This window comes from Syzygium oleosum, unplaced genomic scaffold (assembly GCF_021117445.2).
Source record: "Syzygium oleosum isolate NSW1041296 unplaced genomic scaffold, Sole_v2.1 Sole_v2.29, whole genome shotgun sequence".
In the NCBI taxonomy this organism is placed as follows: Eukaryota; Viridiplantae; Streptophyta; class Magnoliopsida; order Myrtales; family Myrtaceae; genus Syzygium; species Syzygium oleosum.
This window is the reverse complement of record NW_026607513.1, coordinates 2,555,299-2,695,910: the sequence shown is the minus strand read 5'-3', so window position 1 is coordinate 2,695,910 and position 140,612 is coordinate 2,555,299. Positions and strand designations below refer to the sequence as shown.

The window sequence follows — 140,612 nt, the reverse complement described above, 5'->3', positions numbered from 1 at the left end:
TCGGTCAGAAAAGCAAAGTGATTAGCATCAACTATTGAATTCAAAAGTATATACAGAGACTTCAAGCCTCTGAATCTGAGTATAACAATAAGCAGCCTACATCAGGTACATATAGGTGACCGCTACAAACAGTTGGAAACTAAGCACTTTCATACGTTGATCAGCTCTTAAAGTTGAAAGAGAATTGCAAACGGCAATGAATGTCAAAAGCAAACCGTCCAGGATACGCTCAGTATCTTATATCACAAGACTACAATAGACGTGTCAGCAGGACATTCTGCACATGCCACAAAATGGCGAAGAAAGAAGAAATGTAAAATTAAAACAAACCAAAGGATATAGTATGCAACCAGAAAAGTCTACGTATACAGAAGAAACTGGGATAAACAGATGTATACTTGTATGACTCATGTGTAGTTCAAGATCCCACCGACCCACAAGTCCATATAAAATGCTCAAATGCCCAATGAACATTCTAAGACGGCGCCACATTTGACACCCACATCACAAGTTGAGATATTTCCTCATACTTTAGTTCGTGTCATAAAACATGCAATGTAAGATTTGAGATTAAATTACCTCTGCTGCATCTCTAGCAAAATACAAAAAGAGGAGACATTTTAACCACACCTGCTGAGATGACTGGCAGCCTCTCCATATCAAATACCATTAACAGAGCTATACCAACCTATCGAGTTAATAAGTTCTTTGAAATCTTTTTTTTTTGTTCGTCGTAAAACAGCTATACTAGTCTCACTAAACCATTCAAGCAAACAAAACTCGATATAAAGCACCTCATGCAAATAATGAGTATGTGAACTAGACAAAGGTAAAATATCATACATGATCCAACAACCACGAAGACAAAGAAGCCAAGGACAATACGCCCGACTGGGTAGTCATATCCTTTCTTGGTTGAGGTTTCAGGGACCGATCCCCTCTTTGTAATGTTCTTCTGGAACTTGGCAACCTTCCTTTCGGCAAAGCGCTTCGATGTCGTCTGTCCAAACCAAAAACAGCACGGATCGAAAAGGTCATGCACATCATTGTAAACTGCTGAGATTATCCAGAAAAAGAATCCATGCATATCCCTAATAAACAGATTACGGACTCACTAATCTGCCAAACAAAAATAACTTGCTGCCTTTTTCTCTTGAGACAGGAAAAAGAAAAAAAAGCGAAAAGGCACAGATCGTCGCGAAAAACAGCTTTACAACGAGAAAGATTCCATAATCTCCGCCATAAAGGAACAAACTTTAAATGCAGAAACACAACCCCAGCCCTAAATACTTCAACAGAGCTTCTTGACAACACCCAAACAAGCCGTATAAATTGCCTCCGGGTTGTCAAGGACAGACAACGAGCCTAAAAATCCCGTCTTTGACCATGGAAAAACGATCTCAACATGGCGCCAGAAGCAACGGAAGAGCATGAAATCCTCCATCATCAGACACCCGCAAAACCCAAAACTTAGAAATGAAAAAGAAGACGAGATCAGGGTGTTCCTCCTCTCCTGGAGCCACAAGAAACCGCAGGCACGAAGCATCAACAAGAGGAGAAACAAACCCTCTTCCCCGAAATCCCACAAGGAAGATGAAGAAGACCCACCATTTCCGAGGTCTGGGGGCAGATCAAGCACAGGGAGGGGGTTGCGTCGGAGCGCGAAGAGAGGGAGAGCTCTTGCCGTTAAATAATGGCTGTCTTGGCAAGTGGCGTTAATGGGGGAAAAGACTGTATTTTTGGTAGTCTTCCGAAGCCAAAGAATTTGTAAGTTCCCTCGATGTTCGTTTTGTCTCGCAATGAATTTAAAGAAGATGTTCTTGCCCATTTTGAGGAACTCTCATTGGATTCGATGGTCCGAATGCAGTGCGCACTTCAAAGAAATTATTAATTTTCTAAATCTGTGTCCATGTCGATGTCGCTTGCATAGCAAGAGCATCGCACGACGATCGAAATTGTGCGGTATCCAATTGAATTCGTTCGATGAATGGTGCAATTTTTTTGTCATGGCATTTAACAAGAATCCACCAAAGTTGGTGTGAAATCGATCGAATACGAAGATCGTTCATTTTTAGCTTCCTTAAATCACAGCTTCCAAAATATATCGTGGGGTTTTTATGTTTTTTCGAAAAAAGAAAAGAAAAGGCTATTTTTTGTTTATTCGAATGGGATCAGGGCAATCATTCCGAAACATTATATTTATGGCAAAAAATCTGTACATGTTGAATGCAATCTATTTTAAACGGATGCATTTCTCCCAATATAATTATTATTTCCGCTTTGGAGACATAATTTTTTCATAAAAATTTAGTGTGGATTCATATTTTTGTAACGTTTAATTAATTATATATTCACACAGTCAAAATAAAAATATTTGATGAAGTAACTAGGAAGAAATAGTTGCATTCAATCGTAGCACAACCAAGGGTACATTTTACCTCATCCGAAAATGATCTTCGAGCATCCATAGAATGGTCAAGACAGAGAATGTTCAACGTTCACAAACAATAGAACGGATTCTCCAAAAGTACATGAAATCGGCTAGTTTCTTTTTTTTTTTTTGTCGAGGAAATCAGCTAGTTGAGCTCTCGAGAATTTTGTAGAAATATCCGCATTTTCGAACTCATTTCATCGTACCCCAAATTAAAGTCTCGGGAAAATTTCAAATAAAGATTTGCAGTGTGATCATTTTCTCAAAAAAAAGGTCTAAAATGGAGCTTGTCTCGGATAAATTCCAAAGTGACCAATTTTATCTCAAATAAGCTAGAAATATGATCGTTTTTCTTAAAAAAAGGTCCGATAGTGATTTGTCTCGGATAAAAACCCAAAGTGACTAACTTAATCTCAAATAAGAGCCTGAAGTGTGGCTGTTTTCTAAAAAAAATGCCCAGAATTGATCTTGTCCCAAAAAAATGCACAAGCTCATCGGCCGGACAAATTTGAAAAAGCCTCAAATAAGAAGCTAGGCATCTTCCGCAATTTTTCTCCTAATAGCACTAACATATCTTCTTCGTTTTTGATCGTACGTAGCATTCTTGGCTCCCAAATAAGCACATGCATCGCATGTGCAAGCCAACTGCGAAGATTGGGCCACTTAATGAGCTTACGCCTTATCTAAGGCTAAATCGGCCACTCACGTCTTTCCACAAAACAATATCCACTTTAGGTTCTCTTTTGAAAACACAACCCTACTTCAGGCTCTCATTTGAAATCAAATTGACCACTTCATGTCCTTACTAGAGACATGATCCAATTCGGACCTCTTTTAAAATAAAATAAAAAAGACTTTACTTTATACCCTTATTTGATACTAAATTGACCACTTTAAATCCTTATTTAATACAAGATCCTTATGAAGAGAAAACAACCCTACTTTATGCCCTTACTTTAAAATTTCACTAAAATCCTCAATCATGCGGTTAAAACTAGAATAATCTTGGGCATCCCAGATCTTCTCAAGCCGATTAATGTCCTGACAAAGACATTACATTCCCAGTTTCAGTACAACTCATACAACAGGTCGATCAAGTGAAACAGTGATGGATATGATCAGAGCAAAGTTAATCAACTAATCTGCATCTTCACTTTATTTATAGCGATAATGTACACATAAAATGACAACTTTCTTCCTTCAAAGGAAACAAACATGATGACAGCCTTGTACAGAGGCAAGAGGAAAAATTTGAGGAAAAGGACAGAAAAAAAAAAAGAAGAACAAAGAAAATAACATACTACTGACTCCCGCCTTTCCTCTCTATGATAGTTGACAATCGTAAAAAGGAAAAAAAAATCTTCTGAAACCAAAAGCGCATATACACAATATACAGACCCTACTTCTTTCCTCAAAACCGGATATCCATGGAAATGCATCCCAACGAACGACTGATGATCTCATGGCTTAAGTTATCATGTGTCACGAACTGTAAGATATAAGAAGAGTATATCCGAGGGGATACGGGCCATAGACTGAAGAGAGCAGCCAGCCCTTGTCCCTATGCTATATGTTTTACCAGTTATGTAACTCTGAAGAAACACTTTTTACCACCGGATGGTACTCTGTATGCATATACTTCTTTGCTTTCTTTGAACCAGGCTGCTCAAGCCATTCATCATACAACTTTCTGACCAAGGGGTTACCAAAAGGATCAGCAACAGAAACCTGTGCAAAATTGACAAATGGGTGTGAGATAGGAACAGGTCATACTCAGATCCAAGCATGAACAGGAAAAGATGCAACTTCGATACATTTATACACACACTTGCAAATCGTCGTCTATAAAAAGAAAGACAATTTTTTCTTAAACAACGTTCCTACGGGAGAGACTAGCATTTCTAGATGCCGTTAGAGCAAATGGGAATGTGCATCACATAATAAATACAAGCCAAATATCTACTTTCTATACAAAGTATTAACAACCATTACTGGAGATCCATAAAGGACTTCACCAAAAAGGCCAATGGGGACACAAGGAGTTCTAGAAAGCAACAAGTATCGAACCAAAATTACAACATAGACCCACGGTTAATACTTTACTGAAATATACTATACAGTAGGAAAGAGCCTTACGCTTCCAGAGAGGGGGGGAAAATGAGAGGGGTACAAAAAATTTGAGAAACGTTTGATTTTCTTTTTTTCGAAGGATTGGAGGGAAACTGTAAATTTTTTCTTCTCTCTCCATCTCCCAAGCAAAGCGTTAGTAATGCGGGATGGGTTCCATACTCGGAAGATAAGTTCTAATGTAGAAAAGTGGTGTGGATGGGTTACTGGTGCTTATTTGTCATCTTTCCTTCCGCATAGACAAACGTATTGATTAAACATTTTGAGAAAAATCAATCATTAAATAAGAGAAGCTCTTTAAAATTCCACAATTCACCAAGGTGTGTCGGATGATGTATCACTTCCATAATTGCTGTAGGAATTGGGTGCTTGTAGAGAGAATCTACTTTGGAAGTAGTACCCTACAAACAAGTCCTTGTGGAAAAAAGAAAATTATGTGACAAACAGCATACCTGATCCATGTAAACAGTTTCCAATCTCTGAATCGAGTCCTTCGCAGATTGTCCTGGTTCTGGCTTAATTTGACCTCCACCATTTAAGCATCCTATCAATAAAAATATTCTTTACACACTCAGAACAAGTATCCACCTTAATATACAACAAAAAAATGAGCTTCTACACGTATCAACAGAAAGCGGCCCCAATCTCAAAATCATTGTTCCACTATTGTCCAACAAGACAATGTGTCATATGTGAATGAATGGCATAACCTACAAAAATGCCGTACCTGAAGGGCATGCCATGACCTCCACAAAGTCATAATCACACTTGTTAATTTTAACTTTCCTCACGATATTCTGCAGGTTCCGGAAACCATAACATAATGCAAATTTCAGCGCCGTTTTGCCATCCACCTGCTTGCAGCAAATGTCATGACATGAGAAAGATTCAGAAAGTGCAAAGACTACAGTATCTTTACAGGTGGAACTACACACCAGTAATTTGGAAGTCCTACTTGGGGAGGCAGTGCAATCCAGAAACAATCATTACCAGGAAATACAAAATGTGACTCAAATACTCGCAACATATTCTACTTTTATATTTTACAAGGTGATATCAAAGAAACATAGAAAAGCATAAGCTGCAGTACCAAGACAGATCATTGAAAAGCCAGAACAAGTTTAGCAAAAGCGCTGAACATTATCAGTGCTCAACCAGTGGGCATCAAACGCAACTGACAGATCTTATTCCAGCATCTACAGAAGTCTCATATTAGAGTCAGTACAAAACTTCTACATATGCGTTAATTTCCTAACGATGCTAGAGGAGATAAAGCGCACTTACTTCCAAACTGACTTCCTGAAAATCTGAATTCCTTATGATTTTAAAATCCAGGGGACCATCGATGTCTCTTCCAAATAGTTCTTTAGCCGCATATCGGAAGATGGTTTCTGCGTATCCTCCAGAGCTTCCCAGGACACCATAAAGATGTCCATCTTCATCGACATTTGTCATCCTGCACAAAAAGATCGGATGTAATAAAGCCTTGGCTAATGGAGACTGAAATGTATAGACAGTTCAGTGTGCCCTTACATTTTGTCTAGAGGCGACTCCTCTAAAGATCCGAAATCCACGGCTTTCAGCTTTATCAAATCTAAAACTTCTCCAGATGTCAAAACTGAATCAACTTCCGCAAGTCGAACTTCATCCAGTTGTGCGTCATTAGGAGAGTCCAACTGGAAAACAAAGTCATCCCGAACGGCCTCCAGCTTCTTGTCATAACAGGGCATGACACTTACATGATAGACTTCATCCACCCTGTGACAGAAGATAAGCACAATCGCAGGAGTTAGTTTGAAAATTTTACAGGACATGAGAAAAGCTTTAGCTTTGACAGGACTGTCATGTGAAATCCTCATGTTCTCTTCTCGCCATGAAAATGGGTTGAACATGCTGACCAACTAGCCGACTAAGTCCATAATTGACCAAGTAAAAGGACCAACCAGTCTACATGGCTTGACCATAATCCTATCTACTCGAATTAGGACCGGCACCATAAAAGATAAACCGGTCTACCTGACTATCAAAATAAATGATTCTTGCAACAACCTTGTAATGTATGTTTTGTACAAAACAAACCATGTTTTTTTATTTTGTTGGGATTGGGGGATTGGGTGGGGGGCGGGGTGCAACGAAAGCTTGACCAGGCTAACATGCATTCCCTGTAGGACCAAACTAAAGTTGCTTGCCTTGAAAAACTGTTCAAACTAACTTTTAAAATATTGAAAAGGGCAACGTAGGGAAAAAGAAAAAATATAGCTGACTGTCTACCTGAGGCCCATTATCTGGCATACATGATGCTTAAGAGCAGCTCCCATAGTTTGCTGAGGGCTTTTCACGGTTGAGATGTAAGGCAAAATATAGGACCCTAGTGTTTTTTCAGCATAGCAAATCCAACCTGCGCAGATAGAGAGAGACATTACATCAATGGAAAGAGTCCGACAGTCTGGTTAGAGCAGTTTTCCATTCCTTTAGAATTCCCCGAACCATCACTCCTCTCCATTCACTCTCAGTTTTTTGAGGGCACGCAGATAGACTACCGGCCTGCTCTAATGTTCCTAAACACATTATTTCACAGAATCAATCGGAACACATACCCGGGCATGCTGAAGCAAGCATGGGCAGAGAATTATCTCCCTTCGATTTTTTTTGTTTGTACCGCATCACAAACTCATTACAAGACTCGATGAGGGTTATATCTCTACTGCAACTTGTATCAAACAGAGCCTTTACTCCAATAGACTTAAAAAAAGTCACGAGTTTCCTTAAAACCTGAAAAGGAGGGGGAAGAAACTCAGAGTACGAATGGAAGAATCTCACACATCAGTATAACTAGGTACTACAGATTTATGAGCAATGACGATTCATGATGATCTTTTCGAAGGGGAAATACAGCACACCGAAATATCTTGAAGCTGGAACAGAGTGATACACAGATAAACAGACAAAGAAAAGAGTAAACCATTTCCCTGCTTCATGGTCAAAGTGGAGACCCCATTCATCTAAAACCCAGTAAAAAGCATTTCTATTGGATCATGAAATAGAAACGTACTTATGTATATCGTAGAATCACCTGAAGAGGAGATAAGCCAAAATGAGCTGCAAGAGAAGCTCTTGATTGCGGAGAGACAGAGATTACGACAGCCTTCCCCTTATCAATGTTAGAGAGAAACTCATCCAAGCTTTGCTTCTCGAGCATAACAGTCTCTGCTGATGTAATGCACCCACTGCACGGTCGCCAGCAGATAATATACAACGAGAATTTACGGAATCAATACGAGACTGACGAGAATTCTATTTGCTTTCTTTTCAGACAACAACAACCACCAAATTCTTCACAAAAGGCAGCAACTAACATCATGTCCCAGAACAAAGCTGAAAGATTAAAAAGAGAAAATTCACCTGCATGCCAAGCAGTCCTTGAGCGAAATCTTGACCGGCTCTGTCTTCACTGGTCTTCTGGCAATTGCTACCTTCACCAACAACAAGTAGGAACAAAATCAATCGCATTCATTAGTCGGGAAGAGGGGAAGGAGAATCAAGGATCTTAGCCTGCAAACCCGCAATCAGCAAACCTCAAAATTCAGCTCCACAACACAAACCAAACCAACGCATCCCGATCCAAAACACAAAACGAACAGATCAAGTATCGCCAGTGTTTCCAAACTATTCCCCCCCACAACACAGCCGCTTAGCTAAACGAGTTCCGAATCGAGTCAACGACCGGCAGCAGCACAAACCGAAGTGAAAGAGAAAACCTCGGCGGAATCCTCACCTCCGGCTTGTCGCTCTTCGCCGACGTAGCCGCCTTGAGGCCCTTGACGGAGACGATGCAAGCTTGCGACGGCGCAATGAAGTCGTTGAGGTCTCCAATCCGGAGAGTGGCCGAGAACTTCTCCGACATCCTCTTCCCCCCGGAACCGCAAGATGTCCACGCGACCCCCCGCGACTCCTCCTCCGGCGAATGATACCGCGAGGGGAGCGGCGAGGGATTAGGGTTTCTGGAGGCCGAGCGGCGGCGGCGAAGGCGGCGGCGGCGGCGGGACTACGGAGACGAGGAGGTGCGAGTGGCGGTGGCGCTAATCGGGAAGGAGACGAAGATCGACCGCGCAGGTGGCGAAATCGTGCGAGTTTGCGGTATTTGAGAATTCCATTTAGTTTTTTTATTTTATTTTATTTTATTTCGTTGTTTATTATTTTTTTTGGTGAATTTATTAGCGGCTGGTATTTATTAGGGGTGAGCAAGATAGGACCGGACCGGACCGACCAGTTTGGTCCTGTTCTCGGGAATATTGATCCGATTCCCGGTTCCTAAAAATGGAATCGATTTCCGGGCGATTCCCGGTTCTAGGGTAGGAACCGGATCGATAAATATATATTTTTAATTTTTTCATATATATATTTATTTACTTTTTAAAATTTTTGAAAAAAATAAAAAGCCTAATCCAATTTCCCCAATTCCCTCTTGCCTTTATCAATAAGTGATTAATCACGTTGGAACCGATCCATGGTCCCAAGACTAGCCGGTCCGGTCCCTGATCTTAGCAATCGAGAACCAGTCCGATTCCCGATTCTTGAATTGGACCAAACCGGATCGAGAATCGCTCACCCCTAATATTTATCGATTTTTGAGATGCCCCTATTTTAATTTTAATTAATAATTAATGGTGGGGAAAAAATAATGAATAGGAAAAATTAATTAGCAGGTTTCCTCAAATACGTGAATGTTTTGATATAGACGGGTCAAAGAGGTTCACGTGCTGGCCACGTGCCGGCCACGCGCCATCAGTCGCTCCGCGGGTTTCGCGCCCTACTCCCTTGTCCCGTAGCGGGTAGTGGGCCCGCGGCATATTGGGCCGATCTAGGCCCGTAGGTCTGATTGGGCCCCGGATGGCCCAAATCAAGGGGCTCACCCACTTTTACGAAATGGATTTGAGCTTAATAACCAAGAGGGGAGAGGGAATAGGTTGTTATAGGATTTTTTTTTAGAATTTTCTTCGTGCAAAATAACGTGTAGAGGATGAAACAGTGTTCGTAGACGAAAGATGTGATGTAAAGCGAATGTATATATATATGTATATTATTAGAAGTTACAATCAGTTGATCTCTATTACTCTCTCGGCACTCTCACCGCAGTTTTATGTATGATTTTTTTTTAAAATTGAGTTAAATATGAAAGCGTTATAGCAATATGAATCGGATCGGGTATATATCACTAGATTTGTATTACGTGGAAATTGATCAATATAGGCTATACATTTTCGTCCCGACCCACCCATTTAATAAGTTTGCTCACAGGAATTCGTGCATTAATAGATGGAAATCGCCAATACCCATCTTCACTCTTCAATAGTATCCATAACTTTTTTCTCCGATTTTCATGATTGTAATTCAGGGTGGTTACATATTCTAATACACCTGGAATAACAATATCTCCTTTGAATCCGACGAATGTTCGACAGCCTAAATGGGACGAGTTTAAGATACCATTTACAAAACTCACGTTCGAGGAAATCGCTTTACGGGTCTCTTTAAGCAAATTCTTCCGATGAATCGATGCGATCCGAAACGGATCCGTAGACTAATTCGGATCTTTTGGTCTGAATGAACCGTCGTCTCACTCCTCCTATGCATCGTATTCATCGAATCCGAGTGATAAATCTCAAAGATTAGAGCAAATAGCAAACGTTTGTCATCTCCAGATCAAACTAAGTGACCCTGCATTAGGTCTTAAATCTTCATCAACATTGCCCACCAGGTTTTCATTATCAGATGGTAACGACTGAGTACGTGAGGCATCACTAGAAAAAAGGCCAAAAGAAAGAAGAACAATTTCACTACCCTGAATTGTTCTTTACCCTTTGTTGCTGCTTCCATTGTACAGACGGAAAAGGCTGAAGGCCGAGATCACGGACAGCGCCACCATGCTGATGCTCACGAGCAGCGCGCTCACGATGCCCTCCCCGACCTGGTTGCAGAACTTCTCGTACATCCCGCATAGCTTCATCCACTGCAGCTCCGGTTGTCCCAGCTTGGCGATCACGGCCGATTGAGCTGCCGCTGCCACCGCGGCCAAGGTCACATAAGCCATGACCTGCACAGTAGCCACGGCAAAGTCTGATGATTCCTGTAGCTCTGTTAGTATGGACATGCTGATACTAATGGATTACATCGTTCAAGAATGGGAGATTTGACTAAAACTATAGCACAAATGAGCACCCACATTCACATAGGCCCGCCTTAACTCGCCCGGGCCAGGAAATCCATGGGAAGGCCTGCGCAAGGACGTTTAGGCTCGGTATACAACCCGGCCCACCCAAAGTCCGTCCATTGATCAGGTCTAGGGAGAACCGCATGCATCAGTCTTCTGTCCATGACAATGGATACAATTTGACTCGTCCAAAACCAAATTGGTGGTGGGTCTAGCCGAAAATTGAACTGGACGACCGTACACACGTTATGGTCTAGGCCACACACACATTTTCCCATCACATCTCTCTGGTTCAGCCTATCTAACCACACCTCAATGTCTCGGTTTCTGAGATTGCTTTTGGGGATCGTCAACCAGACGGCAAACATGCAAACCGAAGCCTCTTAAATGAATCATTAAACTCACTCGCATGATGCTCAAGCCTCACCAACCGATCCCATCCACATTCAATGACAGAAACAGAGTAGCAACACCAAGATTTGAAGACATATAGTACTAGAATTTCAACGCTACGAAAAGAAATTCCACTTTTAAATAAAGGTCTAGCTGGTTTTTATCCCGGGTTGGTATACCTGATCACCAGAGAAGATGGCCCAAGCTAAGGGCTTGCTGAAGAGCACACTCCCTCTGACCATGCTCACAACACACCTCAGGGCTTGGATCATCGAGTATGAAGCAGCCATCCCGTTTGCTATCACCAAGAAACTGTTCAAAAGAAAAGAAAAAAAAAACCCAGAAAATGGGCAAGAACAAGATCACGTTTTTTCTCCGAAAATGAAGATCAAGACTTTGGTTCATCAAAAGGAGCAAGAACAAGAATGAACCCAAGAAAGAAACAGATGATGATGATGATGGGTCATGGGGTCTGGTCTTACACGAGAGCCTTCATGTCAGTGAACTTGGCCTTCTTCTGGATGGTGAAGATCTCCCTGACCTGAGTGTCAGTGCCCACAAGAACAGCTGCGAGCACGCCCAAGCCACAGATCACAAACCTCAGAACCAGCTCAACAAGCCTCACCCTCCGATCGATCACCTTTAGGCTCGTCCCGTGGTACACCGGGACATTCCCAGGGCTCACCCCAACACCCAGATAGCTCATTCCTGCGTGTTTCTGGCCTCCGAAAAGTTGAAGCACAAGAACAACAAAGATAGCCAAGCTCTCTTAAAAAACCCACCTCAGTCGCTCACCGTGAAGTGTACGGACAGTGACCCACCACTGCAAAAGCGGGAGCTACTTATAGGCGGCACACAGAAGCACACAGAAGCACGCACAAGCCCCACCAACTCACGAAAACGTTTGGCAATAAATCTCCCTCTGCAAAGCTGTTCTGCTTTTTGGGAATCCACAAGTGCTTGGTGCAAGGAGAGACAGGAGACGCCTGCCACGTGACCACGTCGTGGGAAAAGGGTTTCTGCGATAGCATGACTTGCACTCCGAGAGGGGCATTAACTAAGGGAAACCCGGATATGAATCCATCATTATCGTGACACATCGCATTTGAGCGCATCTAATCGTGATTCCCATAAGAGACATAATTACATATAAAAAAAATGACAAAAATAATTTTTGAATTTCGGTATAATGTATAATGTGATTCATGAATTTTTAATTTATTTAATATCATTTCTGAACTTTTAATATATATTCAATTTTGAGGCTATATTGAATATTTTTCATATAGTTCAGGGACTATATTGAATATATACCAAAAATTCGAAGACCACGTTGAACAAATTAAAAGCTTAGGGACCATATTACATATTATGTTAAAGTTCAGGAATTATATTGAACAAACTAAAAATTCATGGATCACATTACACATCGAGCCAAAAATCAAGAATTGATCGTGTCATTATGCCTTGCATTTTAAGGAACGACATGAAAGTGGAGGAGGGCTTGAGCTGAAGCCTGAGAGGGTGAAAGTGGCGACCCTTTCTCTTTTTCTAGGAAGAGGCAAACAGTGGTAAATGGTTTGGGGTCCCGAGAACGAGAGCGTGATAAGAGGTAAGGGATGCCTTGAATTCACATTCAATGGAGCATTCCATGCTGATGCCTCCTTTCCTCTCTTTTGCTAGAAATTTTATATTTTATGTCCACATTATGGAGAAACAACTATTATTTGATGAGAATATCGTGTGTTGCAGTCAATAAGCAACTTGGTTTTTCGCGTTAAGACGTTAATGAATATTGTCTTGCGACCCGTGATATAACCGTTATGTAAGATAGTTTGCTTTTGGCTCGAAGTAAAACCAAAGCAAACGCATCATTCTGAAAATCCATATCGGGAGGAAACATTGATAAGAGTTTATTCTTGTTAAAATTATATATCGAGTTTGAGCCTGTTGAATAAACTCGATCCAAATTGAATTATAAATTAGCTCGGCATATCAAAGTTCAGAATCGGATTTTACATAATAGGGTTAATTGCATTCGTGTTGAAGTCGCGATCAAGAACAAAATTATTTCCTCTGTTGGAGTCGGCGAGGAATAAAAGGAAAAAAAAAGGGAAAGTCCCAAATTTGGACTTTGTTTCCTATCTTAGTCTCCGTTCGTTTGGCGGAAAATATTCTCCTTTTGGAAAATATTTTCCCGGAAGTCATTTTCCTGGAAAATATTTTTCCGGAACATAATTTTCCTAGTGTTCTACGACCAATATGAAAAAGTTCGGGAAAATATTTTTCGCCGGCCGGCCGTGGCGGAGGCGGCGGCGTCCGGCGGCTGCGGCCAAGAATCGACGGCAAACGTTCGGCCCGTCCGGCGTCAGCCGATGACCAACGGCCAACGGCAAGGCAGGCGACGGCGACAAGGCGGCCCGTGGCGAAGGCCGGCGATGCGGCCGTGACCGGCGCGGCTAAGGAATGGCGGCCACGCAAGCGACCGGCGGCGGCGGCGGCGGCGCGGCCACGACCTTAGTGAAGAAGAAGAAGAAGAAGAAGCTCCGGAAAATGATTTCCGCTTTTGAAGAAGCGGAAGTCATTTTTCGTAGACTAAGCTATTTTGTGAGGGGGGAAAGAAAATATTTTCCCACAAAAACGTTTTCCGCCCTCCGAACACCGAAAAACCCGGAATATATTTTCCGAGAGAATATTTTCCGCCAAACGAACGGAGCCTTAGTCTTGGACTTACCTTGAAGGTTTTGTCTTTATGCGAATTTTTTTTTGGTTGGATTTATGCGAAGTTGATGTGCAGGGTAAACTTCTTCGTGAATTGCGTGGCATTAGAGCTTCGCTAATTGCATCCCGAGAAGATCCACCACTGCTTTATAGCCAATAGAAAATCTTGTGATAAGATTTGTTAATTTCTTTGTGAGATCGAGCGTTAATTGCATTTTAGGAAGTTTCACGAGTGCTTTATAGCCAATAGAAAATCTTGTGGTTAGATTTTTTAATTATTTCGTGAGATCGAGAGATTATTTCGTAAGGAATTGTGGGGTTAAATACTGTGTGAATAATTAGGTGTATCTGGAGATTGAGAAATACTAAGAGTGTTCAAATGTCTCGAATGGGTTATAATCTTCGTCATATCGCTTAACTTATTGCGGAATTTTTTAATACTTTTCCAACGGGCGTGTGTCACCTCAACTGAACCGCGTAAATTTGATGTCCGATATATTTCCTTGTTCGGTCTATTTGTTCAACCGCTTATTTTCGCAACAACTGACCTCATCATTTTACTTATATTAGCAATAACCTGTAATCAACACGAGAAGGGTTTCGCTATACTGAAAATTGGCGAAGTCCACTACCCAACACAATCAAGAGTGCGCTGGAAAGTGGAGATCAAAGCACTTTCACCAAATTCCTTTTCATTTTGTGGGTTTTTTTGGGTGGTGGACCAGGAGGGAGTAGGTATGGTTCCCGGTCGTGCAACCACGTTAGCCAAAGATCGATCCCACGATCCAACTTGGTCTGAAATCTGAAGCCACGGTCGTGTTGTTGTGTCCGAAGAAGGCATGGAGCTTTCGCACCATACCCTCCTCCACGTGTAAGACGGGTCCATGGCAATTCATGCCAGCCGCGTTCTCCGCATCGATGCGCATTGAATTCGAAGCCCAAAAGAGGGCGAGACAGTGTATAAAGATCCTATGTAATGATGGGACAGAACAGGGTCTGTCTGTACGTCTGTGTAAATCCTAGAATCAGGAACGACGTTGGGAAGCGTGTCGTGTGTTGGGACTGAGTTGGAGATGACGATGATGAGGGGCCGAGTGATCGATTTTTTTTGGGGGTGGGAGGGGGATCGATTGAGTGCAACGGAGATAGTTTTTCACGCGAAGAGGCATGGTCAGTCATTATTGTCGAGCACTTCTCTTCTAATTTACTTCACACAATGCATATGTGAGCACTGCGCCAGCATTGCGTCCATCGCCATTTGGGATTTTCATGCATGAATTATGGGTCAAGTCTAGCTTCCATCTCTAGCTTGACTTCAAGTCGCGAACCGAAAAAGTTCTTACCTTATTACACTTATGCTATTCAGTCCTAAACCTTTTAATTTGATAATTTTTTTTTATAATTTGAGGTCTTAAAATTAAATAAAAAAATCCAATCCTAAACATCGAATGCCAAAAAAAAAGATATAAGTCAAAGTTAAAATCAAAAGTCTTAGAGTACACTTCAGTAGACCTATCAAAATTGATCATAGATCCAATTCTTACCTTAATGGACTATTTGTTATATAAGTTAGTTATAAGTAAATGAGTCGCAATGGCTTTAGAATGATAAAGTTTAAAGTAATATGGGTATTAAATGGGTTCACAACTTACTTAGATCCAACTCACCTTTATAACTCTCTTTTGCCCTCACTCAATCCCTTGTTTGCTCATTCCGCGCTCTTACCTCAGTTTTTAGGTGTGAATTTTCCTAGATTTGGTTAAATACAAAAGTGTTTTAGAAATATGCGTCGTGTCGGGTGTATGTTGAGTATAGAACGAGTCGGGTATAGGAGACTAGATTTGTATTGTATGAAAATGGGTCAAAACGACTCAAATTTGGATTGAACCATTTTCAACTCGACTCATCCATTTGACGGGTTACACTTCAATTTTCTGGGAAATTAGTGTTTACTAATCGTTAATGAGAAGCTGTCTTAGACAACACACTGAATTACAAACAAAACAAATCGTGTATAGAAACCCATCTCATACCAACGTTTTACCAAGGTTGGTCCGTCTAGCCAAAAAGATTTTCCTTGAACACGACTAAGAGAAAAAAAAAAAACCAAAAAAGTGCAGAAAACACAAGCGTATAACTACAAGTGCATCTTTACGACCCAAAAAAAAAAAAAAACTACAAGTGCTTCAAGTCGCCTCCTCCACTCTGGAATTCTTGTGACCGAAGTTCTTCTGGACGCTCATTCAAGGAAGATATGGAAATTTGCACGATCCATGACCTGTCACCAGAAATCGAAATAAAATTCAGGATCTGCATCATTGCGATATTCTCAATGATAATCCAAAAATAAGCACTGCACTTACTGGGGTCAAGATCAGTGATCATTGCAGCAGAATTGAAGTAGCAGGTGGCCCCTTTGTGCTTGAACTTTTGGTAGTAGCTATTGAAAGCGAAGGAAGCATGGTCTTTGACTGTGTTGGGCAGGAAACATGGCTGGTGGCGTTGGATTCCTCTGCAATCTGCTCCGCCCTTCCCGCACGCCCAGTCCAGCGCCACTTGAAGCTCCTCGCTTGAGGCTTGCTCATCAGCTATGCACCACTCCACGAACTCTTCCCCATCTGGACTACAGCCACTAAACCGGTGATGATTCGTGTTTCGTAACCGTACCCGTCAAAAACGAGTTGAATTGTGTCGGACTCGTGTGTCTAGTGAACAGTTAACTAGCATCGTGTCGTGTCGGTGTTTAAATTCCTTTAAGTAAAGTTGTTACCTGCTCGAGTCACGGTCTGAACAGATTTTCTGGGAGCCGAGCCGAGAAGGAGAAGAGCGAGCACAAATCCGAGCACCGGCATTTTGTGTCCGAGCGTCTCTAGCTGCCTTCACCACAGAACTGGGCAAACATTCGCGTCTCGTCTCAGCAATATGAGACACAGAAAAGGGAAAGAAGAGATATCCTCAACCTTTACAAAAAGCTAGAACTGTTCATGCAAGTATTCATTCCTTAGTCATCACGACAAGAATTCGAAGGCTGCTTTTGTACTTTGTTCCACATTTTGACCTTGTTGTTGCTTGAGATAATCTCCAAATTAATCCATCACTCAATCTATAAGGAATAAAGAGCTTTGCAATAAACTGCAGACTTATATGTATCGACTTCCATGAGAGAAGTTCGAATCAACCTACGGGACAACTGGACAGATCGCTGGATGGCTTCACAATTCCGAAAATTGAGGAACACCAAGCTATCAAAGTAAGTATAAATAGCCCAGAATCAACCATTCAAGGTAAGAGACATTGAATATGCATTAGTCATTACTTTGTCAATTTTATTTCTCTAAAGCTCAAACTGACTTGAATATTGGACGTCCCAAGACTTGACCTCCTAGGGACTTTCTTTCTTGTGGTGAGCAGAGTGTGCAGAGTCACAAGTTGGTCAAACGAGGAATTCGCGTGAGGAAGGTTGAGTTGTGGCCCCATCGAAAGTCGACTATTATCAAACAAATGTTTAGAAAAAACAAAAAGATGTCGTTCCTTTAATTATATGTTATCAAGAAGCTGAAGAAATTCAACTAGTTTTTTAGTAATTGAGTTCAATCAAATTGAGCTCGAACATGAAGAATCACTTATCGAGTCGGGACTCGATATTGAGTTAAAAAATTATGCTAATTTGTCTATGTTCATTGTCTGATTTCAATCATCATTCTCGTCATTTAAATAGTAACTTGATTAAAAACATCATAGTTAAGGAAGTAATAGGAATTACATCTTGAGTTTATCGACAATTTAGCGACTTTTGCCTTTGACCAAAAAAAAAAACAACGACTTTTGACTGCCATCTGTAGATGATTTGAACTGGACAAGACAACTGGATTTTGACCACAACAACAAATTCATTGGGTTCATTTATCGTAGAGGCCTAAGCTTTGGTCCACATATAGGCCACAAAGTCTGGCCCAAAATTCTTGTGTGCAACAAGGGTTCATCAAGTCATTAGACTCTCGTGCAAACTTATTGACTTTGTTTAGTTTGGTGTGATGTTCAAAACTACTTTGCTTATGACATTTTCAGTAATGATCATGTCCAACAAGGGTGGGGAGTGATCCTCGGTGCTAGAAGACCGAATGAGGAGCGGCTCCCGACAAGCCTCTACAATGGCAAAAGGGGCGGCAACTAACTATTGCATACCGAACAAGGAGACGACGTTTTTGGATTATATATGGGAAAGTGAAATTAACTCATAAGAGGCATATTTTGACGTAATGACAACATTTAGCATTTCAACTCTAATATCAAACATACCCACGTAAAAGCACTAACGAATGGATAACCTCCTAGGAAAATGCCTCCATGTATGCTAAAGGACAAAACATGAGATTTGATGTGAGACGGGTCAAAACGAACAATTCATTTAAGTGAGTTAATCTATGACTGTCACATTTTCCATCTAGCATAAACCGGTTGTTATAATCACTTTGGAGGTGTTTAAATTAGCACTTCATGATGACATAAAATGAAAAACAAGCCAAAAAGAGAAGGGTGTTTTGTGCTCGAGCTTTTTATCTTTCACGGGCTGATTGCTGTCAAGTTTTATTAACCATCAGAGTGAAAAAACACAGACCACAATAATTACATCTTGGACTTAGACAAATGACCTTAAAAGGACTGCAAGTACAAGTCATATAATATGCACTTAGCACCCCAGACAGCTACCTTAACGGACTAAGGAATTTTGTTGATTGAATCATTGAGTGAACTGATTTGAAACAATATATTTTGGGTTTGTCTGCTGGCCCATCTTCGGAGACCGCGAGTGTCAATCCAAAAGGGACATGTTGTATCACCTGTAAAAGTAGTGTATCTCATTCACGCCATTGCTTTATAGGCGACATGTCATGATAATCTCCCGAAAACAAGCAAGTCAATGTATACCTACTTTTAAATTCAGAGGATTCATGTCTTGTCTGTAAGAAAAATGGTCTTACTATGAAACTATGCATGCTTCATGGATATGATCATTCATTTAAAAACAAACTATGCTCAGATTCCAAACTTGCCCCCTTAACTTTGGTTGGTAGGCCTTTTTTCCCGCTCTTGTTCATCTTTCGATGAATTGCATTGGATCTTGATATTGAAGTTTACAACTAGTCACTGAGAATTTAAAGAAAATAGGATCTGGTTCATAAGTTGAAGTTGATTATGCAAGCTTGTTGATCATTGTTATAAAAAAAAAGGTGGTTAGGAGTTTCGGGTTTGTGAATGTAAAACCACTCACTTTTACATGATTTCCAAATCGCACAAATGTTGAAACGCCGTCTTTTGTCTTCCACACGTACGATATACAGTAGTATCACAAGCCTCCTCCAAACTAGTATTGCTTTTTCATGCAATATCTAGAATCTTGAAATGACTCGATAAGAGAAGATTCATGTTCATGTGATGATCTAACACACGAAGAGTTCATACTATTACTACAAAAAAAAACATATTTTCCTACTTAAAGTTTGGAATTCTTCCATGCGATGCACCACGCATTAACCCAGGCAAAACTCAACTCCGCTCATACTGAGTAGGTACAAATAATAAGCTCATCCGATAAAGCATATAACCTAAAAGAAAGTATATAACGTGCTCTTATTTTACAGATGAAGAGACGTGTCGACATCGTCAAAGTGATCATAATCCCTATACTTTGTCGACGAAACGCGCAAAGAGGTGGTCTCCACAGGCCACAGACTTGCGACGAGCGCCGGCGCTTCAACACACCGAAGATGCGAGTAATTGCTCTGTGGGCTTGGCCAGAGGGAAAGAGAGAGTTGAGGAGGGGATGAACAAGTAGGATAAATATTATTCACCATCACTTCGGGATGATGGAAGAAAAACCCTAATGGCTCACAATGTGATGGTGGTGGTGATGCTGTGGGGCTCAAAACCTTGTTATTAGGTTCTGTGAGCAACTTCAAGATCTGTCTCTCCTCTCTCATCTCCTTCACCTTTTGCAATTGCCTGAATCTCTCTTGCAGAAGAGCAATGGAGGATTGGATCACGATGGGGCTCTCTCCAACACCCATTTTTTGCTTGAAAACTGGGGTTGATGGATGGTTGCCTATATGAGTTGGGCTCTTGAGGGTTCTTGGATTGAATGGATTCACGTAACGTGTGTAGTTCTAATGCATACAACATATATATAGAGCATGTGAGCAATGGAAATAACTTTATGTTGTTTAGAACTATTCTATGAATATTTAGTACTCCAAGAAAATTCTTTAGTGATTCTTTTTTAAAAAGAGGGAAATGAGAATCGGCTGCAAGGTTGGAAGGTCCAAACAGAAAAGGTCAAGTGGTCAATCTAATGAGGGGGGCTTCTTTAGTGTGGAACTGTATGTGGATGGAGTGGCAAAAGTGGGAGGCTAAAGAGGAAGAGTGTGAAGAGAAGAGTCCAAAGGAATTGAAAGAGACTAGCACATGGAAGGGTGTGTTTGGAAGAACAAAAGGTTGGGTGATGCTCTGTCCTCTTGTCCCCCACAAAAACCACTTTCTCACATAAGCTTAGGAGATGGAGCCACCCTTCTTTCCTTTTCTCGGTGGTGTTTGGTTTTGATAAGATAGACTTTCAAAGGTCGTTCAAACGCGGTGTTTTCAATATTGTACTTAAAATCATATCGGATAGCTGGACGTAGTTAAATTGAGTTGAATCAGCCAAAATAGATTGGACGGGAAAATATTGGCCGAATGAAAACCGTTTAAGAAACTCGACAAATACTCTAGTTAAATTGGTCGGTCCGATATGAATTTCAAAAAGTCTATTAATTGTTGATCTCCCAACAAAATATTTTAAGTGCTTTTGAAACTCAATCACCAATGAATATTCTTGGTAATTTTTTTACCAAAATGATTATATATGGAAATACCCTTAAAAAGCTCTCTCTCTCTCTCTCTTCTAGGTTTTAGATTTTTCTTTCTCTTGTTGGAGAAAAGAGGAAGTAGGAGAGAAGTGGTGCTGGGGGGAGCGTGTAGGGGTTGAAAAGGACAAGGGTTTCTTAGAAGAGAGAGAGGGAGAGAATAATCTTAGGGAGTGTTGCTTTTTGTGGAGGAGAGTGCCTTTGATTGAACAATAATGCAATGACAAAAGAAAAGGTACCAACATTCTTTCTCTTCTTCTCTCGCACCAATTTCTTTTTGTCTTGGAGTCCTTGGATTGGAATGGCATGCACAAAGCGAAAGCTGCAAATGCTTAATGGATGCTTCTTTTGTGCAGCACAAGCGCCCCTCTCTCCCTCTCTCTCTCCTCTCAAACTTACTATAATCAAGAAAGGCTTTCGAAAACTTCGAGGCTCTTGCGAGAGAGAGAGAGAGAGAGAGAGAGAGAGAGAGAGAGAGAGAGAGAGAGAGAGAGAGTTGTGAGTTGTGAGGAGTAAGAGACAAGGCGTGCATTTGATTTGTATTATGTCCATATCTGCTTTCTACAGTGAAAATGGCTCCCATTCTAAAGGGATAAACTAGGATATTATAGTTAATGCGAGCCCTAATCCTACCAGGTGGAAACGGATGATAAGAAAGGTTAGAACAGATTATACTTTAACAAGGTGAATGGTCTCGGATTAATTAGTTTAAAAGATGGTTATGGGACATTGTAATGCTCTCAAACTGTTAAGTTGCCAGCATGTGGGTGTTGAGTAGTCTTCCCTGTGCCCCAATCTCATATGCAAGATGGGATTGTTGCACGAATCATCATAAGTATTACACACACATTATGAATAGGAAGATATAAATCGATATTGTTTGCTGAACTTGAGTAGAGATTGTTCTTTGTGCATATATGTACGTGCGTTTGGATGCATGGTGTTGATTTACGGAGAAGATTTCCAAGCGTGCTTTATATGACAAGACATGCTCTTTATCAGATTTATCCTAAGGCGATTTTGCATGATTTAGAGACTTGATCATATGGATTATAAGCCGAAGAAATTGTGCTGGGTCTTGTTAATCAAATTTGACAGAAAATAGAAGGAGAGGCTCGAAGGAGTTTTGAGAAAAGAGACGACACTCGACAATCAATACAGGCCTCTAGTCATGAACTCATTACTATTCTTTTCTTTTCTTTTTCCTTAAGTAAGTACGCCAAAAATTCTAAAACATGTCATGATCGTGTAATCGAGTTCTAAAACTTTCAAACAGTGCAATCAAATATTAAAACTTATCAAATTAGTGCAATTATGTCTCTCTGTAAACTTCGTCCTATTTGACTAATAAAAAATGTAGGCGTGGCCTTTTTTTATTGGGTTAATACCATGAAAAACTCTACACTGGTACACGTGTGATAATTTTACTCCGAACTAATTTTTTGACCACCAAAAGCACCAAACCGGTACACCTGTGATAAATTTACCCTGAACTATTTTTTTTACCACCAAAAGCCCCAAACTGGTACACTTGTGATAAATTTACCTTGAACTAATTTTTTAACCACCAAAAACTCCAAACTGGTACATCTATGATAAATTTACCCCAAACTAATTTTTTGACTACCAAAAACCCTAAACTAGTATACTTGTGACAAATTTACCCTTTGTTAAATTGGATTAATATCATGAAAAATCACAAATTGGTAAACTTTTGACAAACAGAGAGGTAAAACCCCAAACTGGTATACCAGTCAACTACCGCGTGCCATCAAACTTAGCAATTTGATAGTAAAATTTAACGGAAACTAATTGAGGGTAAATTTATCACAAATGTACCAGTTTGGGGTTTTTGGTAGTTAAAAAATTAGTTCAGGGTAAAATTATCACAGGTGTACCAGTTTGGGGTTTTTGGTGATCAAAAAATTAGTTCGGGATAAAATTGTCATAGGTGTACTAGTTTAGGGTTTTTTATGGTCAAAAAAATAGTTTGAGGTAAATTTGTCACAGGTGTACCGGTTTGGGATTTCTCGTGGTATTAATCCTTTTTTATTTAAAGTGTAAACCAACTCTCAAAACTTTTTTTGTCAAACCTTGATTAGTTTTCAATTAAGTGAGATTAAAATGTAAAAAATGCTAAATAGTACTAGACATCGGCATTTTGGCTCAAGGTGAAGATGCCATAGCTTCGTTGGCTCACCACCATTGCGTGACTCGGGCGAGGGTCACCGGCGAAGCAGGGGGGCGCCACTACCCCCTTCAACAACCCGATGCTGTAGTCTATTTTTTAAAATTTTTAGCTTTTATCTTTTTTTTGAAATTCTGTAGATTGAAGAGCAAAACGTGAATTGAAGTTCAATATGTTTTGAAAGATTGAAAATAAGAGTATTTCAACACCTTTGTGAGGATGTGAGGTATTTATAGAATGACATTCGAATGGCCCTTGGCCGAAGGGTATTGGGTTTTAATATATTTATTAGAATAATTTTTAAGTAAAAATTGATATTAAATGATAATTGTTTATGATCCTCGGCCCAGTTATCATTCCGGCCTATTTGCCATGTCTAGATGCCTTAATTTCTTATTATGACGCCATTTAAGTTACTAATAGCATTCCAATTCTTAAATGTGGGATTGTTGAGTTACCTATTTGCCATTTGTATGATAATGCTTGACAATAAGAATTGTTGAGCACTAAAATATTTATGCATAACTTTATATTTGGCTCAAAATTTTCGTTGTTTACAAATGCATTTAAGGAATTACGTTTTAAATAAGCTATGTTAGTGATGAGCATAATCTAAACTACTTTCTAGTTATCCTTTTTCAATCTTAAACTCAAAAAGAGAGAAAAAAAAAATCTTTGATTTTCTCTTTATACGTTTCCTAGTATTTGAACTAAATATAAATAGCATATAGAAATTGGGAGATGATAGAGTGTAAATGAAAATGCCTCCTCTAATTTATCCATTTATTTAAGTTCATAAGAGATGAAATAATCATATGATTTCTCTATATTTATTTATAAAAGTTTAAATCCAATAGAAACTAGCAAATGACAGACCATCAATTGAAAAGCTTATTGGTCAATGTGCGCCACGTGGCAAAACTATGCCACATGTCACACCACGTGACACTTCACTTTACCTCTCTATTTGCCATGTGGCAAGTATGAAAGTGATCATTCTTTCAACAGACCTTTTCAATGAACAGACCCTCCTACCAATGTTGCCGTCTTCATATAAGAGTTTATAGTTTCAGTGTAAATTTTCTTGCGATAATTTAAGGCACGGGTTATGGAGATCCAGCTATTAATAGTTTCAGTGTAAACTTCTTGTTCCCAGGAAGAAGTCCGCCAATGCCTCAACCAATTATGACAACCATACGGGTTAAGTTTAAGAGTAATTTAATCGATTTGTAATAATTATCGTTGAGATTCGAATAGCTACTCTACAATTCTTGAGCTAGAGAAATCATCGAACGACCCAACTAGCTGCCCAACCAGCGACTTCTAACTATTTTTCATCACTTTTGCCACACATAGTTCCATCTCTCTCTCTCTCTCTGTTTGCCCTCTCTTCTTGTGTCAACATCCCATTTCTCTCTGTCTCGCTCCTTTCTCGTGAAGAATTATTGGATACTTCACGTGAGTGCGCCTCGTATGTTTTCGGACAATTGAATCTTTTAGAATTCATAATAAAATTGGACATGAGTTCCTTCAGATAATGGTGGTATAACGTTCATTTGGCATATGCAAAAATGGTAGCTTTCATTGTTCTGCGACCTAAACATTCTGTCACTTTTATCAACCATTGAATGATGCTTCTTAAAAAAAATAATGCTTCTTACATCGTACTCTTTTGTGTCATCTCTCATCAAACATGGATACATTGACATAATGATTTGGCATCACTGTAGCATAGAAATTCCCATGCAATAATTGGGTGTTTGTAAAGAACTTTGGGAAATGAATTCCCAGCCCTTCGATAATCATTAGATCAGAAAAAGAGTAAATCACAATCGTCAATCGTATAAGTTTTAATATTTTTTTGTGTGCTATCACATTTTGAATAGGAGATACGACGAAAAGTAGGCGGTTTCGATCCATTACGACCTGAGGATCTATCCTGCTGTAAATTAAGAACCGCATATATCTTCCTTCTCATTTTCACATGAGCCCCAAATGTCTCTCTTCTTGTCAACAAACAACATGATTCCCACCATGCAACCACATGTGTTCATACCTTAACTTCCAAGTTAACACCATCCTCCCTCTTCTATCTGTGAAGTATTTTATGCATCGATTGCAATTGATACGGTGTGATTGACGAATTATATGACCCATATTATATGCATCCCAATCAACTTTTACTTATGAATTTTAATTCTCTAACATTGCACTGGCCAACTTTTCCACTTGTCATTACCACGTGATATGACAATTACGAGATACCTTCTCTTTCTTTCTCATTTCACGTGCCACCTATGAACGACGCTCCGCGATATTTGTACTTATTTGCCCTATTTGGTGATGCATAATTGCTAGAAATTATGTTGAGTAAGATTCCCACACACACAACATTTCCCTCTTCAGATTATTTACCAACTGAGCCACCCTTTGTTGTGCTCTCATAAATTTCAATTGGATAATCCTTTCTTCTTCCTTTTTTCTCGTGTTTGATATAATTGAAGTTGTGAGTACTCCTTTATATATATAGATAGATAAATTGATACAAATTAATCCCCGGACTATATAAAAATGTTCAATATTGTCCCCGAACTAAAATTTGAGGGACCATATTGAACAAATTAAAAGTTCAAGGATCGCATTGCACATTGGATTAAAGTTCGGGGACCACATTAAACAAATTAAAAGTTCAAAAATCACATAACATATCGGGCCAAAATTCATGGATCGTTTGTGTCATTATCCAATACAAGATCAATTTACAATCTCTAATCACATACTAAATCAACGAGTCATGTAATATTCAACGTCCTACGAAAGCGCGGGAAAGAGTACAGCCCTGAAACATGGGACCGTTAAAAGCCGTTGATGATCGTTCCTCCCTCGCGCTCGTTCCAACTTCCCCCAGGTACGGCCTCGGACTCTGCAACTCCAAACGCATCGACCCACGCCGACACTGTCCCATGAAATCGTCTTCCCAAAACCGGCGTTCAAGAGCAAGAACCATGGAGCGAAAGGCCATGTCTCTCCTCCGCAATTCCAAGAGCCTCGGCCACCTCCGACAAGCGCACGCCCTCGTCCTGAAAACCCGTCTCGATGCCGACAACTACGTCGTCGCCAAGCTCTTGCGGACGCTGCTCGCGCATTCCTCTGCGCCCGGCGATCTGTTGCCTTATGCTCGCTCCATTTTCGACTCGGTCTCGTCCCCCGATGCGTTCATTTTCAACACCATGATGCGCGCTAATTTGATTTCCCAGAGGCCCCAGGAAACCTTGTCTCTGTTTCTCCGAATGCGCCGTCAAGACGGAGTCTTTTGCGATAGTTTTAGTCTTTCTCTGGTGGTTCAGGCGTGTGGTAGGTTGATGGATGGTGATAATGGTCGAACGGTGCATGCTCAAGGGATGAAAATTGGGTTCGAATCGGATTTGTTTGTTCAAACTGCTTTGATTGAGATGTACGCGAGACTGGGTTCTGTAGAGATTTCGAAGAGGATTTTAGATGATTTGAAGGAACCGGATTTGGTTTCATACAATGCGCTGTTGGCTGAGTATGTGAGGATTGGCGAAATTCAGTTGGCACGTGACTTGTTCGATAAAATGCTTGAGAGAGACTTGGTTTCGTGGAATACCATGATTCATGGGCACGCCACGCTCGGTGATGTTGTGGAGGCAAGAAAGCTTTTCGACAATGCTAGGCAAAGAGATGTAGTTTCTTGGAGTTCCATGATTGGAGCTTATGCGAGGACTCGGCAGTCTAATGAGGCGTTGAAGCTGTTTCACGAGATGCAATTAGCAAATGTGGTGCCGGACAACGTCACAATGGTCAGTGTATTGGCTGCCTGTGGAGACATAGGTGCACTAGGAATGGGCAAAATGATTCATGAGTACATACAGAGAACTAGGATTGAAGTAGATATGAAGCTGGGCACTTCACTTGTGGACATGTATGCGAAGTGCGGCGACATAGACAGCTCATTGAGTGTATTTAATCGAATGGACAGAAGGGACGTCCTCACATGGAGTTCTGCCATTATGGGGCTTGCTAACCATGGATCTGGTCAAGCCGCTCTCGAATTCTTCTCCAAAATGATAGCTGAAGGAATTAAACCCAATGATATTGCCTTTGTCGGGGTTTTGAGTGCATGCAGCCACATGGGCCTTGTAGATGAGGGATGGACATACTTCACATGCATGAGTGATGGTTACGGCATTACTCCTAAAATTGAACATTTTGGTTGCATGGTCGATATGTTTGCTCGTGCAGGGCGACTTCAAGAGGCTAGGGAGCTCATTAGAAGGATGCCATTCGCACCAGATGCTGTTGTTTGGAGGGCCCTTCTTGGAGGTTGCAGAGTCTACAAGGACACTGACCTAGCAGAAGAAGCCAGAGTCAATCTTCTTGACTTGGAACCACATGCAGACGGGAATTATGTTCTCTTGTCAAACATTTATACCCAAAAAAAGAAGTGGGACAAAGTTATTCACGTGAGAAAAATGATGAGGAATGTAAATATTGAGAAGGCTCCTGGCAGCAGTTCCATTGAAGTGGACAATGCAGTTTATGAATTCGTTGCCGGCGATAAGTCACACCCACGGACGGAGGAGATATACCAAATGTTGAGTGAGATATTCAAAAAACTGATGCTTGCTGGGTACAAACCGCTAACTTCCTTAGTTTCACAAGATCTTGATGAGAGACAGAAAGAGATTGCATTGGCTCATCATAGTGAGAAGCTGGCTATTGCTTTCGGACTTCTCAGTACAACTCCCAGAACTCCTCTTAGAATTGTTAAGAACTTACGAATATGTGATGATTGTCATTTGGTCATAAAACTTATCTCGAAGATTTACAACAGGGAGATCATAGTTAGGGATCGTAACCGCTTCCATCATTTTCTTGAAGGTTCGTGCACTTGTCGGGAGTATTGGTGAGGAAGGAGGAGCACTAGGAAACTTTTTTTTGGCATTCAAGATACCTTGATAATGGTTTTACTTGCTGTCCTGATTATCACACATCAAGAAGCCATAAATGAGCCTGAACATAGCTCAGTCTTCTCTTGGATTTGAATTACTTACATAGCTCCTGTCGTCTTAGGCGCATGATGCTGTTTGTATAGTATACAGATTAACGTAACGGAAAAACTTGTACTTAGGTTGCTTTGTTGGCCATGAGCAATGCTCTTTGCCTCTTAAAATTGAACTTGCACGTGCTATATTTACAACGTTTTGTCTTGTTACTGAACGATCAGCAGGAAACTGAGTTCACTAAAGCTACTTCTGGAGTGATGCAGATGTAGAAACGCAGATACCGTGAGATTTGCCTTGAAAGATAGCCAACTCCTGTCAATTTCACAAGTACAACAGCCTTTTTCTTAGTGCTGAAGACTTCATTGAGCAAGAACTGAACTTTGACAAAAGAATTCACCTTCCCTGCTGCCAGTACATTCCATTACCCAATACTAACAACTTATTATTTGCAAAGATAGTACCAGTACCATATGTAATCGGAGTTCTCCACGAATCAGCTAAATTAACACACCAAGGGCAAAACAGAGATTCAAAGAGTAGCGTAAGAATATACTATCTGCTTCATTCCCGAGCAGACGTTTAGAAAGACTTTTTTTCCTTCCAGATTTAAGTTGGGGATTTTATGACAGTGTAGTGGAAGTTCTAAACATTGCTCCCTTGATCCTATAGAAGTAGAATATAAGCTAATCATTAAGCTAAACATGAACTACAACTAGTACAAAACTTTACAGATTTCACTCATCAAAACCTACAAGTTTCACCACCACGCAGAAGAAGTTGCCATAGCTCGGTTCATCCAGTGGAGATAAAGAGCTCCATCCCTCTCTTCGATTCTGTACTTCTCGTTATATTCCTTTAACAGATCTCTGATAGCCTCAGTAACTGCAGGACTCAACGGGAACTGTTGAAATCCGGCCATCCTAAACCTTGACCTCCATTTCCCCAAAAGTTCGTGCCTTTCGACCCTTTCCATGCCCTCACAAGCTATCATGTTGACTATGTCCCTGGCGACGCAATGCTGCTCCGCACTGATCCTTTGCTTGTCATCCCGTGGGCGCGCCACATCAATTGACTCGAACATTGCTGTATAATAGTCCAAAGTCTCTGTGAACCTATAAAAGAATGGTGACGTGTTGGTGTTAGACTCTTGCTCCACGAGGGTGACCACCTTTGGGGATAGACTCTTAACCAATCGTAGCAGCCGATCACGGTGGTTATGGGTACTGACGCTTTCATCTGGCATATGATGCAAAACATAGGGAAAATTCACGACTATAGCTTCTCCAGGCCGCTCTCCGAGGTCCTTTCGTTCGACCTCACTTCCACACATGGCGGCACTGTGGAACTCAAATAGCACTCCACATGACTCAGCAACCTTCGCTAGCCTCTGCCCGACAATGCTGAGCCCCCCTCCGCGCGCATGAGCTGACTGGGAGTCATCAACACCAGTGATGCGAATAAGAGGGGGCCCACCCACTCGTCCCGCAAGAGCCTGGATAAGAGTGAACCACTGGCTTCCTTGAGCGATCTGGAAGTCAATTATGTGGATTCTTGACTCGTACTTTATAGCTTCCCCGATCACGACATTTGCCGACTGGTAGGCAAACTTCCAGTATGGACAAATCTGATAGAGGATGTGCATGTAAGACATCAATTCCGAGCTAGTGGGCTCTTTGCACTTGAGCTTTCTGTAGATTATGCTCCCAGATGATTCCAATCTCGCTCTAAGCCCTTCCAATAAGTAAGCACCCAACCGTTGGATTGGATCTCCCGAGACAGATACAATCCTCTCCAACAACTCCATCAAACCAGCCGTCTTAGGCATGTCAGCTTCGGCAATCGCTTGTGCACAGACAATGAGCACTTGCTTCAAATCCAATCTAGGGTTCATCTCTATAATCTGATTTACATCCCACTGCCCAGTTGACGTGAATTGGTGGCTCCCACTATTTAGGCAACAATTGCAGCTATCACTGAAATCAGATTCAGGTCCAAGCAACGAATTTTCCAGCTCCCTCAGCTTGTCCCACATCTGGCTGCCACCACAAGCCACTGAAGAACCACTGATGGGCGATCCATAAAGATTGTCGGAAGAATGTTGCGCATCTGACACATACGAATGTGAACCTTGAGTCGAAAAGGGACTCCTGTTAGACGCGACGCTCACAGCCGAAGGGGAATTGTACGAAACAAAACCGGAAACGGCTGGAGCAGATTCGAGGGTGAAGAACTGCTCATTGTAAGCCTGAAAGGTGAAATTAGTCCCTTGGCTGCCAATGTCTGGACTGACATTGTTTTCCACGATCTGAAAATTAGGCATATAATAAGGGTCGATGTCTTGCACGGGTTGATGGTATAACCCATGGATGCCAGCCGAATTCTGGCGGTTCCCAGATGTTTGCATTTAGGAGGATTCGAGGTGATTGACTTGCGGATAATACTGGAAGCTTTCTAGCAGAATCTTTTATGTAATCCACAACATCACTCAGGCCATAAGAACAAACATGGCAATCTCAAAACCAGTGATCTGGTTTCATCGCACCGTAGAATTCCTTAATACGATACTCAGCAGCAAAGTGATTCCTCGCACCGATGTGTAAATGTCGCAATATCTGAAACCGCTGGGGGGAAAAGGTACAGTGTCAATTACAATCATTGATCGTTTCAAACACCTCATCCACATATATGAACAAAATCAGTATCCATTCTCTTCCAGTAACTCGTGTAGCTTATTAAAGGCATAAACGAGTAGGGACTAAAAATCAAAAGTAGAAGAACAATGCATTAATCCCAATTACACAAATCACGTGAAAGATTAGAAAACAGTTACTACTTTAGCCACCATGTTCATTCCTTAGTCTCTGCCATCGTTGACACAAACAGTAAAAAAGAACGAAAAAAAGAGACAGAAAAGGCATCTTATAGCGGCTGCAAAACCTACTGTGGGACGGGGGAAATTTTTTATGTATATGAAATTCTGACCAACTACAGGTTCCACTGAACAGCTAGCCCTGCACTTTGGATCAAAAAGCTAGAAATTTTGGCGTATAAACCAGATCCGAACAGAAATCAACCCGCCAATTTGATAAACAGAGAACTTAATTTTGATTCCCCAACCTAAATCACCCATCAGAAGGTCAAAGGAAGCCAAATTCATGCAAAAGTTGCAATCTTCATGAGCCATATCAGCTGAGAAAACACCTCCCCAGAATTCTACGACATACCCATCTTACGAAATCACGAAAACAACATTCCGGCTCACTCAAGAATCCGTCAACCATGAAAAGATGCAAATTTTGTCCGGGAAAATCGTACAAGAAGAGTACTTCACGGGGAAAAGACAGAAAATCCTCACGTATCTTCGATGAAAATCACAACCATCTTTCAAATTCGTACTCAATCAAGAGCTCAAAAGACATATCAAATTGCTTACCTGAGCCACAGAACTCTCAGTTCACCTCAGCTCAGCTCAGCTCCCTGACTCTTCAAGAACAAGAAACCACCAACTTGCCCCTCCCTCTCTTTCCGCTCTGTCCATCTGTCTGCTCTCTCTCTCTCTCTCTCTCTCTCTCTCTCTCCTAAAAGTATGCATGTGTGGAGCTCTATACCCAACTTATAAGGCTATTACCCACATTAAAAAAATTGCCCTCTCCGGGTCAACAAAATTACACTGCCACCCGATGGAGGGGGTGGAGCGGGAGGGACACGAAATCACTTCAGTACCCCTGGCAAGAAGAATATATTTCCATTTCCGGTGTGGGGGTGAGCCGTGTGCGTGGGAACTTCGCTTTTCATTGTCACAAAAACAAACCCTTTGGAAGTGACGTGCCGACTGTAGCAGGCAGCTTCCTCAGAACCCCATGAACCCCCCCCGTGCGACCTGATCGTCCTTCCTTTACTCGTTTTCAACTGTCGAATCTGTTTGTTCTTTGCTTGCGGGTGAAGTGGACCTTTCAGGCCAAGTGTCCCCTTTGGCTTTTGGTTGTGGTGGACTTGAAGATTTCGACCAGTTTCTGCGGAAATGTCAAAATTTAATAGCTTTTCAAAGTAAAATTAACTAGTGGGTTAGTGGTGATCAGCTCGTTTTTCTTGGGAATTGTGGACTTTTTCCTTAGGGTTACTTTCCGTCAGCATTTGAGAATTCAAATGAGAAGCTTTTTATCAGACAGACACGGTTGACTTCCGATGGTTGATCGAGGGGGGGAGGGGGCAAGGAAAGGAATTACAAATGGGACAAATTGTACATGTGTGTTTGTACTTCTCATGTGTCCTAAGGAGCTATCTTGAAGAAGAGGGACATGCTTCATTCGGGGCAACTTGGTGATTTTTTTCATGTGATATCTTGACCTTTGAATATCATGGACATCCTTAAGACTTTCCCAACTCCTGCAAGCTCCATAATTGTAGTAGGTTTCAAATGGGTCTTATCCAATGATTATGCGTGTCCGACTAATTCATCTGTTAAAAAAATCACGGAAGTTTGGTCAAGAAAAAAAATAAAGGAACGATGTTGACGTTAGATAGCTACGAACCCAAGACCCTTTTAGGTTCAGCAGTCGGGTGGCATCTCGGTCGAAATTTCCCGACGCCGATCTGAGCTCATCTCTCTCCGATCCAATCAAAGACAGATCATCCACGTCGAAACTTCGAATCAAGGATTAATCGCTCGCGACCTATCTATCATATGCTCCATCATATACTGGAGTCGGGACCAATCCACTCCAAGATACGGAATTCCTGCTTTTAAAATCGCTTTCAATTCCGATAAAACGAGATGTTCCCAAGGGCTAAAAGGTCCAAGAACCTACGCCGCAAGCAAAAGTCTAGGACAAGATTGGCAAAGATCGGGATTCCAGGAAACGTGGGCTAGGTCCGATCTCGACGTAGAAACTTTGTCCGAAGCTCCCTCCCGGATCGCAGAAGCTTTTCGTGGTCAAAGATTTAGACAGAAGTGACGGGGAGCTCCGTGTTGGGAGGGAAGAAGGAGGATTGACAAAACGAGGGGCGCGGTTTGAGGACACGGTTTTCGCCGGGACGAGTCAAATGGCACTTTCGTAATTATAGGGCAGGTCCGGGGGGCCTCTTTTCCTAACAAAGCGCGTCTTGCCCACGCGTGCCCGCACGCGCCACATCCTTCGAAGCAGCACGCGCTCGACTTTAAATTTTCGTTAGGAAGAAGCAACGATGACAGTTTCCTCCTCCCTTATAATATTGTAATTATACACCCTCTTCTTTTTTCTTTTTTTTTTTTTATTTACACGGCGAAGATGATGACGTGGACATTCATATTTATTTTCGGGTCGCCAGCTCTAGCTTGTGAGGCGCGACGCGAAAAGATAAATATTTTCCCGTGAAGTAAGTGGAGGGCAATTCGTATAATTTCTCGTGCCTACATCGTATTACATCACGCTTATCGCATTTAGAAACAAGGGAAGCAAGAAGCAAAAATAAATTTTTATTTTTATTTAGCTTTATCCATGGAACAAGCGACAGCAAGAGTTTCCTCCCCCATCTTATAATCTTTGTAATTATACACTTTTTCTATATTTACGTGGCGAAGATGATGACTTTGAAATTCATATTTACTTTCGGGTCGCCACGATATTTTCCCGTAAAGTAATTGGGGGGGGAGGCAACTCATACAGTTCCTCGTGCCGACGTCGTGTTACATCATCCTTATCGCATTTTGAAACGTGGGTAAATATGTCGGGATTATATTAAAATAGCACCTTGACCTATTTAATCCAACGACTTTTTTTGCCAAATCTTATTTAGACAGGCGGGGGGCAGACGGATCGGTCGGCCTTGATCCGCACACGAAGCTTCCGTTTTTGTGATTGAATTCGCGACAAAACTCGGCACAAATACTTGAGGATAGGATAAATTAGGAAAATGTTCATTCAATTAAACATTGGTAACACCTAAACTTTGGAATAAGGTTTTATGTGGCTACCAATAATGCGTGCTTCGAGAGGATGACGTGATGAAATTGAAGAGATGCCGCCGGCGTTTCAAATCAATCTTCGTGGAGCGGACCAATGGGGGCTTGCCACGTCACGACTTGTCGGCCCCACCGTCCAGACGTGCGGTGGTGGTGATGATGACGGTGGCGATGATGGTGGTGATGATGTGGTGATGATGGCGATGGTCGGTAAGATCAACGCTTTCTCTTGGTCAAATGGAGGGCGTTGATTTGGCAGCGTTTTGATTTCACTTTCTACGATCTAATTATATTTTAATTAACGGCATAATTCCATAAAATAAAAAGTCCCTAAGCTTAGGTCCGATCTGATTCCAATTCTATCCCGACTTCTTTTCGCTGTCAACTTTCATCTTAGTCCCAAGCCATGCGTCCACAAATCGCAACTAGTTTCTACACAAGAATCGACATCAGGGCCAATTAGATGTTCACCGTTAGAACCCGGGTCGATCATCAACGTCCCCACCTTATAAGGAGTAACAGTAGCCTCCTAATGTTGATAATTTTGAAGAAACCGATGGCGGTTTTTGGACACGTGGGTAAATTTGAGACTAATGTGAAAGTTGGGAATTTTTTTTAGACAAAAAAAAAAAGTTTGAAGCAAAATTGGGACTGGAAATTAGCCCTATATTATAGTATCTTTGTGATTGATGCGCTTTGACCCGAAATCCAATCAATATTTCAATAAAAAAATCTAGCAAGCTTTAACAAGGGCATTGCTTCTTCTGCATTCCACGGACAATAAACCGAATTCCGACAGAAATGTATCGGAATTTGAAAGTTTAGTGCATCGGGCGTTAAAATCGAAACTTAGTGACGTAGTCGAGAAATCGCTAGAGTTTAGCGGCCGCGGCGAAATTTATCCTTGATTGTCTTATTCTTTAAATGGACTCGGTAGAAATTTATTTAGTTCCCTTATTATAGGGGTACTAAAACATTTATATATAAAAAATAATGTTGGATCTAAGCAAATCCTTAAATTATTTCGTCTGAACACTATGACGTTATACTTCGAGGGTAATTTTGAGGGTGAGGGAAGAAAAACTATCCCCTGACGAGAGGAGCTGGACGTGTGGGCACCGACACGTGAAAATAAGAAACGCCTCTGTGCAGCCCGCCGTCAACATGCTGGCGAACAGGCGGCAGAGGCCCCGATAGATAGATAGCATCTTGCTACCTTTGCTCTGGTGAGACACCCTGTGTAATCACCACCGAAGATTTAAGGCAGGCCTATGGTTAAATACACAGAGATACTAAAACTATATATATATATATAATTTGATTATAGAGTTGGACACGAATATATTACCACGATAATTCCGAAATCGTACGGGGAGTGATTGGATTGCAGATCCTAGAGAAGAGATGACGTGAGAACCAGACCATGGACACGATTCGCACCCGATCATGCCAACTCAGAAAAGTTGAAAGAGAAAAATCATTACTTTAGCTTATTAAAAAAGCAAAGCAAGAAAGCCAGAGGAGAGTTGAGAGATTGACGATGGTGCTTTCTTCGCCAGCAGTAGTACATCGTCTTCCCCCACCCACCAACATTTTCCTGGGAAAATCCGAATGCTTCCATGGATCTTGCCGGGCCTCGTGTGATCCCAGCTCACCAAAACGTACGTTCGTGCGCGCCAGAAAACAATCCCGAAAAAGCGACGGAAAAATTACCCGATCAGTCCTGACATGTTGTACACGGATGTCGGTTCGGTCCTAAACTTTGCAATTTTGCCGATTTAGTCTTGAACCTTTTGATAGTACCCCAAGATGCTTAATGAGATCGGATATTACAAGATCTGGGTTTTTATATTCGATGTTTTGATTTCAGAAAGATAGGAAACGAGTAGATTCAAAGGGATTTCCCATGTCTAATTATAATATCCTATGGCACGTCTTGGCCCGGTGCCCAACACTAGTTTTTATATAATGCCGCACGAAACTAGCTGATGCAACATATATGTTAGAAGGAGGGTGCTCGTAGGGATGGGTGCGGGGCGCGCGGAATTCATGCCCGGCGGTGCCTCGTCCCATATGGGGCAAAATCTTCTTGTGAGGGGCCAAGATTAACCCTGCCCCTCACCGTCAGGAAGGGGGAACGCGATCCCTTCACCGTCTCGTGTTCAAAGCGGCCATAAATTGACCTTGCCCACACCGTAAGGAAGAGAAAATTCCAATGTAGTCATTCCATTCTATTTTCGCTAGAAAATCGCTGATGCGGCGGTCTAATCATCGCCGGCCGTCCTACGCCACATCAACGATTTCCGATAAAAATCGATCAGAATGACTGCATTGAAATGTTACATAAAGATTTAATATTAGATCGGCAAAATTCGAATAATAAATTTAAGATCGATGGGACGATTTTCGCCGAGAACACTCCCCAAATTTGATTGAACAGGAGCAAAACACGTAGGGGAGACCCTTGATGACTTGACGAGGATGCTACAATAAAAGTAGCAAGGATCGAATTTAAGGGGAAAAGAGAGAGAATCAGAAGGCTATCTTCCCCGTACGTGAAAAGAAACGATAAACAAAGCGCGGCAGCACCCTTATCTTGACGATGATGTCCCTCGACATGGCAAGAGTTGCTTTATACCCTTTAATATCAAAAGCATTTCTTCCCATCCATGCACTGCTCAATTCAGCTTTTTATGTGATGAGTAGGTTAGGACTGTTTAGTTGGCTCATCGGTCTATTAGGGAAGCTAACGGAGATACTCTTAATTTAATCGGGGATCGATCGGGTCCGATGCAATCGCAAAGTATACTTGTAATCGTAACGAAATAGAGTCGTAATAGCTATCGAATTAAGAGGGTGGAGTGCACATTGCATATAATTAAAACACGCGAGGGCATTCCCGAAATTCTCCTGCTTTCTCTTCGATGAACTAAGGATCTTATCGACGTCTTGAATCCCTTCTTGAGAAGATGCCAAGTCATCTATCAACTCTCAAAGGATCCGACAATCACGCGCATCATCACTTACAGTGTCAAGTACTATGTAAAACTGGAGCTTACCACAAGTCCGTAAAAACTTATCGAGAAAACAGCTAAGCTCTTCACCATCAACTTTGAACCTCTCCAACAGAACGCGGTGCGCGTCTAACGTGTCGGTTTTTGTTACGACCCTACAAAGCGGTGATCATAATCGATACTTTTTCATTCGTTAATTACGCTTCATACAACTGTGAGAACGATTCATGGCGAAGAACTCCTTAATCACCACAAGTGTCTCTCTCTCTCTCTCCCTCTCCCCCACCCTCAACGTGAAAGAGACATCGAGGAACGGTAGCAAATGTCCATGTAAGTCCAAAAACGAGTCGAAACTTCTGTGGTTTTTACTCGGATTGCGTCACCCATTAGACGCGTGGGGACACAACCTTAATGCCTTTGGCTACACGATGAAATCTTTTGACCCATAATTTGATTATTTTGGAGCCTTTCTTTAACTTATTAAAGCCAAGATATCACTCTCTTTCTAGTTGCTGGGGTCCCCATGCCCTAAGACATAATGATTGTCCCAAGCATCAGAACATCACTTTCACGTTCAATTTGGGGACGTGTGAAGAGTAATATATATCTCCACTTTTGTGCCAAGAATAAAGGGCCCAAAAGTCTCGCCCCCTCCCTCCCTCCAACGTCATGTTCATGTGGGTGGGATGAGCTGACAAGTTTCCTTTTTGCATTTCCCTTTCGAGCCAATTGCTTTTGAGCCGTGACCGCAATAGTGAATCATCGGGTGTTGCCGACTTCTATCATCTTTGTTTTCCACACTAGAAAGTAGAAAAGCTGCTTCCTTGAACGTGACCCTAATTGGTTCCTCCCCACCATTGATTGTGACTCAGAATTTTCTTTCGACCTCGACCTCGACCTCGACGCAGTTCGCGAGGCAATCCCATGAGTTCGAAGGCAAGATTCTGATGAGCTATGAAAACCCTTCCGTTTTCAGGACGAAGCAATTCCTAGAAGGTCAACCTTTCTCAATTTCGACCTCACGGTCTCGAGGAAAATCGGATATATTCATTGTGAGTTGACACGAACAACGATGCGACCGCAGCAATGATTCCGGGATGCTGGTGTCGTTGTGTTTTACCCCGTGCAAAAGGGTTGGATTAACCACAAGAAGATGAAGCATTGAATGATGTGTTCAAAAACATGCCGAAAATATGAATAAGTCATTGGGTCATAATGGGCCTTTTTGTGAATGTCTCTTCAAATTGGACTTTTCTCGCTTTCGTTGATAAGATTCTAACAAGCTACGAAAAACCCTTTTGTTTTTCGGGATGAAGCGGTGCCTAAAAGGCCCGACTTTTCTCGCTTTAGACGTCACGGTCTCGAGAAAAATCGGACATATTCATGTGTGGAGTCGACACGAACGACGAGACCGCAGCATTTGTTCCGGGATGCTGGTGTCCTTGTGTTTTACCCCGTGCAAAAGGGTTGGATTAACCACAAGAAGATGAAGCATTGAATGATGTGTTCAAAAACATGCCAAAAATGATGAATAAGTCATTGGGTCGCAATGGGCCCTTTTGTGAATGTCTCTTCAAATTGGACTTTTCTCGCTTTCGATGATACGATTCTAATAAGCTCCAAAAACACCCTTTTGTTTTTCGGGACGAAGCGATGCCTAAAAGGTCCGACCTTTCTCGCTTTCGACCTCACGGTCTCAAGGAAAATCGGATATATTCATGTGTGCAGTCGACACGAACGACGACGCGACAGCAGCAATGGTTCCGGGATGCTGGTGTCCTTGGGTTTTACCTAGTGCAAATGCTTCGGCTTAAACCGCAAGAAGATGGAGGGAGCATTGAAAGATGCGTTCAAGATGCCAAAAACGATGGACAAGTCATTGGGTCGCAATGGGCCTTTCTGTCGAATGTCTCTTCAAATCGGACTTAAACTCTCATCATGGGCCTTCTTCCTCTGAGGAAGGAACTACTAGGGTTTCAGTTTCATGGAAGGAGACCTTGGATTCGGACTTTCTATATAAACGCCCCCTCACACCATCGTTTGTCGATCGTATGAATGCTAGCCGATCTTGGGTTTCGCTTCTTTTGTTGCTCCATCCGTGTTTTCTCTCTCTTTCTCTGTTTTGTTTTTGGAAACTCTGCGAGGAAGTACCTCTGAACTTTTTGAGGCAGATTACTGAATGAAACGCCGCAGATTAATCATGGATGGCGTTGAGGTCCTTCTCTTCGTCCGCCATTTTTGAGTGGGGGCGTTTCATATTCCATTGATGGCGTCTCACATCCTCTCTCTCTCTCTCTCTCTCCCATGTCTAAAAGGTTGCTTTTTTAAGACTCCAATTTGATATTTTGAAGTTCTGTCGGCTGTGTCAGATCATTTTTCTCTGGCTGCGCGCGGAGGAACTTCTGTTTCGTAGTCTTTTGTGAACTCCAAGCGTATCTTTCTCTCAAATTCTTAGAAATAGATTGAAACTTGCTTGACATAAAGTGCAGACAGACGAGCTGTGTGTTTTTTTTATTTGTTATGGATTATACGTAGTGTGTAAGCATTTCGGATGGCCTGTGACGAAAGCATCTTGATAAAACACACCATCTTTCGGGACTGAATGGCTGTTTACAGCCTTGCTGTCATTCTGCAATTCTGAGGCCTCCCCTGTTTGAATAACTTTTTGATCTACTAGAAGTTGCAGAGCAGAGCATCCAAATTTGAGTTCATTTGATCCACTAGAAGAAAGATGCAGAGCATCCAAATATGAGTTCATTGTTTTCGTAGGATGTCCTAAAATCACTTCCTGACAAAAATGTAGCTTAATGAACTAATAGATGTAACAAAATTCAATGAATTAAGGGACCCAAGATTAGAGGTTTGATGTGAATACACATGATCTAATGAGTGAGATGGAATGGACTCATATGCACTGCAAGAATTGGTCGAAATAAACGGACTGAAGCAAATATGAAACAGAAAAATAACACATACAGAGCTGATGAGGTTTCTGACATGGACCGAGCGTGGTTATATACAAAAATCTTACAAGAGCCTTTTGCAAATTCAGCATCAAAAGGTTGCAATAGGTGAATATTACAAAAGGACCTTTAAAAATCAAGCATTCCCCATTTACATAACCCCATCCCAAGGGCACAATACTAAGATCCGTCTGGATAACCATAACATCATGTCACAAATACAACAAGTATTATGATTGCCAATTTGCAGCAATCAGTAGAATAAATACCCACCTACGCCTATGGTTTTACCCACACTGGACCTTCTGAGGCTGAGATTCTAGGACTATTCTTGTCGTCTCAATGACGGCTTGCCCGCTCACATAGTGCTGCCGGCAAACGGGCATGTATACATCAGCGCCACCAATTACTTCTGTCTGCGTCTCGCCAGTCTTTCTGAGGGTGAAGAAAGCACGTTTTCCACAAAGTTCACATCGGGCGGTCAACTTGGTGACAGAATCGGCTAGAGGTATAATGTTGAGCACTGAACCAAAACTCCTCCTGGCAACCAAACGAGCCCAACCACATTGTAAGGGATTTTATGACAGTATATTATCATTTAACCGAGGCATTGATCGAAAGAAAAGGAAGAGAGAGAGAGAGAGAGAGAGAGAGAGAGAGAGAGAGAGAGAGAGAGAGAGAGAGAGAGAGTGAGAGAGATGGGTTACTACCTCAAATAGTCACCATCCAGCCCAGCAACCACAAGAATCTTGCCATCACGATCAGCAGCTTCTCGGCAAAAGTCATAAAGGTCTTCAAAAAATTGAGCTTCATCTATACCAATGACATCTAGCTGCAAAAATGAATACACATATTCTAGACTTATTGGAAGAAAGGGCCTTAGAGGAGAGCCTTGATGATAACCAAGCACATCAGCTTTTATAAACAAGAGAACTTCCAAGCACTTTTTGAGAAAAAAAATATATATCACAAATCATCAATGGATAATATACTTCATGAATTGCCATTTGCCACTCATTCTGCAGTGAAGATATGTTTATTCAAATGATACTCTTCCTTTGCAATACCTGATCATAAGCATTAAGGCCGAATGTTTCTTTGAATGAAGACAAATCTTTCAATGCCAAACATGGGAATTTCGCCCCATCATGAGTCACGATAGAATCCAATCCATATCTTGTATCCTTGTTAGATTTGATAACAGCTACGCTTCTGCACAAAAAAGACGGACAAAGGTTCAGAACACAATTCAGTGAGGGACAACAAAGTTGCTTTTGCACCAATGCATGTTGAGATATTAGAATTCGTTCTGAATTCCCATAAACATTAAGAGCATAGTAAGTGTACAACTTAGGTAGACGCACCTAGTTGTTGGGTTTATGATAAAAAAATCCACTGAGAATCCAAAAAACTACGTTGATGTAGTGAATGGAAACTACTTTGTATATATATGGGTGCACTCTGAGCACTTTACATCCACACCACATCGGCACTGCATGTTAGTCAATCTGCTAAGGCCAAGTTGATGGCAGAGTATTTGGATGATAAAATAACTCCATATGCAAAACAAGACTGGACATCAAAAAGCTCTTGACATTGACTGAAAATGCAATGACCAAGTATAATCAACCATCAGCCGATAAATTTTGAACGCACCCCCTCATCCCTCGCGATCTGCAACATTTCCCTAAAAAACTCCGTTGCCGATACACCCCCACCAGCATGGGGAGCAGAAAGCATGATACAGAATTATAAGCTCCTTCTCCCTTAGTTAATTACCATCCAAGTCAGGAACAAATCCAATATCCTTCAAGATGCATGTCACTTGTTTAATCATCTCACAAATCTCTCTGGATGTCTCATGAGAGCGGTCACCCTTGTGGAAAATATGCATCTTCTCTTTCACTTCAATTCTGCTATAAGCAGGCTCTTTCGTCATGCCTGTATTCTTCATTACTTCCCAAACCTCTGCGACCTTATCCCATAAACCAAAGGTAGCATAGCCATTAGCTAAGACAACATATTTTCCAGCATTTTCTGGTTCTAACTCTAGATATCTTTTAGCTGCAATTCTTAAGAGGTCCATGTTTCCATGAGTCCTACAAGCCCCAAGAAGAGACCCCCATACTACTGGGTGCTCAACATAGGGAGAGTTCAAAACTAACGCATAAGCCTCTCCCAACCTACCAGCACGGCCTAAAATATCCACCATAATGGCATAATGTTGCCCTCTAGGTTGAATGCCATACTGTTTAGCCATCAAGTTGAAGTATCCCCGACCTTCATCTACCAAACCTCCATGGCTGCATGCAGAAAGTACTGCAAGAAACGTAACATAATTTGGCTTAAACCCTTCATCTAGCATCTTTTGAAAGGAATCCAAAACTTTCATTACTTTACCATGTTGGCCATATCCAGATATCAAAGCAGTCCAAGTCACAACATTTCTCTCCATAGATCTATCAAACACTCTGTGTCCATCAGATAGACTACTGCATTTGAAGTACATATCAATGAGTGCACTACTAACTACAACATTTTCCTTTACATGACTCTTTATCATAACAGAATGCACTCGCTTCCCATGTTCCAATGTTGCTAATGACGCACACGCTCGAAAAACTGATGCAAAGGTATATTGATCCGGAATCAAGCCATTGCTTCTCACCTCATAATAAAGATTCAAGCCAATTTCCAAACCGCCCTTTTGCACATACCCTGCTATCATGGCATTCCAAGAAATCAAGCTTTTACTGTTTAACTTGCTGAACAATGTGTTTGCAGTATTCAGATCTCCCAGCTTAGTGTACAATATCAGCAATTTAGTCTTCATATATTCATCTGGAACATATCCAACAACCAACATTTGGGCATGGACTATCCTTCCACTCTCATATGCTTTGCTGTATATACATTCTTGCACCAGAAGAGCATATGTTGCTGGATGCACCTGAACCCCGGTATTACAGAGGAGCCTGACAGATTCTGTCAGCCTTCCACAATAACAAAGACCCCTCAATGTTTTTTCCAGCTGGAGAAAGTCCTTTCGGGGATCAACCTGTAAGCTGGGAATACCTTGCAAGTGACTACAGCACTCCACAAATGGAACAACATAACAGGAAGATCTTTTGTTTTGGAAATTCTAACACCGCATTCGTAGAAAGACAGCATATTGAGCTATTTACGAATAATTCTTCCTCGACATGGATCAAAGAATTTCATTGCTACGAAATTCTCAATGTAGCACAGATATTTTGTGAAGGACCAAAGGAAGAAACTTTGGTCTTACTTACTTCACTATATCCTAATGAGTAGTACTATCATGGAGGTGATCCCATGGTAACTGCCATGAGATTTCCCACATCTTGTTTCCCTTAATACAGTCACAGATCAGCAATAATTATACATAGAGTACCTTGTGACGGCAATTGTCACAAAATCTGCCCCAAATATTGCAAATCAGATCACATTGATCGTTGAAAGCTTCCTAACTAAAAGCGAGACAATTAAACACCTCTACAATCGTATCTTTGAGAATGCTTTCTCAAGTCAGCTTGTTGGGAGATGCTTTAGCTGATAATTTGAACTGTGACCATCCATGGCACAACAATCTTTGACAATAAGACAACGTAATATTCATCATGTGAATTGGCCATCCTGTTCCTATCGCCCCCAAAATACCAAAAGGCTAACAGCGCATAGAAGTACTGAGATCCATCCAAAATCCAACTTTACGGAGAGCACAACGAGAAACAAGTTAAATAACCGCGGACAAATTTACAAGCAGCACGACGGACTCACTCAAACTCTACAAGTGTAAGTGCCCATTTCCGCTTTAACATTACCGGCCAACTATCCAGAGCCAGCCTCAAACATTACTAGCAAGAAAGCTAGCAACACTCAACACCACAGAAAAAAACCAATGACCCAACAACGAACAATCAATAATACAAGATAAAACAAAGAGAAAAGTTCAAATACCTCCCACTGCTGCTCTCCAACTCGATCCTCCGGAGAAGGCCGGTGGTCTTCCCGGCGAACATGGGACCCACGATGACGTGAATCTCGCCGGAAGAAGGCGAGCGCGGAGCACCCATTTGCGAGCTCCGATGGAGGCAGCGAATGGGGGGGTTGTCCGGGCATGGTTTGGGCCGGAGACCGCGGAAGTTCGAATTTTTAAGGGCGAAGATGGACGCTTTAGAGGATGAGAAGGAGGAGAGGGGAAGAGAGAAGGTGGGTCTGGACAGGCGAGGGGAGAATGCCGCGAAGGTTGGGGAGATGAGAGTCTTCATCCTCAGAACAGATGACATATGCACAGAGAGAGAGAGAGAGAGAGACAGATACAGAGGTTTTGGTTTGGTCGTGTTGGACAGTGGGTTAGGGTTTTAGGATGGAGGGAAAGCAAGAAAGAGGAGGAAGAAGAAATTCTTCGATTATTGCGCATATATCGCGCATTCCGCCCTAGTAAAATCCCTATGGATTTTTTTTTTCTTATTGAAAACGAGGGTTGATCGGTTCTAGGTCAGGCCGGTTCTACCTTAGAATCAATAGCCCGACCAATTCGCCCTAATAAAATCACTATGGATTTTTTTTTCTTATTGAAAACGAGGGTTGATCGATTCTAGGTCAGGCCGGTTCTACCTTAAAATCAAGAGCCTGATCGGACTGATCGGTCCCGGTCCGGATCCCAAGTCGGATTGGTCCGTTGTAAGGTTTTCGCAATTTCCTTTTCTTTATTCTTCAAAAGAAAATGAAAATTTGAAAAAAAAAATTAAACCAAATCGGTCTGGTCCGATTTGGGCAGTTCAATTTCGCACTTGGAATTGGGAACCGGATCGATTATTCCCAATTTCAAATTTTTGGAACTAAATACCTTTCGAAATCAGCCAATTCGATGCGGTCCGGTCCAATTTCCACGAACAGCCCTATTGGAAACATGATGTTTCCTCGCTTGTTCTTTCTCATCCATTTCAATCTTTACATCTTGAATGGACAAATTTACCCTCAATAATTTACCTATATAAGATGCTTAATGACATCAAATTAAAAGTGAAACTGTAAAAAAAATGAGTTGCTACTAGATCTTATTCCAAACTAGCTACTTAGCTCGTGCTTTGGATGGGCGCGTTTGTACATATATTCGGTGTCAATTCATTTGATATGATTGTCTATTCGATTCCTTTTAATAGTAAAACCAAAACTCGAGGTCATCTCTTTATATTCATTATAAAAGATAGAAGCTGTAATTCACACTATAAGAAATATAACGCTCATAAGAGCTATGTCTATCAACTTTTTTGTAAAAGAAAGTTCTATTTCAATTTTTTAAGTGGATTTTTTTAATGGAATTATCTCAAATGTTCTTGTCAGTTGTAGATCTTGTATCCTACAATTAGTAATTAAAATAAGTGAACTCCAAAAAGGCATAAAATAAAGCTAAATGTCGATATGCTTTTGTCTTCGGAAGTGTTATCTTTTTGGAAAATCATTTTTAACAATTCATTTAAGGTTTAAGATAAATGGATTTCGAAAGCAAGAAATAGTACTAAATAAGCCATGGAAACCATTTTTGAAAGAAAAAAGTCCTGTATTTTTCCAATTTCAATTTAAATTAAAAATGTATTATTCAAAGTAAACTAAAGACATTAAGCTTACATAGTTTCTAGTATTTTACTATTTATGTTTCTTAAACTCGAGGGATTGTCTCTATTAGGTGCAGATATATTCACCCAATTAAATACGCTGTACTTTCAAAGTAAAAATAATTTCTAGTACTAATATATAGTTTTTTTTTCAAATTTCCATCTTAAGTTAAGGAGATACACTATTTAATACTTTTTATTGAGTCTGTTGTATTATTTGCATTATATAAATGCATTTTCTGTGGGGGATTTATTCACTTATTGAAATAAGCTATGGTCTTCTCTAATAAGAAACAGTTTGTTTGATTTTCTTCATTCCTTGTTTAAGATATACATTTCTCAATTTTTCAATATCTAATATTACTATAATATTTAAAACTTAGGTATTCTTTTTCCAAAGTACATGAAATTTATTTTACATTTTTGTTTAAAATTGGGTCAAGACCCTTTACTAAGAAGCAAGAAGATAATCAAAAGCACAAAGAGTTAAAAGAGAATAGAAAAGTATATTGCAGAAGGTCAAGATGAAGCAAACCTTCAATATAATCCACAAATCTAAGAAGACAGTACACAGGCCACGGTGGCCTCGTCCGGGTGAGGCCAGGCGGCCGGCCATGGCCGGTGGCCGGTGTCCGGTCACCAGCCAAAGGTAGAAGAAGAAGAAGAAAGAAAAGAAAACAAGAAAAGAAGGAAAATAAGAAAAAAAAAATAAGAAAAAATATTTAAAAAATCGAAAAAATATTATTAAATATCATCCCCATCAGCACCGACATGCCACGTAAGATTAAGAAATTAATAAAATATGACAACGTCAGATTTCCGCTGACCCAAATCGGAATTGGCACTTAAGTGATCTTTTTAAAAAAGTGACTTGAGTGATCCGAAAATAACTTTTGGCACTAAAGTGAGCGCCGTACACAAGTTTTGGCACTTCTGATGTGCTTCCCCCTCAAAGTAACACTAAAAAGTGCATTCATTGCTTGCAACAATCATCTTTCCGCCATTCGGTATCAACCCTAGTTACATTACCATCACTCCGCCCTTTGCACTACTAGCCGGTCCATTAGAAGCTAATCCACATCTCCGAGTCATCTAACATTAGAATCACACCTCTGCAACTCTTAGAGGTCCAAATTGCAAAGCCACCAACCACTTGAACTCGATTCGTCCACGTCCCTTAACTGAGCAATTCATGTAAGAATCTGCAGGAACTTGTGTAGTCCTGTCTTTAAAGAGGAAATATAGTCACTCTTATAGCATCATAATTATCATACACAAAACTGTCCATGCAACATATACAAATTGCCACTAGACAGACCATTTTGCCAGCTTAACGTATGATCCCTAAGCTATATCGACGTTTTTTTGCCACAATTGTAATTTCTCTGCTAGAGTTTCATCCTAGAAACTAAAGGCAAAATCAGTTGAACTTGTCACAGCAGGGTTCCATAAAGCCTCTGCAGAAGTTCGGCAAACTGAATCCACGATATACCTTACTATCGACCCAAAAATAATATACGCTTCACAAAGATGGCCATCCTCGACCATGAAAGAAGCATGTTGCTGCATTACTTTGTCTTCCTGTTCCAGCAATAATGGTTGTAATTGTACTATTGATCACCAACCGTCCCTCAACGTGCGTTCTTTCTCCAGAACATACATTCCTTCTTTATATTTTTCACTTTCTTCATAAGCTTTCTCCTGGAGATAAATAACCATTGAAAAGGGTTTCAGGGAAAATCCAACAAAAGAGAAAGATTCATGAGAACAATAATTCCCTTCCAAATGAAGTTCCCATCCCTCACTAAATTGAAAACAAGCGGAAACTATAGCCAAAGCATGCTCTGCTCTAATTAATGTACTATGCACAGACTTAGAAAAATCCAATTTAGCTGAAGCGTCTGCTTAAAAAGTTGCAAAATTTTGACTTTTGAATGCAATTCCCATTTCTTGAAGTTCAGAGAACTAATTAATGTACTATGCACAGACTTAGAAAAAACCAATTTAGCTGAAACGTCTTCTTAAAAAGTTGCAAAATTTTGACTTTTGAATGCAATTCCCATTTCTTGAAGTTCAGAGAACATGAGGTAATCTCTTCCTCCACAAGGGTTGGTTTCATGCATAGTCGAGCAAGCTAAAGCATCCTAGACCATGACATAGAATAGTAAGTTAAAACTCACATATCTCCATCCCAGTAACTGTTGGCAAGAGCTACAATAAATATCATTCACGGTATGTAATCCGCTAGATAAATGACGTTGTTCCTCGGGTCCAATGGAGATGTTTACCCTGCAAAATTGAGCAACAGCACATTACAACATATAATCTGTTTCTTTTTACGATGCAAGCATTCAATCTAAGCAATAAAGTTAAAAAGAGCAACTGTCCAAATTAAACTACAAAAAGTTGGGAGTCAAGTTACGAAGGGAAGCAAAAACAAGTCAGCAAAAACGTACTTTTCCTAGTGACAAGAAAAAGATAGTAGTTTCCACATATCAAGTTGCCCATAGTTAAACAGCCAGTGAAAGCATTACCAGAGAACCAACTGAATTGCAACATTATTACACACTAAAACTGCACAGCATAATAATGCGACGGCAAAGCTAAAGGCCTGTCAAATTAGTTCCTGATAGCAGCACATAGACGCCAGTCTACTATACCGGGGCAGTTATCCAGAGAATGGTGGGAACACCATTTCAAGCGAAGTAAGTTATCACTTGCTTCGACACCATTCACAACACAACACAGCACTGAGTCATCTTCCTGTAAATAATCGCTTGTTTACAGACTCCACAGAGCTAATGTTTGCCAAACGAAAGCCTGCTCCTTCCGAATAACACTAAAGATACTGCCACTTGTTCACAAAACTCGACTAGTTTGCTTACTACGAAAAGCGAGTACGTTAGAAATGCATACTCTCGTGCGCGCGCACAGAGACACAAACGCACTCAAAGACCAACCGGTTATTTATGGATCACCAATTCAAAGCTACCAAAAGCAAGTACAGAGAAACGATCATCGATTACCAATGCCCCTCAAACATCAGCCAATCATACCCATCAATCAAAACAACAATCCTTCAAGATCGTCCACTGTCCAGGCCAATGCCCCAAAGCACAACAGCCGCAATTCAAAAACATGCACCCCCCCCTCCCACGATCACCAAAACCACCACCCAGAGGAAATAAAAATCCCCATCTTTGCCAATCATTAGCCGGGAAAAAAAACAGCGCAACACGAAATGGGTAAACTCCGAATCACACCAAAAAGCTCGCAACGCCGGAAACGGAATCCGGAAAGGGAACTCACACTCTTGTCATGAGGTACGCGAGGCCGTATCGGCCGCGGAATTCGTTGGAAGAGATGTCGTCGTGGGACGCCGAGTCCACCCTGCAGAACCTGCACTTGAATATCTTCTCTCCGCTCAGGTGCTGTATGTACAATCGCCCCATGCCTGTTGGTTTCGATTCAAATGGGAGACGCCGAAACCCTAATCCCCAAATCGACGAACGGAACGGACATGTGCAGAGACAACAAATCTTCCGATTTTGGCCCCTTCCAAGTAAGAAGTTTTTCTGATCGGAGGTGGAATTTATGGTGCGTTCGCATGGTTTTCCTTAGTCTTAATTTTATTATATGATTTTTATTTTTATTCGCGCGATTTGATATGCCTTGTCCGCTATGAACTTGCTGAGCAAGCAAGCCGAAAGGGCTAAAGAATAAGGATAGTAATTCTAAGGGTTAATACCACGAAAAGCCTAACTGATACGTTTATGATACATTTGGCAAATTATTTTTTGACCATAAAAATCCCAAAGTTGCACTTTGTGATAATTTTACACATGAACTATTTTTTGATCACCAAAACCCCAAAAAGATATCCCATGTGATAATTTTACTCTGAACTATTTTTTTGACCACAAAAATCCCAAAGCAGTCATACGTGACAATTTTACCCCAAACATACCACAAAAACCCTAAAGCATTGTGACAATTTTACCCGAACTAATTTTTAATATTATTTTTTTGAATTTTTGAATTTTTTTTTTTTCTTTTCTTTTCTTTTCTTTTTAATTCAAGTTCAAGGACTATGTTGTATATTTTCATATAGTTCAGGGATTAAATTGAACAATTACTAAAAGTTCAGGGATCAAGTTGAACAAATTGAAAGTTCAGGGACCACATTGAACATTATGTTAAAGTTCAGGGACTACATTGAACAAATTAAAAGTTCATGGATCAAATTACATATTGAGTCAAAATTCAGAGACTGTTTGTGTCATTATCCTTAAAAAATAAGGATAGTAATTCTAAAGATAAATCAAACACATTTTCATCGTTTTTGATCCTCTCGTGGAGAGGGTCTCCACGGGCCAAAACCCAGAAGGCTTTTCTTTGCTTATTGGGTGCGCAGGCCGACCCGGTTTGCGATATTGGTTCGAGCAAAGCCCGAGAGAGGTCGGGAAAAGGACACGGCGCATCTGACAAATTCCCAATGAGAAAATCTCAAGCCTACCCTTTCAGCCAAAATCAAATCCTGCTTCTTTGCAAAGAAAGACGCTCCTAATGAGAGAGCTCCTGTGCCGCATGCACCGAAGGTGATAGCTCGAATGAATCCCCGTCTCGTGATGATCCTTCGAGAAGAATACAACCGCACCCCTCAGAATCCACTATCAAAAACAGGTTTGGAGCCAACTTTTTTGGGCCTGTATCATTCATTAGCCTGCACCGGCTCCTTTTGGTTCGATTCGCAATTCCAATTTTTCAGAAGCGGAATACACAGGCCGACCCGACCCGCCGGGCAGATGCACACTCCAATGTCCAACATAGCTCAAGAAAAGGAAGAGAACCAAGTGTTGCAGTCACTACAAATGAAAGCAACTTGAAGCATTGCACAGAATATTAAGGAGCTGTCGCATCTCAATGACAGAATACAGTTCTGGCTAACCCAATCGTTTAAAAAACAGACATTCTTAACAAGATGCAAAGGACCATCCTCGACTGCGGTTGACACCGTATATCAGAGCAAGTAATGCTTCGTTCCAGCATTGCGCGATAGAGCCTGGTATAGTGTGTGACCTAGAATTTGGCAGAAAAAGAATAACCAAGAGTAGCAAGTGGCATAGCAATAGCATTTTACCTCTATACAGAACAGAAAACTTCATATGTGGAACAGTGGTAAGACACTAAAAACATCGAATGAAATCTTGATTCTTGAGATATCAACAATAAGTTTCATCTGTTTTCGTCGTCCGGATCAAGAATATTTACATGAGATATTCCCTCCTCGTCACCTTAAAAGGGAATTACAACCGTCTTCAAGTCGAGTCTCTTCCACAGATCGTATAAAATATGAGCATTTTCTTCCTCGGGTAGCTTCGTAGCCTCTTACGTAGAAGACTCGCTCTTCCAAGTACTATTTCCTCATTAAGCTGCAAGCCTAACATGGCATCGAGCAGAAACTGTCCATATGTTAGGCATGAAGACTAATGAGGAAACTGTACTTGGAAGAGCAGATCTTTTGCGTAAGAGGCTAGTAAGCGACCCGAAGAAGAAAATCCTCATCATTTTAGACAATCTGTGGAAGGGACTTGACTTGACGGCAGCTGGAATTTCCTTTCAAGGTAACAAGGAGGGAATTGCTCATACAAAAGTTCATCATCCAGACGGCAACGACAGATGCACCATTTGTATGAACTACAGATTGCTCCATACATTATACATCCACCACAGGTCATGTACATTCTCTCTCCCCTCATACCTCTGCTTCAACCATCATAAACCCCCAAAAAAGTGAAAAAAAAAAAAAATCAGTATTTACTGAGCATTTCGACCAGGGGAGAAAGAAGAAATCGTGTGAAATAAAAGGCTAAAGCTTTTAACCTATGTAAAATCCTAAGCAGAACAACACCAAGCTTTTCTGGGTGCTGCATCGGTTTCCTGATTACCATCACCCTGTAAAACAACAGTCTTTCCATTACCTACCCATATTGGATCCTGCTTCTTCAGTTCTTGTGAAGCGATGACTTTCCGGCTTAATATTCGGTATATCTCTTCAACCACCGTCTTGAATGCAGCAACAACATTCGAGGAATCAAGGGCTGAAGTTTCCATGAAAAACAAGCCTTGAGCTTCCGCCAAGGCTTTTGCTTCAGCGACTGTCACTTCCCTTGCATCCTTAAGATCGGACTTGTTACCGACAAGTATAGTCACAACATTCATGTCGGAGTGAGCTGTTAGATGATGAAAGTACTTTTAGTTCTCAGTAGTACATATTAATCCAAGCATTTTTTTTTCCATAGCCATAAGAGATGTGGAAACAGAACACCTTATGCATATATACAAAATAAGACTTCTAGTTCTCAGTAGTGCATACTAATGCAAGCATTCTTTTTTTTTTTCCATAGATTTAAAAAAAATGTGGAAAGAGAACAAATACATGCAATTATGCTACAAGTGGCATTAGCTTTAACTGGCCAAAGATGTGATTATTTACACGGAAAGAGGATAGAAAAAACAGATTACAATGTTCTAAGAATAAACGAAAATTCAATTTCTTTACGAAAAGGGAACAATGTTGATGAACTAATTTGCTAGCATAAAGCTTCAGGATTAGCACCAGAAATTAATGGCCATCAATTTCCACCATACAGATTTTTCCAATGACCAAAGACTAGTTTCCAAGCCAATGCACTCAACAGGAAGAGAAGAATGAAAAAGTAACCAGAGCATAAGCATATCAAACTATATATCATTCACTTACTGTGAAGTTCATTAAGCCATCTACCAACGCTATCAAATGTTTGGCGTCTGCTAATATCATAGACCAAAAGAGCTCCAACTGCTCCTCTATAATATGCAGATGTAACAGCCCTGAATCTCTCCTGGCCGGCTGTATCCCAAATTTGCGCCTTCACTTCCTTTCCATTGATGTCCATCTTCTGCGTTTGGAATTCTACTCCTATAGTTGACTTTGAATTGGGGTAAAACTCATCCCGGGCAAATCTTGCAAGTAAGTTTGATTTCCCAACAGCTGAATCACCAATAAGAACTATCTTGAACAGGTAATCCTCCGTCTGCTCGTCTTCACCACGAAAAGCCATCTTTCTCTCGTCACAGGTTGGGTATCTACGCAACCATAACAAGAGCATATACTCTGATAATCTGCAAAACAATCGGGTCGCTCAAAATCATAGTCGAAGCATTTTCTGTTCGCAAGAGGAGAGTAAAAACTAAATTACCTCAAAAAGGGAAATTCAGGCAGATTAAATAGGAAACTTCCAAGCCAGGCAAGGAATATGCAGGAAAAAGCAGCGAAACATTACTTGAAGGCTCAGCATAAGGGAAGTCGATCTGAGCTCCTCTCTGAATGCAAATGTTGGACCAGTGTCTAGAGTAATATGACTTGCAACTCCACTCAAGTTTCTTCACGCCATGCAATACTGCTGGAAGCTTTCAAAGAGTCAACTTCAGAGCTGGTCCAAACGGTCAATCTCCTGCAGAAAAATAGCTAATCAGAGTCCAGAAAGCCTTGCATTGATATTTATAGAGAAGATAATTGCACCATTTGCTCTAAAAGTTTAACAATGAGAGCTATCCATTGGATGTTCTGCCGCTCTTAACGCTCGACGAGTGTAATCCGACAAAAACAGATCGCTAAAGTAAGCTAAAAGCTGAGCAGAATCAGCATATGACACGCATTTGAGCCTTTCACCAAAACTCCCAAGTCTTTCCCCTCCTGCAACGGAAAATTCGAAGTAACAGGCTCTGTTAAACTGATGGACCGGGGTGGCCCCTATTCAAGCTTTGAAATTCTCCAAAAATCGGACCATCTCCCTCAGATAACAAAGGTCAAAGAACCCCTAAGATCACGACACCATTCCTCTCTTGAAACGAATGCACCTCCCTCTCTCTGCCAAACTAGAAAAAAAACTTGGAAATGGCTCTCAGTTGTACGGCAGCTTTCGAGACTTGATCATCAGAAAAATCAGCACTTTACTGCAATCACGAGCTCGCCGACGTCGCACTCCGCCCTCTCCACGACAAGTGCAACGCAGATCCCATCGAGCCCAACGCGAAACTACCCCAGCAAAGAAAACCAAAAAAAAAAAAAAAAACAAAGACGACCCGCGAGAGAGGTTTCGGGAGCTTTCAGACAAAAAAAACCCACGAACAAACCAGCAATGTCGACTCCGAAATAGCAAGAGCGACGTCCTCACGCCATCGCTGCCGCTTGCGAGGAAACAAGATCATCAAAAACGAAAGCTTGCAATCAATCAAACACGCGGGAACCCAAAAGAAGAAGACGCCCCCCAATGCACACCCGCACAAACCCAGGGCACGGACTACCGAAGCGTACCGATTGCGAAGATCACACTCCTCCTCCGCCACCCTTCTTCCGGCGAGAACACGATCGGGACCCCCACCGCGCTTCCGATCGCCAATGCGGGACCGGAGACGGATCGTTCCGATCGAATCTGGGAGGGAGGTTAGGGTTTGGACATACGCGGGGAGAGAGGGAGAGAGAGAGAGAGAGACTGAATTTGACCAGAGGGGGGCTGGTGTTGCGATACCTATTGGCCTTGCGGTGTTCCGACCAGATCTGATTCGATCGATCGATCGATGGATGATGATATGATACGCTTTCGTTCCGACTTATGTAGAAAGAGACCACGACCACGTTCCCACATCCCCCACCCCCCTCAAGTCCCTCCCCCCCCCCAGTTCAGGAACCAACCCCAGATGTTCGATTGTCCTAATTCCCATGTCTTTGCTCTTAGTTTAAATCTCCAACGAATGATTTGGGGAAAAAATTCTTAAATGGATCCAATGTCGGGAATTTCAATTCGCATTGTCTATATGCTAGCGAGTCCGGGGTTCGCGCCCGTTTTCCCGAGACAATAACTGTTCATACCTCAAATAAAACACGAGATGATCGCATCAGATGGTCAGTGAACATTGGCTCAATCTGTAATGCCGTCCTCATATCTTTAATCTGTTCAATGTGGCCCATTGACTTTCGATAAATGCTCAATCTTTAGTCCTTGGTTTCAACCTAATGTCTGGATTATTTAGTCCATGGACTAAATTGAATATGTACCGAAAATTCATGGACCACATTGAATAAATTGAAAATTCAGGGATAACATTAACAAAATTAAAAGCTTAAGAACGGCATTGCGCGTTGAGTTAAAAATTCTCGAATCATTTATGGCATTTTCCCCGTCCAACATTTATTGATAGCTAGCGTTGAATTCCCGAGCTCTGATTAGGATCGTCGACATTGGGGGCCGCCCCTTTAGTTTGGACAAAGTCCTTGCACCCCATGTCAAAAGCCGATTAATCTTGATCGGATTCATCTATAGACGACTCTTTGTCGAGAGGAGCCTCCAAACTTGGCACGGCTGCATCTTATAAAAAGCATTTACAATCAGATTTGGGCATCCAAGGATCCTTGAGCCGATGTATTGGTGTTTGGTAATACAATCTCGAGGGCCTTTGGTATAAAATTTCGCTTTACAAATAGATAAATACTAAAAGCTTAAGGCTGATCCCCCTACGTCCCCCTTACTTTAGGCTTTAGCATTTTCGAATGCAATTTGAGGGGCTAATAAAAAAAAAATTTATTCCGACTTTGCTTTTCGCTAAACTATATGAATTTAAGTTTTAGCCCCATGAGCATAGCAGAGGTGAGCTGCGCCACATGGGGTTGCGCGACATTGGCGGCCCGTCACCTAGGGTTCCGCAATGTCGGCACCGCATCGCCGGAGCTTTCCTCCGTTCTCCCCTTTTTTATTATTTTAAAAATTGCTTTGAAATAATTATATTACAATGTGTCCATCAAACCCTAATTTATTGCTGTTATTTCAAAAATAACTTTCTTTAGAAGATTTTTACTATTTTCTGTCGATATTACAATAAGGTCGTGTCGAATCCAAAATTTCTCTCAAATAATATAATTAACATATTTCTTTTTTTCTCTCGGGTTTTTTCAATATATACAAACTGCCTATATTTCATATTTGGATATTCCCAATTTTCGATTTTGTTTCGACTTTATGTTTGTTAGTTCAAGATTTGTATTTGCTATATTTGGTTGAACCCTAATTTATTAGATGCGAAGAGGTCGATAATTAATCTTTTTTTTTTTACGAGAATAAGGTAAATTGGCAACAATGCATAAAGTCGCAATTTCTTTTTTGAACCGAAAAAATAATTGAGTGATTTTTTTGTACTTCTTCTATAATTATCGCGAGGTTTTTATATTCTTGCACAACCATGATCTAACAACTATCATTTTATGAAATCATACTATCATGTGATGTCTACACTTAAATCACTTATGTTTGATTTAAAATCCAATTAATGTTAACGTCAAGTTTTCTAGATTCTGTGTATGTGAATCTCTGAATTAAAAAGTTATATTCTTTCATATCAAATTTACACATTACATATCTATATAAATTAAAATGGGGAAAAAGTACGCATAAATCAATTCCCACATCTATTCTGAATTATTATGTGGTCTATTTTTTAACTTTCCATGTATAGAAATAGAAAGATAGAGACTAGAAATGACATCTCTTAGGTCAATGACACCAAAGGGATATTAAATGAATGCCAATTTGAAAACAATATTCAATACAATTAAAAAGAATCAAGCGGAATTGGATGGACGATCTAACAAGGACGGAACTTCAGTGAATTTCCACGCAATTAATGGCCTTATTAACTTGTGCCAAACAGTGTCTTCATCGATCTGCATGCAACATATTAGCAAATCCAATAGCAAGAATCTTGACTATAAGTATCTATCCGTTGCATCGTCAACAACCATCGAAATCCCAATCAAGATACAGATGGATATGGCCATTCCCATCCATAAATGCACACATAAGTATATGGTTTTTTTCCCTTCCTTCTACCTGGAGAATATGAACGAGAAAATGAAATTAAAACTCTGGCATGCAATAACACAAGAGTAGGGGACATTTTTTGGGTAACATTGAATGTGGTTTGCATTGAGTAGTTATGATGAACAGGCCATTAAATACTTTGATGCAGCTAAAAGCTTAGCTGGGGAGAAGGGTCCAAACGGCCTATATGCATTGCTGCCAATGGCTGAATTGGACCATATGCACTGCCCCCCCCCATTAACTTTCTTTGGTCCATTTCTTGTCAGAGCAAGTAGCCCAAATCTTCATCCTTTAGGGTTTGCTGCTCATTTGAAAAGAACGCCCCAACAGAACCCAACAAGAACAAACAAATCGAATTTAATTCTGTCGGCATCTTGCTTTGCCAAATAATGTTTACTACGTGGTTAATGAGATTGATGAAATGGGCATCATCGTGGTTGATGGAGTTGAGAGAATTCGGTAGCGGTTAGCATGCATGTCCACTCGATACATCATCTGGAGCTGGTGAACTGCCCACCTTGCCCAAGGAGTTGATATTACAATCTAAAAGCCAAAGGGCGACCCTTGACGGGCTCGAGAGGCTTGCCATCATTGGGATGAGCTTTAGACAAAAACTCAGGCATGTTGGATTCGACCTAATTGTGTTTGAAGACATTGAAATTAGGGTTAATTACTAAAAATCCACTCAAACTTTGGTATTGTTGCATAACTGTCGCCGAACTTTGAAAATTTACATACCATCCTTCAATTTTGGCATCATTGCACAATGGTCCCGAAACTTTAATTTTTGTTGAAGTAATTAATTTTTTTCATCTCTATAGCCGTTAAGTGTTACTCGAACATGAACTGATTTGTTTTTCTTGATGAAAAGAAGCTCTATTAATTAAGTTTTGTTAACTTCATCAACCATGCATCCTCTCTGTTTATTTAACTTTGTTAACCATGTGGCCGACATTATTTTGGTCTAAAAGATGAAAAAAATTGAAAAGAAACAATTTTCAAGTAACATTTAATGGTTATGTAGACCAGAAAAACTAGTGAGTGCAACCAAAATAAAAGTTTATGGACTTTTCACAATATCAGGAAATGTGACTTTGCAATATTGCCAAAAATGTGGGCTTGAGCATTGGGCTTGGCCCGGTCCAACCCGGCTTGACGATTGGGCCTGGGAATTTCAAGTGTGGGCCGGACCGGTTCAAAAATGTCATCCACCAAAAAGAACAAAGCCCAAGATGATCTGTTCTTGATCCATTTGGTGTTTCAGTGTAATTAAGCTTGACAAAAAGAGAAAATCTATAAAATTGCCCCAATCAAGTCAAATTGTGTTGCTCTATGTCATTTCATTGCAGATGAATAGGTTGGCAATAAAACAAAAAGGTTTGGTAATATGAACGGTCCTTGAACTTTCGCGGATTATTCAATCTCATCCTTAACTTTTTTTCCCCTTGTTTGCATCTCTATATTACACCTTTGCTTTTCATATTGATCCTTTAAATAGAACGAAATGAACGGCGAAGATCGCCGTCCTCTTCGATAGATAGGGACGGCAATTTCCTCCTGATATATCCGCATTGCTCCGCCCCAAAATGGGGCGAGTAAAAACCTACAATCCATAGTTTGGGATGGGGACCGGGCAAAGTTTCATGCCCCGCATTTGGGTTGGGCCGAGGATGCGGGGCGGGGCGAGGATGGATCTGGCCGGTCCTTCCCCAGAACCCCGCCCCACTTCATAATTCACCATTTTTACATATTAGGAGTCATGTTTTCCTTAGGACTCGTTTGAGTTTTTGGCAATATTATTTTAATTTTCCTTCAATTGTTTCCTACTTCGATTAATTTATACTAGTTGCATAAGATGCCAATGTTGCTATTAAGGGCAACTTGATGGAATTTTAAGTCCCACTTAGCAATTTTTGTCTATTTCGTTTTTTTTCTTAACAAAGATTCAAAATGAACGAGATCTCCAACAGGGTTTAGATTCCAATGGAAGGAGGGAAAGCAACTAAAGGACAGCACGGAATAATAGGCGAGAGACCAATGTTGCTCGGGTATCAATCCTTCTAACCATGATACTTCATTTTTACAAGTTATTTTTGTATTCATCACATCATATATATCTTATCTTATATCACAAAAATAATCTTCTATGAATCAGCGTGAAGATAACACATCAAGCAAGACATAAACGAGTTATTTGTCTTTATCCGATTTCCATGTAGATCAAAGTGTTATCTTTATCTTTTAATTTCCACCATGATTACAGGTGGCGATCTCTCTCTATATATACTATACAACTTATCAATGCCCCCCCCCCCGCCGCCGAACCCTCTCTCCGATCTCGGCTTTAAGGCTGGCCAGCAGATGCGCATCGGCTCTCCCCATCGGCTCTCACCTAGCTGAGTCTGCCTATCATTACATAGCCAAAAAGTTGATCTACGGCAGCTTCGTATATCTCCACCACTCCTATCTTAATTTAATTATTACCCTTTTCTTACAAAACGAGGATGCTGAACTGAGTGTTTTGTTTTGTGAAGCCTTATGCTTTGCCTTTCTGTCTTGTCCTTTCAAGCCTTAGGGTTTGGATTGAGGATTGGAGTACTGCAATTTAGTATGATGGTATAATTGAATCGTTTGTGAACCTAAGGAAATTAGAAATTTAGTAGGGCTTCATGACATATCTAAATAAAGATAATGGGTTGGCGTATTTTTCGCGGGATATTTTCAGAGAAAGAGGATTACTATATAATCTATTCAGAGCATGTCATATATGGTCCATCCAAGATGTTAGACCCGGTACACTGCACTTGATGACGACGTGATACCGATTAGATATCCGCTTGGCCTTGCTAGTACCAAACATAGGAGTCAAACAATTGAAAAAGGGTTGTAGATTAAACATCAATTTGATTCTTAATTTCTCTTTCTATGATGATAATGAGCCGTTGGCGGTCGGATTTACTCCAAAGATTTGTCTGGATAGCCGTAATTTTCCCCCGGATAGTCGCATGTTAAATCCATTATATTCTAATCCGTCTGGAAACTTAGAAGTTATAATCTGATTTCTTTTCTCCAGTAACCAAAGGAAGACGGCATCTGCCCGACGGAAGTTTCTACAAGACGAAGTCAACCTATATTTTATTCCAATTTAACTTCCCCAAATTTTCAGCAACAATATACAGAAGTCATAACATAATTTATAAACTTCGCGATGTCTATCATAGTTTGGATAAGTAGTAGTATAAAAATAGTGAGTTTTTCCAAGTCAAATGATGATAAAAACGCATTCGGACAATTGCGTCTAACAAAGGGTTACTTGCACATTTCCGGAGTAACGAAGCTTGATGCTAATTTACACCCTATTTGTCTAGATCAAATTTACTATATTCGATGTTTTCTCATATTTTGCCGTATTGGACATGATGAAAGGTAATTGTACCTAATTTTCTCATTAAATCTGGCAGCCGTTTCTTTAAACTTGGTATACTAAAATTTGCTCATATACATCTTCATCTATCATGAACTTGTACAACGATTATTAGGATAATATTAAGATTAGGCCAACACAATTAGGCATTAAGTATCTACGATTGTGGACGATTAGGCAATTATAATAGCAACAAATAAAGTGACGTTCAATAATGGATAATTAATCTTGGACCTTTGTATTTGGATACAAGTTCGTTGAAGTGCACAACAATTTCCGCATACGAATTGGAGTATTTGTTGTCAAACAGGAAAGTCCAACATGAACTTTGATTTTGGACTTCGATTCGGTCAACATGTCAGAGAAAGAATAAGAAGAAATAAATCTAAGGTACGGTTCGCCGCAGAAGTCGGTTTGGGTTATTTGTGATTTCTATCTTTATATATTCTTGGATTTTCTTTGGCGAACCCGCATGGGTGTGCCGTTGTTGACAAATACTTGCAGAAGGTGAAGGAAGCGCCGCGGTTGACGTGAAGAGTCTTGAAGCGCCGTTTCTAGCGAGTGCTTGGCGTGGGTCTTTCTTCATGAATTACATCCATGAAGTTAATGCGTTGAAGCCGACAAATTCTTGTGGTAGGAATTTGTGTATAGTTCCTTCGTGGGATTGAGAGATTACTTCGCAAGGAATTATAAGAGTAAACACTGCGTGAGTTATTGAGTGTAATTGAGGCTTAAGAAACACTGAAAGTGTTTGAGTAACTCAAGTGTGGTTATAATCTCTGTGATTTATAGCAGAATTCATTACTACTCTCTCGGTGGACGTAAGTCATTATAACTGAACTACGTAAATCTGATGTCCGATTTATTTTCTTGTTCTATCAATTTTACTATCTGATCGCTTTCTTCTGCAACAAAGTCAATGAATCTATCAGCATAATTAACGGTTAAGTATCACGATTGTGCATAGTTAAACGGTTTTTTTTTTGATAACTGAGGATCCGCCACCATTCCCCGGGGACGAGCCCGCACAAGTAATCAGGGCGCCTATACCTCGGGGGAGACTAGCCCAGCAACCCACCGCCAGGGCCCTCCACTTAAATTACGGAACCGAGCGGGGATTCGAACTCAGAACCTCTGAGGAGGGAAGGAAAGCGCCCATCAACTCGGCCATGCGCAGGTGGGTTGCATAGTTAAACAGTTGAGCTCCACGAAATTGGCTTAATGGTTAAGTAGCAGATGAACGTGTCTATTATTCATTGTATGTCTCGTTGTGATAATTGAGAACACTACCTTAGAGAGACAATCCAAACAAGTAAATCATCAAACCACTAGTATTAAGAGGTTAACATTTAATAATATCTCTAACAATAAAGATAACTATTTTCATGACCATGTCCAAGCAAATGTGACGTGCAATTATCACTTGCATTTCACGTAAGTTCTTGAACATACATAGCAAGTCTTAATTTACAGAACCCTATATCTATCAAGGAGAAACATACCACCAAACAAAGGTGTGTACTTCTTCGCAATTCCCCCATTAGTTTATAATGCAATCCAAACTTAGATAATATGTTAAGGACGCATATTAGGCGTACTATATGCATGATCAATCTACTCAAGAATCCCAAATGGGACCAAAAGCGGCGATCCCTTTGTTCTTGCACGCGTTCACCACTTCTCTACTTCCCTCGGGGTTGCTTGTGATGATCACCACCTCAGCACCCCACTTCTTCGCCGTGTCCACGCTCATCTCCGCCACGTTTGGCCGCCTGTGTACCGCCGTGTCGTGCACGATCACCTTGTCTCTCGGGTGGCAGCTAACCATCTCCTTGACCTCCTTGCCGAAGTTTTGCTCCACGTTCTTGGCCACCCATAACACGCATACACTTGCTTTGCATGGTTGGAGGAGGAATGATAGGAAGACGCAAATGCCGGAGCCGGTGGCAACCAGCAGGACCCGGTCGTACATGTTGACAAGGTAGGGTAAGCCTGCGAAGTGGACTTGGCGGACCCAGAGGTGGGTTGGAGGGTTGGCGACGAGGGACTTTGTGAAGTCGCCGACAGCTCCGGCAAGCATCATGTGCTCATCCTTGCCGTCGGAGATGATGCCGAAGGCATGCCACTCGGATAGTGGGGATGGGCTGATCCGGCCCAAGATGCCTGTGGTTGGAAAAGTACGCTTATACGTTTGGCACATTCAAACTCCAAATACAGACTTTTGGTAGAAAGGAAATCCATATATAAATTCCCAATCTAAGAAAACTATAGATAGATTCGAGTTACCATAGAAAAATGTGTGATTGACTTACCAAAAGAAATTTTACGATTGAGATCTTGAAGTTTAAAATTTTTTTCAAATAATTATATACCTGCTTTGACTCCCCCGTGGAACTTGATTATGGAGGCATGCCCCGAAGGAGAAGACACCTTGACCGGAACTCTCCTCACCGTCGCCCACGGTATTATTATTAGAACCGTAATCCCCACCGTGAACCAAAACTCTTGTTGCCTCACCAACCTCAACCCCAGCTCGTCACTCTTGTAACTCTTCGTCCTTGGGTCGTACGCGACGGTGAGGACGACGAACCACCAGAGAAGGCCGAGGGCTGACCACCCTGCGAAGCGATGTGTCCTCTCGAACACGTTGTGGTGCAGGTGGCGCACGAGCGGGAATGCCGCCAACGAAGAGAGGGTGATAAGCGCGAGGATCGCCGACGCGACCCCGATGATCTCGGGCGACGTGCTGTCATGGTCCCTTAGGGTTAGGGCTAGGGTGTAGACCAGCCACGCAAGGGACGATACGCCGCACCCACTGTGGATCCCACCGAGGCTCTGAAGGAGGGAGGTCGTGGCCGTCTTGGCGAAGAGCGGGATCCATGAGTGGCCGAGTAGCTCCACGGCAAGCCAGAAGGCAACGCGCAAGAAGGCCTCACTCCGGCACAGGGTGAGCGCAAAGATGTTGGCTATGGAGAAGAGGGCGGCGCGGTTCCTTGCATAAGGGAAGTGTCCAGTCGCCGCGAGGACGAGGGCGACAACATTTAGGGTCAAGCAAACGACGAACAGCTGCTTGTACACCGTGAACAGCCCTTGGTCAAGGAGGATGACCGACAGCCTTGACGACTCTTGGCCTCGGGCGGCCTTCGAGGGAGGCGGGTCGATTTTTGAGGCCATTTCAGCTTGCTTTCTCTCGGAGTGTTTTTCAGGCTCGATGAAAGCACCTTCCTCGAGCATCTCTAAAACGACGTCATTGTGTTCGTTGCCATCGTCATCATCGAAGGTCAAGGTCGCAAAAGTGGCTACTCGCTTTGCTCGTCGTTCGCTGAATCAGCGATGACGGAGCAACCGTAGACGAGCTTCCACGAGGCCATGGAAGCCCAGATCTCTTGCTTCCGTGGTTGGTCATCTCGGGAGCTCTCTGAGGTGTGGTAATGGCAAATGGATCTGCATGAGGCTTGATCTCAAATGCCACGCCTCTACAACTCGAAAATCTCACTGGACTTTCCATAAGGACTATGCTTGCTTGCGCACTGTGCTTTGGGGGTGCATTCGTGAGGAATTGGGTTGGGGGTTGGTGGTTGGTGCACTAGTAAATGCCAAGTGCGAATAATGTCAACGAAGGATGAGCGTGCATGCTTAGTCATTGAGAGAGTTCACTGTGATTTAGCATTCGTTTTCAATTTGAATTTGCAAGCATTATTTGGCCAAACCAATCTCAGGCCATGTTGCTTTGAAAGTCGAAGTTCGATAGAACAAGTTAAAATTACAGTGATAATGGTCGTGGTGCGTCATATACGTAGGTTGGCGTATGAGAACTAGTTATGAGCTAATATACTCGAGACCGTGTCAAGTGGCCTTGCTTGCGTGCCAAATTGTATCAATAATTTATCCACAAATTTTTCTGTAATTTTCAGCAAAAAATAAAAATCCAAATGTCACTTATCCATTTGGAGAAATATTACTAGTCTTACGTTGTGATAGACTTTAACTTGTTTTGAATAATGTGTCTATGAGTATTTTGTTAGAGAAGAATTTGTATTCAGAGGACCCCTGAAGTGACTGTTATTGTGACTTTTCAGCTATAGAGATGAAGTATGTCGTTGACCAAAGGAAAAATTATATGATCGAGTTGAATTCCAATATTACAGAAGTTCAAACGAGAAATTAATTGAAAGACACCTTTTCATCAATGTTATCCAATGGCACATATTCATCAGAGAACAAATCAGGTATTTTAACTTTGATTTTAATCATCCAATTCAGAACTCTAACATATTGTTGAACATTTTGTCCACTTTGATCGAAAACCAACATCTATTCGAAAGAAGTGGTAACTCGCTTGAGTTATGGTTTAGTCTTTAGGCATGACACCTATCCTAATTCACTAGAATTATTATTCGTTTTAACCCGTCTCACACTAAGTGTGATACTTTTATCTTTTGGAATACAAGTAGGCGTTTTCTCAAGAGATCACCGTCCTAACGGGAAAATTATCAAAAAAGTCATAAACTTATGGCAATTGTGCCAATTCAGTCCTAAACCTTTTTTTTTTGCCAATTCAGTCCTAAACCTTTTGTAATTGTACCAATTCAGTCTATCCGGCCACTTTTGGCCGGCCGGCGCTAACGTGGACGCCGGCCGGCCGGCGAACACTGACATGGAAAATTTAAAAATATATTTTTTTATATTTTCAAAATTTTTTATTAATTTTTTTCTTTTTTTTCCTTCATCTTCTTCAACCTCTAACCGGTCGCCGGGGTCAGCCCCTCCAGACCCCGCCGGCCGCTGGTGAGGTCGACCTCGCCAGTGGCCGGCTAGGACGAGACCTCGCCGGCCGCTTCGAGCGAGGCCGACCTCGCCAACTACGGGGAGATTGGGCGGCCGTCCTCGCCATCGTTGGCGAGGGCTCGACCTCGCCGGCAACTGGCGAGGTCAGCCTCGCTCGAAGCGGCCGGCGAGGATGAGACCTCACCAGATCTCGCCGACGAGGTCGGCCTCGCCTAGCAACGGTGAGGTTGGCCTCGCTAGCGGCCGGCGGGGCCAACCCCGTCGGCAACAGCCTCTGACTGGCCCCCTATCTGGCGACCGGCTAGAGGTTGAAGAAGATGAAGGAAAAAAAAAGAAAAATATTCAAAAAAAAATTCAAAAAAATAAAAGATATATATATTTTTTAAAATTTGCCACGACAGCGTTCTCCGGCCGGCCAGCGTCCACGTCAGCACCGGCCAGCCAAAAGTGGCCGGATGGACTGAATTGGCACGATTGCAATATGTTTAGGACTTTTTTGGTAATTTTCCCCCATCCTAGTAGTGCTTTCACCCATAGACACTTAAAATTGGAGTTTCAATACAAAAGCAAGTTGTTACCAAAATACGTCTTTTTTGGAATACAAGTAGGCGTTTTCTCAAGAGATCACCATCCTAGTGGGAAAATTACAAAAAAAGTCCTAAACCTATAGTAATTGTGCCAATTCAGTTCTAAATCTTTTTTTTTTACTAATTCAGTCATAAATCTTTTGCAATTGTGCCAATTCAGTCTATCCACCCACTTTTGGCAGGGCGACGCTGACATGGATGCCGGCCGGCTGGCAAACACTGATGTGGCAAATTTTAAAATATTTTTTTATATTTTCAAATTTTTTTATTAATTTTTTTTCTTTTTTTTTTCCTTCATCTTCTTCAACCTCTAGACGGTCGCCAGACCGGCGATTGGCCAGAGGCTAGGGTTGGCCCCACGGGACCCCGCCGACCGCTGGCGAGGCCGACCTCGCCGTTACTAGGAGAGGTTGACCTCGCCAGCGGCCGGCCAGGACGAGACCTCGCTAGCGACGGCGAGGCCGTCCTCACTGTCGCTAGCGAGGGCTCGACCTCGCCGGCAACTGGCGAGGTCGGCCTCGCTCGAAGCGGCCGGCGAGGATGAGCCTCGTCAAAGTTGCGAGCAAGGACAAGCCTTGCCAGTTGCCGGCGAGGTCGGCCCATCCTCGCTGTTGTTGCCAAGGGCTCGACTTCGCCGGCAACTGGTGAGGTCGGCCTCGCTTGAGGCAGCCGACGAGGACGAGACCTCACTAGATCTGGCGAGGCTCGTCCTCGCCGACGAGATTTGCCTCGCCTAGCAACGACGAGGTTGGCCTCGCCAGCAGCCGGCGAGGCTGACCCCGTTGGCAATAGCCTCTGGCTGGTCCTCGGTCCGGCGACCGGCTAGAGATTGAAGAAGATGAAGGGAAAAAAAAGAAAAAAATTTAATAAAAAATTTGAAAAATAAAAAAAAAATTTAAAATTTACCACGTTAGTATTCGCCGGCCGACCGGTGTCCACGTCAGCGCCGGCCGGCCAAAAGTGGCTGGATGGACTGAATTGACACAATTGCAATAGGTTTAGGACTTTTTTGGTAATTTTTTCCCATCCTAGTAGTGCTTTCACCTAGACACACTTAAAATTGGAGTTTCAATACAAAAGCAAGTTGTTACCAAAATACGTCTTTTACGAGACATTCTCAGTTTATATATCTTACACAAAAACACTCTCCCTTGTTAAGTGTTCAGATCAGTTGATTCTTGTCTCCTTCATCATCCAAGAAGCGCTCGAGGAGCCAACTGGCCATCTTGCCTCCGCGACGACTCCATTTCCTCGTCAAACCAGGTTGTTACAATCCGAATGTCCAGTTGAATCAGAAAATTTCTATGTTTTGAACCAGAATGGTGACAAGACTTCGGTAGAGGAATGAGAACTTACCAAAATCCAAATAATTAAGACCACGAGATCAGATTTTCTCATCTCTAAAAAGACTTTGATGAAGACGCTAAATTTTCGAATTTAGAAAATAAAAAATCGTGCAAAAGAAAAGAAAAGAAAGATAAAAGCTCGTTCGATTTTGCAGCTCAGTCCAAAATATTTTGAGTCCAAAGTTGATTGTAGAATTGCAGAAGCTACAAAAGATAAAAGAAAAAAGAATACCACAAGTGCCATAATTTTCAAACAATGCTCACTTCGGTGTCGTAGTTTTTCAATCGATTACCTAAGTGTTCAAAAATTCCAACATGGTGTCAAAATTCACGGCACCTGTGGTGAATGTTTTTTTTAAAGTTATTGGACTCGAATGATCGTTTAAAAAGTTATGATATTAAAGTGAACACCTTGTAAAAGTAACGGCACTTATAGTGTTTTTTCCCTAAAGATAAGAGGACAAATTTTGAACCTACTTCTAATCTCCCCGGGAAAATGGCATTGACTAGTTCGTGAAAAGGGTAGCCACAAAATTGGGGAATAAAAGTCAGGTAAAAGCTAAGAAAAAAAAACTCAGTCAAAGCAGAGGCTTTCAGCTTTGTCACTTCTGGATCAGACTCTCTTCACCATTAGATTCTATTCCTCTCTTCACCATTGAAGTTTGGTCACTTCAAGTTGCTCTAAAGGTCAATCAGGCTGTTGGAAAATTCCGACGTAGTATCAAAATTCATGGCACTTGTGATGAGTGTTCTTTTGTAAATTACAACACTCAAGTGATCATTCTTTAAGAATCATGATACTTAAGTGAAAGTTTTTTTTTTAAGTTATGACACTTGTAATATCTTATCTTTAATAATAAAATGACAAATTTAACCTACTTCAAACCTCCCTCAAGAGAATGGCATTAACGAGTTCACGGGAAGGGTAGCCACAAAATTGGAAAACAAAACAGGGAAAAAAAAAAAACCAAGTCTTTCTAGCTTTGCCACTTCTGGATCAGTCTCTAGTCACCAATACATTCCAAAACCTATTGGAGAAGCGAAAAGCTGACGAGGTCAAAGGCGATTGAAACTTGAGGATTTCCTGGATTCATCTAAAGCAAACGTGCGCGAATATCGAACTATTGTAATAGTTGGGTCCCCAGATAAAATTAGAAATGATCACCGTTGAAAGTTGAGGTGTCATGGTATTAATTTACTGTGCCTTATTGACTAGGTAATCTATGGCTATAAAAAAGTACATTATTCATTATATTGTAAAGTCGCCGGAACTCATTAAATATCGAATCAACAGAATGTCCATTTGCTTCATTGGCTCAATTCTTTGTCTTTTTTTAAAAGAAACTCGCTCCACACCAATTCATTATACTTATAATCTCGTCAAGTCAGTCCGGTTCAAGAAATACGATCGAAAAGATCGACTCTAGTTTTTCGTTTTTGTTTTGGAGGAGGATGTCTTTAGTCCATACATTGGTCATTTGCTTCGCATTGTATATTGAAATGTATGCAATGTTGGCACGAGCTTTTTATCTTCCAAGGGTAGATTAGGACGATGTAAGTGGAAAGGTCCAACCCCACCAAACAAAACCTTAGAGATTACGTGGGGGCGCTCGATGAAGTCAAGTTAGGCAGGGTTGGTCTAAGTGCTGGTAAAAAAGCAAAATTTCATCATATCGAATGAGAAAGGTCACATGTCGGGTCACATCTCCAAGGATGATGCGTTTCACCTTTTGGAATTGATCCCTCTCCCGCCATTCGAACATTACTGTAGTGTGGAGTCTGCGGAAGAAACTAATAAATATAAACGTAGATTTTATTACGATTTTAACTTTCGATCCACCGACTTTTCCTGTAACATGAGTAATCGATTCGATACTTATGTCATTAGGCCCGCTTAATTAGTGTCTCGAGACGATCGTGGCAGACATCTTTTTGTCGAATAACACGACGGCATTTGATTCACGTTGTGACGGTCGAAATCCACGAGCCATCTTTCTTGTTCCAGGTTGTAAACAATGGCTATGACATTTTGAAAACACGATTCAGACTCGATGAGAAGAAAATCTTAAGATGTAAAAATGAATATTTATTTTGGTGTAAGTAGCGGGCCCCAACACTAGACTTTTTATTCCTATTCTTACCTTCCTCCACCAAGAACATTAATTATTTTGAGAATAACTCGTGTTTTGGAAATATTTATTAAATATTCATTCGAGAAAGAATTGTAATTTATAATGTATTATCAATTTGATGTCATGTGTAATCATTACATTGAAAATCAAAACATTAACGAGACCAAACCCTTTTACTTTTGGGTAGCAATTGCAACAGTTTTGAAACTACGGTAATGTCATCGCTTTCTTGAAAATTTGTGCTGGCAGCATTTTAAGTAGTGGAAAGAGACATACCTTTTTTTTTTCTAGGGATAATAACACCTTTTACAATTGAGTACTTAATTTTTTTCTTCATTTCAATCAAGCTTCTTTGTTTTTCAACTATGAATTAAAATGAGTCCCTATTAAGATCATGGACATAAAATGCCAACTCGAATACCAGCGTTAAATAGCCTTAACTTGGACCTACACTGTTAAATAGCCTTTAACTATCCGCATGGGCATCAATGCGACATCTTTAGATGATGCGTCATCCACAGAGATATAAAGAGCGACTCTAATCGTTCAAAACGGCACACAATCTCTCTCCTCATCACCCGAAGTCTAATTGGAGACGACACAATCTCTGCTAAGTAAGCGAGTCAAGTCATCGATTGTAATTAGATTTAACAGAGTACACGAACCGTGTCAGCAAAATCACATCACACGACAATTTATCTGACTTAGGTATTTACGATGTGATTACTTTCTTTATGGTTAATAAGACAATAGTGATACCAGCTCACACCAGAGCAGATGTCTCTGTCGCTTTTCCGCCTTTCTTTTGGTGTAAGGATTTTCCTGCAAAACATCTATTAAAGCAACTGGTTTTTTCCCTAAATCTTTCTCTAATCAAAATATTTTTTCCCATACTTATTGGAGACACAATAATAACAAAAAGGAAAGTATATAACAAGCTTTTGAAGTGCGCTCCAAAGACCATGTTAAGCAGTTGCAATGTCGATTTAAGTGAAGAGTGTCTTGTCATACTTTTAGCTGTTTTACTTTTTGCAATCCTTTTAACTACGAAATATTCAAAACCTTTTGAAACATACAGTATTCACATTGAATAACAAGTGTATTGAAATTTTCGTACTTCCTCAAAACTCCAAATGGAAACTTTCATTAGCAAAAATTCTGAAGGGGAGAAAAACGACAAGTAACTAGCGACAACAAATGGGTCACGGCACCATCGTCATATTGCGGGTCCAAAATGAACACAACTTATTCTTAACGTGACCAAAGAATTTTTAAGATTTTCTTGCAAGAAGATAAATTCCAGCCACACTCCATTTTCTGTGCGGTCACAATGAATGGCGCAAGAATTATTAACCAGCACAAGGAATCGTGCTTCTTTTCCAAGTCCATGATGCACTAAAAGAGAGTCACCAAACCAAACCGACGTCGGACCCACCCGAGTAGGTCATTAAAAGTTTCCATCTCGATCCAATTCAAATCTCGAAATCATCGGTATGTAAAACTTGTTAAGGGTATTCTCTCTCTAGAGAAAACAAAGTTACGAGGCAGGGGAAATTAGGGGCATGAGAATTCCAACCACACTCCATTCTCTGTGTGGTCATAATGAATGGCACAAGAATTCATTAACCAGCACAAGGAAAAGTGCTTCTTTTACCCGGTCCATGATGCACTACTAAAAGGGTCACTAAACCAAAACCGACACGACCCGCAGCCTCAGGCAAAAACATTAACATGGGGTCCTGAAGAAGAGAGGGGGAGCCATCATCCTCCCACCGACACGCTTCATCAGGTCACAGGCACACAGTACAAAAAACCAAAGAGGACGACGAACTACTACATCAGGCTCGAGACTCGAGGCTCCAACGACAGCGAGACCGCACACCACCAAGCAAGCCAAAAGCAAAGGCAAAAGGCGCGCGCGCCACCCGCCGTGCCAGCTAATGAGGCAACCAATAGAGCGACGACGGAGCGAAAGGGGCAAATAAATGTAGGAGTGTGTCCAAAAGAGTGGTTGGGGAGGGCGTTCTGGGACTGGCTGTTGGTGGCCTGGCATTTAATACACAGTTTCGTGTTCGTGTCTTTGGCAATGGGCAGGTCTCAATTGGCAATGTATGCGGATGCAGTGGATGGGCATCAAGTGAAATGACACGAAACGAAACGAAACGAAATGGAAACCCTGTCTCTCCCTCTCTCTAGTGTGATCTTGGTAAGCTTCTCACCAAAAAGATAACCAAATGGGACCAGTCCTTTACCTTGCAACCATAATTCAAATCCCAACCCCACCACCCATCACCAGCATCGCATCCATTCATGGACACCGAGATACACTTTCAGATCACGATTCAGTGCAATGAATTCGCCATCGCGATTCAGCATCGCCAACACGCTGATATCATGCCCCACAAATAGTTCGATGGCAAACAACTCGCACACGTACAAGAGCAGCCTATTGGGACATCTGAATTAACATGGGATTGTGGCCGTGCATGCGGAGGACCCGTGAAAGTTCAAATGGTCCTTGAGCATTTACGTTCTGCAAATTAAGGGGAAATTGAAAGAATAAAAGAAAGAAAAGAAAGTGGGCATCTCTCCTCTTTCGGTCAATTTCTTCCAGCCTTTTTTGTCTGGCTACATCATCATACAAGCCGTGTGCTTTCAAGAAAGCCAAGATTCCGGTAACGAGAAGGACGTCTTGTTCACATTCTCTTATTCTATACGTTCCAGAAGGAAACCGAAAAGCACGTATTTGTATTGTGAAAAGTCCCGAAGCCAGAGTAATTACTAATTCTTCTTCACTAATCAAGAAGGTGACGGCATCATATGTCTTGACAAAGTACGAAGTCATCCCCCCAGGACAACCCAAAGCAAACACGAGGAAAACGACCCAGATGAGATCTCTCTTTACAAACCCATAATCCACAAGACAAACATGTGTTCAACCAATAATACCTGGTCAACAAGATCAAAATATAATCTAACGGTCAGTCTGATGCTCACTCTAGGCTTATAGCTTAAGCTTAAAAAGCTTCTCCTCCTAACTAATGATTTTTCCTTCTACAATGATTCCAGCAACTTCTCAACCATGCTATACAAATCCACCACCCAAAACCACTCCCTATTTACACATCACAACACCCAAAGAACTCTTCGTATAATTACCTCTCCTAACTAGGGACAACGGACAGCCTTCAGGGACTCGAAGACGAAGCCTCTTGTCTCGGTTCTCTCAAGTACCCAAGAAGTGTCTCAGCCTGTCCAAGAGAAAAAGAACCCAAAACAAGAAGCTCAAATTTCAGCAAACCCAATACAGGCACGAAAGTTGAAGATGTTCTCTTAAGCTTTGATAGCTCACACTAGATTTGGAAATTAAATGGATGACTGAAAGGGGCAAAAATCACTGGGACAGAGAAGTTCAGGCTAAAGTTCACTGTTATTTTAGTCGGATACCTTGAAAAGAAACCGAAGAATATCGACCAAATCATCAAAAAGAACTTCTCTTTCCCTCATAAAGAACTTGTTACTCACACGAGTTTAATTTGGTAAGAAAAGCAAAACAATTATACTTTGACCAAGTTGATATCAACACTTCGAATGTCAATCTCGAAGTAATTTTCCTCGATAGAACACGCAAAAGAATGGATCTTTTTAACCTCAATCCACAAGAAAAGCCGTACCTTATGCTTGGCCTTGACACTGCCGGTCTGAGACAGAGCAACAAGAGGAGGAATCCCACCTTCCCTCACAAGCAACCCTCTGTTCCGGACACTGTCACCACACAGCTGCAACAGCGTCATCACTGCAAACTCCTTCCCCTTCACCGACCCATCTTCAATCACTTCCACCAGCGCGGCCATCCCGCTCTCTTCCACGATCGCCTCCTTCCCTTCCTCGATCCCGGCAAGGCTGCTCAGCACGACCATCGCCTTCTCCGCCATGCCGGTCCCTTGCTCGCCCACCATCTGCACCAACGGCCCCACGGCGCCGGCGCTCACCGCCCTCTCCTTGTTCACCTTGATGGTGCACAGCTTATACAGAGTCGTCAATGCGTCCTTTTTCCCTCTGTTGGATCCGTTCAGGAGCAACGACACCAGCGGCGGTATCGCGCCGCAAGCTCCGATTGAGCTCTTGTTCTCTTCGACCAAGGCGAGGCTTAGCAATGCGCATGCCGCGTTCTGCTTCGAGGTTTCGGTTCCGGTTTTGAGCACGTAGACAAGCGATTTTATCGCGCCGGAGCTCGTGATCAAGACCTTGTTCTGCTCGTGCAGGGAGAGGTTGAGCAATGCGGTGACGGCGTGCTCTTGAGTCCACGGATCTGTCGACCGGAGCAGGGGTATGAGCGCCGGAATCGCGCCGGATTCTCCGATCAGAGCTCGATTGTCGGACCGATTCTTCGCGAGCAGCCTTGAGGCAAAACCAATTGCAGAGAAGAATCAGAGGAAAAAGCTCAGTTTTTTTTCTTCAACAGTGAACTTGCAGATGCTAATCTTAAGCAAATGAAGGAAAACACTTGGAATCTCTCCAAAATTGAAAAAGGGTATAACGTGCAATCGTATCGAATACTCCATTAAAACCTGAGTTTTGCAGCAGCTGAACGCTTCACGGCCAGCGACGGCGACTGCAATCCATCCACGCAGATCTTGACCGTCGGTTGGAGATCCTCCGGCGAGATGCTCTCGATGATCTCCGTCGAGAAGTTCTCCCGCTGCAGGAACCCCAGGCACGGGGAGAAGTCCTCCGGATTCGGATCCGCCTCGGCCCCGCCGCCCCCGCGTCCGTCGCCCCCCGACACCGGCAGGCTCGCGAGCCGCTGCAGCTCCCCGGAGATGTCGCTGCTGCACGCCGAGAAGTCGCTGAAGGCCTGGGAGAGCTCCAGCAGCTCCTCCTCCGACGCCCCGGGCCTCGACGCCCGGGCGGCGGCGGCGGCGGCGGCGGCGGCTGCGGCGACGCTGCTGTAGCGGGCGGCGAGCTCGCCGAGGCGCATGTCGACGACGGAGTCGGTGAGGTTCTCGGAGACGAACTCCGGGCGGTCGGCCGGGAAGGAGCACGAGCTCTCGTCCCGGTAGAGGTTGGAGCGGACGGTCCGCATGGAGCGGCCGACGTGGCGGTGGATTTTGGAGGTGGAGGGGGAGAAGTCGCGGGGGAGGGGGAGGCGGGTGGAATTGGAGTGAGAATCTTCCAGAGAAACCATCGCTGGAACGACGACGCCGCAGCAGCTGCTCTTCTCCTTCTTCTTCTTCTTCTTCTTCTTCTTGCTGCTGCTGCTGCTGCTGCTGCTTTCGCGGTTCCGGGAAGATGAAGGGAGGGTTTCTGATGCGAGCTTTTGGTTTCAGAGCATCAATGGAGGTTTCGAGCTCGTTTTCATGGCGGAGAGAGCAGAGCGGAGGGAGGAATAAGAGCTAGCTGTTGAAGATGATGACGACGGCCATTTTGATTTTTCATTTTCGGTATTTTTTTTTTTTTGGGGGGGGGGGTGCCTCACGGTGGGGGACGCTAGAACGACCGGCTGCGTCGGGTACTTGGGTCACAGCTGTGGCGACTGAATGCGATTCGATTGGTGGGCCAGGCCTGATCGGACGGTCCCTCGAGGGTGTGGGGGAGCTGGAGGTCAGGCAGGGCTAGAGAGATCTGATGGGAGCTGTCATTTTTAAGTGGGCCCCTTCCAGAGAACGACGTCGTGTGCGCTGTCGCTTATTTTAGCGAACCTTTTGGCAAAAAAAAAAAAACAAGACCCATGAAACATGCAAAGGTTAATCTTCCTTTTCTTTTCTTTCTACTCTTTAATCACTATGATAATCTTTCATCCAAAAATGTTGACCTTGGTGTTTGACTTAAAAAGGTTATTTCTTTAATTTTCTTTTCCGTCGTATCGTAAGAGAGAAAAGGAAATAATTCGGGCTCCGTCTATTTCGCAGGAAATAAATAATTTAATAAATATTTTTTTTCTTAAAAATAGTTATTTGCATCGCTTGAAATAATTAAGCAGTAAAAAATATTTTCATTATCGATAATAATTTTTGTTTAAGCATCTTTGTGAACGATGCGAGTATTTTTCAATCGTTCGTTTTTGCAAGCGATAAGAGCGATCGCTTTTTAAGGAAAATGTTTTCAAAATCATTCATTTTCATTAAAACAATCGGAGCATTAATTACATCGGATCTTGTATTAGCTTATCGGTTTAGAAAAATCCCAAAAATTGGTATGGTTCTGAAGCGGTAAATAATTCTAGTAATATGTCGGAACCCTATCCGTCAGTAATGAGTCTGTCAATCATCATTAAGTTTTTGAGTGAAAGTAAATTCAATTGGATATTTTGACGGGCTATCATGTTAAAGGTATCGAACTTCTACTGCTCCGCTCATAATAAATGACATCGGAGCCCCATGATCGATTGGTGGCCAACTCTCAATATGTTATCTTTATAGCGAGTCCTCAATAGCCGTTGATGTTGCATTTACGTAGATATGAAAATATTTGTGCATGTCAAACATATTAATAGCGATCGCAAAGGCATCTTGTTGGGGCCTCCAATTTTCAAATACCAAATAGTAAATAAGGGTCGCTGTCGATTTTAAAACTATACACTTTTTCTAAGTCTCGATCGCTTGAGCAAGCTGATAAGGTACTCGAGCCCTTTTTTAGCATCACATCAACCTTCACCATATATGCCGTGTTCAGCGGGTCTCGAAGCATGGCGATAAAATGCCGAAGCACAAATCCCATTGGACATGAAACACGTCGTGTCCCGAATCCTACTTAGTGTGGATGATTCGCGATCGTCTGTCGCTTCACGACGTGGGAATCGAGTCTCGCAACAGTGCGCCCTTCGAGTTCAATGTTGCTGAGGAATCAAAATCGCGTTTTGATAAAACCCGCCACCCTATTGAAATTACCATTCCGAATCCGATTCTCCATTTCAAAAAACTAATAATAATAATAATAATTGTGCAAATACAGATATAAGACAGCATCACAACTTAGGCCTTGCACTTTTCATCCCCCAAAAAAAATTAATAAAATATCATCAATATAATATAAAATAATAAAAAAGCATTGGTGGATTGGGTTGCGTCTCAGGTCTTTCCTCTTCGATTCTTCTTGACATCGATATTAATTATTTTTATAAATCCCTTTTTGTTTTTTTAATGCAGTAATTTAATACACTTGTTCCTCATTAAAAGCGCAAATGCCATTGCACAGCCCACCCTTACAATATGGTTTTCTTCAATGTACTATGATCTTGACCCGATGCGAGCGAATTAAAATTTTAGGAGGGCTTGTCATTACATGTCCCACGTACAGAACGGTCCCCGGATAATCATTAATTACGCGATTAGTAAGCGAATAATCGCAATTGATTATAGGCCCGAAGATGTAGTAATGTGATCGCTACATGATGAGTTGTCCGCCATGTAAAAGATTTGATTATGGCATCTTAATTGGATTCAAAAAGAGACTGTTTGTCCGGGCAACTTAGGCACACACGGGAACCAAACAGCACATTGCCGTCTTGTCAAAATGTACTTTTAATTTTTTTTTATGTGCCTATGTTGAGAAGTTATTTAGGATAAGTGTTCGCCTCGTGAATACGACCGGCTCGATCGTTCGGGGATACGTGTTCGTGAAAAGTCTAGGGTTAGCCGACACCGAGGGTCAGGAGAGTCGGCCGATTGAGTCCCGCTCGAACCTTAGAGGATCGTGATCCGATTCGGGATTGCGGAGCGGGATTGCATTTCCATTTTTGCGCGATTCTCGAGCATTTTCGGCATTATTTTCTCTAAGGTATTTTAACTTAATCGAGTAAGTACGTTATCTATCTCCCTATTTATATATATCCATGAGTTAAAGTATCACTTGGAATAGGTTTAGGGTTTCTTCTTGAACGCGACGAAAGGGAGGCGAAACGAAATCCTCAGGAATCGTTCCCGGAACTCGACCATTCTCCTTGAATTCTCGAGAATTCTGGAGGAAAGACTCCTCGTTTCTCCATATTTTAAACTCTTCCGACTTCTTGGGGATTTCGTTTCACTCTCTTTGGTCTCGTTCGGAATCCTTCGCCCTACATTCGGCAAGCTTTCGTTCTATTCTCAACAATGGCAACCCTCGACCTCCGCAACCAGGTGAGCACAGATCTAGAGTTCCAAGAGACGTCGAGCAATGTTTTCGTGAGGGCAAAACCGAAACCCAAAATCATTAGCGATGGTAAGATTGGAATAAAAAAAAATCATCGAACCCCCGAATAGCTTTACATTGGAAGCGTCATAATTTTCGTACGGCGCTCACTTTAGCATCAAAATGTTACGACAGATCACTTAAATGCCACGTCGGAAGAAAAACGATCACTTCAACGCCTATGTCGATAAATTTCGGCGAAAAGTCCTATGCACGCGGCTTTTTTTTTTTTTTTTTTAAAAGGAGAAATAATCTCGACCCTTCAAATAATTGGAGAGCTTTCGCGTGGACCGTGGGATTAGCTGCCTCTTCTTCCCGAAATGCTTGGATCCTTGTCCCAACCCTGAAATCCCCCAAAAATCAAATGTAACCTAAATTGGAAATTCTAGATAGAAAATCGACAATCCAAAACGTAGATTTCTACAATCAACTTCATCTTTGTATTCATCATCATCTTCTTCTTATTACTCATCGGAGAGATCGGTTTTCTTCTTCTTCCTCCTTGCCGTTTCGTGTGCAGCAAATCCGAAGCAAAGCTGAATTAAGAACGAGTTGTCCGGGAACGAGATTGATACTCCACCACCTTGCAGGCATTTGCTAAGATACATGGGCTTTCTTCTCCGTGATGCTAGGTTCGTACATGTCGTCGTCGTTCTCTATCGCGAATTGCGATTCGATTTGCCCCGAATTGCCTCGGTTCGAATTAGGGTTTGAAGAAGAGGGGGAAATGGCTGGGTCCGTCCAAATTGTGGTGTAAATTCGGGGCAAATATGTTTAGCGACGTTGTTTAGGGTAATTACATCGACTCAGAGCGCCAGCGAGCCATGCCGGTCGGAAAAAATGTTAAAATATTGCTATGTCAGATTTCCGGCATCCCAAATTGGCTTAGCACTTGAGTGATCTCTTTTTTTTTTATAATGAAAGTGGCACTTAAGCGATCTGTAAAAAAAAGTATAGACATTAAAGTAAACGCCGTACGAAAGTTCTGACACTCCTAATGCTCTTTTCTCGAAAATGCAAAAATATCTACCGACTTTGGCCTAAAAGATTTTGAAATTATGCTGTGAAAACACCTCAAAACTTGCCTATGAAGGCCCAACATCCTTTTCATTCAAATGCCGAACCAAACGCACCCTGTAAGATTATTCCGAGTAAAAACCGATTACACTCGTACTACTACCCTTCACTGGAGTAAAAGTAGACATAATCTTGTCATTCATTAACCTAAGTTGGATGATTCATTTGGCAATGGAAGAGTGGCGATGTGTGTGAAACTTTGTGATTGTAATGATAAAGCCCCACGCGTATTTGAGAAGCATACGGTGTCACCGGCCACTCTGTTGGAAGAAATGAATAACAAATGGCGTGCTTTCAACATAACGATCGCGTCACGCCACTCCAATATAAAACCATGGCCCTTTTCTTCTTCTCTTTTTTCTTCATCTCTTTTCAGAAGGAATTCAAACATTGATGTTTGAAATAAAGTGGACCACTTTATAAAAGAGACCCCATAAAGTGATAATGGTGCCACTCGGATTTATCCAAAATCTTCTGCTCTGTTCTCGTGAGACACTAATCATGATTATGCAGACCTAAGCAAGTTCATGGAAGCGACACGTTCTAAGTAATTATCAACGAGAAAAGTTATGCAACCTTATAATCAATATTACGATTTTTCAACGGTCGATCCGGTTAGAATATTCAAATATTAAATCACGCGCACTCCTCGATAATGATCCCATAAAACTTTTCATGGTATCGAGCATGACATCGGGAGTTCAAATTAACGGTGTTTCCACGAAATCTTTCGTCATTCTAAAAAAGAAGAAGGGGCTCATTGTCGCAATTTTTTGGCGTGAGACGAACTTAACCATAACTCTTTCTTCTTTAATTGAGGCAAAATTATAGAGAGCACACGGTGAAGATGCTACGTAAATAAAATTAACAAAAGTGGGATTTTTTCAATATTTGCATATGGGTTTTTTGGGTTCAATCCTAGTAATTTAGCTATTATTAAAAGAGGAGATTAGGGTTTGTTCCGTGCTCATCCCATTGTTAATAGATATTAATAAAGTTTTAATAACTCATGGGCAGATAATTTGTGATTTCTTTTGGTCAGTCTTAGGGGCTGACACCTGTGTAAAGAAGAATGTTGGCGAAACTCATAATGTTTGAAAAGGATGTGACCAGAAAAAAAGGTCAGCGGAGAAGATCAACTTGAGCAAGCCCCAATTTAATAGATGGCCCCCAAAAGGAAGGAAAAAAAAACCATATGATATAATTTTTTTTGATTTTATATTGTTTCAAGTGTATGTGAAAGAGAGAGAAAAAGGTTGGACGGACAAGTTCGGGAATATAAGAACAGTTCATAAGAAGCTGGAGTTTGACCATAATGTGGTTTTGGATTGATGTGCCAAACTAAGATTTCTTGGTTGACCACGCATTGGGGTTCTTGTTCAACAGATCTCAAGCCACGTTGATTGTGCATTGCCACAAGATTTCATGCCCACCTTCTTTGGTGCACCAAATTAGTCTCTAACTTGTCAATTTGATAGCCGCTTATCCTATTAATCTTGTAAGCTGCAACCTATGCCGCTAGTCTAATTTATGTCCAAAAGTCACTTTTCGATTCACAATAATCGAGTCTCAGTTTAAGAAGTATGTGCTCTTGTCTAGCTAGGGATGGCGGCTGATCGTAACAGATCGAGTTTTCGACTCGCCCGAGTCGCAATCTGAGATGGGGATTTGGATTGCGGAACGGGATTGTGTTTCCATGTTGACAACCCTCGAGAATTTTCACCAATATTTTTTCAAAAGTACTTTTGTCTTAAACAAGTTAGTACGTGCATTATTTATCTCCCTATTTATATATCTATTTGTTGAAGTATCGCTTGGAATAGGTTAGGGGATTCTTTTCGAACGCGACGAAGGGGATGGGAGACGAAATCCTCAAGAATTGGTCACGGAATTCGACAATTATCGATGAACTTCCGAAAGTTCTAGAGTAAAGACTCGTCATTTCTCCGGATTTTAAGCTCTTTCGATTTCTTGGGGATTTCGCCTCACTCTCCTTTGTAGCGTTCGAAATCCTTTGCCCTACGTTCAGCAGGCTTTCATCATGTTCTTGACGATAGCGACCCTCGACCTCGACCTGGGCGGCCTCGGCCTCGGCGACCTCGACGATCAGGCAAGCACAGATTTAGAAGAGTTCCGAGAGAGACAACAAGCAATGTTTTCATGTGGTCAAAATGGGAACCCGAATACATTAGCGAGGTCAAGATTGAAACACTTTAGTGCCAAAACGTTTCTACGGATCACTTAAGTGCTACATCGAAAAAAAAAAACGATTACTTAAGTACCTACGTGACTTTATAGATGTCATTTGAATGCTTAGGTGACTTTTTTTTAGTTAAGAAAGAAATAATTTCGGCCCTTCAAAGAATTGGAGAGCTTCACATGGACCGTGGGATGGCTCTTCTTACTTCTCGAAAATGCTCGGATCCTTGTCCCAACCCTGAAATCCCCCCAAATCACATGAATGCTAAATTGGAAATTCTAAACAGAAAATTCGACAATCCAAACGTAGATATCCACAATCGACTTCGTCTTCGTCTTCATCATCATCTTCTCCTTATTACTCATCGAGAGATTGATCTTCTCCTCCTTCTTTTTCGTTTTCTGTGGAGCAAATTTGAAGCTGAGCTTCTTTGGAGTGTCGAAGAATCGATGGGGAGGTGGGAATGAGGAGGAGGAGTGGAGACCTTGCAAGCGTTTGCTAAGATACAGAGGCTTTCTTCTTCGTCGATGTCAGCTTCGTACATGGCGTCGTTCTCTGTTGCGAATTGCGATTCTATCTGCCGCAAATTGCCTCGGTCCGAATTAGGGAGAAGAGGGGAAGTGGCTCGATTTGTCCAAATTATGGTGTAAATTCAGGGCGAACATCTTTAGCGACGTTGTTTAGGGTAATTATGTCGATTCGAGTGCGGCGAGAGCCACATCGATCGAAAAAAAAAATGTTAAAATATTATCGCGTCATATTTCGTCGATGTCCAAATTGAGGCGTGTCTTAAGTGATCATTTTTTTTAATCAAAGTGACACTTAAATGATCTGCCAAAAAGTTTTGACATTAAAGTGAATGTCGTCAGAAAATTATGGTACTTCTGATATCCTTTCCCCTGAAAAAATGCTAAAATGTCAATGCCAATGCTAATGCCAATTTTGGCTTAAAAGCTTTGAAAAATTATGTTGCCAAACACCTCAACTTTGGCACAAGTGTCTTTTGAGGCTCAATATCTTCAATAAATGATGAACCAAATGCACCCTATAAGATGCTTCACGTAAAACCGATTACCGTCGTATTACTACCTTCGTTGGAGTAAAGTAAACACAATCTTATCATTCATTAACCTAAGTTGGCTGATTTTTTTGGCAATTAAAGAGTGGTGATGTGTGAATTTGCGATTGTAATGATGAGGTCACGCGTATCTGACAATCATGGTATGCATATCAAATTGCGTGCTTGAACATAACCATGGCGTCACGCCACTCCATATGCCATGGCCCCCTTTTTATCTCTTTTCAGAAGGAATTTAAAAAATAAATATTTGAAATAAAGTGGAGCATTTTACAAAAAGAGACCCCCATAAAGTGATAATAGTGCCCCTCGGATCCAAAATCTTTTGCTCTGTTCCTGTGAACCTAATCGTGATGTTGCAGACCTAAGCAACGTCATGTGGCACTATAATTAATGAAAAATTATACAATGTTAAAGTCAATATAATGATTTTTCAACAAAACACTATCTTGTTAGAATGTTCAAATATTAAATTACGTATTCATAAAAAATGATCCCACAAAACTTCTCATGATATTAAGCATGAGAGGTCGTGAGTTCATATTAGCAGTGGTTTCACAAAATCTTCATCATTCGAGAAAAGAAAAAGGACAAAAACGAGCTTAAATGAAGCTCTTTCTTCTTGTTTTTTTTTTTTTATCGAAAGGCTCTATCTTCTTCAATTGAAGCTCTTTAACGCCTTCTGGTGGAATTATTGAGAAGGCGTAACAAAACAAAAAATGGGAGTTTTTTCGATTTTAAATATTAGTTATTTGGTTCAATCATAGAAATCACCAATATTTAAAGGAGGAGATTACGGTGTGTCGATGCTCATCCTTTGTTAATATGTTTGTAAAGTTGTAATTAATTTCTTTTGGTCAAACAAAGTTTTAATTCATTCGTTGGGCAGATATTTGTGATTTTTTTTTTGGTCAGTATTGGAAGCTGACACCTGTGTAAAGAAGTATGTTTGAAAAGGATGTGACCGCAAAAGTATGTCAGCGGAGAAGCTCAACTTGAACAAACCCCAATTTAAAAGATGGCCCAAAATAAAATAAAAAAACCATATAGTATAATTTTTTCCTGATTTTATATTATGGTTGTCAAAGAGATAGAAAAAGGTTGGATGGACGGTTCGAGAAGATAAGAACAGTTCATAAGAAGCTGGAGTTTGACCAATGTGGTTTCGGATGGATGTACCAAATCAAGATTTCTCGGTTGACGGCACATAGGTTCTTGTTCACCAGATTTCAAGCCACGTCGATTGTGCATTGCCACAGGATGCAACCTTTTCTCCTCAATTTCATGCCCACATTCTTTGTTGCACCAAATCAGTCTCTAACTTGTCAATTTGATAGCCTCTCATCCTATTTATTAATCTTGCAAGTTGCAACCTAGGTCTCTCATCTAATTTACGTCGAAAAGTCACTTTCTATTCACAATAATCGAGTCTTGTCCGATAAGTAATTGCTCATTTCATGCCAGGGATGGCGACTGATCGTAATAAATCAAGTTTTCGACTTGCCCGCAGTCTCATAAGGATATGTTCGGAATGTTTTTGGATTGGAGGATGAATTTGGGGCTGGTGGTAACCATGTAGGTCTGGACCATGCTTGGTATTTGGATCAACATGTACCTTCAAATTCAAACTTGACTTACTGTACAAATATTGTTATTCTTTTTATACGAGTTAATTATATTATTCAATGAATTTACTCAGCATATTAAAAAAAATATACATATAGCTGGTTTTCGAGCGGGTTCCGAGTTTAGTATAAGTAATTAGAACAAGAGGACGGCTTCAGATGTTACTCGGGGCAGGGGATTACGCGTTCATCTTGTTGCCATTCCTATATTTAACAGTTTAGAAAACGACCTAATCAATATAAATTTATAAAATATAAACTTAAGGATGTGATCGACAGAACTTTTTGTTTAATAGAAATAAAAACGAATAATTTTTTTTATTTTTCAAAAGACGACGAGACAAAATCAAAGTACTTTATGCATCCATATATTATTAATTTCACAAAATTGACCTTATTTGATATCAAATCGAAGTCAAATAGATGCTAAAAGTGAAAGAGAGAGAGGGAGAGAGAGCAAGCAAAAACATGTAGCCCTAAAAGCCACCTCAAACAGAGGATGAGCCTATGAGGTTGGAATGCTTCCTAATCCTCAAAGTATCACCCTACGAAAAGATAGAGAGCCCCCTCAATTATTGTGATCAGGTTTTCATTCAATTTTTTTAAAGAAATTCTTTTAGCCAAAAGTGGTTTCAATTTTTTTTATTATAATTCACAAAGCCAGTGACTTTTTCAGTCGACCAAAAACGAGAGAGAGGGCTGCCGACATGAGAGTAGTGACGGGTCGAGTGACGGGAAAATTATATAAAAAAATCCTGAATTTATTGCACTTTTATTAATTCAGTTCTAAATCTTTTAATTGTGGCAATCGAGTCCTAACCAGTGACTATTTCAGTCAATCGAAAACGAGAGAGGACTGCCGACCTAGGAGTAATGGGTCGAGTAATGGGGAAAATTATATAAAAGGTCTTAAATCTATTGCATTTTTATCAATTTTAATTATGGCAATTGAATCCTTAAGATGGTATTACTTGTTTTGACAATTCACAGAGCCAATGACTTTTTTAGCCCACCGAAAACGAGAGAGGATTGCCGACCTGAGAGTCAAGGGTCGAGTGATGGGGAAAATTATATAAAAGGCCTTAAACTTATTGCACTTTTATCAATTCAATCCTTATCAATTCAATCCTGAACATTTTAATTGTGGCAATTAAATCCTAAAAATGATAGTATTAGTTTTGATAATTCACAAAATAGTGACTTTTTCAACTGACCAAAAACGAGAGAAGACTGCTGACGAGGGAGTGATGGGTCGAGTGACGGGAAAAATTATATAAAATATTTTAAGCTCATTATGCTTTTGTCAATTTAGTCTTAAAATTTTTAATTGTGGCAATTGAATTCTAAAAATAGTATTTTTTTATTTTGATAATTTACAAAGCCGATGACTTTTTCAGTCGACCGAAAACGAGAGAGAGAGAGAGAGAGAGAGAGAGAGTGGACCACCGACCAGGGAGTGATGGGTCAGAGTCATATCCTATCCCGCTATCCCATCGCCCTGTTTCTGTCACGAGAGTGAGAGTTGCGAGCAACGTCGCACGGTGACACGATCATGTGTAGGGTCTCGATTTTTTGGTGGAGAACAACCCACCTTCACCTCTCATGCAACCCTCCAAGTCGTACTGATTTATGGTTCTTCTCTAGGTCCATGAAAGCATCCCCTCATCTAATAACCTCCAAGAAAAATTGAAGGAGCAACTGATCCCATGGGACCACCAGGAGATCTTATCGAAACCCCCTCTCGGGATAGGTTTTATTTTTGTGTGGGGGGGGATAATTTACATTCAGTGTGTGATTTCACATCACGGGAGCTCGGCAGCATAGTACAGGAGAGGGGGCCCGGAATTATAGCCACAAAACATGAAGACCTGGCCCGGACAATAAGGAAAAAAGGACGAATCCGATCTCATGTTCGATCATGCGGTTCGAGGGCTGAGATTTCTCTCACGACTTGAGCTTTGTCTGCCTCGAACTGTTCGTCCTCTGTCAGGAAATAGACAGAAGCGGGTGCGATCAGGCTCCGGAGCTTGTTCTGTGACGTGCTGAATGCAAGAGGATCGAGGAAAAAGAGGAGGAAGAGGGGTGCGGTACCTTTGTCGAATTTGAAATCGGCAAATAACCGAAGAAGCTTGCTTCGGTTCGCGACGAGTATGCTGATGATCCCAGGAGGCTTATTTTGGTTAGCAACAAATAGCTGTCAAGATTCAGAGTTGTGAGTGAGCAAGAGACGTGGCGGGTCATTATGCCAAAGTCGTGATTTTCGGGGTGTGGCCGTCGTATAAATACCTTGAAGACATGAAATGCTTCCATCTGTATGCTCTTGCTCGACTCCTGCAAAGAGGTGCACCATTCATTCAACGAATAGTATTAGCTCTCGGGAAGATACTGTCATGTCTAAGACTTGGCAATAAAAACACAGACTCAAATTTCCCTTCCAAGATTACAGAGTTGGTCACGTGTTGAAGGAGAAAACCATGGATCCCTCTGAAGTTCATTTAAATTGTTCTGTTAAGAGTGGATGTGAGCTTCATGTTCTAAAAAAGAATTGACTCGTATTTGATTAAGTGAAGAGATCTCGATAACAAGAAGAAGAAGAAGAAGAAGAAGAAGAAGAGATCTCGATAGACATATACCCTGAGAAGATTCATGAGAATCATCAAATTATCCATCGAGCTCACATAACGCATCATGACAGCTGAGTTAGAACGATCCAGCAAAATATCCCCAAGAAGCTGTCAAAATGAGTTAATAATTAGCATATGAACTTGGTCAGGGCTCCACAATTAAAGAAAAAATAACCCCAACTTAAAGCATACATGGCACGTGAAAAACCTTGAAAATCTTATTGACCAAAGATTTATAACTTCTCTCTACATAGCCTGACACAAATCACCGATCCCTAAAGGAATAAAGGAAAATTTGTTTGGCTAACCCCACGAAAATTAAAACAAAGGACCTTTTTAAATATTTTAAGAAAACCTTTCAGCTGATTATGAAACAACAATATACATCTTTGTAATGGTACACAAATTATATGGTTCCTCCATCCGCACCTAGAGACAAATCAATATCCTGGATTCTCAAAAGCCTATGCCCCAAGGACTAACTTCGTGACATGTATTAGGAAAAACTATCTTTGAGGGGACTAGACAAGATAACCAGAGCAGATCTCTCAGAGCAATTGATGATCTATCACAGGAAGAAGAAGACGAGAAACACCAGTGACCATGCTCACAGAATAATAGGGCCAATCAATTTGCACACCAAAGGCCTAATGACCATAAGCTGAGAGAAAATGTGAAATGTATTTTTACGTCTAGAAGAAAGCAGTACAAGACCTACATGAACCATATAGACCACAAGAATTAAAAGTGCTGCCTATACCAGTGATTGCCCCTTTCCCAATCCTCCAAACCTGGTTGTTAGAATGGAAAAGGCTTGCAACTTTCACATGAATAGTGGTAAGAGGATTCTTTGCATTCATGGGTAAAAGTGTCCTATTTTGTTGACTTCAAAAATATATCCCAGTAACCATCAAATTTACCTTGATAGCTTGTCTTCTGGTAATGTAATTGGAAGATTGCAATAGATTGGAGTTATAATCAGCGAAAAACTACAAGAAGAAATCAACAGCAATCAAATCAGGTAGCAATTACATAACAGAAAGCCAAAATTCAGAATAAGAACAATCAGCAAAAGAAGTGGGAGAAAAGGTCATTCACGTTCACATCATCAGAACTCCTGATGGTATGTTCATATGGTTAAAATTGCTAACCTTGAGGGGGTTTGAATCAAACAGCTGATACTTATATTACAAATCATATGTATACCTCTCTTTAGATCTCAAGAACACCCACTGAGTGAGTCTAAAACATGCCAAGCACATGTTGCCCATACCTCTCTTTAGATCTCAAGAACACCCACCCACTGAGTGAGTCTAAAACATGGCAAGCACATGTTGCCCAGGTCAGAATAAACGTGTACCAAAGAGAATTATGAAATCAGATGCTTGGATAAGAGTATGTCAAGCGTGCACGCCATAAACAACGTCAACACTTGCATTCCACATCCCAAATATTACTACTCATCTAAAGAATAGACATCCTCAATGTGCTCTCCCACAGAAGGACTGAAATATACTTCTACAACACCTTCAAACAAGCTCAAAGACATACTAGAACAACAGCCAGCACCACCAAGCCTTGTTTTAGTAAATGGGGTTAGCTATATGGAACCCCATTATGCAAATGCACTCTATGTTGTGTTTAGGCTAAAAAGGAAGATAAATAGAATGAAATAAATTACACAGAACAGCATGAGCATGCATGTTGATCAGTTTATCCAATGGCAATACATTTGAAAGACAAAAAGTACAACTCTAAAGGTACATGCACGAAAATGAAACAGAGATGACATTACTCACCCAGTCATAATTTTTGGTCAGAAATTCAGCCACAGTAGATTTATGCCTGGTCAACAGTTCCTGAAACCAAATGCTAAAAAAGGTTCACAGAAGTGCAAGTGTAAGCTCACAGGTCTTGTACAATCATTAGAACAGGCAATAAACAACTAGTCTGAATGGATGAAGCAACTAAATGGCAATGAAAACTACGGATGCGCACTTGACAGAGAGAGAGATCCAGGTAAAGATTTGACCTTGAATGTTGCAGCAGCATCTGCAGCAATATCAAAATTTGGAAGCTGTATATAGTCGAAAAACTTCTTCACATGCTCGGATTCTAACACATACCTGAAAAATATTACGAGAAACTTTGCTAAATCAAGGAAAGATGCCTATATTTCAAGAAAAACCATTTTAAGAAAAGGTAGGACATAAATAACATCTTTGAAAATCTTAAACATAACAAAAAAGAAAAAAATCGCTAGATAGCTTCCATCAAATTTATTCAATAGACTTGAGATCAATCAACCATCATCAGGACACGGGAGGGGATCTAAATCCGGACTCCGATTGAGTAGCCCAAGAATTCGACCGAAATCAACAAATTTGAGAAGAATATTCCATATAAGACAGCACCCTATAGTAGGCACTTCAACATCCATTTATGCAACCACTGAACACCCAAAACATATGATCTAATCTTAGTACTATAATAAAGTATTTTCAATTATGCTACTGTTCAACGAGATACACACAGAAATAGATGTTTCACAGGAGTCGGAGAAACTGCTATAGTTAATCAAAGCAAAAGCAAAAATTTTGAGGTGAGGAAAACCAATTTCATCAATCCAATATACTCATTATTCAAAAGAAGATCACAACTAATAATAACCTTACTCTCTCTTGGAAAAAGAAAGCATTGTTCATTTTATGAGTATTTTAACCTCAAAATATCCATGATATGCAATGCTGTTCATAATTTGGCAATGATATGGCTAATTATCACGACTTGAGAGGAGATTAAATTGCTAACAGCAGATGAATAGCCTCAACTACCATGAGCAAATTTAAGTAAACCCAAGTTTTTCATGCTCACCTCGCAACACTCTGGTGACGAATGCACTCCCTAAGCATTGCACCATAGTGCAGAGCCATTTCTGTGTCATCATAACTAGAGCAAACAATATTTATAAATCAGAGGCTGCTATTGGTGGAGAAAGAACAAAATGCTGATAGATGGACAAAGCTCAGTAGAGTCCCAAGCAAAACTGAAATAGCAAACTGCTCAAAATAATGGTTTTGAAGAACTCTACCAGTCACCTTCTACTGTCAAAAATAAAACAGCTCCTGAAACTACTCAAGAGGTATCCAAACTTACCAACTTAATGGACTAATTCCAGTTACTTCAGAATATAAGAACCATATGGTCATCCACTCAAATAAACTCTCTTGCCAGGATCATGTTCTAGGCGAAATTTACATAGTAAAAGAAATTCCAGTTTGCAGAAAGCTATAAGCTCGACAGTATTCGTGGGACAGTTACATCTATTACTATTTCAGTGCAAGAAATGGCATAAACACCTAGTTCCACAAACATGTGGAGAGCTTTCTAGCTACAGACATGGCAACAAGCAATATGGAAAAGTTGCGAGCACATGGACATTCTAAGAGTTGGAAAACTTTCTTCTGAGAATGAAGCTTATCTAACAAAAAGCGCAACCTATTCCCTAAACAACATAAAGAAGAAAGTAACCGCAGAATTACAGTACCGAAACTCTACAGACTGAAAAGGTAGCTTACCCTGCTACCAGAGTATCCAAAAGATCGAAGTTTGCTTCCAAATAATCAGACGCAATCAATCGTGACTGAACTTGCTGCCTTTGAAGATTTGCGACAATCTGAGTGGCATCTTTTCGAGCCTGCACAAAATTGTCCTTCTCATTGATCACTGCAGAACCAAGACAACTAACAACGTACGCTAGAAAAATGTCCCACGAAATTGGCCTCAGAAGCAATTTTCGAAAGATTCAGGCAAGATTACCTCCAACTTTAACTTTGGAAGGCAATGAATCACTAGCCTCAATGTGTCTTCTCTGAAGAACTCTTGTGTCAACTGCGCACAAGCTTCTGCGACTGGCTCGGATTCACTATCTCCATAAAGAATCGACTTCAACTCCCTTAAATTTCTGTACAACTCCTCCACCTGGTAAAAGTATTAATGCATTAAAAAGGTCATCTTCTCAGCAGATAAAATATGCAAGACTCGTGACAACATATTTCATCCACCATAAAGAGTTGTGCGTGCAGACTGTGAAGCATCGGGAGGAACTTTTAGCCCAATCCTCACCATGCTATGAACAGATTTTACATAGCAATACAAACCGGAACTTCCGAGTGTTTCACTTGGCATGGGAAAGTTACATAAATAAAGGCCATCCAACCGATTTCTCATGTTGGAGGCAAAACTAGCGAAGGTAAAGCAGTATAAACTTAAACCCAAAAAGCTCCTCAAGCCAAGAGATGGTGATACGCAAGCTCTCTCACAATCGAAAATCTCTGCTTCCGAGAGGCGCGAATGTGTATTTTATAATAAGATTCACAATGTTATATTGACTGAAGGTAAAATACAATGCCTCCACTCCTTATCCAACATGACTATGCAATTCCAATATAAACAATGTGAATCGCCAACAAATCTATCAAAAGTATCCGAATTCAATCCAAAGACAGAACGAACAAGTCCCTCTCAGCTAAACTCTGCTTCAATCATCGATTTCTTTTCACGCCACGCCATCAGAAACATCAGATTTTCTAAGCCCATACACCACCCGAACCGAAATCAGACGACAGAGACGAAAAATGAGAAAGAAAAAAACAAAACAGGAACAGAGCCGGACCTTCTCCTCGCGCTTGGCCTCGCGGGCCTCGGTGCCGCCGCCGCCGCCGCTATCGACGTAGGCGAGGAGCTCCCGCGTCTGCCGGACGACGTCGGCCGGAGTCCGGGGCTTGTTCTTGAAGATCCCCTTCATCTTCGGATCCGGGAGGAGCGGCAGCGGCTGCGGCGGCTGCGGGGTCGCCGCCGGCGCCGGCTGCTGCTGCTGCGGCGACGAGAGCCGCCGCCGTAGCGACGCCGGCGAGGACCCGCCGCGGGCCTCCGGCGGTCGGGAGATGCAGATTCCTATCTTGCCTCACCTCCGCAATCCCCCTCCCCTCCCCCTCCCCTCTCTCCCTCCTAGGGTTTCCGATCTCCGATCGCAGCGCCCGAGGTAGGAGGGAAGGAAACAGTGAGCGCAGAGAAACACGGGGAGCTCCTTGTTAATTTCCTCTCTTTTTTTTTTTTTCCTAATTATTATTATTATTATTATTTTCGTTTTTTTTTATTTTTTTGATTATTCATGTGTTGACGGAGACGACCGGTCGCGCGGGATTATAATTAGTTTAATTATTTTTTTAATAAAAAATAAGATCCAAACCCGATTTGCTTCGCGTGGGACGCCCAGCGGACGGTTTTGGCCGTTATTTCCTAGGCGCGGTCCGGCGTGGCGGGATCGGGTGCGGGCGAGTGCACCGTAGCGAAATCTCGTGCACGGTCGAGTCCGTCGATTTCATATCTTGTTTCTTTTTTCTTTAAATCATTGAAAAGGTGCCGATGGGAACTATGACGATAACTACAGCAAAATCAAAGAAAAACAAAAAAAAAAAATTTCCAACTGCCTTTTCCAGCGAATCATAAAACAATTGCGTGCCATATAAACCTGTCAAAATATATCATAAACTCGTATTTGATGGGTTATGTTGTTACATTGGTTACTTATATCTAGTAAATAGATTTAGATGGTAAAACCTAAAATAATACGGATGTTAAATGGGTTCACAACTTATTTACACCCAACCTACCTTCATAACTCTCTCTCACGCTTTGCTTATCCGCGCTCTCGCTTCAATTTAGATATGAATTTTCCTTTATTAGGTTAAATATATAAGGCTGCGTTTGGTCGACCGGACAAAAGTCAGGATATGATATGTTTTATCCTATCCTATGTTTGGTGGTGGTCCATGATAGGATAAGGTCGGATATAGCCCGGATAAAAAAAATCTGAGGGGGTGGGATAGACCTGGATATGATTTCTAATGCCTATTTTTTCAGAAACCCTACACTCCACTCGCCGTCATCTTCATCCCCACACCTTGTGCCCTTTCACCAAAAAAATTTCTCGGCTTTTTTTCCTTCACCGACTCTTCCGGACCCGTGAATAGCAAAAAAAAAAAAAATTATCCTATCCTACTTTAAATCCGTAGTCCACCAAACAGTGGATAGGATATGAAGAAATCCCAGGATTTCTTATCCTATCCTATCCTGTTTAGAAATCCGGACAACCAAACGCAGCCTAAGGGTATTAACAATATGAATTGAATCGGGTATGAGTTGGGTTATGTATGATTCACTAGATATGTATTGCAAGAAAATGAGGCAAAACGGGTTAAATGAGTCAATTCAGGACAAACCACTTTCGGCCTGACCCATCCGTTTGACGTGTCTAGTGCTATAACATGATATCGCTTGATTACAATAGAGGCTCTTTTTTAACATCATTCCCACACCAACGTCTTGTAATTCTTGACCACCGCCGAATCGCTCCCCCCCCTCACAATGACCAGCCGGTAGATCGTGCTGGACACGACCCGAGTCTCTCCCACTTGATCACGCTTTGGAACTGGCGATTGGCCCTGTGTTGCATGCCCCTGTTCTGTTGAACTCCACTACGGCGAAATCCCCGATCTCCTTGACGAGAGGGTGATGGAAATCATCGATCGGGTTCCACGCGCCGATGGCGAGTGCCGAGAGAGAGAGAGAGGACGGCGAGGAGGAGACGGAGCTGGTGTCCCATTGCGGTGGTTTTGCTATGGTTTGCTTGGGGAGTGTTGTGTGTAAATTGCTGGTGTTCTGTTGCTGGTGTTTTGTAATCGTCGCGGGGAGGCGTCGGCGGAAAGGAAGACCGTTGGGATATTGCCTTCTTTTTTTTTTTTCTAATTTCTTTTTCTTGAGATAGTTTCACGTTTGCAATTTGTCAGCCATGCAAAAGTAATTTATCAAAGCGATGATGCTCTTGAAAAGCACAGACCTTTATCTTTGACAAGACTTTATTTCAATGTGTGTTTATTTCATTGAAAATTTCATGATAATGAAAAATATTTTCCATAAAAATCATATTCGAAGAAAATATTTAGTTTTCATTTGTTTGGTGATTCAGAGAAAATGATTTCCTTTTTGTCGGAAGGGGAAATCGTTTTCCCGCAATTTAAGCTTGTTGTTTTCATTCCATGAATTTTTTTTTTCGTATATCGATTAGTTTTCTGTCAACAAAATATCATAAAGTCGAAAGATAATCTTTAAAAAACTATTTTTTTCGAACTAACCGACCCTCATCGACATATATGCGTCAAAGATGGGCGATTAACTTATGAGGGAGCCGATACTCTTGCGGACCTCGGATTTTCTCTTTAAGATTCACCTGTGGCCAAAGAGAAGTTAAATAGCGTTCCCTCTTTTGAGGTTATATCTTTTTGTTTCGTTTTGAGATATAGGTCAAAGATGGGCCATTTGCCCGCCATGCTAGACTTGATCTTAAGGATTTTAGTAACTTTCATTGCCAACCTTAGATCGATGTAAGTTAGACTTTCATAGCTAATTAAATTACATTTTCATAGTTAATTAGCTAACATGTGAATGACTTCGATTACATAATTACTTCCAGGTGACGATTGCTTAAAATTCACCCACATCGTGTCCACTAAAAAAAAAAATATTCCAGGATAATTTTTGGTCTAAGCAAAATAGAACATTAAGAGATGTTTTAGAAGTGAAAAGTGCATTCATGCATAAGGCAACGAACTTACTTCCTTCAATCCACCACTGAATAATATATATTGCATACGTCATTGGAGGACCCTCCGACACTCAAGTCAAGACGGTGTGAGCTTCATAGCGAGGAACGAAATTGACAGAATTATGGCTAGTCGATGCAAAAAATCTCGTGTCTCAAATGGTTATTTCTGAGGTAGTCATATTTACTTTGATAATGTAGTTTTTTTTTTTTCCAGTTTTTGAATATTTGGGATCTAACTAGGGATGAGTAAAAGGAATCGCCTAGACTGGAATGAACTAGCCGGGTCTGGGCGATTCCTAGGAACACTGATCTGATTCCCAGTTCCAATTTTTTTGAATTGGTTATTTTTGCTCTAATTTTCGGTTCCATGGGTGGAACCGCCCACCTGGACCACTCAGATCGGACCGATTTTCTTTATCTTACAAATTTGAAAAAACTAAAAAGCCCTAATCCTTCACAAATCATCCATCCACAGCCTGGGTCACTCGCCCTAATTCACGATTGCTCGACTCTCAGACGGCGGGCACCACCCACTTGCCTGAGTTGCTCGCGTCCCTCTCGCTCAATGCCTATGCTCGCTTGACTTTCAGTCACTCTCTTCTTGCTCGACTCTAAGATGCCACCATCTCGCTTAAGTCGCTCGCATCCCTCTCTCTCGACACCTCCATCTAGCCGTCTCAACTCGAGTCTCGACTCTAGCCTCCCTCTCTTGGTCTGTTTTTTTTTTTTTTCGATCGTGATTGCAGTCGCATCTCGTCAAGGTAAATATCCAATGCTCTATTTTTTTTTTCCGATCCTAATACACCGTTTTCGATGATGTGTCTAGATCTCGTCTTCGAACTGATCACGTGTGTTCGTTCAAACGCCTGAATGAAATGCATTACAAATCTGAGAAGTAAGTCGGTCCCTTCTTTTGTTGCCGAACGCTGACCCTTTGTGAGATCTGCTTCTTGTTTCGCTTTTTTCGTCTCTCTTGCGGGAGAGTTTCGTGGGTATGATTGGTTGGGTTTTAGCTCGTTGATTGTGCTGAGTTTGCTGGAGCTTGAGTGAGGCTGAATTGATTACCTTCGAGCTTGATTACGGCTCTTGCGGTCGGTTTCGTTGGCCCACTTAGGAACCGGACCGGACTAGTCAGATTGATCCAATCCGATTTCATGACCAGGCGGGCCAATTCCCGATTCAAAAAATGAGAAACCAGCCAGGAATCGGACTACCCGGGAACTGATCATCCCTCAGTGTAATGGCTGGCTTGTTATCCACGTCTTTGCCGAAGAATTGGATGCATGGCTGTGCAGGTCCAGTGACAGAAACATGACACATGAGCGCAAACTTTATTTTCCTCATTCCACTAGCAAGGAGCTTTTACACATCACGCAACATACACATTACGTTCCTCACTGATTCACATACAGTTTGGACATGCACAAAAGGCTCTTTAGACATCTTTAACAGGGTTGAAAGACATGAGCTGCTTGAAGTGCAACCTCGGCTTCTCCCACACCCACGCCTCGTAATTCTTGACCGTTGCCCCCGCCAAATCCTTCGCCGCGAGGATCAGCCGGTAGTTCATGCCGGACACGACCTGGGTCTCCCCCTTGATAACGTCCTGGAACTGCAGGTCGGCACCGTGCTGTGGTTCCTTGTTGAACTCAGCGACCGCGAACTCCCCAATCTCCTTGACGTGCGGGTCGTGCACGTCCTTGATCGGGTTCCACTCGCCGGCGGCAAGCGCGGAGAGGGGGAGGACGGCGAGGAGGAGGAGGAGGAGGAGGACGAGGGGTGGGAGTTGACGCCTCATGGTGGTGGTTTTTGTTGCTTTGGGAGTGTTGGGTGCAACCGCTGGCGTTTGTCGCTGGTTTTATAATCGTCGTGGGGTGGTCGGTGGCCATGAAAACCGTCGTAATGTGCCGTTTGTCAGCCATGCTAGGCCAATTTAGAAAAGTTTTTCGTCGACAAGACTTGGGTCAAAGATGGGCGATTTTTTGTGCTATCAGATAATAATTAATGTGAGAGAGGATTTTCTCTTTAAGATTGGTCAAAAAAGAAATTTTTTTTTACGTTTTCCTTATTTTGGGGTTCATCTTTTTGTTTCTTTTGAGATTGGTCAAAGATGGGCCATTTGTACACCATGCAAAAGGCTAATTTATAAGTGAGCTGATGCTCTTATTAAGAGCAGATTTTTCTTTCAACAAGTTTTTTTTTTAAGGTTAACATCACAGAAAACTCCAAGCTGGTACGGTTGTGATAAATTTACCTCAAACTAATTTTTTGACCATAAAAAACACCGAACTGATACATCTGTGACAAATTTATCCTATATTAGTTTCTGTTAAATTTTACTATCAAATTACTGAATTAAATGACATGTGACACTTGACGGATGTACCAGTTTGAGGTTTTACCCTTCGTTTGTGATTTTTTTATTAATCTAATTTAATGGATGGTAAATTTGTCACAAATATACTAATTTGAGATTTTTAGTGGTCAAAAAATTGGTTTTGGATAAATTTGTCACAACCGTACCGGTTGGAGATTTTTTGTGATATTAATCCTTTTTTTTATAAGGACTTTTGGTGAAGGAAATAATTTATACTTTCATCATTGATTAATTAACGTGTGGGACGAATTCAATTACGCAACTATCTTTGAGCGCATGTTTCCATTCAACTTATGATGAAAGTGGAAAACGATTTTTACTCTTGGAGAGAATGTAATTAAGAAATGAACTTGCATATTCCGGATGCAGTGAGCCCATCTGCGCAATCATCCTTGGATCAACAGTATATGGGATTTTCACCTTAGTAAAAACCCTTATTTATTTGCAATGGGTCTAAGATATATGCTATTTGTCTGCCAGGCAAGATTGACACATCAGTGCGTCTATGCTCCTGCAAAGCACTGATTTTCTCTTTGAGTTTTTATTAGATCCATTCTTGGTGTAAGGATTGAATGATTTACCAGGATGAAAATATTAGCCTTCGCACCATTGTCCCGTCGCCCTTACCCTACTATGATGCGAGTGGAGAGCTTAACACTAGTGTACAACCACACATCTCATCTCGAGTCTGTCTTTCACAGACAAAAAAAATTTCCCGAGACCAAGGATAGACTGGATACCAAATTTGTGACCTTTGACTCGCAAACCATGTACTAGACCACGTGACTGATCCCTCATGGTGTCATGAACCTTTTTCGAGTACTCACAACCTACGTTACCTCATTTCACTTGAGTCGTTGGATCGGGCTAACGCAAGACATGAGTATCTGATAATTTTCCCTCATAAACTCCTAATCTTACTAAAGAGGCTATCGAAACAGATTTGTACAAATCGATCTAACGTGAAATGGTATTGTAAGCTAGGCATGAAATATTTAAAGGCTCATGTGAAATGAGCTAACATATTTTGGAGTATCGATTAGGGATAATGACACAAATAGTCCCTGAACATTTGAAGTTGGTATATGACACAAACAGTCTTTGAATATTGATGATTTCTCAGCAAACAAGAAAAACTATGAGGGAGAAATGAATAATCCCAACAATTCAATTCAGAGTTACCACTTGGTATATGATCAATTGATGACCTCTTGACATCTCGAATTTGAAGAAAGCACAAGAGGGAATGGTACTTATGAGGAACCATCCATATTGGAGATTATATCCGCCGATTCGTTCATTGTATTTGAACGTGATATGCACGTCGATATTCCTGCATGCATTACAAGTGTCTTGTCAACATGAATGACACATAAGATGTCCTTAACTTAAAAGAATTAATGTAGATCTAACATTAATAAACAGAGGAGAAGTTTGTTCTTTAAATTGGTCAATGACTTTTAACGAGACTTCTCTATAAGTGCAAGAATCCGTTTAGGTATGGCCTCTTAAAGAAAGCAAAGAATCCGTTTAACATCTACACAGAAATTAAACATTAACAAACTCCTTAAACATCAACATGAAATCTTCTACAAAGTCAGATGTCTTTCAAGCAAGTCACCCACATGTGACTATTCAGACAAGCAAGTCATTAAGGATCTTTCACAACAGGGGACAAATAGAAAAATAGATGCCTCCTCATTTTTTCATTATATAGCCTTCTCTGTAACTTAATCATAGAATTACCAAATAAAAGCTTAATCAAGAGTATACATAGAAAATCAAGATAACACAAGCATAATACTCGGCTGCCAAGTCGTGCCACGGCATCAACAAAGTGTTGATGATTATTAATACTGATAGAACCCTAAATGGACACCGCGTATGCACGAATTCCTCATAGTATCATTTTGTATTTTACAAAATAGTCTTAAGATTACTTGGTTCAATCGATTAATCCCACTCCAAATATCAAGTGATAAGCTTTCCAATACTATCAAAACCATAGTGATTAGATATGTGATGGAAAAAATATGATAACTTTCCACCACGGCATTCCGTTTGGCCTAAATTTCGGATATTTGCCATTCTAACATATTTTTGAAAATCGAATCACATTTTCAAAAGTTCGGATCAAAAGCTTTCTGTTGATATAAAAATCGAGTTAACAACAAATTGAATTAAACATTATAATCGGTTGAAAACATAATCATCATATGACTTACTTACTCGGCTGCCAAGTTGTGCCACGACATCAACAAAGCTTTGATGAAGCTTAGGTGTCCATTTCATTCTTTGCTTGGCTGCATGATTAAGTTCCCTCTACTGGAGCCCATTGTGTCCTATGGGTCTAATGCAGTAGAGGAAGTGGGTTTGATTTTTTAGACTGTGAGATTAAAGTGGAGGAAATGAATACTAGCCTATTTTTGTTGAGCTGATGGTAAGCAATTTAGGAGAGTTATTAATACTGATCGAACCTAAATGAACAACGGGGTATGCATGAATTCCTCGGAATAACTTTTTTATTTTACAAAATAGTCTTGAGATTACTTGTTCAATCTATTAATCTAACTTCAAATATCAAGTGATAAGCTTTCTAATACTGCCAAAATCATAGTGATTAGATATTTCATAGACAAAATATGATAACTTTCCACCATGGCAATCCGTTTGGCCCAAATTTCGAATATTTGCCATTCTAACATATTTTTGAAAATCGAATCGCATTTTCAAAAGTTTGGATCACAAGCTTTCCGTTGATATAATAATCGAGTTAACAAAAAATCGGATGAAACATTATAATCGGTTGAAATTTGGTCAAATAGGTGAAGCAATGAATAAGTTAACTTCACCATGTTGTTGTTTTAGTGCTTCCATCCTCGACTGCTTTTTCTACATATGGTAATATCAAATGTACTGAAATTAGCTTGAATAGGCCATAGCTTATTGCAAACAGGATGCAACGATAACTTCGTCTAATTTGGAGCTGAAATTATTTGCATCTTTGCCCACTAGTAGTAAGAAGGCATGCACCTTACTAAAAGCCATAGGAGCACCCAACCTCATACGTTGCAAAATCCTAGATATGACAGCTGGATAGAGTAACGAAGCACTTTTAGCATTTCCGCACTTGATCATCTTGATGTTCTATTAATGAGTGATCTCGAGAATATAATCAATAAGGGAAAAGTTTGGTATACTCAAGACTTCTCGTCATAACAGATATGGCACGTCATCAAAATTATTGAGGATATTTAAGTCAGATTTGCAATAAAGATTCGAATATCGGAATATTAGCTCTAACAATGTTATTCCAATCAATCAGAAAGCTCAAAAGGTTTAACTATTGGCGAATAAAGAGAGATGAAGATATATAAACACCAAATTTTATTGGAAGACCAAATTTATAAACAAAAGAATCCGATTGATACAAAAAATAGAATAATTAGATCAAAAAAATCCTAATGCAATTATATCTCAGTAATGTCAAGTCAGATACTGTATTTTTCAAGAATATCGACGATTTCTTAGCAAACAAGAAAAATTGTGAGGGAGAAATGAATAATCCCAACAATTCAATTCAGAGTTACCACTTGGTATATGATCAATTGATGACCTCTTGACACCTCGAAATTGACGAAAGCACAAGAGGGAATGGTACTTACAAGGAACTCTCCATAGTGGAGATAATATCCGCCGATTCCTTCATTGTATTTGCACGTGATATGCACGTCGATATTCCTGCATGCATTACAAGTGTCTAGTCAACATGGATGACACAAAAGATGTCCTTAACTTAAAAGAATTAATGTAGATCTAAAATTAATAAATAGAGGAGAAGTTTGTTCTTTAAACCTATAAATGACTAAGAATCCGTTTAGGTATGGCATCTGAAAGAAAGCAAAGAATTCGTTTAACATCTACACAGAGATTAAACATTAACAAACTCTTTAAATATCAACATGAAATCTTCCACAAAGTCAGATGTCTTTCAAGCAAGTCACCCACATGTGACTATTCTGACAAGCAAGTCATCAAGGATCTTTCACAACAGGGGACAAATAGAGAAATAGATGCCTCCTCATTTTTTCATTATATAGCCTTCTCTGTAACTTGATCATAAAACTACCAAATAAAAGCTTAATCAAGAGTATAAATAGAAAATCACAGAAAATCAAGATAACACAAGCATAATCATCAAATGACTTACTGACTCGGCCACCAAGTTGTGCTACGGCATCAACAAAGTGTTGATGAAGCTCAGGTGTCCATTTCATTCCCTGCTTGGTTGCACGATTAGGTTTTGGGGCCCATTGTGTCCTATGGGTCTCCTGGATCCGTAGTAGAGGAAGTGGGTTAGATTTCTTAGACTAAAATTAAAGTGGAGAAAATGAATACTAGCATATTTTTGTAGTAGAGGAAGTGGGTTAGATTTTTTAGACTGAGATTGAAGTGGAGAAAATGAATACTAGCATATTTTTATTGAGCTGATGGCATTGGAGTAATGCTCACCATTACCACAATAGGAACAACAATAGTAAAAGCAACTAAAAGTTCCTATGCCAAGTCAGCAATTTAGGAGAGTTATTAATACTGATAGAACCCTAAATGGACATCGGGGTATGCACTAATTCCTTGGAATATCTTTTTGTATTTTACAAAATAGTCTCAAGATTATTTGGTTCAATCGATTAATCCCACTCCAAATATCAAGTGATAAGCTTTCCAATACTACCAAAATCATAGTGATTAGATAAGCCACGGAAAAGATGTGATAACTTTCCACCACGGCATTCCGTTTGGCCTAAATTTCGGATATTTGCCATTCTAACATATTTTTGAAAATCGAATCGCATTTTCAAAAGTTCGGATCACAAGCTTTCCGTTGATATAAAAATCGAATTAACAAAAAATCAAATCAAACATTATAATCGGTTGAAAACATAATCATCAAATGACTTATTGACTCGGCCGCCAAGTTGTGCCATGGCATCAACAAAGCTTTGATGAAACTCAGGTGTCCATTTCATTTTTTGCTTGGCTGCATGATTAAGTTCCTTCTACTGGAGCCCATTGTGTCCTATGGGTCTAATGTAGTAGAAGAAGTGGGTTTGATTTCTTAGACCGTGAGATTAAATTGGAGGAAATAAATACTAGCCTATTTTTGTTGAGCTGATGGTAAGCAATTTAGGAGAGTTATTAATACTAATTGAATCCTAAATGAACAGCGGGGTATGCATCAATTCCTCGGAATATCTTTTTCTATTTTACAAAATAGTCTTAAGATTACTTGGTTCAATCCATTAATCAAACTTCAAATATCAAGTGATAAGCTTACTGCCAAAATCATAGTGATTAGATATTTGATAGACAAAATATGATGACTTTCCACCACGGCAAATATTCAATTTAGTCCTTCAACTATATGAAAATATTCAATATAGTCCTTCCATTAATGCAAGTGCATGGACTACATAAAATATATTTATATAGTTCAGGGACTAAATTAAATATTTTTTATATAATTTAGGGACTACATTGAACAAATCAAAACTTCAGGAACTATATTGAACATTAAGCTAAAATTCAAGGACTACATTGAACAAATTAAGATTTCAAGAACCAAATTGCACATTGTGCCAAAGTTCATGAACTGTTTGTGTTATCTTCCCTATCGATTATATTGAGCAGTATTTACTAGTTTTCCCTATGAAGACCTAATCTTGCTAACTAAGGCAAATATAAAAACAGATCTGTACAAATCCAAACTTTCACTAGGGAACAAAGTAAGAATTGATCGTATATAAGCTACAATGCCCAATGCGAGATTTGCAATGATACTAGACATTTAGATTTCTTGAAAGCAAAATGCGAGAACCAATAACCACACCACAGATTGTCAAATTTATAATCTCGTGGACAGAAAATGTTTGGACAGTAATTTTAATGAGAGATTAAGCAGAATTAAACAACACATTTCTTGAATACATAATTAATTGATTGATTAATGCCATTTTACCAAGGATATGATACATGACACTGAAAAACAACTGTACTGTAGCCCAAAACCACAGAACAAGTATTCCTCTCCCTACAAAATTTGGTTGCCCTCCTTAGTTTCGTTGAAGTTCAAACTTTAGAATAATAACACAAATAATCCTTGAACTTTGACTCAATGTATAATTTAGCCCATGAACTTTTTCAATTTAGTCCCTGAACATTAACCTAATATTCAATATGGTCCCTGAACTTTTATTTATTCAATGTGTTCCCTGGACTTTGGGTACATATTCGATGTAGAATATTTTCATATAGTTCAAGGACTAAATTGAACACGTACTAAAAGTTTAGGGATGACATTGAACAAATTAAAAGTTGAGGAACCACATTGCACATTTGGTTAAAGTTCAGGGACTATATTGAACAAATTAAAACTTAAGGGACCACATTGCACATTGGGCCAAAATTCGGGGACTGTTTGTGTGATTTTTCCTTAACGAAATATTAGAAAAACGATTACTGAAAAGGCATCATAGTTTAGTATATTTCGCAATAAATTCTTCAAAATTTTTATATTAAATTGATATAACAATTTGACATTGTTTAAACCTTTCGAGATTAAGGATCACTCTAAGCAACATCGAAACGAAACTTTTCGTACCCAGAAACATTCAAATCTTGATCGACAGTAACGATTTTACGACGTAGTATCGAATCGCAACTTATTTTTCTCGTGGGATTAGCAAGAGACATAGCTCTCACATTGAAATTCTATGGATTAAACTTGGCAAATCTCGCCTCCGGAGAATGAAACCTCCCGGTAGTGCGGGTGCTCCTTCCTGTCGAGGACCATCGTCTTGTAACACGGCGACGATGTCTGGTTCATAACTATGTGCAGCAAATACTTGGTGTAGATTCTACTGTCCTGAGTTGCCCTTCTCACGATGTCTTCCAAGACCAGGTAACGGTGGTGCTTCAAGTCCTTGATCGGCACCCAGGGTGCAGCCGGGGCTTCCTGGCGGTGGCGGCAGCGACGGCCAAGAGAGGGAGGGCGGCGAGGAAGATCGTTAGGAGTAAGATTTGAGGTCTCATCGTCGTTGTTTTACTTGATGATGTTAGGTGACAGATGCTTCTTCCTTTTTTTTTCACAAGGTAGTTGATGGTTGCTTGTTGGCAGATTTGCTGGTTTTTTAGGCATTTCTTTTGTCCCTTTATATGGAAAACCTATAAGATACTTATTTTGGCAATGCAAATTTTGGCATTGCCGAAGATTGTTTTTTTATGGCTGTGATTTTATATTTATTGCCATATTTTGTATTTGTCTTTTGTCGAAGTTTGCAATCGTATAATTTTTACGAATCTAAGTAAGTCCATAAACTATTTCGTCTGAACTCTAGGACGTAAATAATGGGGGTATTTCATGAGGAAATGGAAAAAAAAACTTTTTCTCCAATTAGAAGGATTGGACGTGTAGGCACTGGCACGTAAAAATAAGGAATGCAGTTCTATCAGTCTGCCAAGTGTATACACTTGGACAGACAAGGCAGCCCCAGTCAAAAGGAAACTTCCCTTGCTTTGACGAGGTACCTCTTGCTAACCACCACCAAGGATCTAAAGCAGGCCCCTGGTTATCGAGAGATGTTCATGAACAATATTAGTTGGCTAGGGACGGATTCAAGTGCGATGGCCCTGCTTTTTCAAGAAAAATTACAAATAAATCTATTGATATTCCGAAAATTTTCAAAATAATTTTCTAAACACTTTATGTTTGGTTGGACAATTTATGAGAAGTGGTTCAACCTCCTGCCGGAATTTTGACTGTCTGTAAAATGGGTTTTTTCTATGTAATTTGCGTGACTTGGGCACCGATTTTGTAGCCAATTATCAATATACTAGAAGTGCGTAATTATATAAATACATATTTACATTTATACAGTGGTTGTCCTAGATCATGTCACGGTGGAGCATCGGAGTTTCCATAAGATAAATCGAGTGTCGATACTATGTTTTGTGAGAGACTGATGCGTTTCCACGAGAGATACGTAAAATACGGAGATAACAACATTTGTTGTCCTTAAGCTTTCTTTAAAAAATTTCAAAGTAGTCTCTGAACTTTTGTCCCGTGTGATTTTGTTCTCAAAACTTTTAAAAATCCACTCGAGTAATACACAATTTGGATCAGGACCATGCGATACATTGATTTTAATTTATAGTTTTGTGATAACTTAACTTAGGTGATAAATTTGATGGACATTTCACAAAAATAAACAAAATAACAAAGCCTCACAAATACTGTCGATTGCTTTAACTGATCGTCTTCTGAATACTAGCATCATAGATTAATCTATTTCACAGTAAATTCTGCCAAAATATAGATTGATATTACATTCTAAAGTTGTATGATGGATGTATACTTTTTGAGATGAACGATTCCTCCGGGCGAAATTGAAATGACACTTTTCGTAGCTGGAAACATTCGAGTCTCGACCAACTGTAGCAGCGATTTTACGATATCGCAAATTTTATTTCTCGTTCGATTCTCAACTGTAAGGGTTACTCTGAAGCGAAACCGAAATGGAACTTTTCGTACCGGGGAAACATTCAAGTCTCGACCAACTGTAATGATTTTACGAGATCGCATCGAATTGCAACTTTTATTTCTCGTTCAATTCTCGAAATGGAACTTTTCGTACTGGGGAAACATTTGAGTCTCGACCAACCGCGGCGATTTTACGATATCACATCGAATTGCAACTTTTATTCTCGTTCGATTCTCGACCAACCATAACGGTTGCTTTGAAGCGAAATCGAAATGGAACTTTCGTACTGGGGAAACAAACCGTGGCCATTTTATGATATCAAATCAAATTGCAACTTTTATTTCTCGTTCAAATCGAATAGCCTCTTCGGATCGATTTCTTTGTGTTAAACTCTAACAAATCTCGCCTTCAAAGGACAAAAGCTCAGAGGAGTGCAGTGACCAGGCCTGCACCTGAACCACGGCCTTGTAACACGGTGACGACGGCCGGTCCGTGAGGAGGTGCAGGCGACACTTGGTGGTCACGTAATCAACGTCCTGAGTCTCCCCTCTTACGACGCCTTTGAAAATCAGGTCGGTGTGGTTCTTCCAGTCGAACTCGATGACCGCGAACTGGGCAAGCCCTCGGACGAGCTCGCTGTGCACATCCTCGATCGGCTCCCAGGCTCCGGCGGGGGGACCTCGGCCGAGAGAGGGAGGACGGCGAGGAAAAGGGTTACGAGGAGGATTTGAGGTCTCATGGCCGTTGTTTCTTCCTTTCTTGACGATGGAATTGATGGTTGCTCGGCAGCAGACTTGCTGTTTTTATAGGCTCTCTTTTGGTCCTAATCCGGAAAAATCATAAGATTTCTGGATTGACACCATGGCTCCTGATGCAAATTTGGTAAACCGATAATTGCTTTTTCATGACTATTATTTATTTTGTTGCCATGTTATCATTATGTTCTGTCAAAGTTTGCAATCCTATATTTGGTCTTGAATGTTCAAACTAGTGTTTACACTAGGGGTGTAAAAAAAACGCGAGCCGACCCGGCCCGACCCGACCCGAAATTTTAGGGTATTTTGAGGTCAGGTCTTATTTTCTCTGGGTATGAATTTTAGATGTGGGTATTTATTAGGATCGGGCCGGGCCATGCTGGGCTGGGCTTTTGTGACCTGGCACCAAATATAACCCTTCCCCCCCTCTCTCTCCCCTTCGCTTCTTCTCTCTCTGGCGGCCGTGAACTTCTCTCTCCCCCCTTTCGCTCTCTCTGCTCCTCCTCCCCCTCGAGTTCGAGTTCGTGGCAATGGTGGCCGTGAAGTTTGCGAACATGGCCGTGGTGGCCTTCGTCCTTGCCCTCATGGCGCTTGCCGTGACAGTCCAGGTCGAGGCCTCGGCGCCTCAGCCTTCTTCTCTTCGCCTCCTTCCTTGAGACTCTCCATCCAGTTCAGCCTCGACCGCGGCAGGAGATCGAAGGACGACCTGATCTTCCTCGCCTCCCACGCCGCTGTCGGGATAGCGAAGTCGTCGATCCCGAACAGCCCCAGGTTCCGGCATATTCGATCGATCTTGCCCTCGCCCCCCTCGACCCGGAATCTCGTCTGCTCGAACAAGTCCAGCGACCGTGTGTGGAGCGAGGCCGAGGCGGAAGACGAGGAGTCGTTGGGCGAGTGCGACAACGAGGATGCGTCGTAGTCGTAGTGCTTTGCCGCGTTCCGACGCTCAAGCCGCCTCTTCGTCGACCCCCAATTCGTCCCGGACTCCATCGGCTTCGCTCTAGAGAAGAATCGAGGCATGTGGCAACCGCATAAGGCTTAGGGTTTTGGGACCCTAAACCCGACCCGGACCGACCCGACCCGATTCTTGGAGTATATGTTGAACAGGGTCTTGGGTTGGGTCGGGTCGGGTCGAGCGTGACCTTGTATATTTCGGGTCGGGCCAAGTATCATGAAAGCCCAACTCGAGCCGACCCATTAACACCCCTAGTTTACACTTTCGAAAATCCACTCAACATATCCATTTCCTTAAAAATTCCAACACCTTAAGCTGAGGCGACCACCGATAGGCATGCGGCCCTGCTGGTAAAGGGATTGGGGGTGGTGGGGACGCTAGTATTACATGAGCGGGGTTTGACTCTCGCGCTTTACAAGAGGCAAAACAAAATTCAGAGAGTGAAGAGAGTTAGAAAAAGGACAGACAAAAAAAAAAAAAGCTGAGATGACCAAAAATTGTTGTTAAATTCGCAATGCTAGCGGCCACATGGCTTGCATGTATAAAAAAGTAGAGGATTCTTTTTTTTTGCTGACTTAGGAAAATAATGTGAGAGTCCTCATCATGATTTTGGCCCAACAAATGCTGATGTGGCAGATCGAAAATAATGTGAGAGTCCTCATTAGGAAAATAATGTGAGAGTCCTCATAATTTGCAATATCAATTATTTTTTCTTTGTACTACACAAAAATTTAGGCCTAATTTAAAAAAAAAAAAGCACCCACTTTAGTAACAATTCAGGCTCAAACTTTTTTTGTCTCATTAAAAAATTACTAATTTTCACTTAAATTCCAAATTTGGCCTGAACCATTTGAAAATTTCACACCATGGGGGCCAGATTTGGGATTAGAGTAAAAGTTAGTGCTTTTTATCGAGACAAAAAAAGTTCGGGCCAAAATTGTCACTTAAGATATAGTTGGTACTTTTTTTTTTTTAATTAGCCCAAAAACTAATATGATAAACTTAATAGTTGTTTCATCCTTGTATTTTTGCAATATCAATGTTTTCATCCTCGCAACTTTCATGTCCTGGACATCGTAAACTTTTTAATTACAAACCTCTTCCCATTATTAAATGTTGTTTGCACACTTTCTTGCAATAGTTATAGTCTCATTTAGAACCAAAAATAAATTAATTAGCTAAGAGTATTCAAAACTTTGGCTCATATTCTGCTATATTTTATTCAAAATTAAGCAAAGCCTACACCAGAAACATGAGGATAGAAAGGGATAAAGATCGATGATCATCCGAAAACACCGTTATCCGACCTGAACCTCACCTTAAACCGGACGATGTCCGGCAAGAACAACTGGAAAAGCAATGTCGATTATCATTTGTAATCCTAGTCCTTGCGTTCGTCGCATCAAGTTGCTACCGGGGAGCACGGCGACATCCTCCACCCCATGGCTACGGGCGAGCTCGTTTTCACTCGGATGCATATCCTTGCCTGCCTGTCTATCTATTTCCTCAGCTGCTCTCTGTCGAACTCTCCTTACTCTATCCCTCTCTCTCCCTCTCTCTCGTCGATGCTTGAACATCGGCTGCGACAGAGCTCGACGCTGCGCCCCAACAGCTCGTCATCGTCAAGAAGACGACCGAGCCAAGATAATTAAGCGAACAATAGCATTTTGTCCATTGAATAAAAATATACTGCCGTCATTCATTGCTTAATTACCGTGGAATTCTTTTGATATTTTTCGAGCCATAGTTGAGGTTGAAATCGGTGTCGGGTTTTCCATGGACTTTTCTCCGGCATTCTCGACATACACTAGCTCATTTCACGTGAACCGTTAGAGCGAATTAACCTCGGACGGGAGTATTTAGTAGTTTTACTTCACTAAGACCTGATCTTACTAAGGCGAATATCAAAACAGGTACCAACAAATCCAAAATTTCAGTGAACCAATCGAGAATCGATTATATATAGTTACACCACCCAATTGCGAAATTTGTAATGATACTTGACTTTTACATCCCTCGAGATGCAAGATGCAAGAACCAATAGCTACACAGATTGGCAAAATTACAGTCTCGTGGACAGAAAAAGTTTGGAAAGTACATATAACGAGAGGATTAAGCAGAATTTAAAACAACATATTTCTTGAATACGTAATTAATTAATTGATTGATTGAATAATGCCATTTTGCCAAGGACATCACACTACAAAAAAAAAGTAATTTAGCAAAAAAAAAAAAAAAAAAAAAAAAAAAATTTTAAAAAAAAAAATTTTTTTAAATAATATATTTTTTTTTATTTTTTTTTTTTTTTTTTTTTTTTTTTTTTTTAAATAAATTTCTCAAAATGTGAAGCGACATCGAATTACGACTTTTATTCCCAAACTTATTCGATTAGCAGAAAAGAAAGATCTTTTGGTAGCAGCAACGTTTTACGGAACCACAATTACACTTTATTCCCTATTCGATAGGACAAAAGCTCCCCCGAAGGACTAAAGCTGCAAGGCTGCGCTTCGCTTCTCAATACAAGGGCCGCGTAACACGGCGACGACGGTTGGGCCATGAGAAGATGCAGGAAGTAGTTGGTGCCGCCATCGGCCTGCAGAGTCTCCCCTCTTGTGATGTCTTTGAAAACCAGGTCGGTGTGGTTCCGGCTGTTGAACCTGCTGACGGCAAACTTGGCGATCGCTTGGACGTGTGGATCGTGCACGTCCTTGATCGGCACCCAGCGTCCGTCCGCCAACTTCCGGCCGACGGTGGCGATGGCCGAGAGAGGGAGGACGGCCAGGAAGATTGTTAGGAGGAGGATTTGAGGTCTCATTGTTGTCGTTTGTTTTCCCCTTGATGATGGTGGGTTTGTGCAATTGATGGTTTGCTTGTAAGCAGATTTGCTGGTCTTATAAGGGCTTATTTTGTTCCTTATATGGATGCTTATCGGATTGACAATTTGACACCATGGCTCCTTGCAGACTGAAAATGCAAATTTGGTAACCGAAGAATTTTTTCCTTCTAATGACTATGATTTTAAATATTATTGCCATATTTAATTATCTTCTGCCAAAGTTTGCGATCCTATAATTTAATGATGATTACATGGATGTTCATTGGCTAGCCACAGATTCAAGTGGGATGGCCCTGCTTTTTCAAGAAAATTACAATTAAATCTTGTGAAGTGGGGAAAAAGTGTTAGAAAAGTCCTAAATTTTTTGATGTAATGTCAATTCAGTCATTCCGGCGAATTTCAGTTGGATATTGCCAACATGGACGACAGCCATTACTTGGCACGATTGACGCTGACGTGGATAACTTTGAATAATATTTTACTATTTTTTTCGTATTATTTATTTATTTTTCTTTTCTTTGTTTTCCTTTCTTTCTTTTTATCTTTTTTTCCTTCCCTTCATTCTTCCTCCAACCGGTCGTCAGACCTCGGCGACCGGCTAGAGGCCTAGGCCGGCGAGCCTCGCCCTCTCCGGATGGCCGCATTGGTGAGGGTCGAGCCTCGCCTTCTCCGTATCTGGGCAGGGTTGAGCCTTGCCATGGCTGGGCGAGGTCAGAGCCCTTGCTAGTGGCGGGCCGAGGCACGACCTCGCTGGTCCAAGCCTCTGGCTAGTTGCCGAGGTCCGACGACTGATTGGAGGAAGAAGGAAAGAAAGGGAAAAAAAATAAAAATAAATAAATAAATAAAAATTCTAAAATATTAAAATATTATTAAAAGTTGTTTACGTCATTGCCAGGCGGCCATTTATGTCACATAGGTTGGTTGGCATCCACATCAACAATATCTGGTCAAAATTGACCGGAAAGACTGAATTGACACTGCGTCAAAAGGTTTATGACTAAATTGACATCAATATAATAGGTTTATGATTTTTCTGACATTTTTCCCTGAGAAGTGGTTCAACCTACTGCCATAATTTTGATTGTTCGTAATTAGAAGTTTCCTATATAATTTGCGTGACTTGGACACCGATTTTGTAGCCAGTTATCAATACTGGGACGGCGTAGTCATATATATAGAATGATCAAGCTAAAACCATATATATAGAATTGGGACGTCGTTTTTAGTAGTGTCGGACATGTTTGCCGCAAGCCTTGCCTAGAAAGGTTGGTGATGACTGAACCGTCATGTCAGCGATTTTCAATCGAAATTAGCTGGATGGACTATATTGAAAAATTGTCATAAGGTTTAGAACTTTATCAGCTAAATTTGAAAATTTAGGAATGAATTGACAGCCTTACAATAAGTTTCTCTTATTATTTTGACCTAAAAAGAAAGGAAAAGAAATAGAGGAAAAAAGATTTTGCTAATATAGGAAGATAACGTGATAGTCCACATCATTATTTTAACCCAATAAATACTGACGTGGTAGTCCGCATTAGAAAGATACATGTGATCCAGCGATACACCTATTAGAATGATTCCATTGAACAAATTTTTAAAAGTTTAGGGATTAGATTAATAAAAAAAAATTAAAAATCACATTTAACATTGAAAAAAGTGTTCAGAAGCTACTCACATCATAACCCATAAAATGCAAAATCAGGACCATGCGATGCATGGATTATGATGAATAATGTTGCTATAACTGAACTTAGGTGATAAATTTGATGAATATTTTACGATATCAACTTTTTTCTTTGTATTACGTATAGTCTTATTTACAAGTAAAATCAAGTTAGCTCAAATATAATCACTTAATACCAATTGATCACTAATGCAATGTAATTAATACATGATACACATTTATAATGTTCTATATAGTTTTTACATTAGTCTTGACAAGGACGATAGATAACTAGTAGTAAGTATGATAAGAGGACCGTCGAACAAAGTTCATTTTCAATCTTTTCCGTTGAAATATAAATTTACTGTTGTTGATGAATGAGGTTGAAATTAATACATTTTAATTTTTGAAACCAGGTGGTCAAATTATGTAAATAACTCAAAAGCTTTTACATGAAGGCTCCGTTCGTTTGGCGGAAAATATTCTCCCGAAAAATATTTTCCGGGTTTTCCGGTGTTCGGGGGCGGAAAACGTTTTCCGTGGGAAAATATTTTCCTTCCCCCCTCACAAAATAGCCTAAGTCTACGGAAAATGATTTCCGCTTCTTCAAAAGCGGAAATCATTTTTCGGAGCTTCTTCTTCTTCTTCTTCACTAAGGTTGCTGGCCGCCGCTGCCGCCGCCGCCTCCGAGAGCCGGCCGCCGCCGCCCCGCCCGCCGGTCGCGGCCGCCGCCGCCGCGATCGCCGCCGCCGCCGCCGATCGCCGGCGCCGCCGGACACCGGACGTTGGCCGTCGGTCGCCGGCCGCCGGCCGCCGCCGCCGATCGCCGCCGCCCGCCGCCGCTAGCCGCCGGACGCCGCCGCCGCCGCCCGCCGCCGGTCGCCGGCAAAAAATATTTTCCGAAACTTTTTCATATTGGCCGCCAAATACCGGAAAATTATATTCCGGAAAAACATTTTCTAGGAAAGTGACTTCCGGGAAAATATTTTTCAAAAAGAGAATATTTTCCACCAAACGAACGGAGCCGAAGTTCTGACTTTAACTAAATATTATTTAAATAGAATAAAATAGATTATGATTTTGTCCCTCAATTAGTATAACAAAAGTTGAAAATTGGAGGAAAGTAGAGGTGATGTACACCTAATTGTTGTTTTCCTTTTAGAACTCAGACATTTACTTATGTTAGGTTGATTTCAACTGGTAAACAATCCTTTGAACAATTCGTGTTGTGTTGATTAACTACGATACATCTTGTGTGAAGAGATTTCCTCTCTGCTAACATCTCAATAGGTCCACACTAATTGGCTAGCTAATGCCGGATCTTCGAGTTGCGGGTAACGTGAATTAGTTATGACTCAATTCGAACATTCCATAGAGGTATATGAGACCCGTAGGGCAACACCGAAAAGGAGTTGCTAGGGCCAGTCGCACCTTCTTGTTCATTTTACTTGTATAAAATGGCTAACATGAAAATGTGAGAAATTAATTGGAAAATGAGGGAAGTACTTAGAAATTAGTTTTGCTAATCGATATAGGGTCATATTTTTCTCTACCCATCTGATCAGGGGTTACGAGTTCCGGACATGATTTAGATGCCAAATTGAACATAATTTTAATATGAGCGATGTCTATAATTTCAAGTTTGAATCCACTAATCAGAAGAGTGATCGGATGAAACTTTTGTCAATCTTGATAGAAGGAAAATACGACAAATGTATATGAACTATAAATCTATTTTTTTTGCCACAAAAGAAAAGGCTTTTCGTTTCCAATAAAGTGGCCATGATGTAATCATCAGAATTTTGGAATTGGATATACAAAATTTGCAACCAAAAGAAAAAATAAATTGAAGTAATTTTGAAAATGCAATAACAAAATTTAAGATGATTGTGAGTCCAGCTCGATCACCCAAATGGGTGGGTTTGGTCTAGACTCTAAAGTCTACCATGAAAATGTCAAATTCATGTCAACTGGAAATTTTGTGCAACTTTCATATCACAGGCGGACTGGGATAAGAAAGTAAAATGGACTATGATTATGTCATCTTACTAGGAACTCCCAAAAGTCTGGATATGGTAATCATTCGAATTACGAGTTTGAATATAGTAAACTTACAGGGTAGCTAGTGGAGAATGTAAAATGCGATTTCGCCTCAATAAAATGACTAAATACGCTAATAAACAACAACGACGGTCTAGTTCAATCAGCGAGACGATTGATCCTACAAGACCAAACTTCCAAGTTTTGATTGTTCAAGTCATAAGCTAGCGGTTTGGTCTAGACTCTCAAGTCTCCCATAAAAAAAGTCTAGCTCATGTCAACTTGAAATTCTGTGGAACATCCATATCACTAACTCTCATATCACGGACTGATTAGGATAAGAAAGTAAAAAATGACTACGATTATGTCATCTTGCGAGGAACTCCCAAACGTCGGGAGATGGTAATCCAGTCGAATTACGAGTTTAGACATAGCAAACTTACCGGGTAGCTAGTTGATGCGATTTTGCCCGAATAAAACGACTAAACATGCTAATAGAGAATAGTAACGATCTAATTTAATCAGCGAGGTGATTGGATTCTTTTCCGAATTCCAAATTTAAATGAGATTAGTATTCCACGGGGACAAACTTCCAAAAGTTTTGATTTTTCAATTCATAAGATAGCGGTTTTGGTGTGATGTCCGCATGTCATTATTCTATTTAAATGTAATTTTTTCTTATGATAAGAACAAGAGGGGAGCATATGTTCGCATGGACCGATTAATAATGGATATGCTTCGTGATATTCAAATCCCAAATATTCTTGATCAATGATTTCGTGCGGATGACCTCATGACGTGGACGGTGCGTATTCCCAATGTTAGAACCCTTTTGCTGCATCAATCTTTTGCTTTTTTTGGGAAATAAAAAGCAACCTTTGACCCTTATTATGATCGAAATATCACTAATTTTTTTACTAATTCTAAGTAATTATCCGAAAACAACCTAAGTCTTTTCACCACTAAATTTTTTTTAAAAAGAAATATACATTAGATATGATACCCTTTAATTATTTTTTTTTTGAAAAGATTATGATGGTTAGATATAAAAAGATTAGACCCGTCAAATAGGTGGATCGGGTCGAAAATAGTCCGATTCAAATAGACTGATTTAACTTGTTTTGACCCATTTTTATGTAATAAAAATCTATTGATGCATACTTGATCCAACTCATATTATTAAAACATTTCCACATTAAACTCAAGTTAAAAAAAATCAGTATGGAGTGAGCGAGCGGAATTAAGCGAGGGCGAGAGACAATGAAGAGAGAGTTATGGAGGTGGATTGAGTTTAAGTAAGTGGTAAATCTATTTGACATCCATATTTGGTTATGTTTTATCATTTTAAACCTATTTACCGAATAAACTAGCTCATATGACAACTTAGCTCATATAAATCATATATGGGTTAATAAATAGATTTATAACCATTTTGACAAATCTAAAAAGGATTAACAGAAAACCACAAGCTTCTAGACGTGAGAATTCATGCTTATTAAGTTCTTAACATTGTCAAGCAATCCGAGAATTGTAACACCATAATTACCCTCATTTATGGCGACGCAAGTGCATATGCCGGGAAATTACTTACCTTAATTTTGAGAACGGCTAATTTTTAAGATCGATGAGATGGAGCACAATTTTGAAAGTCTGAGTCGGTAATAAGTTAATCTTCTCCAATCATGTACTATAAACGAAGCTGTTTTACCTTTTAATCGGCCAAAAAGGTCACCTAATTAGGCATGCGCGAAATTTATCTGAAGTTCACCTTTGATCGTAATAAAAAAGCTAAAAAACTAATTCCACAATCTGAAAAAAAAGATTATCTAGTCGTATTAATTCTTACTTATTAAATTCTTAACATAACACGATAATTACCCTCATTTATGGCGACATCATATCCATACGCCAGGAAATGACTTAATTTAATTTCGAGAATAGCATATTGTTACGGTCAATGGTATTGAACCCAATTTCAGAAGTCGAGTCAATAGCAAGTCGGATTTTTCTTCAATCATGCATCGTAAGCATAGCCGCTCGACCCTTTAACCCTACACAAGTTCGCCCCCATTAGGCACGCCGGAAAACATGATCCGGAACTCGGCTTCGACCGCAACGAGAAACCAAAAACGGGATCCTCGAACTGGGATTAAGCACATCACCATATATGGTAAAATATCACCCATTTTCCTAATCGACATGATTAATTAAATCTTGCCTAATTAAAACTAAATTTTGGTGGCACAAAATAAATCAAGCAACAAATTTATTACATTTACAAAGCAAAACAAAAAAAGGAAGGGCCTCACGAGCTTTTCTCACCAATCCTCTTGTTGAAAAATAATTTCTCTTAAGAAAATTTTCCAATAGTTTTGGAAAAATGTTTGAATCGCCCTGCGGCCGGCGCGTCGCGCGGGCCGCCCCGCTCTTTGAAACGAAAATTAGTTTAAATATTTTAAAAATATTCGAAAATATTTTAAAATATTAACAACGTTAGAAAGACAGTCTAAAACTCCCTCACGCCCCCCAACCATTGATGACTCTCTCTCTCTCATTCACACTCACCGAATCGCTTCTCTCTCCACCGCCGCCGCCGCCGCTCGCCACCGATCGCCGCCTCCGCTGATCGCCGCCGCCGCCGCCTTCGCTCCGCCGGTTTCGCTCCGTCCGGCCGGCCGCCGCTCTCGGCGTTTCTTGGAGTCGCGCTCGGTCGGTACGTTTCTCGGGGGTTTTTGCTCTAGCTCCGCGGCGCCTCCCGATCAGTGAAATTCCAGGGTTTTAGAGGGTCCTCCCCCGGCGATCTCGCCGCGCCCCCAGCAGCCACCTTGGCCTTCCTCCCGCCGCGGCGACCGGCGTCCACGGCGGCGCGTGGGCCGTTGATGTCTTCGCTCGCCGATCCCAACCCCGCGAACGACAGCCGCCGCCTCGCCTCCGCCGCCGCGAAGCACAAGTTGGACGATTATGCCCCCGCGGCCTCCGACGACGACGACTTCGCGGCCGATTTACTCAGCATTCGGATGCGAAAGGACGAGCTGTACTCGGTCCAGCACCCCGCGTTCGCCCCCGCCAGCAGCTCGAGCTCCGGGAGGGTCCCGTGGCCCCTGCCGCACTCGCCGCCGCCGTCGGCCCGGCTGGCCTTCGCCTCGCGGCTCCAGTTCTTCGTGAGGATGATCTCGGAGGGCAAGACCCTGGTTTTCCAGGCGAATTCGAGCGATACGGTGCAATCGATACACGACCGGATTCAAGTGATCACCGGCATTCCCGTCAGTGAGCAGAGGCTGATTTACAGAGGGAAGCAGCTGCAGTGCGAGAAATCTTTGGCCGAGTGTGCAATCCAAAACGATGCCGGGCTGCACTTGGTCGGCCGAATGCGGAGCACGGGGCACCCGCAGGCTTGGCAAATCATCGACGACATGATCTCGCTTGTTTGCCGTCTTTGTAAAGGTGAAACCGTGCCCTATGCTCTTAAAACTATTAGGACTAGGATATCGGAGTACTTGTCGATGACTCCTAAGGACGATGGTGATCCAGCTACTGGGCATCTTCAGATATTTATGTCGTCCTCAGCCTGCGGCGCTTGTCATGCTCTACATGTCGCCAATAAGGGGTAACAAGGAATGCGCCGACGATTCGATTAGGCATTTCCTTGATTCATGTATAACTGAGTTGCCAAAGTCTTTGCGATCGCTGTGCACACCGATAGTGCTGGAGTTTTGTAAGTTGCTCAGGAGATTATCTTCTGATGACTCATTATACTTATCTTGCCGGAGTAGTCTTGGGCCGATGTTGGAGCTTATTAAGGTTTCATGGATATCCGAACATAGCGAAAGGGTAAAGAGAGCGGTTTCTATACAAGAGATATTCCTTTCGTTCATGAGCTGGCAGAGAGGTTGTCCAAAGATTTGGAATTGTCCCTTATTTCAGCAGCGAGTGTGGGGACCTGGAGCGACGTCCTTGATTTCACGATGTTCTTGCGCCCTTTGCGAACTGCAATTTCCGGACACAAGGGTTTCAAGCATCCAATCTCTTTGCCTTTGAAAAGAAACATCACGATGTTCTGATGTGTACTGAAGAGGTTGAATTACTTTATCCGATCTACGAGGAAATGCTAAAGAAGATGAATAAGTGCCTTTTGGAATGGAGGAGCGCTTATCTGCAAAGGTAAGTGGGAAATTGATATTGCATATCCAGGGTGGTCTCGTTATCTTACTATTTTGAAAGAACTGAATGCCATTTCTAAACTTTATCTGGGCCATGAAGAACGATTTTGGACAATCTTGAGCTTGAGGAAGCGTGCATTGTGTACGCTAGTTGTCCGTTATGCGAAGCGAAGTGATGATCACAAATGGCTTCTTGAACACAAAGATATCATGGATTTTGATTCTAGGAGGCACTTGGTGATGATGATGTTCCCTGAAGTGAAAGAAGATTTTGAAGAACAACATGAGATGCTGATCGACAGGTCTCAGTTGTTGTCAGAATCATTCGAGTATATAGCTAATGCAGAAGCGGAATCTTTGCGTGGGGGTATATTTATGGAATTTAAAAATGAGGAAGCAACTGGTCCTGGTGTCTTGCGCGAGTGGTTTGTTCTGGTTTGCCAAGCTATTTTCAATCAACAAAATCCTCTTTTTGTAGCATGTCCCAATGATCGCAGAAGGTTCTACCCAAATCCAGGTAATATTGCGTAGCGATATGTGTGATTTTGTTTAAGAATGCTGGTTATTGTCCTTGGTTTTGTGAAAGCAAAAAAGTGGATGATGGATGGCTTATCATGTCAGATATTTTGTATGGATATTGAGTTTACAGTTTGACATATAATTAGCACTTATGGCTATAGTATGTAGAGTGAATGAGTGGGTTGGTAGCTTTAACTGTCCTGTTTGGTTTCCACCAAACCAGAACCAGAACCAGAACCAAGAGTTTCGGATTAGAAAAGTTGAACAAACAGCACGGCAGATGGATGAACTGCCCAAACACCCAGCCTGTTAGGTTCAATACACAGGTTTAACCCATTTTCTTTGCCTTCCTACGATTGCTTGTTTGATATTTCTGTCTCTGGTTTCTCTTGCTGCTTCTGCAACTTTTGAGAAACAAGCACCCACAGTTGTGCGTACTGTGTGTGTGTGTGAGAGAGAGAGAGGGGCAAATGGCCAGAGATTGTGTCGCTGATGACTACTAACTATTGAATGAACTATGTTGGCTAATATATTGAAGATGATGATAAATAGGTTTAAAAGTCTTTTCTTTTAGGAAGAAGAGGAAGGCTAAACTGTTAATCTGAAGGTGATGGTAGATTACGACATTGGGGCTCTTGAGGAATGGGAAGTGGGGGTCAATTCTGCCAAGTAGATAATGAGTAAAATTTTAGAGATTACCTTGCCGAAGGACAAATGGTAAAGATAGTTAAAAAGTCATATCAAATGGGCAGTCAAGTTTTGATCTTCATTTATTTAACTCTGTGACCCAAAACCAATCTATTCGAACTGAATAAAATAAATTTGGTCTGAACAAGGCCATAGTTTAACCAAAAAATTTCGATTTGGTTTTGGAAGTATGGGTTTTAAGGCAACCTGGTTATTTGGCATGTTGAACACCCACTCTTTGCAGACCACACAATTATTCTTTGTGACAAAGATAAAGTCTCAGAGACCTAGAAACACAGTGGAGTGAAATGTCATAGTATGGATCATATGGCTGCATGTTGTCAGTTAAGGCTTAATTGTTGGTTTTATTGCTGTACATAGATAAAGTTTGATTGAAGTAATTGGGGGGTTGTGTCAGCTGGAAAGTAAACTTTACAAAAGCAAGATTGTTCCGGTGGGTATAGTTGACTTATACTAGTAATGTTGCCTTAGGAATTTGGGGTTGTTTACTTGGAATCTTTCGTTTGAATGAACTTGAAGTCTTAACGAAATTGCATGCTAGATGTAGAGTATTCAAATCTCATACAAGTAAGAGGAAATTACAAAACCCCTTGAACTTTAGGATGGTACACGTTTGCCCCTAAACTTTCAGCTGCAATATATTACTCTCCTTATTTCATTTATTTTACTCAACCCAACCTACTTGCAAATCCTCCACTTCGCTGCATCCGGTGGCTTCGAGCGCTTCTTTGTCCACTGCTCCTCCTCTTCCACAGTCTCAACTGCCTCCCCCTTCAGCCTTAGCCGCTGGTCCCCGTCTCAATCCTCTTCTACCTCCGACAGAGAAGCTGTTCGAACCATTTGCTTGAAACTGGTATTTTTTTTTCGCTTGAGATGGGGATGGCCGACTCATCTGATTGGTGGCTCTGTTTAACTGAGCTCGATATGAATTTGGACGGGGATTTATTAATCATATTGTAGATTTCTTTATGGATCGGTGTCTCCAGTTTTTTCTATTCTTCATTAAGTTTTGTTAGACGTGTTTGGAGGCTTTAAATGAGAGCTTGTAGAGGCCCTCGGTCAGTGCTGTTAATGGTGGTTCTGGTTCTCTCTTGTGTGCTGCATAAATGGGGAAGTCCCATACAGATTCCATAGCGCCACAAGTGCTAACGGGTGAGCAAGTCTTGACCCCCTCTCTCTGCGGGTGTACGTGTGTGGCGAGCGCGTCTGCTGTTATGTGCAATTTCTGGAGCCATGGGGCTGTGCTATTTTGGGGAGAGTGCGAGCTTAATGCGACTTGAAGCGAGGAAGAGTAGTACCCATTTGGTACCCATGAATACTGTGTACGGATCTTTAAGTAAACATGCCAATTGTTTGACGAAATTCCTGAACTTTCTCTGCTTTTGAGGCTGGTTGTTTCTTCTTCTTAGGGGTCTGTCTCCTCTGATGTAGGGTCCGATGGAGCATCTAACTGTTCAGGGAAAGTGAATACTTTCTAATTGAGGATAGTGTGAATTTTGGAACCATGGCCAACCTTTTTAGAAATTCAAGCTAATAGATAGGCATGATATGCTTATGTTCTTAATTATTCCTCTACATTGTTTAATTTACTTTTTTAATTTGATGTGAAGTTTTTATTTAAGTAACATATAAAAGTGGATTAAATAGGTGGGTATTGATTTTCTTAGATTGGGTTAAATATTAGTGTGCTTTTGTAATATGGGTGGGGTCGGGCATGGGTCATAACATTTACATTACATGGAATTGGGTCAATAGGGGATGGACCATTTTCAACCTGACCCAAACCCGACCTGACCTGACCCACCCATTTGACGGCCCTAAATATTAAATATCAGAAAGATAAATATCAATAGTAATTTTAAAAAATACAAATCGTTAAAAAGAATACATAATGAGTATCCAATTTTTGTCATTTGGCCATTTTATTATTGAGGCATTTTTTCCTTTTTACTTAATCGTGTTTCTTTTTCTTAAAATTTTTTATCAGTTCTATTAAGATTTTCATCAAAGAATCCTTAGTTAGAATGGATAATGGTTGTTGAAAGTTGAGAAATAAGCTTTTACTACTCCTAATGATCTCAAAACGACGAATAAAAATTGTAGATCTACTGAATATTGAATTAGGATTTGATATGTGCACTTCTCTTTTTTGTCGTGGCTGATTTTCTTGTAGTTTGTTGTTCTTCGTCTCTTTGGGGAATTTTTTTATGCTTCATACCTGAATCCATGTAGGTGTGGGTACATAAAAAGTTTCTTAGGGTAATTGCTGGGTTGTTGATAGTTATTAAAAAAGATAATACTTGTGAGATCTACTCATGTGGTGGTCACCTTGCCCTTCTGTTATTACTGTTCTGTTACCTTTGTTCTGAATGTCTTCTCAGTAATGACAATCGACACTTGAGTGTTTTGCAATTGGAATGTTTAGGATGATTTATTTCATCTTGCCCTCTGTCTCTACATATAAGTCCTCTATTCGACATTAGTCATGATGATTACCTGAGTTCTGTTGTTTTACTGGTATGCAGCATCGACGGTGGAACCCTTGCACCTCAAGTATTTCAACTTCTATGGTCGAATGATAGGCTTAGCTCTGATGCATAAAGTACAAGTAGGGATTGTTTTGGATCGGGTATTTTTCTTGCAATTGGGTGGATACTCTATTTCTCTGGAAGACATAAGGGATGCAGATCCTTACATGTATAATAGCTGCAAGCAGATTCTGGAAATGGATGCTGAATTTATCGATTCTGATGCTTTAGGACTAACATTTGTCAGAGAAGTTGAGGAGTTGGGATTGAGGAGAGTTGTGGAACTGTGCGATGGTGGGAAGGGCATGGTGGTTAATAGCAAGAATAGGAATGATTATGTTGATCTTCTTATAAAACATCGGTTTGTTACCTCAATATCTCAACAGGTCTCGCATTTTGCACAAGGTTTTGGTGATATTCTTAGCAAATTGAGGTTGCAGAAGTTCTTTTTTCAAAGTTTAGAGCTTGAAGATATTGATCAAATGCTACATGGGAGTGAGAATGACATTTCTGTTGAAGATTGGAAGGCACATACCGAATACAATGGTTACTAAGCTAGCGATCCTCAGATAGTCTGGTTTTGGAAGGTATGTGCCTGTGTTTGTGAATTTTATCATTTAATTTGTTACCTTTTGAGTCAATAATCTCTCTCTGCATATGGCAGTGTGCTTGAATGCTATCTGTTTTGTCCCTTTATTATCTTTTTTCTCATAGTCTTTTCATAGCTGTGGGCCTGTGGCACCTCATAATCTGTTGTCTTATTATGTAAATTTTTGGATCTCAAAGATGGAGCTGGACTTGGATCCTAATTTGAAAGGGATATTACTATGTCTAAATTCCTTTAGACATCACGCCTAAAGCTTATGGGCAGCACTGTTGGGTTCTTTTAAAGCATCATAGTAACATAATTTTAGGACACAATTCAGAAGCAAAGGATGGCTTAAACTTCAGTAAACTGCATTAATCAGTAATTTCTTAGTTGGAAGAACATCATGTTTATGAATTCTGCAAAAATCCGATCGGTGCTGGATATTGCTAACATGGACGACAGCCATTACTTGGCACGATCGGTGTTGACGTGGATAACTTTGAATAATATTTTAAGATTTTTTCGTATTATTTATTTATTTTTCTTTTCTTTCTTTTTATCTTTTTTTCCTTCCCTTCATTCTTCCTTGAGTTGCAGGTAACGTGAATTAGTTATGACTCAATTCGAACATTCCGTAGAGGTACATGAGACCCGTAGGGCAACACCGAAAAGGAGTTGCTAAAGCCAGTCGCACCTTCTTGTTCATTTTACTTGTATAAAATGGCTAACATGAAAAATGTGAGAAATTAATTCGAAAACGGGGGAAGTAGTTAGAAAATAAGTTTAACTAATCGATATAGGGTCATATTTTTCTCTACCCATCTGATCAGGGGTTACAAGTTCCGGATATGATTTAGATGCCAAATTTGATCAGGGGTTACAAGTTCCGGATATGATTTAGATGCCAAATTAAACATAATTTTAATATGAGCGATGTCCATGATTTCAAGTTTGAATACACTGATCAAAAGAGTGATCGGATAAAATTTTTGTTAACCTTGATCGAAGGAAAATACGACCCTTTTTTTGCCACAAAAAAAAAAAGCTTTTCTTTTCCAATAAAGTGGTCATGCTGTAATCATCAGAATTTTGGAATTGGATATACAAAATTTGCAACCAAAAGAAAAAATAAATTGAAGTAATTTTGAAAATACAATAACAAAATTTAAGATGATTGTGAGCCGAGCTCGATCACCCAGGTGGGTGGGTTTGGCCTAGACTCTAAAGTCAACCACGAAAAAGTCAAATTCATGTCAACTTGAAATTTTGTGCAACTTTCATATCACGGACGGGCCAGGATAAGTAAGTAAAAAACGACTGTAATTATGTCATCTTACGGGAAACTCTCAAACGTCGGGAGATGATAACCTAGTCGAATTACGAGTTTAAACATTGCAAACTAACCAGGTAGCTAGTTGACAGTGTAAAATGCGATTTCACCTCGATAAAACGACTAAACACGCTAATAAACAATAGCGACGGTCTAGTTGAATCAGCGAAACAATTGATTTTACGGGACCAAACTTCCGAGTTTTTGATTTTTCAAGTCATAAGCTAGCGGTTTGGTGTAGACTCTAAAGTCTACCATATAAAAGTCTAACTCATGTCAACTTGAAATTCTGTGGAACTGTCATATCACTAACTTCCATATCACGGACGGATTAGGACAAGAAAGTAAAAAAAACGACTATGATTATGCCATCTTGCGAGGAACTCCCAAACGTCAGGAGATGGTAATCCAATTGAATTACAAGTTTAAATATAGCAAACTTACCGGGTAGCTAGGTGATGCGATTTCGCCAGAATAAAACGACTAGACATGTTAATAGAAAATAGCAATGGTCTAGCTTAATCAGCGAGGCGATTGGATTCTTTTTCGAATTCCACGAGGCCAAACTTCCAAAAGTTTTGATTTTTCAATTCGTAAGCTATCGGTTTTGGTGTGATGTCCGCATGTCATTATTCTATTTAAATGTAATTTTTTCGTATGATAAGAACAAGAGGGGAGCATATGTTCGCATGGACCGAGTAATAATGGATATGCTTCGTAATATTCAAATCCCAAATATTCTTGATCAATGATTTCGTGCGGATGACCTCATGACGTGGACGGTGCGTATTCCCAATGTTGGAGCCCTTTTGCTGTATCAATCTCTGGCTTTTTTTTGGGAAATAAAAAGCCACCTTTGACCTTTAATCTGATCGAAATATCACTAATTTTTTTCCTAATTCTAAGTAATTATCCGAAAACAACCTAAGTCTTTTCACCACTAAATTTTTTTAAAAATAAATATCCATTAGATATGATACCCTTTAATTATATATATATTTTTTTGAAAAGATTATGATGGTTAGATATAAAGAGATTAGACCCGTCAAATGGGTGGATCGGGTCGAAAATGATCCCATTCAAATAGACTGATTTAACTTGTTTTGGCCCATTTTCATGCAATAAAAATCTATTGATGCATACTTGATCCAACCCATATTATTAAAATACTTCCACATTTAACTCAAGTTAAAAAAACTCAGTATGGAGCGAGTGAGCAGAATCAAGCGAGGGCGAGAGACAATGAAGAGAGAGTTATGAAGGTGGATTGAGTTCAAGTAAGTGGTAAATCCATTTGACATCCATATTTGGTTATGTTTTATCATTTTAAACCCATTTACCGAATAAACTAGCTCATATAACAATTTAGCTCATATGAATCATATATGGGTTAATAAATGGATTTATAACCATTTCGACAAATCTAAAAAGGATTAACAGAAAACCACAAGCTTCTAGACGTGAAAATTCATGCTTATTAAGTTCTTAACATTGTCAAGCAATCCGAGAATCGTAACACGATAATTACCCTCATTTATGGCGACGCAAGTGCATATGCCGGGAAATTACTTACCTTAATTTTGAGAACGGCTAATTATTAAGATCGATGAGATGGAACACAATTTTGAAAGTCTGAGTCAGTAATAAGTTAATCTTCTCCAATCACGTACTATAAGTGAAGGGGTTTTACCTTTTAATCGGCCAAAAAGGTCACCTAATTAGGCATGCACGAAATTTATCTAAAATTCACCTTTGATCGTAATAGAAAAGCTAAAAAATTAATTCCACAATCTGAAAAAAAAAAAGTTTATCTAGTTGTATTAATTCTTAATTATTAAATTCTTAACATAACATGATAATTACCCTCATTTATGGCGACATTAGATCCATACGCCGGGAAATGACTTAATTTAATTTTGAGAACAGCAAATTGTTACTGTCAATAGTATAGAACGCAATTTCGAAAGTCAAGTCACATTTTTCTCCAATTGGGCATCCTAAGCATAGCTGCTCGACCTTTTTAACCCTACACAAGTTCGCCCCCATTAGGCACGCCGGAAAACATGATCCGGAACTCGGCTTCGACCGCAACGAGAAACCAAAAACGGGATCCTCGAACTGGGATAAGCACATCACCATATATGGTAAAATATCACCCATTTTTTCCTAATCTGACGAATGATTAATTAAATCTTGCCTTAAGAAGCACCAAATTAAAACTAAATTTTGGGGGTGGCACAGAAATAAATCAAGCAACAAATTTATTACATTTACAAAAACAAAAACAAAAAAAAAAAAGGGAAGGGGCCCTCACGGAAAGCTCGTGCGTCCTCCCGCACCGAAACCCTCCCCCCCTTTTTTTTTATAATTATTCTTTTTTTTCTGGTCGTTGATTTCTTCTTAGCGTAAGAAGACAGTCTAGGACTCTCTCCCTCACACCGCCCTCAACCATTGATGACTCTCTCTCTCTCTTTCACACTCGCCGAATCGCTTCTCTCTCCACCGCCGCCGCCGCCGCCGCTCGCCGCCTCCGCCGATCGCCGCCGCCTTCCTCCGCCGGCTCCGCTCCGCTCGGGCGCCCGCCGCTCTCGGCGTTTCTTGGAGTCGCGGTCGGTCGGTGCGTTCCTCGGGGGTTCTTGCTTCTAGCTCCGCGGCGCCTCCCGATCAGTGAAATTCCAGGGTTTTAGAGGGTCCCCACCCCACCCCGGCGATCTCGCCGCCCCCGCCGCCCCGCCAGCCACCTTGGCCTTCCTCCCGCCGCGGCGACCGGCGTCCACGGCGGCGCGTGGGCCGTTGATGTCTTCGCTCGCCGATCCCAACCCCGCGAACGACAGCCGCCGCCTCGCCTCCGCCGCCGCGAAGCGCAAGTTGGACGATTATGCCCCCGCGGCCTCCGACGACGACGACTTCGCGGCCGATTTACTCAGCATTCGGATGCGAAAGGACGAGCTGTACTCGGTCCAGCACCCCGCGTTCGCCCCCGCCAGCAGCTCGAGCTCCGGGAGGGTCCCGTGGCCCCTGCCGCACTCGCCGCTGCCGTCTTCTCGGCTGGCCTTCGCCTCGCGGCTCCAGTTCTTCGTGAGGATGATCTCGGAGGGCAAGACCCTGGTTTTCCAGGCGAATTCGAGCGATACGGTGCAATCGATACACGACCGGATTCAAGTGATCACCGGAATTCCCGTCAGTGAGCAGAGGCTGATTTACAGAGGGAAGCAGCTGCAGTGCGAGAAATCTTTGGCCGATTGTGCAATCCAAAACGATGCCGGGCTGCACTTGGTCGGCCGAATGCGGAGCACGGGGCACCCGCAGGCTTGGCAAATCATCGACGACATGATCTCGCTTGTTTGCCGTCTTTGTAAAGGTGAAACCGTGCCCTATGCTCTTAAAACTATTAGGACTAGGATATCGGAGTACTTGTCGATGACTCCTAAGGACGATGGTGATCCAGCTACTGGGCATCTTCAGATATTTATGTCGTCCTCTGCGCCTGCGGCGCTTGTCATGCTCTACATGTCGCCAATTAGGGGTAACAAGGAATGCGCCGACGATTCGATTAGGCATTTCCTTGATTCATGTATAACTGAGTTGCCAAAGTCTTTGCGATCGCGCTGTGCACCGATAGTGCTGGAGTTTTGTAAGTTGCTCAGGAGATTATCTTCTGATGACTCATTATACTTATCTTGCCGGAGTAGTCTTGGGTCGATGTTGGAGCTTATTAAGGTTTCATGGATATCCGAACATAGCGAAAGCGTAAAGAGAGCGATTTCTATACAAGAGATATTCCCTTTCGTTCGTGAGCTGGCAGAGAGGTTGTCCAAAGATTTGGAATTGTCCCTTATTTCAGCAGCGAGTGTGGGGACCTGGAGCGACGTCCTCGATTTCACGATGTTCTTGCGCCCTTTGCGGACTGCAATTTCCGGACACAAGGGTTTCAAGCATCCAATCTCTTTGCCTTTGAAAAAGAAACATCACGATGTTCTTATGTGTACTGAAGAGGTTGAATTACTTTATCCGATCTACGAGGAAATGCTAAAGAAGATGAATAAGTGCCTTTTTGGAATGGAGGAGCGCTTATCTGCAAAGGTAAGTGGGGAAATTGATATTGCATATCCAGGGTGGTCTCGTTATCTTACTATTTTGAAAGAACTGAATGCCATTTCTAAACTTTATCTGGGCCTTGAAGAACGATTTTGGACAATTTTGAGCTTGAGGAAGCGCGCATTGTGTACGCTAGTTGTCCGTTATGCGAAGCGAAGTGATGATCACAAATGGCTTCTTGAACACAAAGATATCATGGATTTTGAGTCTAGGAGGCACTTAGTGATGATGATGTTCCCTGAAGTGAAAGAAGATTTTGAAGAACAACATGAGATGCTGATTGACAGGTCTCAGTTGTTGTCAGAATCATTCGAGTATATAGCTAATGCAGAAGCGGAATCTTTGCATGGGGGTATATTTATGGAATTTAAAAATGAGGAAGCAACTGGTCCTGGTGTCTTGCGCGAGTGGTTTGTTCTGGTTTGCCAAGCTATTTTCAATCAACAAAATCCTCTTTTTGTAGCATGTCCCAATGATCGCAGAAGGTTCTACCCAAATCCAGGTAATATTGCGTAGCGATATGTGTGATTTTGTTTAAGAATGCTGGTTATTGTCCTTGGTTTTGTGAAAGCAAAAAAAGTGGATGATGGATGGCTTATCATGTCAGATATTTTGTATGGATATTGAGTTTACAGTTTGACATATAATTAGCACTTATGGCTATAGTATGTAGAGTGAATGAGTGGGTTGGTAGCTTTAACTGTCCTGTTTGGTTTCCACCGAACCAGAACCAGAACCAGAACCAAGAGTTTCGGATTAGAAAAGTTGAACAAACAGCACGGCAGATGGATGAACTGCCCAAACACCCAGTCTGTTAGGTTCAATACACAGGTTTAACCCATTTTCTTTGCCTTCCTACGATTGCTTGTTTGATATTTCTGTCTCTGGTTTCTCTTGCTTCTTCTGCAACTTTTGAGAAACAAGCACCCACAGTTGTGTGTACTGTGTGTGTGTGTGAGAGAGAGAGAGAGAGAGAGAGAGAGAGAGAGAGAGGCAAATGGCCAGAGATTGTGTCGCTGATGACTACTAACTATTGAATGAACTATGGTGGCTAATATATTGAAGATGACGATAAATAGGTTTAAAAGTCTTTTCTTGTAGGAAGAAGAGGAAGGCTAAACTGTTAATCTGAAGGTGATGGTAGATTACGACATTGGGGCTTTTGAGGAATGGGAAGTGGGGGTCAATTCTGCCAAGTAGATAATGAGTAAAATTTTAGAGATTACCTTGCCGAAGGACAAAATGGTAAAGATAGTTAAAAAAGTCAAACCAAATGGGCAGTCAAGTTTTGATCTTCGTTTATTTAACACTGTGACCTGAAACCAATCTATTCGAACTGAATAAAATGAATTTGGTCTGAACAAGGCCATAGTTTAACCAAAAAATTTTGATTTGGTTTTGGAAGTATGGGTTTTTAGGCAACCTGGTTATTTGGCATGTTGAACACCCTCTCTTTGTAGACCACACAATTATTCTTTGTGACAAAGATAAAGTCTCAGAGAACTAGAAACAGAGTGGAGTGAAACGTCATAGTATGGATCATATGGCTGCATGTTGTCAGTTAAGGCTTAATTGTTGGTTTTATTGCTGTACAAAGATAAAGTTTGATTGAAGTAACTGGGGGGTTGTGTCAGCTGGAAAGTAAACTTTACAAAAGCAAGATTGTTCCGGCGGGTAGAGTTGACTTATACTAGTAATGTTGCCTTAGGAATTCAGGGTTGTTTACTTGGAATTTTTCGTTTGAATGAACTTGAAGTCTTAACGGAATTGCATGCTAGATGTAGAGTATTCAAATCTCATACAAGTAAGAGGAAATTACAAAACCCCTTGAACTTTAGGATGGTACACGTTTGCACCTAAACTTTCAGCTGCAATATATTGCTCTCCTTATTTGATTTATTTTACTCAACCCAACCTACTTGCAAATCCTCCACTTCGCTGCATCCGGTGGCTTCGAGCGCTTCTTTGTCCACTGTTCCTCCTCTTCCACAGTCTCAACTGCCTCCCCCTTCAGCCTTAGCCGCCGGTCCCTGTCTCAATCCTCTTCTACCTCTGACAGAGAAGCTGTTCGAACCATTTGCTTGAAACTGGTATTTTATTTTTCGCTCGAGATGGGGATGGCCGACTCATCTGATTGGTGGCTCTGTTTAACTGAGCTCGATATGAATTTGGACGGGGATTTATTAATCATATTGTAGATTTCTTTATGGATCTGTGTCTCCAGTTTTTTCTATTCTTCACTAAGTCTTATTAGACGTGTTTGGAGGCTCGAGGATAGTTTAAATGAGAGCTTGTAGAGGCCCTTGGTCAGTGCTGTTAATGGTTGTTCTGGTTCTCTCTTGTGTGCTGCATAAATGGGGAAGTCCCATACAGATTCCATAGCGCCACAAGTGCTAACGGGTGAGCAAGTCTTGACCCCCTCTCTCTCTCTGTCCCACCCTCTCTCTGCGGGTGTACGCGCGTGGCGAGCGCGTCTGCTGTTATGTGCAATTTCTGGAGCCATGGGGCTGTGCTATTTTTGGCGAGAGTGCGAGCTTAATGCGACTTGAAGCGAGGAAGAGTAGTACCCATTTGGTACCCATGAATACTGTGTACGGATCTTTAAGTAAACATGCCAATTGTTTGACGAAATTCCTGAACTTTCTCTGCTTTTGTGGCTGGTTGTTTCTTCTTCTTAGGGGTCTGTCTCCTCTGATGTAGGGTCCGATGGAGCATCTAACTATTCAGGGAAAGTGAATACTTTCTAATTGAGGATAGTGTGAATTTTGGAACCATGGCCAGCCTTTTTAGAAATTCAAGCTAATAGATAGGCATGATATGCTTATGTTCTTAATTATTCCTCTACATTGTTTAATTTACTTTTTTAATTTGATGTGAAGTTTTTATTTAAGTAACATATAAAAGTGGATTAAATAGGTGGGTATTGATTTTCTTAGATTGGGTTAAATATTAATGTGCTTTTGTAATATGGGTCGGGTCGGGTATGGGTCATAACATTTAGGCTGCGTTTGGTCGACCGGATAAAAGCCAGGATAGGATATGTTTTATCCTATCCTGTGTTTGGTGGTGGTCCAGGATAGGATAAGGTCGGATATAGACCGGATATAACCGGATAAAAAATCCAAGGGGGTGGGATAGACCGGATAGGATTTCTAATGCCTATTTTTCCGTAAACCCTACGCTCCACTCGTAGTCATCTTCATCCCCACACCTTGTGCGCTTTCACCAAAAAAATTTCTCGGCTTTTTTTCCTTCACCGACTCCTCCGGACCCGTGAATAGAAAAAAAAAAAAATCCCATCCGACTTTAAATCCGTAGTCCATCAAACAGTGGATAGGATATGAAGAAATCCCAGGATTTCTTATCCTATCCTATCCAGTCCTATCCTGTTTAGAAATCTGGATAACCAAACGCAGCCTTACATTACATGGAATTGGGTCAATAGGGGTTAGACCATTTTCGACCCGACCTGACCCGACCCACTCATTTGACGGCCCTAAATATTAAATATCAGAAAGATAAATATCAACAGTAATTTTAAAAAATAGAAATTGTTAAGAATACATAATGAGTATCCAATTTTTGTCATTTGACCATTTTATTATTGAGGCATTTTTTCCTTTTTACTTAATCGTGTTTCTTTTTCTTAAAATTTTTTATCAGTTCTATTAAGATTTTCATCAAAGAATCCTTAGTTAGAATGGATAATGGTTGTTGAAAGTTGAGGAATAAGCTTTTACTACTCCTAATGATCTCAAAACGATGAATAAAAATTGTAGATCTACTGAATATTGAATTAGCATTTGATATGTGCACTTCTCTTTTTTGTCGCGGCTGATTTTCTTGCAGCTTGGTGTTCTTCGTCTCTTTGGGGAATTTTTTTATGCTTCATACCTGAATCCATGTAGGTGTGGGTACGTAAAAAGTTTCTTCAGGTAATTGCTGGGCTGTTGATAGTTATTAAAAAAGATAATACTTGTGAGATCTACTCATGTGGTGGTCACCTTGCCCTTCTGTTATTACTGTTCTGTTACCTTTGTTCTGAATGTCTTCTCAGTATTGACAATCAACACTTGAGTGTTTTGCAATTGGAATGTTTAGGATGATTTGTTTCATCTTGCCCTCTGTCTCTACGTATAAGTCCTCTATTCGACATTGGTCATGATGATTACCTGAGTTCTGTTGTTTTACTGGTATGCAGCATCGACGGTCGAACCCTTGCACCTCAAGTATTTCAACTTCTCTGGTCGAATGATAGGCTTAGCTCTGATGCATAAAGTACAAGTAGGGATTGTTTTGGATCGGGTATTTTTCTTGCAATTGGGTGGATACTCTATTTCTCTGGAAGACATAAGAGATGCAGATCCTTACATGTATAATAGCTGCAAGCAGATTCTGGAAATGGATGCTGAATTTATCGATTCTGATGCTTTAGGACTAACATTTGTCAGAGAAGTTGAGGAGTTGGGATTGAGGAGAGTTGTGGAATTGTGCGATGGTGGGAAGGGCATGGTGGTTAATAGCAAGAATAGGAATGATTATGTTGATCTTCTTATAAAACATCGGTTTGTTACCTCAATATCTCAACAGGTCTCGCATTTTGCACAAGGTTTTGGTGATATTCTTAGCGAATTGAGGTTGCAGAAGTTCTTTTTTCAAAGTTTAGAGCTTGAAGATATTGATCAAATGCTACATGGGAGCGAGAATGACATTTCTGTTGAAGATTGGAAGGCACATACCGAGTACAATGGTTACAAAGGTAGCGATCCTCAGATAGTCTGGTTTTGGAAGGTATGTGCCTGTGTTTGTGAATTTTATCATTTAATTTGTTACCTTTTGAGTCAATAATCTCTCTCTGCATATGGCAGTTTACTTGAATGCTATCTGTTTTGTCCCTTTATTATCTTTTTTCTCATAGTCTTTTCATAGTTGTGGGCCTGTGGCACCTCATAATCTGTTGTCTTATTATGTAAAGTTTTGGATCTCAAAGATGGAGCTGGACTTGGATCCTAATTTGAAAGGGATATTACTATGTCTAAGTTCCTTTAGACATCACGCCTAAAGCTTATGGGCAGCACTGTTGGGTTCTTTTAAAGCATCATAGTAACATAATTTTAGGACACAATTCAGAAGCAAAGAATGGCTTAAAATTCAGTAAACCGCATTAAACAGTAATTTCTTAGTTGGAAGAACATCATGTTTATGAATTCTGCAAAAATTCGACTCTAAATCGAAACAAGAAACCTTGAATTTGAGGGGGATAATGACACAAACATTCCCTGAACTTTGGCTCAATGTACAATTTGATCCATGAACTTTTAATTTGTTTAATGTAGTCTCTGAACTTTAGTCTAATGTTCAATGTGGTCCCTGAACTTTTAATTTGTTAAATGTGGTCTCTAAACTTTTGGTATATGTTCAATTTAGTTTCTGAATTATATGAAAATGTTCAATGTAGTCCCTGAACTTAAATTAATTGAAGGACCACACTGAAAATTTTCATATAGTTCAGGGACTAAGTTGAACATGTACCAAAAGTCGAGGGACCACATTGAATAAATTAAAAGTTCAGGGACCGCATTAAACATTAGGCTAAAGTTCAAGGACTACATTGAACAAATTAAAAGTTCAGGGACCAAATTGCACATTGAGCAAAAGTTTAGGGACTGTTTGTGTCATCTTCCCAATTTGAGGTAAAGTAGAAATAGTAAATTTACTAAAATCCTAGCAGACCTCTAATTTTCATGATGTTACTGATCTAAAATTAACTAGCTAAAGCATGCAATCAGCCATGTACCATCAAAATGCTCCATCTTTTTGGGGACTTGAGTAGATAATTTAATTAAACATAATTAGCTTGTCTAATTTGTGGCTGCTTCAATTCCGCCCATTGATGATAACTTGGCCTAGAGTTTTGGAAGTGGTCAATTATTAGCTTCATACAATTAATTCTTACTGTCATTAAATTTGCAGCTGGAACCAAAAGTTGGTCAGTCTGAGCATGCTCTGGGAAAATTTGATGAATGAAACTTCTTGTTTAAAAACCCTTGAACTTAGATTGTGTCACAAAATCAATCTGCTCAAATTTGCTTAGACGTTCACCACCACATGGATGCAACCCTCTTTTCTTCTGTCCAACATTATCTTAGAGGAACATTTTAAGCCATCTGATCAAGTTCTCCATACCAGAAACACATGTTGTCCTGCTAGGTGATATGGTAATCACTTGCTTATGAATGGTAAGTTAGCCAATTCCTCCTGCAAGTGCAAGGAACAATTTCATGGTACTTATCTTTTATAGTAAGCAACACCAATATTAAGTAAGAAGCTTTCTTAGATTAGCAAGGGTTGTATTTACATAACTAGGTTTGCAGGTGCGTTCTCCTAAAATATAATCTGTACAAATGCTCTCTTGACTATCTCAAGCATGAAAATGGTTCTCTGTGTTTGTTAGTCTGGACTCTGCAGGGAGGAAAGATTGGCTTGCTTTAAATGGCATCAGATTTTTATAAAACAAGAAAAATGAAAATTCCTGAGGTTTAGGCCCCATGACTCACCACACAAGATGCATGCTTGGGGCTAGTTGCCATGGGCGATACATTATGGGCAGGTTGGGATTGTTGGATGCGTAATGTGTCTGTACTCTTGTATGGGTTTTAAGTTGCAGTTTTCTTTGGGTTGGACTTGTAGAAATTTTCCTCCAATAACACTCCAGTCATGGTAATTTAGTGCTGCATTATTGTAGAATAGGAGTGATGAGATGCAATTTTGCATCACGGGATCGAAATGTAGGTCCCGGAGACACTTCATTACTTTGGTGAACCATTCTTTAGATACAGTTTGAGAGACCTAGTTGATACCCTTATTGGCATAAATTCTCTTCACTAATTGTGTACGTTGTAATGGAAACCGTATTCATTCTGCATTACTTTCTCTTCAATTTCACATCCTTAAGTAAATCCAATGCAGATTGTCAGCGAAATGTCACCGCAGCAGAAAAAGAATATACTTTTCTTCTGGACATCAGTGAAGTATCTGCCCGTGGAGGGTTTTCGGGGTTTGGCGTCTCGCCTTTACATATACAAGTCCACGGAGCACCTGAGCCGCCTACCATCATCCCATACATGCTTTTACCGTCTGTGCTTTCCACCTTATCCCAGCATGGCCATCATGCAACAGCGCCTTTCCATCATCGCTCAAGAACATGTAGGCTGCAGCTTCGGTACTTGGTGACAATTCAGTTTAATCATCATTTTGGGTTAGGAAAAAGTCCTTGATTGCACATAGAAGATTCGGATCTCTCAACTTGTACAGAGTATAGGGCATCATAACCATCTGATCTATCATTGGACACTTAAAGAGGGTGTTGTAGATATCCTGTCTCGTCTGTCATTGTCTTCTGTCGTTGAGGTCTTTGTTCCCCCTCTTTTAAGTTGTTCATACATATATTTATAGATGCAGGGTATAAATAAAGTTTGGATGCAGGATGAAAAGGGAAGCTCCACCCTTTGCGGGACTTAGTTTTTCTGGTAAAGATGGTCGCTTTGCATTGACATGTAGATATACAGAAAGATTTGACTGCAATACATGTCTCTCTCTCTCTCTCTCTCTCTCCCAACCTTGCGGTTTGTCTGGATGTATCTGTGGAAATGACTTTGGTATTTTGATGAAGGGGACTGTGGAAGTTAACCCTTTTCAGAAATTTTTCATCATTCATCATATATGTATAGGCCATCGTTGAATGTATGCAGTCGTGCACCATATGTATGCATAGGGCTAGGGACATACAGGGCTTAGACAACAAAAGCTCCGAGAGCTCGCTTCAGTGGAGGATCTGCCGTTCTCATCTCTTGTGAGGGAGAAAGAGTTTCGGGGTAAAAAACATTCAAAATAGGCAGAGATCCATAAACACGAACCATCTCGGGTTTTGGCTTGTGCATTACCTGTTGAGCTTTAACTATATTTCGATGTTCTTCATATTTTCTTTCATGTGGCACGATCCTAAGGCATTACTAAGGCATTACAAATAAAGGTTAAGGTTTCGTTTGTTTCGTGAAAAATGAGTGATTTGCAAAGCATTTAAAAAAAAAATGATTGCTTGTATCGTTTGAAATAATTAATCAATGAAAAATGCATTCGTTATCGATAACAATTTATATGTAAACGTTTTCGTTGACAATGAAAATATTTTTCATCTACTCATTCGATTTCGGCAAAACAAACGGAGCCTAAGGGAGGGAACTATTTCAACTTTTGGATTCTACGTCTATGCTGTAGTGGTCGGCGAAAGTTGGAATCGCACATAGTGGCTGTCTTGCCTATAAATGTACATTTGCTCGAGCTGAACAAAAAAGAAGTAGTGACATCTTGTTGCATTCAACCAAATTCATCGCACGAAAGTCTTCATCGACTTAGCAACTTGATGAGCAAAACATTCATATTCATATAGGAAAGGCACTTCGAGGGAAATCAAATGGCTTCAAAAGAGAGATTTCACTTAGAGTGTTGAGAGAGAGATTTCCACAAATATTTTTCGCCTTGTAAAGAATAATATTTTATAGTCGACCCTTCTTTTGCCAATTTCTCGTCATTTACATCCGAAAAGGACTTGTAAACTCGCTATCGAGGTTATTTTTTTATTCATCTTATCATCTTGAGACATTTGAAAGGGCTTTTGCCAAATACAATGTCTACGCACCTGCTCAACGTCAATAAAGTCACGCATTAAAGAAGTCATATGAGATGACCCTTCTATCAAAAGATAAAATGGGCGCGCCAATCAATCGCATTGCTTTTATTCAAGCGTGTCATGAATTTTGGCCCCCATTTGCCTAACATCGACAGAGAAAGCAAAGAGATTAGAGAAGTCAAGTGGGAGTGGGATTCTTCTTTAGTAATCAATGGCATCCAGTCCACCTTTTGTCCCTTGAAACTGTACGAGTGACAAGCCCTCAATTTAGACTGCCACACCAATTGCTTGTGCAAATTCCGGTCCTCTCTTAGAGCTCAATTAAGAGTGTCTCACCATCAGCTAAAAGCTCAAAGCCGCCTTAAATGGTCGAGCAACCGAGAAGTGTGGCGGCGTAATTGTTCTATTCTTGATGCGAAGAATGGAACTAGAAGAGTGGACAAGAACCGGCTACCTAAATGAATAGGTTAAACTGGCTAACCCCTATACCTCTTCAATCTCATATTCGAATCACGATATCTTCCGCGCCACATAACTTTAGAGGTCGCCCTCGATCCTCGTGGATGGAGTTTCATCTTGGGTCGACAGCAGCTTCTCGAAACCTCAGCAAATTGCTTCCAAAACCGACACCCGATAAGGCATTCTAGGGTACATTAACATCACGGAACTAGGTGCATGTTGGGGATAATAGGAATGAGAAAACAAAACAACTAGGAGGAAGTAGAAGAAGAAACAGCAAATTTCATTATTCATATCTCATCACACATCGCTAGCAACCATATAAAACCCTCCTTGGCATGCACCAACATCGCACCCTCCCTTCAACTGCAATCCTCCAGCCATCACCCCCAAAATAGCACAGCAGCCTCGCCTCAAATAAAACAATTATCAGCCTTTCTTTCTTGCGGTGGAGGTGGATGCTGACGTGGCTCCAAGTGGGCATCTTCTGATTCTAGACTCGATCAAACCATAGTAACCACAACATGGTCTACTCCATATTTAATATAGGAAGAAACTAAACCAAGAAAAACATAACGAGCAAAACCTTACCAACTTCGACATGCAAACCTAGAAACCCAAGAACCCCATTATAACTAAAGAGTAGAAACACCACCACATTCACTTATCTTTCCCTCTCGCACTCTCTTCTTGAAAAATGGTGACGATATCTACTCGACTTCCTCAAAGGCAACTTGAGTGCCAGATCATTCTTACTCTGCCGCCGGTGCTTCCACCTTGACCGGAGCGGCAGGGGCTTCCTCCTCAGCAGGAGCGGCTGGTGCAACCTCCTCGGCAGGAGCGGCAGGAGCTTCCTCCTTGGCCGGAGCGGCAGGAGCTTCCTCCTCGGCAGGTGCAGCGGGCGCGACCTCCTCGGCCGAAGCCGCCGGTGCTTCCACCTCGGCGGGAGCGGCCGGTGCCTCCTCCTCGGCTGGAGCAGCGGGGGCTTCCACCTCGGCAGGAGCAGCCGGGGCCTCGGTGATGTCCAATTCCCTGGTGGTCTGCTCAGCAACAGCTGGCTCTGTTGACTCTTCTGCCTTGGTTTCCTCCACAACTTCCTTGGTTTCAACTTCAACCGGCGCGTCGGATTCTTCTGCGGGCACCGACTCCTCGGCAGCCGGCGCCTCAACAACGGGTTGCTCGGTTACGACGGGGGAGGCCACTTCTTCCGCGGGTGCTTCCTCGATCTTTGTCACCTCAGGTGCCTTATCCTCGGGCAATGTTGTGGCTGGTGCAACCTGTAATCAAATGATCATCAATTAGATTTCCAAATCTAAACTTCCACAGATAAAAAACATAATGGAAGATGTAAAAGAGTGCTTTTAGGCACTTGTTAAACCTTATTAAGTTTGCTTTGAAAATTTAACATTTACTATTTTGAAGTAGACGACTGTAATTAAATGGCGTAATTCTTCCATTTACAAACTGTCAAATATGTACTGCACTATAACTAATGGATGTATTACGTTTTCCGTCATTTTGATTGCCAAGGCTCTTGATCTACTTGTTACAAACAGGGACAAAGAAAATGAAGAACAGATTAAGTATCATCTCAGTCAAAGTACACTAGGATGTTTTGATCTGTGCTATTCTTTATGCATGATATGTAGTTCTAGTGTCAAATAAAACATGTAAGAAAAAGGATTCAAGATAGGAGGCCAGCTAATTTATTTTCCCTCCTTTGTTTCTCTCTTTCTTGTTCAATGATTGACCAGCTAGACTGACGACAAGCTAATTGAAAATCTCATGGCATGAACATCCCTACGGTTTGATGGGTTCTGATTTATGAGATCTAGAGATCAGTTCGATATTGTGTACGCCGAGTATATACCTAACACAATCGATCACCCAAAACGTTTTTTGATAGATTTTGTTGAACACTTAGCTAAGATCATATATATGCTCATCAACGATCATCAGAGGCCAAATATGTTGACTTTACAACTTGTTCTATGGACAAATGGGGGCGATCAAGCTACTCAAATGCGAAGAATATAATACTGGAACTAAATAACAATCACTGAAGGGCCAAAAATTTGCTGAAAATGCGAAAAGGTCGATGGAATCAAGCATCCGATCGATCATCATCAGCAACAAATCGATAAAGAGTAGATCAACGCTTATTTCGCTTGGATTTTCAACCATCGAAGATGAGCCAAACCCCATAAGCTAAAAGCAAATAGGTGTATGTATACCTCAACAGAAGCCATCTGGAATGAAAAGCAAGCTAAAGGAATGAGCAGGGAGCAAAGCTGATGGTATCAGAGAATGAATATATTGGGCAAATGAGAGCAGGTTTTGTGCTGCTTAGTGAAGAGATGATCAGCCTGAGGGGGTATATATAGTGCCTCAAATGACTTATTTCATATTAATAAATTGATGTGAGAGAAAGTGAGAGCTGGCTCGTGAGGGCTATGAAGAATCTTGGCCTATTGATGCAGCATGTTAGTGACACCAATCAATGGACATTACAGCATGTCTAGTTGTAAATGTTTTCCCTTTTCACCTAAAGTATTATTTTTCTGATAAGGGTTTATTTATTTTGATAATAGTTTATAATAATAAACTTTAGAAAAAAGGAAAAAATCCCAAATGGTAGTGGCCAAAATTTCATATCAGCATCATGCAACCTTTTTTTCTTTAGTGGGTTTCTGTCTGTTTGCTGTGCATTGGTCTTGTAGGACACTGGACCATCATGCTCTCATGTTCAAGGATTTCCATTAGCTTACCAAAATCAATCTGTTGTTAATCTTTTTCTCCCTAAACCTATCAAGGTGAAAGTGAAACCCCACCTGATAGGAACTGATATGTAATAAATCTGCAACATATTATATTGATTAGTTTGGTACACCCTAAAAGAAATTGGAAATTAACATCCTGAAATTCCCTCGATTTCTTAAAACACATGATTTGTACTTTTAGTCAGAAAACGAATAAAAATCCTTCATTAGTTTTGCAACTATGCAAAGCCGTAGATTCTGGGGCAAATATTTTTATAGAAATCACACTAAATTGTATTTACAAAATTAGACCGTACAGAACATGAGCTTGTCATTTGAATGAATCAAGAAATGGTACATTTAAAATAAGCTGCAGCATTTTTTTTCAAAACTTTGATTTTTTTTTTCCTTTCCTATTTTTTAATGCATGCTGAGTTGGCCTCTAATCAAGAATGGAGCAAGAAAAATTAAACTCGATTTATGTATAACATGGCCATTTGAACCGAATCAGCAGCCTAACGTAGCATAAATTGTGCAGTTAATCGAGATACCGAAATTAAGTGGTCTGCTTAGGCGCGATGTTATCTACGCAAGGCAATAATCAATTTATAAATCTTGATTAAAATTAGAATGGTTTAAGAACGACTAAGGTAGGCTGTTGAGGTCAAAATTAACTAAATCTTCTTTTAAAAGGGGATTGCTTTTTCTTGAACAGGTGCAGAAACATTTGATCGACGCTTGGGATGGCGCCAAACAAAAGGCAACGCCCAATTTGTTGGGACCCACCGAGTGCATTAACCCCTTTGATCATCATCTTGATCAAGAGCAAAGCATAGGAGTCCTCGAAGTATGCGAGGTCGGCTCAAGCGAGTACTTGATCCCATCTCATCCGACGGTGCATGTAAGTTAGATTTGTATAAATTGATCGTGATCACCATTCAAGAAGCACCATAGAAGGGCCCACGACACCCGATACGCGTCATCAATTGTGATTTGCTAAAAGGGTTGGGTTGAGTTCGGAGCATAAACTTTTCGCCTATGATAAACGGAGGATACTGGAAGACTTACTTGAATAAATAAGATCTACGGCCATTAAAAATTGTGAGAATTGTATTCAAATGGAGAAAAAAAAATACAAGCATTGATCGTGGATTCCAGATCAGCATAATAAATCTAAACAGCATTGTTTTCCCAAAGGCTCTTATTGCTAGTACCGCGCACAAAGATCGATGGCGGGGGCACGAGATAATGACGAGTTTGAATCTTGGATCGTTGTGCTGACATATCGATGATATATCTATTTAATCATGTATTCTTATTTTAAAAGACGCATATTATCATGCGATACGGCACAAATTAAATAAGTACGTCTATGATCTCTTGAGAAATCGTTCACCGGATCAACGGATCACAATCTACGTGGAAATTACAATCAAATTAGGGTTTACACTATGTTGCATGCTTTTTGCTATTCTCTCACCTCATTAGCCGTCCTTTTTTTTCTCTCTTAGCCGTCCTTTTCCCTGCCATGATTCACTCTCGAGCTGCTCAAAGAAAAGGAGGACCAAGTGAACCGCCCTTCCCAGAGACGAAAGCCCGGCCGGGGCCCCACCGACCAGATCAGATGCGTTCCCATGCACGACTCCTCGTGAGCGCCGGGCCCACCTCTGAGCCGTCTGATCCGCCACGCAAGATCGCTGTCAGCCACTCCGATCATGCCGTCGCAAGCTCCCACCGCGCGAAAGGACAGGGTCGTTCGAAGGCAACTTTCGTTTCCCTGCGCAAAAAACCAAAAGTATGAGGAGAGGAATACATCTGCATGCCCTCACACCCATCGGTATCAGAGAGATTCAAGGTGGGAATGGATGAATGATGGATATAGATGGCGTTTTTCGCTTTTGTTTAGTGTCGGCTACAGATTCGAGTACAATGATTCCTTTGAATTTAGTCTGCTTAATATGCTCTGTGGATCTCCAATGATTCCCCAGCAGACCTTATAAAAATGTCTTGGCATGTGTGGCGGTGCAGGAGGGTTTGTGCGCGGGTGATCTGATGTGGGTTTGTCGATGCCTTGAAAGATGATGGGTTGAAATGAAAAGACATCTGAACTTGGAGTTGGCTAAGATCAGCACAAACTGGACAGGATAAAGTCCATTTGGCTATGTTAAACATAAGTCTTTTTAACAGTAACACTTTGCGAAGAGATGGTGGAAGTATAGGTGGATCTAACATCGATTCAGTTTATTTGATCTACACATCCATTGAAAAAGGATCGGCAAAGTTATCAAAATATGGATGAAGGTGTCGATGTTAATTCTTTTTTTCCTTTTCTTCTATTATGGGAATCGGGTTACCACATCGAATCATGTCTTCCGATGTCGAAAAACATGCTATATATTCAAGACAATTAACATA

General features: G+C 40.9%; 14 protein-coding genes, 1 non-coding gene and 2 pseudogenes across 23 annotated transcripts; 4 read left to right on the top strand and 13 right to left on the bottom strand.

The window, feature by feature from the left end:
- Positions 1 to 3,560: 3,560 nt before the first annotated feature.
- Positions 3,561 to 8,506, bottom strand: LOC115677931 (protein NAR1). The gene is made up of 10 exons (XM_030601173.2): positions 8,334 to 8,506; positions 7,961 to 8,031; positions 7,632 to 7,785; positions 7,156 to 7,330; positions 6,830 to 6,956; positions 6,092 to 6,316; positions 5,843 to 6,014; positions 5,286 to 5,412; positions 5,011 to 5,102; positions 3,561 to 4,159 (listed from the first exon to the last, which is right to left on the bottom strand). Exons 1-10 carry the CDS (start codon positions 8,460 to 8,462, stop codon positions 4,007 to 4,009), a joined length of 1,425 nt encoding a protein of 474 aa, XP_030457033.1. The 5' UTR covers positions 8,463 to 8,506; the 3' UTR covers positions 3,561 to 4,006.
- Positions 8,507 to 10,295: 1,789 nt separating this feature from the next.
- Positions 10,296 to 12,138, bottom strand: LOC115677758 (CASP-like protein 2B1). The gene is made up of 3 exons (XM_030600980.2): positions 11,645 to 12,138; positions 11,342 to 11,474; positions 10,296 to 10,652 (listed from the first exon to the last, which is right to left on the bottom strand). The coding sequence occupies exons 1-3, from the start codon at positions 11,866 to 11,868 to the stop codon at positions 10,413 to 10,415; spliced, it is 597 nt and encodes a 198-aa protein (XP_030456840.1). The 5' UTR covers positions 11,869 to 12,138; the 3' UTR covers positions 10,296 to 10,412.
- Positions 12,139 to 15,823: 3,685 nt separating this feature from the next.
- Positions 15,824 to 16,812, bottom strand: LOC115677927 (glucan endo-1,3-beta-glucosidase 12-like). Its single transcript, XM_056303878.1, has 3 exons — positions 16,654 to 16,812; positions 16,247 to 16,501; positions 15,824 to 16,161 (listed from the first exon to the last, which is right to left on the bottom strand). Exons 1-3 carry the CDS (start codon positions 16,733 to 16,735, stop codon positions 16,127 to 16,129), a joined length of 372 nt encoding a protein of 123 aa, XP_056159853.1. The 5' UTR covers positions 16,736 to 16,812; the 3' UTR covers positions 15,824 to 16,126.
- Positions 16,813 to 25,655: 8,843 nt separating this feature from the next.
- Positions 25,656 to 27,947, top strand: LOC115677779 (putative pentatricopeptide repeat-containing protein At5g40405). The gene has a single exon (XM_030601000.2). The coding sequence runs from the start codon at positions 25,817 to 25,819 to the stop codon at positions 27,899 to 27,901; it is 2,085 nt and encodes a 694-aa protein (XP_030456860.2). The 5' UTR covers positions 25,656 to 25,816; the 3' UTR covers positions 27,902 to 27,947.
- A 587-nt stretch (positions 27,948 to 28,534) lies between these two features.
- LOC115677747 (scarecrow-like protein 13) lies at positions 28,535 to 31,584 on the bottom strand. Of its 3 annotated transcripts, none has more exons than XM_030600967.2 (2): positions 31,431 to 31,584; positions 28,535 to 30,618 (listed from the first exon to the last, which is right to left on the bottom strand). In XM_030600967.2, the coding sequence occupies exon 2, from the start codon at positions 30,399 to 30,401 to the stop codon at positions 28,755 to 28,757; it is 1,647 nt and encodes a 548-aa protein (XP_030456827.1). In that variant the 5' UTR covers positions 30,402 to 30,618; positions 31,431 to 31,584; the 3' UTR covers positions 28,535 to 28,754. The 3 variants fall into 3 exon arrangements, with proteins under 3 accessions (XP_030456827.1, XP_056159796.1, XP_056159797.1); XM_056303821.1 differs by having other exon boundaries at positions 28,535 to 30,609; positions 31,431 to 31,579; XM_056303822.1 differs by having other exon boundaries at positions 28,535 to 30,609; positions 31,445 to 31,547.
- A 7,920-nt stretch (positions 31,585 to 39,504) lies between these two features.
- LOC115677977 (small nucleolar RNA SNORD96 family) lies at positions 39,505 to 39,598 on the top strand. The gene has a single exon (XR_004005341.1). It is a non-coding gene; the product is annotated as a small nucleolar RNA SNORD96 family (small nucleolar RNA).
- A 338-nt stretch (positions 39,599 to 39,936) lies between these two features.
- LOC115677750 (thymidine kinase a) lies at positions 39,937 to 44,381 on the bottom strand. 2 transcript variants are annotated; one of them, XM_030600969.2, is made up of 4 exons: positions 43,897 to 44,357; positions 40,983 to 41,127; positions 40,626 to 40,747; positions 39,937 to 40,455 (listed from the first exon to the last, which is right to left on the bottom strand). In XM_030600969.2, exons 1-4 carry the CDS (start codon positions 44,223 to 44,225, stop codon positions 40,203 to 40,205), a joined length of 849 nt encoding a protein of 282 aa, XP_030456829.1. In that variant the 5' UTR covers positions 44,226 to 44,357; the 3' UTR covers positions 39,937 to 40,202. The 2 variants fall into 2 exon arrangements, with proteins under 2 accessions (XP_030456829.1, XP_056159688.1); XM_056303713.1 differs by lacking the exons at positions 39,937 to 40,455; positions 40,626 to 40,747; positions 40,983 to 41,127 and adding an exon at positions 41,190 to 42,980 and having other exon boundaries at positions 43,897 to 44,381.
- A 2,365-nt stretch (positions 44,382 to 46,746) lies between these two features.
- LOC115677752 (putative yippee-like protein Os10g0369500) lies at positions 46,747 to 49,106 on the bottom strand. Its single transcript, XM_030600975.2, has 3 exons — positions 48,867 to 49,106; positions 47,738 to 47,846; positions 46,747 to 47,258 (listed from the first exon to the last, which is right to left on the bottom strand). Exons 1-3 carry the CDS (start codon positions 49,007 to 49,009, stop codon positions 47,175 to 47,177), a joined length of 336 nt encoding a protein of 111 aa, XP_030456835.1. The 5' UTR covers positions 49,010 to 49,106; the 3' UTR covers positions 46,747 to 47,174.
- Positions 49,107 to 50,752: 1,646 nt separating this feature from the next.
- Positions 50,753 to 54,003, bottom strand: LOC115677751 (ras-related protein RABA5a-like). 5 transcript variants are annotated; one of them, XM_030600973.2, is made up of 4 exons: positions 53,917 to 54,003; positions 52,799 to 53,053; positions 52,321 to 52,685; positions 50,753 to 51,790 (listed from the first exon to the last, which is right to left on the bottom strand). In XM_030600973.2, exons 3-4 carry the CDS (start codon positions 52,658 to 52,660, stop codon positions 51,453 to 51,455), a joined length of 678 nt encoding a protein of 225 aa, XP_030456833.2. In that variant the 5' UTR covers positions 52,661 to 52,685; positions 52,799 to 53,053; positions 53,917 to 54,003; the 3' UTR covers positions 50,753 to 51,452. The 5 variants fall into 5 exon arrangements, with proteins under 5 accessions (XP_030456833.2, XP_030456834.2, XP_030456830.2 ...); XM_030600974.2 differs by having other exon boundaries at positions 52,883 to 53,053; XM_030600970.2 differs by having other exon boundaries at positions 52,321 to 52,721; positions 53,917 to 54,002.
- LOC115677897 (uncharacterized) lies at positions 50,753 to 137,820 on the bottom strand. 2 transcript variants are annotated; one of them, XR_008814674.1, is made up of 3 exons: positions 137,673 to 137,820; positions 135,783 to 136,715; positions 50,753 to 50,851 (listed from the first exon to the last, which is right to left on the bottom strand). XR_008814674.1 is itself a non-coding variant. In XM_030601139.2 (2 exons), exons 1-2 carry the CDS (start codon positions 137,685 to 137,687, stop codon positions 136,191 to 136,193), a joined length of 540 nt encoding a protein of 179 aa, XP_030456999.2. In that variant the 5' UTR covers positions 137,688 to 137,820; the 3' UTR covers positions 135,701 to 136,190. The 2 variants fall into 2 exon arrangements, 1 of the variants encoding a protein (XP_030456999.2); XM_030601139.2 differs by lacking the exon at positions 50,753 to 50,851 and having other exon boundaries at positions 135,701 to 136,715.
- LOC115677749 (adenylate-forming reductase 03009-like) lies at positions 61,516 to 63,405 on the bottom strand (annotated as a pseudogene).
- On the bottom strand, positions 71,526 to 74,149 carry LOC115677819 (U-box domain-containing protein 4). The gene is made up of 3 exons (XM_030601031.2): positions 73,322 to 74,149; positions 72,425 to 73,151; positions 71,526 to 72,001 (listed from the first exon to the last, which is right to left on the bottom strand). The coding sequence occupies exons 1-3, from the start codon at positions 73,936 to 73,938 to the stop codon at positions 71,939 to 71,941; spliced, it is 1,407 nt and encodes a 468-aa protein (XP_030456891.2). The 5' UTR covers positions 73,939 to 74,149; the 3' UTR covers positions 71,526 to 71,938.
- On the bottom strand, positions 84,586 to 90,514 carry LOC115663943 (putative MO25-like protein At5g47540). Its single transcript, XM_030585902.2, has 11 exons — positions 90,199 to 90,514; positions 89,343 to 89,504; positions 89,102 to 89,220; positions 88,398 to 88,472; positions 87,556 to 87,649; positions 87,323 to 87,382; positions 86,444 to 86,512; positions 85,533 to 85,631; positions 85,186 to 85,230; positions 84,991 to 85,093; positions 84,586 to 84,882 (listed from the first exon to the last, which is right to left on the bottom strand). The coding sequence occupies exons 1-11, from the start codon at positions 90,328 to 90,330 to the stop codon at positions 84,806 to 84,808; spliced, it is 1,035 nt and encodes a 344-aa protein (XP_030441762.2). The 5' UTR covers positions 90,331 to 90,514; the 3' UTR covers positions 84,586 to 84,805.
- LOC115677818 (cysteine proteinase inhibitor 1-like) lies at positions 94,625 to 95,239 on the bottom strand. The gene has a single exon (XM_030601029.2). It carries the CDS (start codon positions 94,985 to 94,987, stop codon positions 94,625 to 94,627), a length of 363 nt encoding a protein of 120 aa, XP_030456889.2. The 5' UTR covers positions 94,988 to 95,239.
- On the bottom strand, positions 108,257 to 108,631 carry LOC115677817 (cysteine proteinase inhibitor 1-like). The gene has a single exon (XM_030601028.2). It carries the CDS (start codon positions 108,629 to 108,631, stop codon positions 108,257 to 108,259), a length of 375 nt encoding a protein of 124 aa, XP_030456888.2.
- LOC115669431 (E3 ubiquitin-protein ligase UPL5-like) lies at positions 115,103 to 120,946 on the top strand (annotated as a pseudogene).
- On the top strand, positions 124,630 to 133,898 carry LOC115677911 (E3 ubiquitin-protein ligase UPL5). Its single transcript, XM_030601158.2, has 3 exons — positions 124,630 to 126,792; positions 130,492 to 131,081; positions 133,260 to 133,898. The coding sequence occupies exons 1-3, from the start codon at positions 124,989 to 124,991 to the stop codon at positions 133,521 to 133,523; spliced, it is 2,658 nt and encodes an 885-aa protein (XP_030457018.2). The 5' UTR covers positions 124,630 to 124,988; the 3' UTR covers positions 133,524 to 133,898.
- Positions 137,821 to 140,612: the final 2,792 nt, after the last annotated feature.

Coding starts and splice junctions, on each gene's coding strand:
- LOC115677927 (XM_056303878.1), bottom strand. CDS start 16,735: ATGCCGGTGCTCGGATTTGTGCTCGCTCTTCTCCTTCTCGGCTCGGCT. Junction 16,502..16,653: donor TCAGACCGTGACTCGAGCAG/GTAACAACTTTA, acceptor GCTGTAGTCCAG/ATGGGGAAGAGTTCGTGGAG. Junction 16,162..16,246: donor GATCACTGATCTTGACCCCA/GTAAGTGCAGTG, acceptor TTCTGGTGACAG/GTCATGGATCGTGCAAATTT.
- LOC115677931 (XM_030601173.2), bottom strand. CDS start 8,462: ATGTCGGAGAAGTTCTCGGCCACTCTCCGGATTGGAGACCTCAACGAC. Junction 8,032..8,333: donor CGAAGAGCGACAAGCCGGAG/GTGAGGATTCCG, acceptor TTGTTGGTGAAG/GTAGCAATTGCCAGAAGACC. Junction 5,103..5,285: donor GGTCATGGCATGCCCTTCAG/GTACGGCATTTT, acceptor TTTTATTGATAG/GATGCTTAAATGGTGGAGGT.
- LOC115677747 (XM_030600967.2), bottom strand. CDS start 30,401: ATGCAAACATCTGGGAACCGCCAGAATTCGGCTGGCATCCATGGGTTA.
- LOC115677817 (XM_030601028.2), bottom strand. CDS start 108,631: ATGAGACCTCAAATCCTCCTCCTAACAATCTTCCTGGCCGTCCTCCCT.
- LOC115677818 (XM_030601029.2), bottom strand. CDS start 94,987: ATGAGGCGTCAACTCCCACCCCTCGTCCTCCTCCTCCTCCTCCTCCTC.
- LOC115677752 (XM_030600975.2), bottom strand. CDS start 49,009: ATGGGGCGATTGTACATACAGCACCTGAGCGGAGAGAAGATATTCAAG. Junction 47,847..48,866: donor GCGTACCTCATGACAAGAGT/GTGAGTTCCCTT, acceptor TCAATTTTGCAG/GGTAAACATCTCCATTGGAC. Junction 47,259..47,737: donor AGTTACTGGGATGGAGATAT/GTGAGTTTTAAC, acceptor ATTTATCTCCAG/GAGAAAGCTTATGAAGAAAG.
- LOC115677751 (XM_030600970.2), bottom strand. CDS start 52,708: ATGCTCTTGTTATGGTTGCGTAGATACCCAACCTGTGACGAGAGAAAG. Junction 51,791..52,320: donor ATGGCTTAATGAACTTCACA/GTAAGTGAATGA, acceptor ATCATCTAACAG/CTCACTCCGACATGAATGTT.
- LOC115677819 (XM_030601031.2), bottom strand. CDS start 73,938: ATGGTTTCTCTGGAAGATTCTCACTCCAATTCCACCCGCCTCCCCCTC. Junction 73,152..73,321: donor TCAGCTGCTGCAAAACTCAG/GTTTTAATGGAG, acceptor TTTTGCCTCAAG/GCTGCTCGCGAAGAATCGGT. Junction 72,002..72,424: donor GTGTCAAGGCCAAGCATAAG/GTACGGCTTTTC, acceptor TCTCTTGGACAG/GCTGAGACACTTCTTGGGTA.
- LOC115677758 (XM_030600980.2), bottom strand. CDS start 11,868: ATGAGCTATCTGGGTGTTGGGGTGAGCCCTGGGAATGTCCCGGTGTAC. Junction 11,475..11,644: donor ACTGACATGAAGGCTCTCGT/GTAAGACCAGAC, acceptor TCTTTTGAACAG/TTTCTTGGTGATAGCAAACG. Junction 10,653..11,341: donor CCATCTTCTCTGGTGATCAG/GTATACCAACCC, acceptor GCTACTGTGCAG/GTCATGGCTTATGTGACCTT.
- LOC115677750 (XM_056303713.1), bottom strand. CDS start 44,225: ATGTCATCTGTTCTGAGGATGAAGACTCTCATCTCCCCAACCTTCGCG. Junction 42,981..43,896: donor TTGGAGAGCAGCAGTGGGAG/GTATTTGAACTT, acceptor AGGTATTCCCAG/CTTACAGGTTGATCCCCGAA.
- LOC115677911 (XM_030601158.2), top strand. CDS start 124,989: ATGTCTTCGCTCGCCGATCCCAACCCCGCGAACGACAGCCGCCGCCTC. Junction 126,793..130,491: donor AAGGTTCTACCCAAATCCAG/GTAATATTGCGT, acceptor ACTGGTATGCAG/CATCGACGGTCGAACCCTTG. Junction 131,082..133,259: donor AGATAGTCTGGTTTTGGAAG/GTATGTGCCTGT, acceptor AATCCAATGCAG/ATTGTCAGCGAAATGTCACC.
- LOC115663943 (XM_030585902.2), bottom strand. CDS start 90,330: ATGAAGGGGATCTTCAAGAACAAGCCCCGGACTCCGGCCGACGTCGTC. Junction 89,505..90,198: donor AGGCCAAGCGCGAGGAGAAG/GTCCGGCTCTGT, acceptor TACTTTTACCAG/GTGGAGGAGTTGTACAGAAA. Junction 84,883..84,990: donor CGATTTCAAATTCGACAAAG/GTACCGCACCCC, acceptor ATTTCCTGACAG/AGGACGAACAGTTCGAGGCA.
- LOC115677779 (XM_030601000.2), top strand. CDS start 25,817: ATGGGACCGTTAAAAGCCGTTGATGATCGTTCCTCCCTCGCGCTCGTT.